At 39.2% G+C, this 144,179-nt stretch overlaps 2 protein-coding genes across 4 annotated transcripts in view; both read right to left on the bottom strand.

Annotated features, from left to right (window-relative positions):
• The window catches only part of SYNJ2 (synaptojanin 2), a 69,088-nt gene extending 24,275 nt beyond the window's left edge, over nucleotides 1-44,813 (bottom strand). Inside the window, exons 1-14 of one of the 2 annotated variants that reach the window (XM_062572424.1) lie at nucleotides 44,693-44,813; nucleotides 34,584-34,670; nucleotides 25,965-26,235; nucleotides 23,515-23,740; nucleotides 14,836-14,919; nucleotides 13,472-13,533; nucleotides 9,956-10,052; nucleotides 6,388-6,560; nucleotides 5,900-5,981; nucleotides 5,543-5,692; nucleotides 5,274-5,439; nucleotides 3,694-3,885; nucleotides 1,430-1,514; nucleotides 131-271 (exon numbers count right to left, since the gene is read on the bottom strand). In XM_062572424.1, coding sequence (XP_062428408.1) covers nucleotides 131-271; nucleotides 1,430-1,514; nucleotides 3,694-3,885; nucleotides 5,274-5,439; nucleotides 5,543-5,692; nucleotides 5,900-5,981; nucleotides 6,388-6,560; nucleotides 9,956-10,052; nucleotides 13,472-13,533; nucleotides 14,836-14,919; nucleotides 23,515-23,740; nucleotides 25,965-26,235; nucleotides 34,584-34,670; nucleotides 44,693-44,813 — 1,937 coding nt within the window. Of the gene's footprint in view, nucleotides 1-130; nucleotides 272-1,429; nucleotides 1,515-3,693; nucleotides 3,886-5,273; nucleotides 5,440-5,542; nucleotides 5,693-5,899; nucleotides 5,982-6,387; nucleotides 6,561-9,955; nucleotides 10,053-13,471; nucleotides 13,534-14,835; nucleotides 14,920-23,514; nucleotides 23,741-25,964; nucleotides 26,236-34,583; nucleotides 34,671-44,692 lie in introns of those variants that run through there. The other variant, XM_062572425.1, reaches the window with a different exon arrangement.
• Nucleotides 44,814-61,782: 16,969 nt separating this feature from the next.
• On the bottom strand, nucleotides 61,783-126,480 carry SNX9 (sorting nexin 9). 2 transcript variants are annotated; one of them, XM_062572419.1, is made up of 18 exons: nucleotides 126,381-126,480; nucleotides 107,847-107,933; nucleotides 105,340-105,414; nucleotides 104,015-104,137; nucleotides 90,431-90,614; nucleotides 89,555-89,708; nucleotides 88,102-88,186; nucleotides 87,175-87,300; nucleotides 86,763-86,880; nucleotides 84,183-84,313; nucleotides 82,804-82,907; nucleotides 79,871-79,974; nucleotides 77,153-77,230; nucleotides 71,354-71,430; nucleotides 70,160-70,249; nucleotides 68,622-68,736; nucleotides 67,111-67,202; nucleotides 61,783-63,830 (listed from the first exon to the last, which is right to left on the bottom strand). In XM_062572419.1, exons 1-18 carry the CDS (start codon nucleotides 126,390-126,392, stop codon nucleotides 63,783-63,785), a joined length of 1,803 nt encoding a protein of 600 aa, XP_062428403.1. In that variant the 5' UTR covers nucleotides 126,393-126,480; the 3' UTR covers nucleotides 61,783-63,782. The 2 variants fall into 2 exon arrangements, with proteins under 2 accessions (XP_062428403.1, XP_062428404.1); XM_062572420.1 differs by having other exon boundaries at nucleotides 89,555-89,705.
• Nucleotides 126,481-144,179: the final 17,699 nt, after the last annotated feature.

Here is a 144,179-nt window from a genome sequence, read left to right as displayed (position 1 = left end):
AATCCATGTTTGCACAAATCCATGAAGCTGAAAAATCACTCTCACCCTCTCTGGACATATTCCAACAGCAGCTGTTACTGAAGATAGAGTTTTTTTGTTTTTGTTTTTTTTGGTCTTGTTTTTTTTTTACCTGATGAAAGGGACATGATAAGGCCGAACAAAGATGAAAAGACAAACACCAACGAGCTGTGCTGATGTCAGCTGAATGTAGCGATGAGTCCTAGAAATAGCTTTTTGAAGCTGCTCTCCCCACATCTTCTTATTTGTTGTACTGAAACAAACACAAAAATCATTTAATGGAATCAAAAGAAACCACATACAATCAATACAACAAGCAGATTAACTGTGTCTTAGGTTTACAGACATCCCATTAGGCTCTGCACATGCTGACTCCAGAACTGGTGTACTGTGAGAGGCAAAGCAGAGTCAGCTAATATCTCCCTGTGAGCCAGCCCAGAGCAAGCACACTCAGTGAGCCCAGCCACAATGCACAAATGCAGTCATCCCACCTCTGGATATGAGCTGGATTGAGTCAACCAGGCTTACAGTGATCTGGGTTTGATATGATCATCCACTGAGGAATCCAACTGGAAGATGACTATAACACTCAATCTTAAAACCAAAAATCCATGTCAAATCCTGTGACTTACAAGACTTCTATTGCTTACAGTGAGGATGAGATAAAATGGATCTTCTCTGACTGGGAGGTGACTGGCCACATCCCAAGGGCGTTAACTGTTGGCTGCTATCAGCTGAAGGCTTTTGAGTGGGTGCAGACACCTCCCCTTTTGCAGACCTGGCTTCTTCTCATCTCCAAAATCAATGGGTACACACAGGTATATAGCCAGTCCAGCACTATTGTAATATGTCATTCCCCAAAAGACAACTAACTGCTCAGCCTGAAGCATCAGTATGTGAAACATTATCTTCAGGGTTCCCTGTTCCAACTTCTCCTTCAGATTCAAACACACCGGTATGTACCACAGCCTACTGTACATGTTGACAAGCCAAGCTCAGGCTTTGCCTTTAACTCCTTCTCTAGCAAAAATTTTGACAATTAGCCACATAGACATTTTGTTCACATAACCTCATGAATACCCATTATATTTATAGTCACTGACCACATCTTTCCAACATCAAGCAGGGCCATCATTAAAACAATTTCAACCATCAGAATCCTTCTCTGTTAACACAAAGACTCAAAAGGCTTAGAAAACTCCATGTATTCTACTGTACACAAGTTCATGGAGAGACAGCACTTTCAGCACTGTCTGAGTGTCATTTATTAATGGCGAATATACTTTCAGCTCTGATTACAAGCAACAGAATTGGAAGGAGGTGTTCTATACATCCGACTATACAAAGGAGAGCTCTGAAGGATTTTGGTTGGTTGGTTTGGGGAGGTAAGGGGAGTATTTTCTTAACCTACCTGGCATTCACAATATTCCCTGCATTTAGTTCAACCATCTCTTCAAATCCCACTGCAAATATGTCAGGAGGGCAGTTATCATCATCTATTGGGAAGAGGAAAAAATGTATACAAGAGTTACTATTTCGTTATTTCTTCTAACTACCTGTATTCTAATTTCTGCCAAAGAACATTCTTAGAGTTCTGTCTTGGGTATCACCTGCCAAGCTATACATATTCATAGATCCTTTAATCTAATCTCACAAAACAACCCCTGCAGTTCCTCTGGAATTTTTTCCTATTTTTCTCCCAGCAGTTGGTCTCTCTCTTTCAGAAAGCAGTTCAGAACAGAGCATTATATTGTAGCAATGTTAAAATGAGAAAATAGTCAGTGTTTTCTCTTTTTCACCTAGACATATCACCAGAGCCACCAGAGTCATTACTCGCCATCTTACTACCACTTGTCACCTTACACGGGTTACCTAATACCCTTACCTTCTTTCTTTTCTTCTCTGATACTGATCTCTATGTAACTGAAACTACTGTCCATATACCAGTATGTCCCTTCCCTCTCTCACTGCCTTTTTTGCTACTTTGAAGAAGCCTTGGAAGTTTCTTCTCACTTTCTTTCTTCCTAGCCCCTTCCTTCTCAGATCATCTGCACTATAAGCTTAGGTCACCCTAGAGCACAGTAACTCTCCTTTCCCTTGCCCAAGACCTGTGGATACCATCCCAGTGAAACATCAAAGACCAAATGCTCCCATATAATAGTATGAAGTACACCTATTGACACATCAGGTTTGTCCATTGTCTAAAGGGACTTTTTTTTAACTGTTGTATGCCCTAGGTAACAGTAACTTAACTCAGCATGAACATCTAAAAGTAGAAAACCACAGGAATCTCAACCAGACCCACACCAGAAAATAAGGAAAAAAGTAAGCAAAATACAAAGCTCCTCACTGTAGACAAAAAGGCCAAGCTAACGCATGACAGCTGGCCTCTCTTATGCGCTTAAGATGATAGACACTGTCATATGTTAAATACGTATTTCCCATTCTTTGTAAACTTACCCATTCATGTAGACACTACAGTTATGTTACTATCAATACAGACATTGCATGGCCATGCACTAGCTCTGCTAATTCACATAACCCAGCTTCATTACAGAAGCTGTTTAGACACAGCACATTATGACTGCCCACTCTAATTAGCTGTGCCGTTCTCCCTTCCCCCACCACTTCTCAGTTCTCTCAGGGGAAGGGCTGGCAGGGCTAGCACACGAGTGGCTCTTGACAAATTTTAGTATCATGAGCATAGGCATGTGTTAACATATAGGAACTGTTTCTGAAACAATGGACTGAGGCAGTAATAACTGCCACTCAAGCAGTTCAGAGTACAGCTGTCTGCACGTGATCACATATCCATGCACTCAAGTAGTAAGGGTTCAGAAGAGACAACTCATCTTAGCACACCAAGGATCTGAGGAACGAATTCCTGAACTTGAAGGGTATGCATGCATAGGATCACCCCTGCAAAGCTGGCAGGAGACTAAATGTTCTACTGTAACAGCAAAAGCACAGGTTCTCCTACAGTTTTAGAACATATCAATTTTAAGATGACAGCGTTCACTTTTCATTTTCCTTAACAAAATCTGTAAATCAATTGCCATACCTGTCCTCCTTCTGTAAATGAGAAATTCAGCAGCCAATTTAAGCAAGCCACAAGCACAAGACGTTTCTATACTACTGAACAAGGGAAACTGCCTTCAATAAATGTAATGATAAATCTCTTTTTGTCTGAAGGTTTTGATGGTTACATTTCCAGACAAGCTCAGAGTCTAGATTGTACAAGTACATTCAACTTCAATAAAGACCAAGTAGACATTCTGAGGGCACCTAAGCTCTTAACTCCCACTCACAATGAAGAAAAAGGCAGGGAGAAGTCAAGGAGTAAAATCCAATATGAGATGCAGAATAGGACGATATGCCCCATAATGGAGTGAAAGGGACATAGATTCTGAACTGCTGCAGGTCCCGAACAGAATCAGTTGGTAACAACCCAAGTGCTGCTCTGTCACCAGCCTCTATATACCAGCTCACTGCTGACTGGAGGCAGCACAAAGCTAAATGGGGTAAAATACATCCCCTAGAATTGATAGAAAATGCCCTCAGAGATAATGCATTGACTTTGAAAGGAACAGCTGGTCAAAACTGGTGTCTAAATTCACTGCTGTCCCTGTGGATGCCAGGAAATATTGCTTATACATTTTGACTTCTAAGTCTTACCCTGAAATTCAGAAACTCCAGAGAGCTTGGGAGAATCCAGCAGCCAGTCTGTTAGCTCACTGGTACCAAGGATGTTGCTTCGAAACTGCTTGCCTCCGTTCACGTTCCAGGTCCCCATGGCAACCCGAACACGCTTGAAGCTTGTGAATTCAAACTGACGCTCTGACATGGCCTTCAAAATACTTGGAGTTACTGATGGAGGGGGAGGGAGAAAGCGGGGGAGAGACAGAGAGAAAGAATGTGTAAAAGGAAAAAAAAAAGTGTTGTAATACGATAAAATGATACAGACAGCAGTAGCACAGAGTTACTGTTAAATAATGACATTACTGTTGTGGTAATGACACAGAAAGAATAACTCCAATGGTAACAGCAATAATTACAAGATAACTGGGGTTGACACTATCAGTTTCTCTTCAGAAAATCCATCACTCTTTGAAAGTAGCTCTGCTTTTACACAGAGGTGAATGGATTGGACAGGAAGAGAAAAGTCAGAGTTTTAAAAGCAACAAACTCAATTAGCTTTTAACATTTTACATAGGCTTTCCAGCATTTCAAGTAATAACTGAACAAATTGTTTTTTCTTCCTTAACCTTTTCAATTTAGTCTACAGAGATTGGACATAACACAGATTAAGATTTAAATCTAAACCCTAAGAAGTTCAGAGTGTGGGGGGAAAGGCAGCAAGCAGCACAAAGTCTCACACTAGTTCTCCAAAACTAGCACTGTTACAGATCACTATTCTAATCAGAACTCATCACAAGAAAATGCCATACTCATTATTTCTAATGGGTATAGAAAATTAGGAGTGTGCTTGTGTGTCCATCATTAGTTGGAAGAGCAACTGAGATGACCTTAATCTTCAAGTACCTGATTTAACTCTGCAATCAGACATAGAGAAGGTATCTGCCCTTTTCCTTGTGGTTGCTCTCAAGGGACAAACCAAGGATCAAAGCAGTGCTGAATGGTTAATGTCTATCCCACTAAAGGCCACTCATTCTCTGCAGCAAACTGACTATTTGATACTGCTTGTGGGAGAAGATTATCCTGTGTTTTGCACACAAATTTCTTCTCAGATAGGTAGAAATGAATGTTTTATGCTGTGGATTAGCAGGGCCCTGGAGTAAAGTAGAGAATGAACCAAATAACAGCATAAACATGTCTTTAGAGACTCAAAAGGCTAAAAGCATCTGCAAACTGAAGGTCAAAAATAAAGACATCAAAATCTAAGCCCAAGATACGCGTTTAAGTCCGACTCATTAGGACCAAATTGGGAGTACAGCCCTAAAAATTTTCCTCCAGTTTAACTCCTCTAAACTGCTGGAAGAAATTGTCATCAACAAGCAGATAAATACACTCAGAAGTCCAATAGAAAATACGAGAATTAAGCACAGAGGAATAAAAACACACAGAGATGTGTTATGGTAGTTTGAAAGTAGTGTTTTAAACAACATATTTGTGCAGAAGTGGCTTATTATTTTTCTAGGATGCATTTGGTCATATCTGACAGCTGAACCTGCCCCTCCCCTCCCCACACACAAAATAAACATAAAAGAAAAGTGAAAGGTTTACAGTGGCCTTACCTAGCAGAGCAGTGTGGTCCATGAGCATCTTGCCTTTGTCTGCATATTCCTCACTGAAGAAGTCACCCATGAGGAGCAAATTGATGGCTTCTTGCTTTACCGCATCAAAAAAATTCGACTGAATTGTGCGTGACACAGAGCGGGCTCCATCCTTGAGTTTCCCAACCTGCTTTAGACAGGAATCATGAGCACAAGCAACACTGAACAGTAGCTCTGACAACTTTCTTTACTATCGCTTATGAATAAGCGGCTCTGCCATTTTCCTTTACCTTGTGCTTCCCCTCGAGGGCACGACTGCCAGTAAATACTCTGCTCAGATTGTGACCATTGAGAGTCCACATTGCTTTGTAGGATTCCACAAAGCGCTCAATTATAGATTTAGAGTTCAGCCCAAGACTTTCTAACTGAACAAGCAGGATCTAGATTGGGGCAGAAAGATTAAAAAATAATTTGTTTTTAAATATGTTTTTCCTTTTCATTTTCCATTTAAGTATTCCAGCCAGCATTATTCTGTATCACAGAGCTGACAAGAAAGACTTACCTCACTGAGGCTTAAGTTCTCTTTCCCACAGAATACACAATGTATGCAGTAGGGGTATCCATGAAAGGTCCTTTGACAAACTCACCTCTAGTGCAATGAAGGACTGTACACTATTAGTACGATCCAGGCAGTCCAAACAATTCATTCGAAAAGTACCCGTCTGCAGACTTTGGTAACCAAACACAAGAGGAGGGGGAGAAAAGAGTGTATTTTAAAATAACATCTAATCATTGATTGAGTGAGAAGTATCACCAAATATTCAGCCTGAATATACCCACCCACATTCTGCCAGTGCAAGCACATTATGTGAAATGTATTTCATTACACATCTAATTATTTGATGATATCTGCAACACCACATTAGCCAATCCATGCACCAGTAATTTTCCAGATTCTGAACAACCAGAGATGCAGTTAAGCCAAAATAGTCAATTAACCCCAGGACTGCACTTTATCTCAAAATTATATTCCAAGATAATCAGTTAAGTTCTTGGTCCTAATACAGTGATGAACCTGTGAAGGCCAGAAAGAATGATGCCTGGTTATTTGGGACCAACAAGCTGGGACACTCACCGTGGACTTACATTCTTGCCCTGTATGAAGATTCCAAACTCTTCCCAGTGCAACTTTAGTTGAGGCCTCAGCAAGTTTTCCAGCTTCTCCGTTTTCCCACCTTTGGCAAATTGGTGGTAGTCAAAGTTTATCATGGGAGTGTCTTCCGCATGGGAAGAGGCCCATAACAATTTCTGTTTAGAAAGAGAAAGAAGTAAACAAATCCTGCTCAAGCTGCAGCTTACAGACTGATACCAGCATGCTTTTCATCATTAGTAAAGTTTGGATAGTTTATCACAATTTTAACATCAAGAAGTTCAGACAAAATTTTGAAATGACAGACATGAAAACAGCAATGAAAGTTCTCTATTTGCTTTCTTTCCAAAAGTAAGCTGGGCTGTTAGAGTCCAACTTCCTATGTGGAAACTTAAGCTGTAGCTGCAAGACAGAGCTACAAACTTCTGCTGCCTCCTCAGCAGAGGCAGCTGTGCACTCTCTTAGCCTTGGCTCACGGCAGTCCTGCAACAGGCGGCCTGCCAGCTCTGCGTGGGAGCATGTACGACAACAGTGATACTCTGGGCAGACTCCCTGAGACTCTCTGCATCCCTGCAGATACTACCAGGTGAAACCAGACACGGGACTGGGACCCTGATGGGTAAATTTGTCCAGAGCTGCTTATACAACATGAACATAACAGGGCATGGTATTTTTTAACCATTCCTGAAGTGCCCAGATATGAGAAAACATGGACCTAACTTTAGATGGAGGGTGGCAGGGGAGAAAGTAAAAAAGAAATTATGTCCCAGAAAGCATATTATAAAGTGTTTGTGATGAACCACATAAGTAAAAGAAGTGGTCAAACACTCTGATTAATTCATCTCCCAGTTCCATGACCTCACATGCACTTTCATAATCACCACAAATTTCATTAGCCTATCATATATGCAATATAACATTATATTCTGCTCTCTGTAACAAAAGCAAAGAAAATTTTTATATTAACTCTATTTTTGTAAGCTTTTGTCTAGTCTCTCCCTTCCTGCACATTCTCATCTCAAGAGATGGATGCTTAGGTTGTGACACAAACTGAACAAACACAACTGTGATATTACAATAAAAGTGTACAAACAGTTACACCAGTATAATTGTATCAGGTTAGCCATTAATCCTTCCATGCAGAGACAAATTTAAAGGTGTTGCACAGTGCTTGGAGAATGAGCACAAAATCTATCTCATTACACAGTAACAAAAGTCAAGACACTTGGTATCTGCTTCCTAGCTGTCAGCACATCAACCTGCCTTTACAGCTGCTGGCACTGGTAATGCACTTGAAAACAACTTTTACCCACCACTGCCTCAGTGTAAATCGTTGTCAGAATATTGGTAACTCTCACTACAGCATTGCTTTTACTGTAAAATTACATCTGTTATAGAGGATGCTTGCAAGAGGAACAGCATTCTGGGAAGGATATTGATTTTTGGTCTTCTGATAAGAGTGAATAGCAGAAGTTAAGATGGCAATTTATTTTTTTCTTTTGCATAAAGTAATGGTTTTGGAGACATTCTGATCCAAGGAATCTGGTAGCTGTGGCAGCAATTCCAAGAATATTTTGAACCAATTCAGATAAAGATTGCAGTAAGTAGAGTGAGAAGAGGAAAGAATGCAAGCAGATAAGAGAAAATGGAGAAACAGAGAGATAAACAAAACAGAAAAGGAGAAAAATGTTCACTGCTAATCACTCCTTTATGATTTAGTTTAATTTTGAGTTCTTAAAAATCCATTAAAGTAAAAACTATATATTCCTATATGTCCCTTCTAATCATCCATTTACTAAAAAGCAAAGGTAAAGAAAAGATCAAGAGGTTGTTGTTTTGAATGGGTAGGAAATTTCAGTTTCCAATGTTGTCAGTTTAAATTCTTTCAGCTCACAAGGCATGCTCACAGTTTTTTTAGGACAGGGATGATGTTTAACAATATAAGGGATATTTAATTAAAAGAAATGAATGAATACAAGGTTTTTATTCTAGACATGCTGTACTTCTGACAATTTCTGGTTCTGTGATCCAGAAACAAGAGGTTGAACACAAATAACTTTCCAGAGATAGAAAAGTCAGATACCATACAACGTCCATGAAGATAAATTGGCAGTTAATAGCCAGAAAAGTGCCGTCAGTAACAAGGTTTGATAAAAATGTTAGTATTAAATTCACAAGACACGTCAGATACGTATTCTCATAGTTCCCTGAACACTTCCAAACTGATCATCTCTTATCCCTAAATTTCAACTTTAAAAAAATAAAGGTTCTATCTTAATCATAGGGAAAACTAGAGGTTATAGAGGCTTAGTTATGTCATGCAGAAATTCAATTTAATGATGAAAACACAAGCCAGGCTCAGACTTCATTACTTTATTTTCTTCATCAGCTTGCAAGTTTTAGTTACAGCCACTACTTGTGGCTATGCTCTACAAGGGGGAGACTTTCACTCACATTTTCCACTGTTCCTACAATGATCCCCCAGCTCTTTCAGAGGAGGAGGAAATGGTCACACAGAAAGATTATTAAAATGCTGCTTATCTCAAGCACATTATTCTGATAGAGAAACAAATCAATAACTATGTATTATTTAACAGCAATTTTCATTTTGTTTAATTTTACATGATAAACATTTGAACTCAGAACTGTTTTATCATTCTGTAATAATGCTAAGTATGTTACACCTACTATAGTGCTGTACTTAAAATATCCTTCATATTATTCTTCATAAAATATACTCCAAAGTGTCTAAGTCTGATTTCCAAAGTGACAGGCACTTAGGAGGCAGGTTTCCATCAACCTCCATTTGGAGTGAGGTAGCAAGGCACCTCCAGAAATCCCACTTGGTGCCAATCCGCACTGCCAACTCTGTACTTGTTACAGTATCAGTATTAGTTTGAAAAATCTGGCCTTGAGAATCCTATATTGCACTAAAACTCAGTGCAGCTTTAATTCTTCAATGCCTGACATCCTGAAAACACAACACAGATGCTTTCAGGTATCAATTGTGCCTAGGAATGTTTAGGGGTTAGGAACGCGTATCTCTTCACACACCAGATTGTCAGCAAGTACTCAGGAAGTTAAATCCCGTCACACTCTACACAAGACAGACAATTCCCTTTACAATCAGTGCAAGACAGCTTACTTCCAGTGAGCTGAAAGTCAGGGCCTGGACCCAAAGCAACTCTGACAATCTCACAAGGCACCCGACTCTAACAGTCGATGCATATGTGACTGAATACTGTGACAAAGCAGAACATAATTCTCATTTGTAAATAGGACCTACATATTCTCAAGAGACTTAGTGCAATTTTTAGAAATTTAAAGAGAAATGTATATAGGCGTGAGGAAATAAGCAAGAATTCAGTGCTGAAATCAAGCCACCAGACTATGAAGTACTTCCCTCTGTATGCTACATTTAGAGAAGAGATAACATTTCTTTACATCCAACATTCATCACCTGACTTGGAAAGATTTCTCTTCTTCCAGAAGGGAAACAGAACATGGAGGGTCAGAGGAAATCAGCAGTTTAATACAGAATCATTGTTTTTACCTTGAAAGCTCTGTTGAGCACCTCCTCTCCTCCTCTGCTTCCCAACAGGTTAACGATCACTTGTTTTCCATACTGCTCTTTCAGAAGCATCATATGCCTATAGCAAAAGCAACCATAACATGGTTTTGTTCAGTACCTATTACGTTGCCTACTACCTTTTCCAAAATACGTAACACAGTGTTTACTGGTTGTTCCACTTAGCAGAAGATTTCAACCATAGTAACCACAGAAATTTTCCTCAGTTTCCTCGCTATCAATTATGAAAATAAAAATTGTGAAAGCACGCAATTAACAAAAAGAATGCTTTGAACTGAACATAAAAAAGGAAGAAGCTGAAGAAACAGGCCACAGATCTTTTATGTCACAGTTAGTTTTTGCATAGCCCTTTGTATGCTCCCACCTTTGCCTGGAAACTCCACAGGAAAGACGAGAGAAGACAACATACTACTCTTGAACAGAAGTTGCCCAACATCTTGCAAGATGGTGACAACATTCAGTGGCAGCAATGGGGCATCGGGCTCCAATCCCAAGGCCAGAGAGTCACAGACAAATCTCATCAATCACAAGGTTCAAACATTTCTGAGCTATTACAACATTGACACATTCACTTTCAACTTACTTTAAGCAGGAAGGTTGGTAAACAAGAACTGCCACGCTGGATGAGACCAAAGGTCCTTCTAGCCTAGTGGTCTGGCACAGACAGTGGCAGATTCTTCAGAATGAAATATAGAAATAGGGTAAGTATGAAGTGATCTTTCTTAAGGCGTATGTTCCCATCCTCTCAGAATATGACATTTAGGGACTCATGTGTCAAAGTTTTTAGCCAGATGAAGAAACACCTATTCTCCTCAATACATTGTCTTTAAGTTGGAATGTATGAGCTACAGGAGTTGTACAAGTTCATCAAGAAACAATTAAATTTTGAAGCCACACTACATTCACGTGCTAACAACGCTGTAGTGGTATTTAAGAGTAAGCTGTGTAGAAAAAGAAAAGAAAAATAAAGTGAGCACTCTCACTAACGAAAAGTTGCAAAGTGACATGCCATGCCCTAGCAGAGTGTCAGAGAACCAGCACAAGTCTTGGGGTACGCACTTGTAAATCCTATAAATAAGCCACATAGAAAAGTATGGAGAGGAGAGAAGAAAGAAGTTATTAGAAGTTATTATTCCTTAAAGAAATGTTACAGTAGATATTTTCCGGTGCTATATATGGTTCTGATTCTGAAGTCAGTTCTCTGTATGCCAACTCTTCCAATATATATGTACCCCTCTGACCCCGGCACCAAGGTCCTACTTTTCCATCAGTGCTGTTTCCTAACAACAAAACCAGAGAAGCTCAGGTTGTCTGCTTGAGCACTGCACTTGGACTGCACTTGGACTTCTCAGGGAGGGGGGAATAAAAAAGATCCGTTAACAAGGAGATTACCATTCAGTTCTCTTAGTGCCTTCTCAATACATTAACTTTCAAGTGTGAAAGGCAAAACCCACTCTAAAACACGCAGGAAAGCTGCAGCAATAAAAACAGTTGATTGCTCCTCGCCCGTTTCCAAAAGACTGTCTTTTGCAGTTTTGTAAGCAGGGGGATCCCTAATTTCATCTAACCTAGAAGCTTTATTGTGCACAAGAAGGAATACTGCAAATTGATCCTCATGTTCACGTTTCTTATGAGAAGGCCATTCACTGTTTGCATCGGGGTCAGAAAGAACAGCTTCTCAGGACTAGATAATGTTGCAGAATTGTTCCTTCTCTGAAGCACTTTCAGTTTTTGGGGAAGTGCAAGAGGGAGTGACCAATTTAGTGTTTTCTTCTTATACGATTATCTCTGCTGTGGAACATAAATTTCCGAGATGAAGACAATGAATTTCAAAGGCATTTTCAGTTTGGTGTGATTTAGCAGTTTTAAAAGCCTTCGAGAAATTGGACTAGGTCCCACTGGAGCATGGACTACTACAGTGCAGAATTCCTTTAAATTCTAATCTCTTCAGTTCTGTAAAATTATTAACAGTCACTACTGCCCTCTTTCTTAACAGATGCCATAAATGAAACTAAGAAACAAAGAGGCCTTACCTAAAATGAGCTTTAGCTTGGACATAAGCTCTGATTTGCCAACACAGAAGCAAATCACTTGACCTCACATTTACAATTTGGAAATTTCCCACAAGCCAAATATTTCACTTCATTTTCAGGTAATCTTCTCATTGATGTCAATGGGAGTTTGTCCTTAAAAAGACAGCACTTCATAGTCAGCCTTTCAAAAAAAGGAATCAAACTAATGTATGGATTATTAATGGTTTCCAGCTGACAAGCGGAGTCTAATGATTTAAAAAGGGCTCATAAATCAGTCTTCAAGTATAGCAGAAGAGCATCAGCGTGAGAGCATCACACAGCAGTGATTACTGAACAAGATGCTGCTACTTTTGTATAGTGGTAAAATAACGAGGATCAAGGTGGAAAAGCTGGAAAGCAGCTTTGCAGAGAAGGACCTGGGAGTGCTGGTGGACAAGCTGACTATGAGCCAGCAATGTGCCTTTGTGGCCCGGAAGACCAATGGTCAATTGCCAGCAGGTCGAGAGAGGTGATCCTGCTGCTCTTCTCAGCCCTGGGGAGGTCTCATCTCGAGTATTGTGTCCAGTTTTGGGCTCCCCAGTCCAAGAAAGACATGGAGCTATTGGAGAGAGTCCAGTGTAGGGCTATGAAGATGATCTGAGGGCTGGAGCATCTGCCCTATGAGGAACAGCTGCGAGAGCTGGGCCTCTTTACCCTGGAGAAGAGAAGACTGAGGGGGGATCTTACCAATGTCTATAAGTATCTGAAGGGAGGGTGTCAAGGGGATGGGGCCAGACTCTTCTGTGGTGCCCAGCAACAAGGCAAGAGGCAACAGACACAAACTGAAACACAGGAAGTTCCACCTGAGCATGAGGAGGAATTTCTTTACTGTGAGAGCGAGAGCACCGGCACAGGTTGCCCAGAGAGGTTGTAGAGTCTCCTTCTTTGGAGATATTCATAACCTGCCCAGATGAAATCCTGTCTAACATGCTCTAGGTGACCCTGCTTGGGCAGGGGGGTTGGACTAGATGATCTCCAGAAGTTTCTTCCACCTTACCAATTCTGTGATTCTGTGAAGGTGAATTCAGAATGGCAAGGAAGCAGCATTTTTTTTTAATTGCCTGGGATAAAGGGGTAAAGAAGATGCTCTCTGTATCTTAATTGTAAATTAACGTTTGTTGATTCACAAAGGCTTACACAGGCTTTCTTTTTGCATACCACTCAGGAAATCTGCGCTTTTTCAGAAACAAGCCAGAGACCAGATTAATTCAATTACCATTAAAACCAGAAATGAAAATGCACAAAAATGAAGTGAATAAATAAAGTAAACCCACCTAATAGTTTTGCAAGACCTGGGGGATTGGCTACATCATCTGAGAGATGCTTCACATCTAACAGTTTACTGGGAAGGCATAATCTTGTTTAAATGCAGGTTGCTGTGTTACTATCAAAGTCAAATGAAGCTTACCTGTCAAACGCAGGAGCATTAGCTTCCAAACCTCTGTTAAGTCTTAGATGATGAGAACCCACCTAAAATAAAATATTGGAATGGAAACAAAGAGAGAAATAATTCCCTAAGTCGCTAGACTCCTAAATCACTAGATGTCTCCCTCTTTCCTTCAGAGAAAACATCTCTTCAACAGCACCAGACATCCCTAACAGACTACGCACCCACACGCACAATATCCTTAACACAAAAGCCAGAGCTTTTATTAGACAACATTTACAACTAAAAATGAAAACATGATTATCATTAAGTAATAGGATACCTACATATCTTTTTATACCAAATAAATCATGTCCACTAGCCAGCTTCCTCTAGCAAATATTCCACACAGCATCACATGAATACGTTGCATGCCTAGCCTTTTTCCTGCCCTTCACTTGGCAAAAAAGGCTGCAGTTATGACAGTTCCATGGATTGTGTGTCCTGACTTATTTTGTCTTTCATTATTCACACAAACTAAAAAGTATCAGAACCGTCCTTTGAAAACATGAAGAATGGGTAGGAAGTGTGCAGTTCATATGGCCAGATCAGCTTTATAACAAGAAACTACTGTTCTGGATGATGCTAACAGAGGTCATCTTCCTTTTACATTAAATCCAGTATTTCTGAATGGTACTTCGATGCTAGATTTAATGATAAAACAACACATAATCTTTAATGAATATGAAATACACTTACACTATATGTCTTCTATTCTATGCACATGTCTGCATATTCATTCCAGTTACTTATCGTTCTGTTCAGAGAATGTGAAGAGTACTAGATTCACATTTGTAACAATATATATACTGTAATTCACAGATCATAAGTAACCTGGTGGGCTTGACATAATAATCTCCTGATGAAACCCTTCGTTTCTGCTTTGCAGATCAGATTAGAGTACTATCATGTTCCCTTTTTTTTTACTGAAATCTAGCAGACACACTATCTGGACATTATATTTTGTTTGAAGGACATCAAGTCAGCTTAGCATTGCAGAAGAAAAGGTTGTTCTAAGTTAAATAAAAGATGTTATAAAGACATTGCTGTAAGTCTCACTTTAAACATTAGCACAGAGATCCACACAAAGACTTTTCCTGCAGCAGTACATGAACACATGAAAATGCTAAACTTCAGTAAATATAGCCATTTGCCAGTTTTTGATGCGTGACTTTTTTTAACATGCAAAATGTCATACAAAACAATCCTGAAATAAAAGAGCTCAGTAGTTTCACAGAAGGAGGTCAGCAGTTCATTCAAAAAAAAAATATTTAATTTTATGAAGCTTCTAAATTATAAGTAGCAAGATTGACAAGTAAGGTAGGCTTTTTTGTTTGTTTGTTTACCTGAAGCCCTGGTTGCTCCCAAAACAGCGGAACAGAGCCTCGGATCTGCACAAAGGAAGAAATGTCATCATCCAAGTAAATTGTCTGAAACAGTAAAATAAAGGGAAAGAGTTCTCCAGTCAGGCATGCAACTCCGCAACTTCTCGATCAGATGACAGTTTCAGACACTGAACTCAATGGATGAAAAAAGTAAACAGAGAAACTCAGTGTATCTCCTTACTGCTCAGTCATTTTTCCATAGACTCACAAGCAGCGAAACAAAGCATAGCATATTCGCTTTCATGCCCTCACAGCAGATTCAGTTCACTACTCACCAGAAATAAGAGAATTTAAACCACCAGCACTGGTAAGATAAAAGGAATCTTTCATCCACAATGAAGATGGATTTGATCTACTCATGGAGAGACTCAAGAAGACGAGCCATTTACTCTCCCTCTGTCTCTCTCATAAAATTTTACTGGGCAAAATGTCATTGCTCCTTGTGACTGATGATGGGTAATGTCAGGTGTGGGATAAGCTTATCTCTTGCTTTATTTACTATTTCTTATATCACTGCATGTTGTGCCTTGTCAGAGCGTCCAAATAAATCTCAGTGAAATCAGCAGCTTTGCCACTCCCATTCTGAGATACAGTGAACGGTACGTGACCTATTTCCTTTCCAAGAGCTTCACAGTGAGGCTCCAAACTCTCCGCTTCATTCCCTAACCAGACCTCAAGACCTCCCTTCACATTTGTTGTTACGAAAGTTGTTAACAAACTGATCTGGAGTCAAAGCTACATGAAGAACGAAAGTTCATTTCCCCCTCTGCTTTTGCCCTCCACCAGTCCCTGAGCAAAGCGCCGCACTCTGTGTGAACATGACACAAAAGGTACTATCTTCAGACACAGAGCCACTGTGCAAAGCCAGGCTCACTCCCCTGGCCTATACTTAGCAGTGGAATATGGCTGTTTTCCATGTGCGCTATATGATACACATCACTGTTATCTCATGCTTCACAATGAGTCGTTGGCAGCCCTGAGGAGGAACAGTATCCATACAGGTCATCTAGGTAGCTTCTTTAACCACACCATCCAGCAATTGCCAGCTGGCCTGTAGTCCTCAAAATAGAATATAATACCAAAACAGGTGATCACACAACTTTAGTGTGGTTTGTACTTTTGCATTTGTCGCTAGACATACTGCTTGGATGGCTCAGGAGAAATGTCTTCATTTATCTGAACCTTGGCCTCTCATCTTTACAGTTACCAACAACATAAGATTTTTAGAGCTACGTATGTGAATAGAAGTATACCTACACCAAAGAAGCAGGCATTTAACTATTCCATCACCAATTTCATTTAATTAATTCCTGCAACATTTCTGGAGGCCACTCACAATTATCCCTGTTTCATTAAGAATGAAAGGTTTAAGTGGCTTTAGTACGGACACAAAGAAAGTCAGTGGCTACTGGGCTAAAATGGCGGTTAGCCCAGAGGTGCTGCAAAATTGCACTTTGCAATGTTTGTGGCCTCACATCAATTAATTAAGATCCCTTCTATGTTACATCTCCTCCCAATGCAACTCCTGGAAGAGAGGGCAGGTGTTTCATGTTAAGTTGTTGCTTGGAGAAGCTTCCCAGCAAGGTCTACCTCTCAGTTAGAGAAACACGGATACAGAACATGTTCTCCAAGAAGGTTTTTCAAAATACAGCCGTACTTGAGTGCAGGAGTTAGTTACCACGGCAACACAATGGTGCACCTTTCCTTGCGTTTCTCTCCTCAGAAGAGCTTGTCATACCGTTGGACAAAAAGAGAAGAGAAGGCCCTTCATCTTCCTCTTTATCATATCCTCGCTGAGGCAGGGTGTCACATGATGAGTCAGTGACTTCAAAACACTGAATCATCTTTTCACAGACAGTCACCAAGCCAGAGGAGCCAATTCAAAGGGACAGCAAATCTGTGCAGCTCCACTGACAGCCCCAGGATTATCCTGACTCATACTAAACACAAATCTGGTCTTGAATCTGAGCAAAGATAAGTCAGAATTGGCTCACTTCAAAATTTAAGAAGAATAATCACCTCAGTGATGAATTAGATTGTTGAAATTAAATATTAATGCTTAATCATGAGAATTACAGACAAAGCTTCTACACTGAGAAATCAGATTTGTCCAACATCACATACCAAATACAATCTGGCCACTTAGCTTCCTGCAGAGAATCAGTTCTCTTACCGAATACGTCAATGCATCAGGTTTCTTACATGTTCTGGAACTTCCCATTTTCTCTAACTAACTGAAAGGTTGATAGTTCAAGTGTCTCTTTGGCCAGCTCTTTTAAAATCCTTAGTAGCAAATTCTCTAGACCTATTGATTTAAACAGACATTAATTCTCATTTTAATACCTGCAGTTTAACAACTTCCTGAGATATGGTATACATAGAAAACACTTCATCACAGGTTTAGCCCATGAATATATATATATTGTTTTCTTTATGCCAAATATAGAAGAAAAAGACTGACCATTTCTGCCCTTCTGCATTAACAGATGCTCATATTTCCATTTATTTAGTGATTCAACACTGTCAGAGTTGACAGTTGTTTGTCCCTATTATCATTCATATTTTCTGTTCACTATTTTTCACCTGTTACCTCTTTTAACTATTTGATGCTCTATCAAGTTGCCCATTTGGAGAACTGAATTTAAAAAACATTAAAATTATTTGCAGATCATTCTTGTAATCTAATTAGGATGCCCGAATCAAAGCAAACGCTTTTTTTTTGTTATGATCAATTCCTCTTCCACTGTCATAATGAGGTCTGATACAGAACTCTCCTATAATGAAATAACATTTTAGAGAAATTGATGTTTTTATACGTATCATGTAACATTTAGAAACTCAGAGAAGGTTTCCAGGAGGATGGCCTCTTCAGTATAGGTCACTCATAGGAAAGTTCTCCACATTAGCACATTTTTTGTCTCCTTTTACTTACAGGGCTCATTATCCAGTTCTCTAGAGTAGTTCTGTAGTCTTTCACAATACTCTCACCTCATTCTTGGGACCCAGAAGAATCCAAAACTATTTTCTTCAAAGCAGCCAGTGAGTTGGAAAAAGTATTTCTGCAATGAGTCGGAGTTTTTGCCAGTCAATCCTTCCTAAACAGGCTGTATCTATTTGTTGAAACATTACAATTGTGCAAAACTCTGGGATTCAGCAGAGACGTTGCTTCATTCCCACCAAATCCTCAAAATGCTTAAGAAATACTTCTTCATCTACCTCAAAGGGTCTGACCCATAGAGCAATACAGTCCACAAAGCTGGACGGACCTTCAGACTCATTTCCTGCAGTTCCCTCTCAGACACCATAACAGCAATAGAATACTTCAACACATGTAGAAGACCTCCTAGCCATGATAACAGATTGTCTGTCCTCTGACCTCTCATTTTAGAAGTTACCATGCATCCTATTCTGTTTCCTACTGCCTCAGACTCTTTTGGTGGTGTCTTTCACCAGTTTGAGGATTGAGGGTGATAGTGCTGACAGTTCAAGTTTCTCACCCTTTCTTTTCTGATCCATAGTGTCAGACCTTATGTCTTTGATCCATGGATCTTCCTGATAGCACAGCCAAAGCTTGTGTTTCATGCAGAAGCAGTCCTCCCCAGCTTTGAGCATGAAACAAACATCTCTGTCATCCAGCTAGTATCCTAATGCTGGCCTCAAAGCAACAAGTGCCAAACTGCACCTAAAAGTAAATCCCAGTGTGCTCCTCTCATTCATTCTCAGAATGATTTATTCACTAATCTCTATTGCTTAGCTCTGTTAGAAGGAAATAATTATCCTGTCACAACTTCAAACAGTAGAATTTATCACAGACTCAAGGGCCACTGCCATACAGTCCATGATGAGACAGATACTTAAACAGCTTGTTCTGGGATCCCCCGCTTTGCCACACCGCCCACAAAGAGCATGGAGAGCAGATGGCCTAAACATCCCATTCTGCGAGCTCCTTCAACTCAGAGCACAGGATCAAAGGTTACATTTACCAAAATAATCCTTTGCCATGCCTGGGGACATACTAAGATCTTGATCCAGAAAATAAACTAACCACATGATTGCATCCATTCCTCTCCTAGACAGCCATTCAACATGGTCTAGGAGTTACTGCAAAACACGGATTACTTTTCTTAATCAGTGTCCAACACAAACTAGAGGAAGTGAAGATTACTCCAAATTCACAGCATTTCCTTTTAATTCCCCATAAAGGCTTCCATTTTAGATGCCTCACCAAAAAGTTCTGCAAAGAGGAAATAATGGAAATCATTTATCTATCTTTGGCAAATTAGAGTTGTTCCCTGTAAGTCACATAGGACTGTATACCACCACTCTTTGGAGAATAACTGGGGAAGAAGCTGAAATGAAAACAGTGACAGTCGCATACATTAAATGAGGAGAGTATGCTTGCTTCTCATCATTATCAGGAGAAAGAATGAAAAGAATGTGATAGACACTCAACTTTAGGAGATTGCTAGGGAAGGAAGGAAGGTGGAAGGAAAAGAAAAACTGCTGACAAAGCAAACTGTATTCTCAGCGGAGAGCTCTCAAACAGATGTGAACAAGGCAAGAATACATCATTTAAGCTGCCAGCAGAAACAGACTGATTTTAAAACTTTACTTGAGGATTATCTGCAACCTTGCAAGCAGGAAGGGCTGCCCTCCCAGTACAAAATACTGGCAGCAAACCTACAAGTATATATTTTAGAGTGTTTTTTTCAAAGCAGCTCTCTTTTTTTCCTCTTCATGTCTTGTTTTTGCTTAAATCTTTCCTACCATTTTTTTCTTTTTTCTTAGTGAAGATGCAAACCAAATGATCAAACATCCAAAAGATTATTTAGTAGTTTTATTTTGAAAAGCAAAAGTGAAGTGAGATATTCAACTTTTTCCCTCTTCTTCTCAAACGCAGTGAGTCACAGCAGTTAAGTAAGCCCACAAAAAGTGACTCATTGCGGAGCTAAAATGCCACAAGGCTAACTCAGTAGGAGACAAAAGAATACCATCTATGCATAAAAGAGCTGCCTGGAGATAAGACTAATTGTTTCTTCCTCTTCTAAAAAGCAGAAAAGTGTTAGGAGTAATTCATTATAAAGGGGGGGAAAAGTCCTGCCTTTTCAGAATCCTAGGGTGTTATTTATCCATGAAAGCACACAGCCAGCATGCCATTATACCGTACAGGCTACAGCAAATGGAAAAAAATGTTATTTGGCCAAGATATTACCTCACAGGCGATTAGTCAGTAGTCTACTATGAAAGTAGGAGAGAGTTTATTCTAGGACTTTTACTTCCTAATGGTAAGTGGATGCCAGTTTGAACTGAATCTCTGGCATCCCAGCAGTTAGTCCAACTTTGCTTTCTTAAGACATTACATTCAGTTTGGTAAAACTACTGTTTATCACCACTAGCAACAGCAACTTCATTTTCTTCTTTAAAAACAAAACCAAACACCACACTACTCTTTAAAACTGCAAATCCGTGTTATAATTTTCACTCTACTTGAGCTTTTCACTGTATAACCATTTCACTCCTGCTCTTCTGCTTTCCCAGTTGCAAAACACTCAAAAGCCTTTAGTCCTCCCACTTGACAGTGGCCCGTGGCTGCACAGGAACAAAGCGCCGCAGGAGCTGCAAAGAACCTGCCCCAGCCCCAGCTACTGGCAGCATTAGCAACCCACTACTGCTTTGCCATTCACCAGGGGCCAACACCCAGCTTTTCTCATGTGATGCAAAAGCCATCTTATTTTTCATGCTAATCATTTACAACACGATGTACTCCAAGAATATAATTAAATACAATGAGCTACTTTCTGGCTCAAGCAGTGAGCAGGGCAGCGAAAGTATTTCCTACAGTTAGACAAATGCTAACTATAGTGCCACAAATCTGAGGCTGATCTGAAAAAATCTGACTACCTTTTTCAACATTTTCTTTCCTTTGCATTTCAGCAAGAGAACATTCTTCAAGTTGTAAGTAACATACTCTGCCAGGGAGAAGGCACTCAACTAAAACAGCAGACTGTACCAAGTTATTACTCAAAGTGGCACATGCCCCTTCTGTTCCCAAGTACTACAGGAAAATTCCATTTCTTTGGTGAGTAGATCTATCTGTATCTCCCAATGCACTGTAAGATTTCCTACAAAGATTTAGGTGTTGCAGGACTTGTAGTTGCTCTGGAACAGAGTCTGAAGAGAAAATTATCATCAGCAGAGAATTCACAAGCTGACAATATACACTCAAGTACTGCAGGGAAGAGTTTGGTATCCAGCAAAGAGAATTTGAAGATGCCGGAAAATTAGGCAGAAAGCTGCCAGGACAGCCTACTAGAAATGCAGTCAAACCAGGAAAAGAAGGAACACAAGCAAAAAGCCATTCCCATTCCAGGTGAGATTTTGACCACGAGGTGGAAGGTCATGTGTGACATTTGCACAAGCTTCAAGCATGCCTACAGTATCAAACTCAACAAGTAGACTGGGGAGTATCTGTCTGTGACTCTCCAGGCCTTCTGGGTGTGAAATAAGCTGAGCAGTGTAGCACTGTCAAGTCTTCAGATATATCTGCATGTGTCATTGGCAGAACCAGGTGAAGCTGTACCATCAAGAAAACATCTTAAGGGATTTTTTTTTAAGTGCCCAAACCTTACTGAATTTGGGACAAACAGATGCCTGAAGGCATTCCTACAATATGCTGTGGGATAACAAAGAAGACAGCACCAAGCGACCTGCTACTCACACAATGCCATGAGGAAACACTGGTGCTAACATATGGACATTTGAAGCAGGATGCTCTCCTTGGCAGAAGCAAACTACCTAGGTGCAGTGCTGCAGTGATGGAGCTATATTTCTTCTGGAATACATAATGACCTAATGACTCAGATAGCTTAAGTGTCTCTGCACCACACTCAGCTGTTACATAGAAAGGTCTCACCACCCTCCCCTTATGAGCATCACCTAAACAATCCACCTCATTGTAAGTGCACTGCACAGCATGTGTGTGTATATACACAGAAACACATACACACACACATATATATAAAAGCACATTCTACACTACATGCACAGTTTTGTAGACCTGCCCTGAAAATACTCAAAACAACTGAGTCTTAGGAACAGATTCTTGTCCTTTGCTGAAAACTATTTATTGTGAATTTATCTATTCTGCTTATAGATATCTCTATTTCTGCACACTAAATATGGTGGTTTTGACTGCTAGCAATTTCTATTTCTATTCAAAAAGGAAAGGGCGGTTACACTTGAATAAGAAAGCACTCATTTCAGCTGGCACAAAAGATTTCAGATTCTTCAGGGTCCACTGATTTTAATTCATTTTCAAGGTAGTAAGTTAAATGACGTGTAACAAAAACAACTGACTGCATTGTTATTTCTTTGGTTATGTCAATCAAAGGAGCCTACTGAATGCCTTTAACCCATGCTCTCAGTATCAGCTGGAATTAAGGTTTCTACAAATATGTACAAAATCTGTGTCATACCACCTCCTACTGGTGTAAATCTACTTCTTAGAAGTCTAAGTCCCTTCCCTAACGAGTTGCACTGGAATTTGGCTAACTAATGAGAAGACGCTGGCTCTTCTCTGTGTTTCAATTTCTAGCCTTTTGACTTCTAGATGCCACAGTTCCTTTCCTGGGCAGCTTCTTCCAGACTAGTATGATACATTGGAGTTCCTCTTCATGGTAATACAGCAACCACTACAGCACCTAGCTTCTATAAACGTTGTCCTCACTGCTCTGCAAAAGTCCTGTGAGGCAGGAAGTTAATAATCACCCTAATTTCAGAGCTGAAAAGCCTACTGTACAAAAATGAAGGCTTCAATCCAATAAGGCAGACAGGAGTAACTTTACACTTGAATATTTATGATCATAAGAATTCATATGACTCTAGGTGACTTCTTTAGAACTAAAAGCAAATCTCAGCTCTAGTCTTTGCTAAAAAACACCCCCAGAATCCTTAGTCAAAATTCTTTTACAACAGCTATGCCACTGTAGTACAGTGGATTCTAAAGTCCATCCCAGTAAAACTTGTAACATAGACTAAGAGAGATACTTAATACAAATTAAAGAGGGAAATAAAATGTAGAGATCATTACTTTATGGAAGGGCTTTCAAAGAAATTTTTCTCAAATGTTCTATAGCATGGGAAACATGATGAATTTTAGAAAACAATGTACTTGAAAATATATGCAAAATGTATAAATAAGTGTGACTTTTCTGAAACAGACTTAAAACAATCTTTTAACATGGGCCTTATTACTGCAAATTCTAAAGTTCCATGAAGCTGAGACCCTTGTGGTTACACATGTTCATTATACATGAATTAAGACACAGAACTCTAAACAGTTTAAAAATCTATGTTTATGATTTTACCACAATACCAAACAGCCATGATTTTCACATTCAGGAAAAGAATTAAAAGCATTAATGAAAAGCATGCACATGGAGAAGCTGGAAATACATAAAAACAGCAAATTGCAAACAAATGCATAATGGGCAAAAACAAATAGACCTGTCACATGCATTAGTATCTTAAATATTCTCGGAAAAAGCACCTGGTGAACTCCTCTAATTCTTGCTGGAAATTTCACCCTCATTAAGCTAGAGTGGACTGAATTATTCAAAGCTATTGGATACATTTGCTTACCTGCTCTGTCTCAACGAAGTTAGACACGTGCCCATCATCATTGACCCCTCGAATGTGAAACCGGGCACCAGCTCGCTCACAACTGATCCGAGATATAAGGCAGGCTTTCGCCTTCTGGTGAGAAGCATAAACAGTGCGAATGTCCACAACACCACAGATCACTTTCAGCAACCAGTCAGAGCAGTCCACCTGGTAGTGTCTGAAGGGCACATGCAGCAGCTGGTTCCTGCAAGGGTCAACAATGTACAGATGTATTACTTAATAAAATGAGACAGACATAAACAGCTCCCATTCCACAATGATCACTAATTTAAGCAATTAATGTAAAGCTACAGCAGAAGAGGGATCCCATAACTTTATCTCAAACTCAGAATGATCAGCAGGAATTTATTGTAAATTACTATGGTGGACAGAACATGATAAATTTTAACATCAAGCAGTTTTCCATACACCTTGTACCTCTGCCTTTTAAAGTCAGGTGCTAATGTCCCTTTTTTTAGCTCAAGAAATACATTTATATTTAACAGTCTCTTTTTTAAATGACAGTACTGTCAAGCTAATTACTTTTCAAACAGTACTGTCTGGACCTTAATATACACTACAAGATGAAAAGCTATTTTAAAACCCACCGCTATTTTCAGGAAAACTCTCCAAGCACAGACTGAACCTGTGAACCAATGGTGATATCACAAAAACTTCTACTAAAATTAAGGGGAAACGTCTGTTTTAACTTCCAATCTATTTTAAAACAAACAATCCAAGAAAATTATCATTTCTCATTAACAGTGACATCAACCTCTTCTATTCCGATTTTCTTCGAATTTCACTTTTCAAAATGTGCCTTTAGTCACTGAAGAGAGCAAAGAAAATCTCTCTTATGATCACTCGTTGCTCAAGAGCAGATCTATACAAGTTATTATACCTATGGCAACACCCGAAGAACAGTTTTCTACAGGACAGCATTTCTCTGAAATAGATGTTAAGTTAATTTTACATGTTATTAAGTAAATGTGTAATTAAAAGAGTATGTTGCAGCCCTTCATCCATGTTCCACACCACATAAAAAGGTGGAACCCCTCCATAGGCTACTGTTGAATTAGCCAGAGGCAGCAAAACTGATGCAGAAAGTAGAAAAGTTCAAATACTTATTTCTCTAAGGGGAAAAGTTTAAAATGAAATTTAAGAAAGAAACAGTACAGGTTAGAATTGTTTAAAATATGGTTTCTTTATTAAGAGATACCTCTACCTTAGGTGTTTCATCACTGGAACACAGCTTGTTGGATCCACATGTCATACTTGACATGTTTGGAGAGCTCTTTAAGAGGGAGGCATAATTAGCACAGCTGAAAGCAAGTTTTAGATTTCACTCTTTTTACTTGAACACAAGATCTTATCAGTCAAAATCATACCCAGTTCATTCTGGATAAATAATATAACTATATAATATAGTTATATATAACTATATTATTTATCCAGAATGAATTCTTCTTTCATATTTATTTATTGTCTACTACGAACTGTTTTGCCTTTAATATTCACCTACTTTGGGCCACAAGATATATGAGGCATTCTAGCAGCATGCCCAGGAATAACTCTGACAGTTACCTGCCACCTGCATTATATAATCCTTATTTATTTCCAGGACAGCTGTGTTTCCTGTGTTTAAAAAGGAAAAGAGGAAGATACAGGAATTCAAACATTCTGCCAGAACTGGTAGAGCAAACAAACTGAATTACCTTAACAGTGAACCTACCTAGGGGAGACAAAACTCTGCTTCTATGTGTCTTCCTTTCCTCTCAACCAAACTTTGCCACAACAAGAAATATTTTTACTTTGTTTTATAAGGAGAAAAAGGTAAGCAGCACAGAGAAATGTATCACAGGAGTTTCCTTGTAATCAACACATATTTACACTGAGCTGCAAACACATTAAAATTAATGTTTTCAAAATAAAAAGTAAGGTACATTACTGAAATACTTAACTACTGACTTTAAATTCATATACTTTTAAGAAATATAAGATACTTCAGTGTGATGTGATTTATTAACAATCTCAGTAGAGGTTACACTACACTCAGATTAACTTTTAAAGCAAATTATTAAAAAGAACTGAAAGGGAAATTATTCATTATATAAAAAGAATTTTTTTGTAGTGTGAAGAATAAATCTTGTGTTTTTTTTAAAAAAAATACAAAGTTTCCAGTTATTAGAACAGCATTTCACAGACAGATTAATTTTAATTAAACAGAAGTTATTGTTTGACCCTGTTTTACCATGAAATTACACCGTGATTTTGCATCACTGAGACCCTGCGTTCTGCTGTAAAATGACATGCTAAGAAAATAAAGGTGGCACACCTGGAATACACACATTCATTTTCTCTGATGATGTTGGGCTACAAAGATGCAGATGGGGATGACAGAAGACTTTGATATAACGTGCAATACTAACCAGAAGAATGAGTTACCGGATTCATAGTGGTTATCACCCTGCTTCTGAGCCCGGACAGTCAAGTCTAAGTTTGAGCCTGCATTAGGCCAAGAGAAATAGAACATCCCAGAGTTCAATATTTTCTTCAAGGCAGTAACACGCTCCTCTTCCTTGGTTTCTTCCTGGAGAGGACAGAAATCTGTTGCAGTAATTTTGTAAACTTCAGCATCCAGGATTTTTCCAACCGACGTACAGCCTGTCACCAGGACCAGAAAGTGTAGCCGAGTGTTACCTAGAAGGTAATAGTTACAGAAGGGTTACAGGTGGACACAGGCAATGCCATTTCAAGTAAGTCCTGTCACCTGTAATGTTGACAGGTCTCCAGCAGAGGCCAGTCTCTCTGCTTTAAAAGAAACAAAAATGAACCACAAGCACATGGCCAAAGTTCATGTACATTATCTATCTGAAAGGAATTCAGAATGTGAGTGCAATTGCATAATATTCCACAGTATTTGTATCTTTCTATCCTTTGCCATGTTAGAGTTCAATTTCCCACTTAGTGTGTGAAGTGCAATGATCTTCGTGTTGGGTCACTACTTAAAATAAAGTTTCACTCCCCTGGAGAGCATACGGTTTTCATTGGATTTGATTCAAGTGAAAGATAAACACTGGTCATTTATACTACAGTCCTTAGCTAAATTAAAGTAACGGATATATATCTATCTCATCAGAAATTACTCAGGTTGAAATTGCATTTCAGCTAAAGCAAACATGCTTAAATCATCATAGATGTAAGTATATTCCTCACTGAATTTTTCAATTGATTTTTGAATTTTAAAGATAACAAGCATTCAAACCTACTCTGGGCTTCAGCTGAAGCCAGGTATGTTCAGGCATTCAGAAAGTTTCAGTATTACTAGTTCCTGAGATTTTATTGTTTGTGTCAGAAAATAGAGTGTGCATGACTGTACAACAACCTCAAGCCTCATTAAGAGAATTCTAGCTCTTACAGTTGCAAAGAAAAGCAGAAAATCATGAGGCAGCTGAACTCCACAGCCCCAAAAATAAAAGACAAATTTTGAAGCTCGAAAATAACTCTGTAATCAAATCATTAGCACATAGTAGTATTTCAACTTCTACTCATTTGCTCTGAAATGATAAAATAACTAAGGAACAGTAGAACGAGAGTTCCAAAAACACTGTTTTTGCTAAAAGGGAGTTTAGCTGTTTGACTCACTTAAGTTTTCCTCTAATAGAGACAATGTCATCCTACTCACTCCAGTTAGTAATAAAAGATGGACACATGCCAAGATTTATAACTCCAGCACAACAGAAACCACAGCTGACTTGCCAACAGCAAGTTATTTAGTTAAAGGCACAAAGACAATCTCAAAGAGCAATACAGGGCACTGTTCCTAGGACCTCTCCTCAACCCTCCATGGCAGCATATTGTCCAAAAATGGGGATGGACTCTTGTGCAACAATTAAGGCTTCTGAAAAATGAGCAGAGTGGGCCCTTGCTTCTAGATCACATTTCAGCTAAAGAAACTTGGCTGAGGGGTGATTTTCAGCAAGGCCCGAATATTTGCGTAGGCACATGGGGCTGGAATGGCAGGACAAGACAGCAGATTAAATCTTATTTGTTCTGTTCTGCTGACTTCAGTTTTGCATAAAGGCCAGTGTAGGTGGTATTTATTAAGAAATTCTACTCACAGCATTTCTCTCTGTAACAAGGATATGCTATGTTCTCCTTCAGGAGTGTTTCAAAGAGCATCAGTATTTTTCTAGCTGGTACTGCAGTTGAAGGTTAGAAATATTTACAGCCTGACAGTTCATTCCTCCTTTGCAAAGATAGAGCATAATTATAAAAGATTAAGAGTAGGACACTACTTCAGTTACCACCTTGATAGTTCATACCTGAGCAAGTACTGCCTTGCAACCTCTAGAATGGTTTCAGGGTTTATCAGCCATGAAAGCTCATAGCTTCTGTGACTTTTGTGAAGCCATGCAAAATTGATTAGCCCAAAGAAGATTCAACTCATGGGAACTTGGAAGCAATGTAAAGAAACACTGTTAATGTGCCTCACAGTCAAGTCAGTTCAGGGCCAGAAAGCCAGCAGTGACTGATCCCGAAAGCTCTGGCTGGGAGGCTGAGACAAAGAGTACAAATACTTTCATTGGCTTCAGTGACCTTGAACTTTCTGGGAGGACTCAGAGACGCTCAAAGGGCAAAATCAACATTAAGATAGCTAAAAAGAACTAAAAATTTAATAGCATCGGCCTTGTTACCTGTAGTTCTGTTCTTCAAGGAGCTTGTAACCAGAGGAAAACAACTGGATCTAAACAAAGCAGTTCTTCAGTTTATGAAGGTTACGAATTGGAATAAAGCACAGCATGACAGAAAAGTCAATCAAATCTATAAACTGTTTTTGCCTTATTTAGAAGCTTTCTACCCGTTAGCAGAGACTCTAGGCTTTTTACCACCTTAGGCTGTCTGGGCTAGGAAGATTCCCGGTCTGATGTGTCTGCAACTCTTGGCTGGTCTGGGCCAAAACCATGCCAGGGAGCATGCTAACCATGATATCCTACTGCCAGTGCTGAAGTTTGTGCCTTATCCCAGTTCTATTCACAACATAGATGTAGCCATAGGATTCTGAGCAGAGGTAGGGCTCCTGCCAGTTCTATACCCTTTAAGAACCTTGCACAGTAAAACTAACACTACCAAGACATTGTTAGCTACTCATCTGTTAATCATGTCGCCATCCAGGTCTACAATCAGGCATGTTCTCAAAGCAACAAGAACTAACACAAAAACACAAGCACTGTGCTCTCTACTGTTTGGAAATGCTTCTCTACAAAGTGGGAGCTGTGGCTGGTCCTCAGCAGTGCAATGCTGTGGAGATAATAGCTAAAAAACAAAACAAAAGCAAACAAACAAACAAAAAAACCCCCCACACAATTAAACACAGCTTTCCCCATGTTCCCTTCTTTGTTCTTTGCCAATATCAGTTTATGTCTGGAAATCTCTTCTTTCAACCCTAAACCTCTTCTCTCATGCTGTCTTGCTCCTATGTCTTTCCTTTCAGTTCAGGCAGTCAACATTTATTTGCCAGTCACAGAAAGTCTGATTATTATCGCTGATCTACTGAAGTAAAAATTCAATACATTTACATCTAAATTTAAACTTTAAAAGTCAATATGATTTCTGTTCAGGTATGTAAACTCCAATGAACAATAATCTTTCCCATTGTAAATACTTACATACTTAAATATGAGAACAGCTGTATCAACTACAATTCTACCTATATGCGCTTAAATTTAAGGGTAGAAATTGCTTCATTAAATCATCATCAGGACAGATGTTTTTGCTCCATGCTTCATTTTTATACTCTAGTAAATCTCACAAAAACATGTAAGAAAATACATTCCCGGTTTACTGAAAACTCCCTCACAGAAATAACTTGGGTCTCAACACAACATCGAATTTCCTAAGGTGGGTGGATTTGTGAGGCCATAGTGTATGAAAGAGACGATATATATTTTTTAAGATAAAACAGTTGCACTGCATCAGCTGTGAAAATATCACAATTTTAATGAAATAAATAAAATTGAAATACCTACACATTCCATAAAGCTCATAGGAAGCTACTCCATTTAGCCCTGAAGCCTTAACTTTTCAAAACTGCAGCTCACTATCATTTCTTTTTCTGTAACTATATTAAAAATACTGCTCCTTTTAAGTTTCCAGCAAATTTTTTTTAATGGAAATAGCACTTACAGTACTATACTAACATCAGTCACAACGGAAATACATCATATGGTCCAGTTATACCCATCCAATAGCATCACTATGGAGTACATTTTATGGGTTTACATACCCTTGAAAGGAGCTAAACATTATTCAGGACACTTTTGTTTGCTCTGCTAAGACATAAACAACAAAATAATAATAATAAAAAAAAGAAATACTAAAGCCACAGAATAGGCAGTCACCTTTTAATCAAGTTAATCATAAATTAAACTCAGTCAGTTAAGTTTTAGAATGCTGGAAGTACATCTTTGGAATCAAAAGTAAAATTAACATTGATTCAACTCCCTGAGCTCAGCGGCCCTGAGCGGCCCTCACTGTGGCCAGCCTACCCAGGCTCCTGCACCGAGGTACTCCTTGCATACTTGGAACAGGAGACAAGCTAAACTCTAGTCTTATTTCTTCAAATAGGAGCCCACAGTTCTTACCACAAAAAAAGTAATTAATGGAAATAAGCTGAGAAGAAAAAATGCTAATTCTTCTTGATGTCTATATCTAGCACAGTAGCAGAAACCATTACATTCAGCTGACACAGCTGCAAAGTGCCTGATAAATGATAAATAGAGCCAGCACTAAGGCCAGTGAAAAGCAACCTAAAAAATGGAAAACTTTTTCCTGTGAAGTGATCAAGGCTCCAGGCCTGACTCTACACTTTACTTTGTACCCACATCCATGTCAGCTGCAAACTATTTACAGGGCCCCTTACCTTAGAAACCGAACTATTAAAAAAAAACAAACAAACAAACAAACAACTTTTTAAATTAGTTTAATATACAAGCCTTCTTCACTTAGCCATTCTAAACTTTACACACAAATAAAAGTGATTCAGGGACATCAGAATACAACAGAGAATCAGAATTACGGAAGTGTCCCTCATTTCCCAGGGATATAATCTAGGTGTTTTAAAGGGACTATGAAATAGTATCAGAGCAAAAAGTGAAGTGCTCCTTTCTGGTCATGCTTACTAGAGCAACATATCTATGAAAAAGCAAAACTCATTGACAGTACTAAAGAAAAATAAAACATTCTCTCAAAGCCTGTGGACCAAATTTTGATCTCAGGTACAGAGATACAAATGTTGACATATTGTCAATCACCATAAATCACCACAATCAGTTCTAAAGAACACTTTCAAAGGAATGGGAGAAATGAACTGTTCACAGCAATATCTGCTGAATGACCTCTTACCAGGTTGCACACTGGAGGTAGAGGATGGAGAATATTTGGCATGGAAACAAGACAAAAATAACTTCACCCATTTTTTTAAAAAGCTCTTGCGAAGCCAACCACCTTAATCAAAGTTTAGCAAGGCCAATATAGGAAATAAAGTTCCGGTATGTTACCCTCAACAATAAGCTCCAGTTGCTATATTTAATCTGCCTGCATGACTCAAGGCAATTGCTTCCCCTACAGTTATAGGATGATTTCATAGCTGCCTATCATGAGCTATAATGAAACACTGGCAATAGTCAATTCTTATTTTGTCCTTTATAGCTGCAAACACTTCATTCAAGACTGCCTTTTCCTTTTAAAAGTTAATTCACTCCAGTTTTTGCTTTTCCTCCATCCTAACACAATCATGCCATAGTCTGATGTTCACTTATTCAGTTCCATCTCACCTGCATTTTACAGGACAGTAATACCTCAACTGAAAACTTCGATTACTTATTCAATGCAACACTGTATTTTTTGGAACTTTGATGCGTGTTATTATATCCAGTAAATTTTTGTTTCTTTTCAATATTGATGTTGTGGATCAGGCTGCACTGACCATATTTAAAGCTACTTTCCAAATTATGCACAGATCTACCACTCTCCATTTCCATGGATATCAGATTTGAGGGTTTTTAAATAGAAACCTTTCACCTACTTACTTCCCCTGTATCACTCTAGTAATTGAGCTAGAAGAATTAATAAACACAGATATCTGGGAAGTATTTTCACCCTCACCTTATAGACCAAAGGGCCACAGCCAAATTCTCAAATACAGTTTTCAAATGGCCTCTTATCTCCCTTCAAAATCAGTTGGATGCCAGCACCAGAACAGAGCAGAGGATATGATTCCAAGCAATTAGTTGAAAATCTCTGAGGAAACCTACAGCAGAATCATGGAGAAGACCAAGATTTCCGAGACCATGGTTTCAGCCTCAAAAACACTCTCTCCCTCGTCCAAGTAAAATAATATATTAGGAAGTTTTCAGAAGGAGAAAGAAATAGGCATCTAGTTGTCCTTTATGTGTTTGAAAATTCTTCCTTTAGATTTCCACACACAATATATATTAAGACCACGAGTATACATACAGCCAAATGAATTGAGTGTCTCCCCAGATATTGCAGCTGTATGAAACCGAAGAACCTACATTGCTGATGGTATCAAAATTCTACCATATATATGTAACCTTACTGACATCATAGTGTCTAAACCAAAGAGCTGCAAGTCCAGCTCTTAATGCATTGCTTAAAATGTATTTGCCACTGCTAGATCTTCTTTGGCTGCAAAATCTTGGCTGAGATACAGCTCAGAAACACTGTACAATTCATTCCGCTGCCATCCATCTCACAAAAGAAAGCAGGAGAACTTAGTGAGTTATGTTAATAGACATAAGTACATAGAAGTGAATGTTTTTACTGCTGGAAAACATTAACTTTGTAAGCCCGCTTCACATATTTCATCTACTTTCTTGTGAAAAGCATGATTTACTCTGGCAGGCATACAATGTGTTTTATTTGGATTCCTAAGTAGCAATATTTACAGATTAATTAAAGTTCTCAGAGACATCTTTCATGTCTCCCCTTCTGCTCTACAAATATACTCTTTTAATATCCCAGTGGAATATACTTTTAAAAATATTTTCTGTTAATTTAGTGCTTATGGTCTGCAGGTCTCGCTAGTGAGAAAGCAACAGTGGGATTCCTGAACAAGATCTAATTCATTACTGATGCTGACTAAAAAAAAGGTGAATTATGTCCTTGTTTGCAGCTGCTAGAATGCATTAGTTTAAAAAAAAAAGGGAGGGGGCAAAAAAGTTGCATTGCATTCTTTCCTAATGTTAATCTATGATGTAAGCAATAACTAAAGTGATGGATGTACTTGCACATAAAATGAAAGATAACTGAGACTGAGAAAAGAAATAAGCTACTTTTTTACTGGTTAGGTAGCAGGCAGGCAATCATCTCTGCTTTTTAAAACATGGTCAGCAAAGGAAAATGTTTGCTTATATTTGTTTAACATTACAACAAGACTCTTCTGACTTATTCAATCACAACTAGCAGTTAACCTTTATTACTAAACTTTCTTTATCAAAGTACCAATAATCTTTTTAACAATCCTTTCCAAAGGAGGTCCTGTACCAAGACATGCACAAGAGAGGGATGCAGTGACAGAGCTTAGAGAGGAAAAACTCATGCTGTGTGGGCACTGAAATTAAGCAGGTTTTGTTCAAATAGTAAGAACACAGAGAACACAGAAATAAAGGAGAAAAAGAAAAGGTAAGTAGTAAGGCTGAGTATATTTCATACCCCATTTGAAATCACTCGTATTTTTAATACACATATTAAAAAAGGAGTTATTTAGATCCCATCATGTACAAGAAACTATCTTCATCTGCAGCTTGAACAGCTTGAAATCAATAGCTGCATTCCTTAACTATTTCAGCAGGATTAATTAAACTCCTATGCAGAAAAACAGGTCTAAGCGCCAAGAAAAAAACAACCACAAGCCCTCCATTTTTAATTACATTAACAAATCGATACTAATCTCCATAGAAATGCCTAATTACTCCACAAGAAAGAAAACAAGCAAAAAGCCCATATTAATTTTAAATGACTAGGTGCATCTACAGTTTTAAATTAGGAAACAGAAAGCTTTCAGGTTGCAGCCACCACTTCAAATCAACCCCAAGTTATATCACTCCATTCATAGGATGGTAGGTGGGCTGTAAAAATTTAAGTTTACATGTACTGGTCTAAATATGGCAGTACTCATACCACCATTGCTTTTGACAAATCCCCTGACCAAGCACTAAGTTATATGGTAAGCACAGTACTGTCATTCCTCCATTCCTTCCTGTCAAAGCCAAGGCTTATGGTCAAAAGACCATGGGAACACGGTGTATAGTGCTTTCGTTAATGAACACAGATAATGTCAAGGTTTGAGGTTTTAAGTGTGCCATGTTTTAACCTCACTAACTTTTTGTCGTGATGTATCTTTTTCAGCAATGAATTGCAATCTGAACTACCTTCAAATCAATGACTGCAGTCCTGTTCCTGTAACACACCATTTCCAACAGCATTCCTCCTGTAGACCGTGTAATAAAACATCTTTTGCTAAATCAAGATTCCCAGACTGTAGAGAAATTTACAGATATGACAGTAAACATTTCGTACTATACTAGCTGAAGTTAAAGGCCTGTTTCTGCAAATCCTCATCCATATCAATTACCCATTTAGAGGAAACTGAGCACTATAGCAAGGATTGGGAATCAGCAGGACTGCAGTCACAGGTGGCCACAATCAGTCAGTGTTTAGACATGATCCTTCAAAATAGAAGGGGAAATCAGTGTTTGTCTTGGACAAACATGGTAAAAAAAATTACAATTATTTTTCAGGTAGCTAAGAATGTTAGACAAAACAAAAGTGGAAAAACCAAAATCACTTGGCAGCATGCTTTTGACACAACATAGAAAAAGAAACAGACCTTTCTCAAACTGTAAGTAACGATGCTCAATTAGTTTTCAAAAGCGAAGGAACCAGACAACTTCAGCTATTTGGCACTACAGACTACCAGCACGTCTAGGCATTTTATAACGTTGCTCATACAGTTAGTCACTTACCACATTTCAGTTGAAGCTCCCCCAAGCAGCCATAAGCATCCAAGAGTTTTTCATATTGTCCTTTAATTGCATCCTTTTCTTCTGGAGCTGAGAAACAAAATAAAAGGCAGCAAACCTTAGTTTTCCAGTTCTTACCAAGTTTTCAGATTGCTATAGTCTATACCAATCCCTCACAGGTAATTTCACGCAATAAACAAAACAACTATAGTACACATACAGGTTTACATTGCTTTAAGAACACAGTCACCAAGCAGTGGGACTGCTCTATGGGAGTGAATTGCCTCTGCCCTAGAAGAAAGAAAGGCACTAACGAGGTTTCCCAACATCATGATCATAAGCAACGTACTGTGCAAATGTTAGCAGATGCCACATCAATATAAGAATATACAAAGGCACAAACTGACACATACAACTTTACACTTCTAAAATAAAAACCAAAGAAAAAGTTAATTGGCCATAAGCTAAAACATAATACATATTTTCTTGACATGCAAGAAAAGATGGTTTCCATATCCAGATTTGCATAGTCTAATTTCAGAAAGAAATATGTATTCAAGATAACATGATTTCACACAGACAGCATGTCAGTTGATTTCAAGACGAACTAAACTTGCATTTTAGTGAAGTAAGAATTTGCTGATTAAAAATAAATGAATAAAATTAAAGGGCCAGATGTTGTTAGATTAGTATATTTCTGTAATAACTGACTAGTGGAGTTAATAGAGTCCCACAGACTGAGTATTTAGATATTACGCCAGAAAATGGCCCAAACGTGTCACTGGCTACATTAAAGTAAAAATAAGTTACTTCCTTAACTAATAAGTCTGCATGTTGTATATATTTCCAAATGAGGAGTAAATTTAGACTCATGAATGAGGAAAACAGGCTGTGGTTCTCAAAAGTCCATTTACTTCTTGAACAGTTGATAAAGAAACACGGTACCTCTAGAAGTTAGCCAATACTTTAGAGTCTTACACTCCTATTAAACTTCAACAGTTAGAAAAAAGTCGAAACCTTCTGGCATAAAAAGGACAAATTGAACTGCCTGCAATGGATGATGAAACAGAAATCAAAGAAACAGACCTCTTTTCACTAACTCAAGAAGCAAGCAGCTCAGTGAGAAGCATGGAAAACAAACAAAAATCTCATGTGTCTTTGACATTTTGAAGTGAAAGGAAGAATAATTCCACTTGCATAATTTCTTAACTCCTTAATAGAGACAACCTCCAAAGGAAATAAAAACACATTTGTCTCAGTTCTTGTATCTAACATGATTAAAGAGGACAAGACTATTTTTTCCTAATATTTTTTTAACATCAGACTTGTACAACTTACCTACTTTGCTTTCCTAGAAACACTGAATGGATGACAAGAAGCTGGTAAAATGCTGATACCACACATACCAGTGAAATAAAACATACGCAATAGAAAGAGGATAAAGGGATCTTTACTGGATAATGTAAACCTCTCGGCAGTAACAGTTTAAATATTCAGTAGCAGCACCTCTTATGAGCTGAGACTCTGGAAGCTCAGTTCTCTGGCCCTTCAAAGAAAACTTCAGCAAAAACTGTTTAAATACAATATAAAAATCTTTCATTAAAAAAAAATCCTCTGCTCTGCTGGGCCTCCTTTATTTATATATACATATATATATATATATTTAGAGAGGTTAAAAAAGTAATGTTTCTTTTTCTGTGTCATCTTTAGTAACTAAAGAAAGTAGCAAAAACACAGATATTTTGCTCTCATTTGTTCTCTGTCCTAAAAGCTTATACTCATCTCTTTTAAAAGAAAAAAGAAAAAAAATCAAAAAAATTCTTGTTTCAAACATTCTACCTGTAGGAAAAAAGAGCATGTCAGAAACAGCAAGAAAGTCAGATCTCAGACTGATGTGGAGGTTTGCAAACTAGCAGGCTAGGCACAACCTGAAAGCATTCAAAAGACATCCTGAAAGTACAGTGATACTCTACAAAATAAAATTATGGGTTGGGAAGTTGGCTTCTAGCACGACTATTAAGAGCATGATCCAGAAGAATGGAATTTATATCAGCATGGAATTAAGCAACACAAAATTCATGCAGCTAATGGCAAGATGCAGTGGACACTGGCACCCACAGGAGCCAACAAAGCTTCTCAGGTGAAGCAAGCAGCACTGCATGCACGTTCGTCAGCTCCTGGCATACAACTCACAAAACACACCAAGCCAACAGCTTGGTTTGCCGATACTGGTACAGAAAAACCCATCCTCTCTGGGCAGACATTTGCCAACACAGACAGAACATTTGCCAACACAGTAGGATCAGTCAGAGCATCAGCCTCAGCAGAGCTGCCTGAAGGAGTCAGCTCTTAATGCAAACTCCAAGAGGGTCCTGGACTGTGTTGCCACTCTTTCAGGCTGGCTAACAACTCGCCAACGTCTATTGTATGGAAGATTCTGTTACTTACTCTGTGATCCATTCTGTTCCCTGAAGCAATTTAGATCCAGGAACCAAAAAAGTGACAAAGTGACACAGTCTTTCCTTGACCACCTCCATGCATTCTCAGAAGATACAGTATGCTTTGAAGACCTCATGTGTGAATAAAGCATGAGGGAATGTGCCGTACGGACATAGCTGCTGGCCTATGGTCTGTGCAGATGCAGAGGCCAGAAAATTTTAGCCTGTAGAAATCAGATTTTGTGGATGAATGTTATAGTTACTGATGGACCTGGAAGACTCTTGTCCCATCACTCTCCTAAGATGCATCTCCACCATTTCCCACTAGGCTCTGGCTGCAGGTGGGACAGAGACCAGGCCTCACGCAGAAGAGGCCAGGCTGGCATTCTCTGCCCCACACAACCTCTATAAAAAAGTCATGATTCAGGGGCATTACTCACTCTTTCTTCATACCCTGCAGCACAGTAATGTCTCACTCCATGCCCAGCCTGTGCACAAGTAACACCAGGGCTGCATTCCCCCTGAGCACTGGGAAGCTCCACTGTGTTCTGACATAGCCCAGCCAATTTTTATTTTCTTTGAAGGGAGTGAGGGAGAAGGAATCCCCAACAACCACCACTATGAAAAGCACATACAAAGGATGACCAGGCAAAGCATGATTCTGAAAGGACACTGCAGAAGGCCTGAGTCAACTTCATATCTTACTACTAAAAAGAAATATTTATAAATCTTGATAAGTTGTATTACTAAATCTCGAGTAAGTGGTAAAGTGGTATCAAACCTGGTCTGAAACATCTCTGGAAATATTTTCTATTTGCATATGATGCTAGTGCAGAAGAGCCAGAACTAGAAGGAGAGTATCTAGAAACAGTCAAACAAAACCAACATATGTGCTACTGCCAATGCTGGATGAAGAACAGAGTTAAAGGGAAAAACTACTATAGAACTCTAAAGTGTTGTAGTTGTAAAACATTATGAAGTTATCAAGCAACATGAGGAAAAGTTCTTAATCTTTACATGCATTATATTTGCCCTAAAAATAACCTTTTAAGCACCAGATTTTTCTTTCTTTTACTAGATTGTCTAGTCAATTGGAATACTGTACTTCACGCTCCCTCTTTTACAGACCCTTTTCCTCTAAGAAGATAGCTGGTAACTTTGGAAACATCTGCAGCATTTTAAGAAGGTACCGCCTTTCTGCTGGGGGCTGCTGTACCCACAAGCTGAGCCACACTGATGGACCATGCGCTCAGCCCTAATCTGCTTCATTGCACAGATCAGAGTTTTGAATAATTTCAGTGCTGGTTTAACTAATCCATCTGACTTCCCACTACAGAAAATTAAAACTGTTGCATAGTTTCTTAACATCATCCTCTGGGTGGTAACACACAGACAAGGGAAGAAAGAGAGGTGGGAATTACAGAATTAAATGTTTCTCTTTAGAAGGTTTAACAGAAGAACAGTGAAGTAGTTTTCATGATACTGAATAAAACTATTGCAGCTAGATTCAAAGAACTTGGTCTACAGTCTAACAGTATGGGAACTGGAACTAAAAAAATATTTTAATCAAGCTTTAGCTACAACATTTAACAGCTAGATGGGTCCAAAGATGCAGCACTTACTCAATCAGTAACATGAAAACAACTTCTGTGATTTTCTGTCAAAGGCTCCAAAGAGAAAGTTTTTATTCTGTAACGGCTTTCACAAAAGCTCTGAAAGATACCCTAGTTCCAAATCCAGCATTAAGGATAGAGACAGTAACACCTGCAACAGTCAGGTGAAACAGAGAAAAGAGCCCTTTAAGAAAAGACATTACAGATTCGAGCTCTCTCCTCTAGTTCTTAAGCCTAGTTCTGCAAGTATTTAGACATCTGCTTAGTTGTAAGTACCACTACATATATATTTATATGTATTCTTCAGCATTTTAAAATATCTGTAGAACTATAGGCTTGACATGATGTTGCCTCAATAACTTGTTTCCATTATTTGTGCTTCTTTTAGCATTTGGGGAAAGGGGTATGAATTTCTCCCAGAAAAAGCAAATTCATAACCAGACAGAAATTTCTTACACAAGATCACAAGTGAGAATGATGATTAACTTGCCTCCAACTTTTTTTTTCTGTCATCCTCTGAGAGGCCTGAAACACTTTGTTTTATTTTTATTTGCATTTATTATCCTTCAGCACTAAAACCTTCCCTTTCACATTCAACCTAAGCTACACAGGCTTTATGCAAGTCAGGCTGTATTCTGTAATCCCACACAGGTCAAGCAATACAGGGCTGGGAAGAGGTCTGTGGACAGAGTCACAGTTAAAAATGTCTGGTTGTTCAAAATGTTAAATAATTTATTTACCCATTTTCTAGAGAGCAACATTTCTGGTTGAAAATTCAATAAAACAAAAGAAGCATTATTTGGGAAAAATCAGGTCAGTGGATTTCTTTATTATATTGGTAACATTCTGATTCCTGTGAGGGATTATGTTTTCATATATAATATAACCTGTATGTGTATATATGAATATATATTCATTCCCAAGAGAAAAAGAAGAATGGAACAATGAAAACACTAGGTTTCTAGTGCCTTTTCCTGTGGTCAGAATCAGTCATCTCAAGAACATAATAACAAAAGAAAAGTCTCGCCTGTGGAGCTTGACCCAGCAAGCAAAATACACACCTCACAAGCACTAAGGGTTTCCTAGCATAGACAGGATATGAATCTTATAATCTACACTCTGTATTTATGCCAAGACACCTTCCCTCTTCTATGTACCCAATCTGCATTTCAACAACAGCAAAAGAATTATAACACACACTGTTGCTCCTATAACCTATAGCAGTGAATTTCAGCCTGAGAATCCATGGTTTGCAAAGACTCCTTACAAATGTAATTGGGCAAAGCAAGGTTACTGCCAAGTGGATCACTTCTACTACAAGATTTGTAGGGTTCCCCAAACGGAAAAAAAATGACCACAACTAGACTACAGAAAAAGGAAGTTCTAGGAAAGTTTTAGAACAGTAAGTTTTAGGAATGCAAATAGAATACTCAGATTAGCTAAATCAATACCCCAATGAAAGAATGAAATGAGTCATGCTGAAGGGCTCATTGTTTTGGACAGTATATAGAAATAGCGCATAGAAATACAGCCGCAATATGGCAGTCATTTCACATACACGAGTTTGCACAAGTATTGGTGTTTGATTTCCATAGTCCCACCCAGTGGCATATTTATACACATAAATACAAAACTAAAACTAATTGTAAAGTGTGCAGGTACAGACAGCACAGAGATCGCATTCTGTACAAAAAACATCGCTAGGTACTAAGTGCCACATCCTGGTTTTATAGCCCTCTCTCTGCAAGGCTATATTCAGATTTCACTCAGAGTATTAGTACAGACACATCACAGGGCCACCACAAACTCTACCCACAACTGACGCTGCAGAGTAGCCACAGATCTGCCCTGTGGACTGTACACCACCTAACTATATGCAAATTTCTCTTTAGTAAAGGCTTACTTCCCAAATCTGGGAGGCTTCTTCGTGGAGAAAAAACATGCAGTCTTATTTGCAAAAACTTGCACTGTATCATCATTGTATCTCAGTACTTTCAAAAGACCACAGTAGTTTAGGATCCACTGTGATAGGTGTTGTGCAAACCTTCAGTAATGCTAACTCCAGAATCAAAATGCTTACAATAAAGAATTGTGTGCCCTTTAGCTCTGTCCTTGCAAAAACACACATACGGTGCTGAATTTCTTTAAAAACACTCCAGTTGACTGTTCACTGAGATTACCTACTATAATTAACATTTTTTTAGCACTAGAGCCTCAGCATGCAGTTCATTTCATCTATAAAATGTTAAAACTGTAATATGCTAGAAGTAGGAACTACATTTATATCTATATTCACTACTGTGCAAGCAAAACCTTTTAAATCAATAATAATTTTTCCTTATCCTTCATTACTGTAAGTTTCTCTCCCAGCAGAAGCTAGCTAGCAATGTGCTAGTCCAGAGAATCCCTGGAAGGATTGTTTCAGGCTCTCGTCCATCCTTCTGGGCAGACCTAAAACTTTAGGGTTGCTAATGGCAAAAAGGGCCTCTTACAAAATAAACTCTTAAATTCTAAACAGTAAGTTTTACCTTTCCCCCTACAGTGACATCATGAGAAGAAGAAAACTCAATTTTTAAAAATACCTTTTAATTTGTTATAGTACAGAAGATTGTGTGACTACTCTTACTACACTATACAGAAAAGTTAAGTAGCAAGACTTCCCTGTGCTTTTTGTTTCTTCGATTCTTTTAAGAGCTTCTTAGGTTAAAGTTTATAGTCTGAGTGCCCTTATTTTATAAGCTGCTGAATTCCTGGACAATTAAAGATCTCTAAAATATCTTCTCAGTACTGAGATATCGAATATGCAGCTATTTTTCAAGTATAAAATTACTGGAAGCTGAAATTCTGAACTGTAACTAATTTACAACTAAAATTATCATGATTTTTATGTCCTCTTGAGGCAGGAAAAAAAGGATGCAGTCTTCTAACATAATACCAATTTTTTGGTTTTACATATTTGAAAAGATTTTATTAATTATGGGTTTGCCAGAGGTCTATGACCTGTGTAGAAACTGTGCTCATACAAGTTTATGTTTTTCAAATTACTTGCAGTATTTCTTCTTCTAGGATGGTTCTCACTCCATTCTGCCACTTGAACTAGCTAATAAGAAGGAAGTAACTCAACTGAAAACATTTAAGTCTCTTCTGGTACAAAAATATTACAGAAGCGACTGAAGTTTCAAAAGAAAAAAAAACAACAAAAAAACCAGATGTCATATACCTGTTCAAGAGCAAAGTGATGTGTGGTAATTATGGAAAGATAATAATGATCAAAGAATAAATTTATTTTCAGTCCTTCCTTGTTCAGCTTTGATTATTCCTTTCTACAGTTTTACTCACACGAGGTTGCTGTTGCTGAACTGTATGAACTGTTGTACAACCCAAGTGCTCCGGTATATGTATTTGCTTTTATATAGAGCGTGGAAGTTTGCATAAGGCACAGGTATGCAATTTTTAAGACAGTATTTTAGAGATGGAGAATCAGGCCAAAAATAATATAATCCTAAAGCTAGTATTTTTGAAACACACACACACACAAAGTGTTAACCTTCCACTGAAATTTGTTACAGTCAGTAAAAACCTGAAGTCTAGTAAAACAAAACAAAGTTAATTAACGCTGTTTCTGGTATCATCCTGGCTGTGGAGTTTCTTCATAATTCTTGTAAATTTACCATCACAGTGCCTATTGTTGTTTTTTCCCCTCCTTTTCTGGTCCTTTGCTTCATAAATAACAGAAGAAACCAACTAAACAGACTCAACTGGATTAAACTAGCTTTTCCTAGAATACAGGAACTAAACCAGGCAGGGAAAGAGAAATCAAGTTAAGTAAAATGGTAAAGCTATTAACACAGAGTAGGCTGCATGCCACTGCATGAATGATTACAACTTTCTCAAGAAGTGACATCTGACTTCCAAAGGCATGGGAAACATGCCACTACACAGATCACTGATCAAAAATATTTGCAGAAAATACACATTTTAAAAGAGTCTACATAAATTTTCTGTTTTAGTTATAGCAATTCAAAACGAGGGACAGCAACACTGGGGGAGACAAAGCTACTGTAATTAGTTAATTGCAAAAAAATCTTACCAACTATTGGTAATACAAATGGCTCGGTCACTAGACGAGCACTGGTCTCTCAGTTTTATTTATGCACACTTGCTTTACCTACTAGAGCTGCTTTTTGTTATTGCGATGAAAATCCAAGCCTGATCAAAACCTATTGATGCCAATGGAGAGCTTAATGCCAACAGGCTTTCGGATCTGTGAAAGTGACTAAAATGACAGTACTGCCAGACTTTGTAGAATTTGCACATCACTTTATTAAAAACTAGGAAAAAAAATCTAGAAAAAATATTACACTTTTTCCTTGTACGTTAAGGTCTAGTGTTACCAATGAATTCAACAAGAAACAAAAGCCACAAAGTATTATGCAATCTAAAATTAAAACAAAATTCAAAAAAGAAAACAGAGTATGACAGTAACAGCTCTTTATCAGCAGCAGTCAGAATTTTTCCACTATCAGGACTATTTTCATGAAAATCATCTGCCACTTGTAGACTTACTGGCTTTCTTCACCCATAAAACCCCTAACGTGAAAATGAAGCATTTTAATCTGGATGGCTTGCTACAGTGTATCATGGAAGATGCAATTCAGCTTCTTCACTCCCCGGTCCCTCTTCTCTGTGGGCCCAGATTCAGTGCTGACACTGTCACTGGCATTGTACAAAGCACAAAATACACACAGTTCTTACTACAAAGGGTTTACAGTTTAAATCTTCCCCATTTTCTTTGAGCTGCTAGAATAGACTCCTGTAGCACTGTAAACCACAGCATGATTGCAAGAACAGGACCTTTATTACATGCAAAACAACTTAATAACACAGTAAAAGCACAACATGTTCCCCTGCAATGCTTATTGTACCTTATATTCTCAACCACCTGTTTTTTCTGTGACTGTCCAAACACCAGCATTGCATTAATTCATGGGCAGCAAGTATCAAAATGCAAGATGAGCTGCCGCTGAGTATGTTTGTGACTTCACTGTACCAGGTGAGAACCCAGCTCCTCCATTAGGAAACAAACACTCAGTTAACAACTACACACAGCACAACCACAAAGGCAGCAACAGCACTGCAGCAAGGAGTTGTATTTTCTCCACAGGACATTAGTCGCAAGCAAGTCGTCCAGTGCAATCTCTGCTGTGAGCTGCATGTCTACGCTGACGGCTGGGACCTGAAGTAGCTAAACAGAAGTTTCTTCAAGAGGCACTGGGTCCCATCCCTTTATCTGGAGCCTCCTTTGCAATAAGGCTTGTACAAGACTTGTACATTAAAAGGCTCTGCACCAAGCCACCCCGGCCACAAAGGTACGCAGGTGGCCTCTCCTGTTTCTCCCAACTCGGCTCCTGGCAAGAGGGCTAAGGGCATCCAGAGCAGAGAAAAAACGGTGACGGGCAGAACCAGCACAGGGAAGAGATGCCGGCTGAGATGCCAGCCAAGGCCGAGCACAGGGGCCACGCCACAGCTTCAGCCAGCGGGCAGCCCTGAGGCCATGCTGGACACCGGGTTTAAAGCGACAGGGGACGAGTGCCCTAGGGTCGGTGCCCTGCTGACCAGGTCCTCGCACTCCCTCTCCCCCTCTCCTCTCTGCCGGACAAGGAAGACTGTGTCTAACCTCCCAGGGCTCGGCCACGGCCACCACGCCCCAGCGCCCAGCAGCTGCCCACAAGTGTTCCCACCCCACAGACATCACACTTACACCCCATGCATCCCACAGACGCCACACGCACACCCCACACACGCAATGTCCCAGAGACACTACATGCACACCCCACCGATGCAACATAGGTCCCACAGACGCCACTCGTGTCCCACAGATGCAAAACGTCCCCGACACACTCACCCCACAGATGCCTCACACGTCCCACAGATGTGCTTCCCACAGGCACCCCACTCACTCCCTCCACACCCTACGTGTCCCGCCGCCACCCCACGCACAACCTAGACACCCCAGCCCCTCCCTACGACCCCCGCCCAGGCCCGGCGCGAAGGCACTTACTGAGCGCCGCCACGGTGCCGGCCTCCAGCAGCAGGCAGTCCCGGCGGCCGCGCGCCTCCAGCAGCGCGCTGGGGCCCGGCTCCTGCTTCCAGAGCAGCCGCAGCCCTTTGCTCAGAGCCATGGGGGCCGCCGCCCGCAGGCGGCAAGGCGCGGGCGCTGCGGCCCGGGGGGGACGTGTCCCGCGAGCCCCGCCGCGGGCCAGCCGTGCTCTCCCGACGCCAACGACACGGGGGCCGCTGCCCGCCCCGGCGGCGGAGGCAGCGCGGCCGCTCGAGGGGCCGCCGCCAGCCCCCCGCAGCAGGCAGAGCGGCGAAGGGGCACGGCGGCGCTGCCCCCGGGAGCCGGCCGCCTCGGCGGGACCCCGGAGCGGGGAGCCTGCGGCTGCCGCTTCTCGCCGCCCCCCAGGGCGCGGCTACGGCCCTACGGCGGCGGCAGCGCCAGCGAGGCGCCGGGGCGAGCGGCCCCCGAGGGCTCGTCTGCCCCAGCTCCCGAGGGCGGCCGAGCGCGCTGGCTTTCCGCACTTCCCTCCTCCCTGGGAGCCCCCCGCGGGGCGGGAGCGCCCTCCCCGGCTCCTCCTTCCCTTTCTCTTCCCCGCCACGGGCCCTGCGAAACTTTCGAGAGTTGACTTTGTTCCTCCGGCTCGCCGGCGGCGGCCGCTCCTCCTCTTTCCGCCTCCTCCCCCGGCGCAGGTACCAGCCGCCGGGCGCCGCCTGCCCGCTCGCGGTGCCCCGCGAGAAGGAGGGGCCGCGGCCGCCCAGTAACGGCCGCTCCGTAACGGCCGCGCCTCGCGGGGCGCTGTGGGCGCCCGGCCGCGCCCGCCGGGCCGCCATCTCCCCACCCCGCAAAATGGGAAACTGCCGCGTTTCCTGTGGTGCTTGGCGCTTCCCGCGGCGCCCGGGCCTGCCCCGCCGGGGTGGCGGCGTGGTTCACGCGTGTGAAATCAGGCGGTGCGAGTGCCTTGCGCGGCGTGGCTTTTCTCTCGAGTTCACGCGGCGTTTCGAGCGTGCCTAGAAAGCTTGGGCCCACCTGCAGTAGCGTATAAAAGCGTTTTGAGTTAAATGTACATTCCAGTATACATGAAAATGCCCTTCTTTCTTTAACATTGCAGATTTTGCGTCATAATTTCCTGTGAATGCTGTATAGGATGAAGCGCTGTTTTTTCCAGAGTTCAGCCGCAGGGAATAGGTGGATGAGGCAGGTGCATACTCCAACGACAGAAAACTTGCTGTGATTTTTAGTAGAAAAACTAGTGCCAAGGCCGTGCCCTGCTGGGTGGAATTGAACAGTCCCTGCCCCCATGGGGCTTGTTGCAAAAGAACTGAAAAGCAAACACGTTTTCCACATTTCCTGCACCTCCCTTTTTGTTATTTTATAGCTCGTAACACTAACTAAAAAGATAATTCTATAAACGATGATGACTTTTTAAAACAGATGGCATTTTGAAAAGATCTAGCAGGGCAAGTGAAGTTGATGTTTACAAAGGGCGTTTTTTCTGGATCTTTATCTTGAATGCAGTTTATAAGGTGAGATGCAATTTGTAAGATGAGGTAAACAGTGGTGGGCAGCCTAAAAGAAATGACCCAGAAAAGCGACCTGGATGAAAAAAATAAGCACATAGCTCAAATCTGAGGGCTTTTAGAGGGTGTAAGAAACACAGAGTATGGATAACTGTTCTCTATTTCAAACAGAAAAAGGTTATTTTGCTGTGGACAGAGTTGCCTAAGTTATGTCACAGAGGATTTTAAAAGGTTGCCCTGCATTATTCACTTAAGTGTTTAATGAACAAAATAATCTCTTTTTTTGAGTCTTTTGCCTTTGAGGAGTGTTTCTTTAGAGTCCTCCTTAAACTTTACAAATACATCATGAGAGTGAACTGTCACTTGGAGGACACTGGTATGTCACTTTTTATTGCCTGTACTTGTAATTCGCTTGTACCTGTCATTAGTAGTTTTCACCATTAGCGCTTTTCACAGGAAATAACAAAAATGCAGCTGTTAGGATTATTATAAAAGCTCAATGTCCAAATTGTTGAACAAAATACTAGAGAAAGCACTGGTACACCTAGGATAATTTGTTTTCAGCACCTAGAATCCATTTGAAGAAACGACTTAAGAGGAAAACTCAGATAAAAGTGGAACTCTTCAAACCTTTAGCAGCGTATATGACAAAGCACTACTTCCATAGGTGAGGCACAGGTGACTCTTCTAGTGAGCCCCTTTTACCTTTTGTGAGTAGCCATGAACCTTTTCAGAGAAAGCATCCTCCACTAATACATTCACATTCTGGAGAGGTGCATTTTTAGTGTGTGATGTCATGATTACTGAAAAAGCAGCAAGTCAACTACCTTAGAAACATGTAAGAGTGACAAAGCAACAGTCAGAAAACTGCTGAAGGAGAAGAGTGGTGAAAAAGCAAGACAATTTACAGTCTTCCTTTGAACAAAAACATTTCCAAAGTGAGGGCTCAGATAGAAACCTTGCCTGGTGTGTTAGGGGGGTATGCAAAAGTTTTCTTTGCCTTATTGCAGACAATATTTCTTCATCTAACCAAGCCCACTGTAAGTCAATGCACAAAAATCCATTTTTAATGGAGAATGTTGATACTGGAAGCTCATTGTTTAGCTGACATTTGCAGCTGAGCTGTCTTTTGCTGTGGAACATTTACTTATGAGTACTATAGAAACTAATTACTTCCCATAGTCATTTGAGGAGTCCCTCAAGTAAAAGCATTCCCTTCTCTGTGAAGGGAGCACCCAGGCCACATACCCTTTTTACTCCTTAGTGTTTCTTCATTTCATCTTCTGTTCTCAGTGGACTTTTCTTTAGTGCTCTTTTTTGATACTGATATCAGTATCAAAACTAGATCAGACCTCATATTAGCTTCTTTGCTCTTCCTAACACTCCCATCTTTGGTTCTTCATCACTTTTTCTGCCTCTAAGCAGCCACATATATTTTACATCACCTTCTGAGTAGGGACCTTCTGATGTCCCTACTGCCTCCAGCTGAGAGAAGCAACCAGTCATTGGGCCCTCTCTACTATTCTGCACACAGGGAGTAGGGGGAGTATTCTGGAGGATGGAATATCTCTGTCAGCAACAGAGCTCCTTCCCTGTTTGTCTCCTCTTGCAGCTGCTTTTCCAAATCCAGTCTTTGCTGGGGGGGGGAGGAGGGGATCCTTCTACTCTGTCCACCAGAAAGGGAGGAATCCTCAGTGTTTGCTCACCACAGAACTATGTGAAATGCAGTTCAAACAAAACTGTAGCACTTATCTATTAGAGGACCAGCCTCCAAGGTAAGATGATAGCATTCAACTAATGAATATACTTTGGTACCTATTAACTTACCTGTGTTATAAATTGGGTTGAAGATAATGTCAGCAGTGCATTTATACTTCATACTATATTTTTATTTTTGCTATCTACTGATAGCGAAAGAAAATTTAGCTATTGTTTTACCTGCAAAAGCAACGCTGTCTATGGGAAGCTGTGATTTCGGAGTGCTTCTATGTTCTGACTCATTAATTTTTTTGGTTCACATCTCCAACCCCTTCCCTTCCTGACCCTTCTGCTTACCTCTGAAACATGCTGTGTATTATAATGACTCTCACTCCTAGGTCCCTGGTAGTGGATGTTTACAGGATCTGGATAACTGCCTTACTGAAAAAGAGTCCCACATGCTGACTAGCAGGTGGCATTGTGCATCAATCTGGAGGTGCATCAGAAAGACACAGAAGAGGCTCAGCAGGGGTGCTGCAAAAGAGAGTTTAGCAGAGCTGGAGAGCTGCCTTGAGCTTAGAGTGCTAGCTGCCTGACAGAGATGTGTGCACCCCGTATCCTGGGCTTCAGGGGGTAGAGTGGGTGAGTGTTTCTGTAGCGTTACTTGGCTTTTGATGTGCTGTTGAGTCGTCTTTGCAAAAACTGGGACCTCTGTACAAAAACGCTTTGATGATATTTTTAGTCTGTTTGTTTCTACTGTGTGTTTGTGTGCATCCAATATCATGCTACTAGAAGCAATAGTAGCTTTTTAAAAACTTTGAATCTAAATATCAAAGATTACTTGCAAGGCCACTGCCTGGAGATTTATGGCCACTTGCACATAGCCTTACTGGTCACAGATTCCTCAGGAAACATGCATGCCCACAGGGGCATGTTGAAAACATTTTGTTTTTCTGTCTTTGCCTAGAAACTTTTGATTTCAGTAAGGAAGAAATAGGGGAAATGCCTGAGTGTAGCTTTTCCTGTACATGACATTCAAAAGAGTTAGTAACTGCTGTTAATATGCAAAACCTTTTATTGTTTTCACATTTTCTACTTAATATTAGAATAACTTGTATTTAAAGCTGAATTTGTCACAGAGAAGTATTTGCAACATTTGCAGGCTAAAAGGCTAAAAGTGTTGCTTTGAGAGCACCTATGAGTTTTTAATGTCACCTCTTACATAGTGAAATTGAGAGAAGCTGTTTCTATTCTATTTGGTTACACTTGTATTGACTGTGCAATGACCTGTGTGTGCAAAAAAATAAGTGTTATTTTCTTACAGAGACAATCTAATATTCTTGGAATTAGGTCGCTGTTTCTCAATAGAAAGTCATGACTTTTCCTTTAAAGTAGCCCTGAAAAGAGCAAGATGCATGAGTAATATATTAATATGCTTTATCTGTGTGTTTAGAGATTGATAAAGAATGTCTGACCTTGCCATTTGTGCAAGAGGAGTGATGCAGAGACGTTTGCTTAAGACACTGACAATATTTTCGAATTTCTGCTCCTGTTGACTATCTTGCCTGATCAGCTCCACTTGTTTCCTGTCTCTGGAATCTGTGATCCTAACAGTAGGAAAACAAAATTTTAATTAGTATTTCTGTATCAATATTAACAAATTTATTTGGCCCTTTAACAAATTATTTGGAAGGGAGAGGGGTGGATTAATAAAGGAGACTGAGATCCCAGTTCAGCAAGACACTAAAACATATCTCTAACTTTAGATGGTAGGCTCAGTCTCACAGCTCCTTACTTGGGTGAGACTTCTCAAATGAATAAACAGTGCAGGCTCAGCTGTAAAGGGGGTTGGACTGGAAGCCAACTGGCTCTAGATGTAGACTGAACATGGGCCTACCTGGCTGCAGTCTGTAGCTGCAGATTGGCAGAAGATTGGTCTGTAAATTCAAGCTCAACTTGTAACAGAAGTGGCTGAGAGATACTAGGGAAGGGTGCTAACTCTTTTATAAATGCTGCTAATGAAAAATTGTGTTTCTAGTGTTGTTGAGAGGCCAGTGGAATTTCTCACCTCTTCCACGTACATTTTAACTGTATGCATGGTGATTGAAAGTGGTTTATCTAGAGAGAGAGATTGACACCACTCACAGGTACTAGCCTTTGCTTATTAAGAGACTATTTTCAGTAACAGCAGCTGTTTTAAAGCTTAAATTTCTTCATCCCAAAACTATGTGCAGATGAGCAGCATTAGTCAGACAGCGTTTATTTAGGCAGTAATAGTGACTAGACAACCAGATATAATTTTTATTCATACTTCCAGACTGACGTGCTTGTGATTAGTTGTAGGTATGCCTTTCTCATGTTCAAAGCACTAGGAAGCCACAATTTTTTCCACTTTTTCTTGCCTAGTTTTCTGGAACTCCTTATAGGAAAACCAAAATACTTTGTAAAATGAAAACTTCAGATTTAAAGTGAACAGCTTAACATCCACATAGGCAAAGGCACAGCGTGCAAATTGGTACCTTTTTTGGTGAGTCTTTGCCTATTCTTACCTTCTGACAGACTGTGTACACCTGTCACAGTGTGTGCTGCACCTTGAAAATTATACAGATGTATAGGAAATCCTGCTGTGACTTGACTCTCTGCATTTTCTCCTCAGCTTTTCCAAATTTGTTATGACTCAGTTAATCTAAAAGATACAAGGCCATTTCCTATTCTTTTTAATTATTTACATTTTAGGTTCATCCTCTGTATCGTAACGTGCTTCCTGCTGTATTGTTGCAATTTCCACCCTTGTTTTCACCTTTTTTGTCTGGCTAACTAAAACATCTCGACCTAAAATTAAACTTATGGATTCCGACCAGCCATGGATATCGCTCTTCTTACAAGTATGAAGAGCCAATAGAATAGTTCAATTTTTATTTAAGAACTAAATTAGGGTTGACTTTGGTGTATTGGCCTAACACTTTGTCTCTTTCAGCACGTCTGACATCTTATTTGCTTCTGACCCCTTGTAGTATGATTCATTTGTAAATGAATTCTGTTAACACTCAGTTAACAGACACTTCAGTTTTTTTGTCCCATTGATTAATACAGACTCCACATCAGAAAATAGGAGCATATGGAACAGATGAGTCCTACAATGAGGCCTGTAAAATTGAGAGAAGTAGGAGGAGAGGGCTGGGAGAACTAAGTTTCTGTGCGCAGTACATAAGTATAATTAGTGTTAATTTATTTAAAGCTCATTGTACTAGAGTTTGCGCTCAGTGTGATCAGACATTCAGGGGAGTGTATCTCCTATGGAGTTTCAGTGTGTAAGCATTAGTAGAAGTTTTTTGAATACCCATGAGGATAACGAACTCAGTTAACATTCTCTATTTTCAGTGTTGGCCGTCTAGAGTTGTAATATTTTCTAATAGGATTTTGCTAGTTACCTTAGCACATGCTCCTTGTGTTCACAGAAACATGTATTTAAAAGTAATGGAGACTTATATTTCTTAAATAGTCTCACTTTTCAACTCTCTTTTGCTCTTGCACATATAACACAAAGCTGAAGAAAAACTAAAGTTTTTTTTTGTGAACAGAAGGAACTATTGGAAACAACTTGTCTGTAAGAAATTCTGATTTGTTCAGGTATTTGAACAAAAAGGGGAAAAAAGAGTAGTCTGTCTGGACAATACTACTTTAAAACAATCAAATCATGGCATAAATAGATTTTTAGAAACTAAGTGCTTACCTTTGGAAACATGAATTCATACTAAAGAACAAATGAGATCACGGCTTTCCAATAAAAGGTAACTTACTTTGGAGAACACAAGGGGAAAAAGTCTCAGTTGCTATTCTTTAACTCTTATTTGATCTTGGATAAATTAATATATTACCAACCTTTCTTTTTTCTTTTTTTTTTTTCCCAGTTCTACAGAAAGATGACAGCAGCTCTTTAAAAATCACTTTAAACACAGTGTGTGGCAGCACTGATCTGTGTCAGCAGCACAGTGGAAAACAACAGCTATCTAGCAGCCAGCACCACAACTACTGGGAAAAGGAGCCTTATATTTCTGTGACTAGGGAGCTAGTATTTCCTCCAAATCTTGAATATAACTGAAAACCGCAGTTCTCATATGCAAGTTCCATGGAAACATTTCCTAGGCTCAGGATTTATGTGCTGCATCTTCCTTATGATGTGGATTTTCTAGCTAGTGCCTTTAGTAATAGGCCCCTAGTTGCATGCTAGATAAAATCCCACATAGGAAAATGCCATGTGTTCAGTCACCATCTCAAAGCAAGCCAAACTCTTACACAGTTTCTCTCTTCTAGGATCATATCAACATTTTTTCCATTTTACCTGTTTCCAGTAAAACATATATGGTGCTTTTAAATTCAAGTTAGGCCTGTTTCTCTCATTTCGTATTATAAAGAGATCTTGTGAAGTATTTACATCTCCTGATCTTTTAGAAAGCCCTGCCCATGACTTTTCAGATGTAGGAGGGGTTTCGGACCAAAAAGTAAAGGGAGCAAGTGGCAGTAGAGTAAGTCACGTCAAGAAAGAGCATCCTAGTTTTACCAGAAAGACAGAGTTTTTTTCTTTTATTAACTATGCATGCTGTAAATTTGAAAAAGCTTGTAAAAATGGCATTGGGCAATAAATATCAGGTATTCCTTTCCCTCTCAGCAGTTTTATCACATGCTGACTTTGACCAAACGGTTTGAAGGAACAATGAATAGAGCTAGTTTAAGTCAGAGTACTTAATGGTGTTCTTCAGTACCACGCTGACCATAAACTGGAAAAGGATTAGCCTATGTAAGAGGCTGAAAGAAAAGCTGAAATAGTAACATAAAGCAAAATGGAGGACTAGGGGGCGGTCAAGCTATTCCACAGCCCCATAATTTATTTGAATCTATACGGTGAATGCAAAGTAAATGACATACAATTTCCTTGAAAGGAAAGGAGGACATGATACCGCTATGGAGAGAGGTGTTATCTCTGGCAGTTCTGCTGTAAAGAGGTAGCTGACTAAATAGCATGGAGCGTGAAGGAGGAGAACAGGCCAGAAAAGAGAACTGAGGAAGTACCATAGTTCAATGTTTTTTGGACAACTCTTTTGACTATTTAAATTATACCTGATACACCGGTGAAACCCCTGGGCTGTGTGTATGTACAAGTAAACATAAATAGGCTTTCATTCTTGCTAGTAAGTATTTGATTTTTGACAGTTTGACCTGTTTATTTAAGTATGGAACTCTTCTTCACTAAAATAAGATTTTGCATTGCCTTTTAAAGAATTGCTGGTATTTCTAAGCCTGAGCCATGTCCACTGTTAACATACAAATCATCGTGGGAGCTAAGGTGAATTATGGATCATTTATTCTGATCCTGGAGTGCAGAATATTTAGATTACATTGTGCCCATGCAGAGTTTTATCAGAATTACAATGCAAAGGCCACTGAAATACCTGTGGTAGTCTGGGATTGGTCATGGCCTCCAGTATTTATTTATTTATTTATTTATTTATTTATTTATTTATTTATTTATTTATTTTTAAGTCTACTAGACTAGCCTCGGGCTCCTTGTGCCTACACATCAAAAACTGCTTGAATTTTAGCTAAACTTATTTTTTAAGCTGATTATCCTTTTCTCCTCTGGATGAGTGGGGGGGGGGGAAGAGTGTGTTTTTTGTGAGAAATAAGGAACTATTTTTTCCTGTAGTCTACACTCTGTTCCTAGGACACTGTCTCACTTTTGTCCTAGCCAGTATTCGAGGCTTACTCACATCCCAGTAGCACCAGTGAGCTGGGCAGGGTGGGGGACACCGAGCATGGCTTCATTAATCTCAGCATTGGTAAAGCACAGGTGGGTGGGGGGCTGCATGCAGATGAGTTTGGATAAACTCAGCAGAACGGGGATTTGGTGGGGAGCCAGCTCCGAGGGTGCGAGGATTACAGTGTCATGTGTTCACACTGGAGGGGGGGCGGCGGGGAGGCTGCGGGGTGACACCAGTGCTCTCGACTTCCCCTCTGTTTGATTATAACTTTCAATCACAAGCCAAAACCAACAGCCCTACTTCTGTCAGGCAGCCAGCCCCTCATCGTTCACCTCGTGTTTGCCGCTGTTTTTCATTATCTCTACTTCATTAGCTGTTCAGATCGCCTTTCTTGCTACCCTAGTCACCAGTTTCATTTTCTGTTCCTTACTCTGCTATCACCCCTTCCTTTTCCGTGTCCTTGCCCTTCCTGTATCCGTGCTTCATTCCCTGCTGCTTTTTCAGTTGCTCCACTGATCATTAGTTTCTGTTATAAGCGATCCTGATGCAGTGGGAGAATTACTGCTTGGTCATTCCTGCAATTGCTTCATGTGCCTTCATAAAAGGATGCAATGGCTTCTTTCCTGTGCTCTTTTTACAGAGTAGCCTGTCCTATCTTGGATAGGATTCTCTGAATATTTTCTCTCTTCAGTCCTTCGAGACAATTGAGGTAAACATCTGGTCCAGGAGATTTATTGCAATCTACATGGAAGGACCAGTACTGGAGCAGATCATTTCCACATGAAAACACTGATTCATAAAGTTCATAGCTTGCCAGAATAAAAGCAGGGATGCTCTGTGAGCCTTAAAATGCCTCCGAGAAGCAAGGATAAGTTTCATTCAGTCCTAGAAATCTTCTCTAATGCCTTGATAAAAGAAGTAGTCCTGGGTAGGCCAGGATGTAACATAGTACAGAGAAGTCATTATAAAATGGCTGCCCTTAAGCAATGTGAGGGACTACTCTTAAGCAACTTAAAGAGGCAGATCTATGCATGTTGAATGGAGTTAGTTAATATATATATTTTTTCTATCATCATCTGGTCTTCACCCCTTACTTAGTGCTGGCTATTGGGTTCCATCTAGTAACGGCTCAAGTTGCACAGGAGAAAATGCTTAGCTATCCTGGGGCAGATTACCAGGACTGTTTACTAACTGTGTCAGAAGCAGCACTGTGCACACATGCACACACACACACACACTCCCTCACTTGCTCACTCTTTTTTTTTCTTTCTCTCTCTCTCTCTCTCTGTCCACACAGCCACCAGATGTCTAGCAGCAGTACAGCCACTTTTGCAAGGCTTGGAGCAGAACAAATACACTGTGGAAAGCCTTAACTTGTTCTGCACAGGGCCAATTAAGGTGTCGCTGCACCCTGGGGAAGGGTGTGCATCTGGTGACCGTGAGTATCTCCTGTGTTTCCCCGTGCTACAGACAGGTTTAGTACTAGCCCGTGTATTGCACATAGATGCAGAGCCAGCCTGGCTAATTATTGCTCTCCTGCCAAGGTGCACTTTCTCGTGTGCGCTTTTTCTTTCTTTCTTTTTTTTTTCTTCTTCTTTTTTTTTTTTTTTTTTTTTTTTTTTATTAAAAAAAAAAAAACAGTTCTCATTTTTCCCCTGGCAGGCACAGCCTATAACCAACTGAAGTGGGACAGAGATTGGTACAGGGAAGAAAGAATGAGCCTGCTGGAAAAGGAGAGGCATATGTACATGTTTCTCATGAACGGAGTACATCCTTGGCCTCAGTTAAGATTGCCCAGGGCTCAGTCCACCAAATCATAATGCAGTGAACTGAGCAGCCTCAAGAGGCAGAGTTTTAGCATCTAGTATTTTTGTTCGTGCTGTCCAAAGACTTCTTGTAACGCTGGAGGACTAGTGCTCCAATAGCCTGCAAGAGCTTTTCCTGCACTGAGTTACTGTGTGCCACAGCTGTGGAAGAGGTTCCCGATAAGGTGGTACAAATCATGCCCTTTAATCAGTGCTCAGCTCTGCATAAGGCAAGGGCAAAACAAGGTTCATCAGTACTGGAAATATTTCTACAGGTCAGAGGCAAAAGTCAACAGGCAGCAGGAAGAGGCAAACCCTCTGAGAGCAGGAAGCTGAGTCAGTGAAGCAAAATGGGAAGCAATGACTAGCTATTAAGAGTGAATGTCTGGGAAGCAACTAGGTGGGAGAAAGGACAAAGGAGACATCAGAGGGAACACACTGCCTCTTAATGCTTCTTAAAGCACACGGTGATACTCTTAAGTGTCTCATGAGAGATAAGCCATACATACATATGCAGGAGCAATATAGTCATTTCCATTTTCCTCGGGTTAAAATCCTGTTTTGAGAGTTGCTAACAAAGCCCTTGTAGTGAAAAATTGGTAACACTTTATTACAATGGATAAGGGCAACTTATGGACAATGCAAGGAAAAGGAGTGTTGCGTCACTGCTTGCACGTTTTCTCCTTTGCTAGATGTATGTCTCACAGCAGAGCCAGGGATGCTTGTTGTGGTAAGTGCTCCTCGTGGAGGTGGGTGGGAACAGCTAGCTGCTCAACTTGTACACCAGGTATATTTGGGGCTGCATTACTCCTGCAACAACATTCCTTGTTCTTGCACTACAACACTGAGGGTTTTTAATGTTTTTTTTTTGTTGTTGTTTTGTTTTGTTTTCTCCACAACACACAACTCTTTCAGTAAGGACTGATTTATTTTACTATTTAAAAGTGACTTAAAACCATTAGCCACTTTTAATAGAGATATCAACACTTACATAATTACAGTATAAACATAACATCTCACTCAGAGAGGAGCTGTGCCAGACAGCACCTACAAATAGAGCTTGTTTGAATTCTTCTCTTGTTCTAGGAGCAGCCCCTATATCCCCTTAAAACACTGCAGCCCCTGTGAGTTGCCCTTCTCTCAGGCTGATTTATATCGTATTAGAATCAGACCTCCAACTCCTTCATCCATCCTGAAAACTTATTTTCTGGTATAGCAATCTTTAAATAGCAAACTCCTCTCAATGATTATGAGTTTGGTTTGAATTTTGGAAAACTTGCATAAACGTTTACATTACTTTTGTTTTGTTTTCTTCTTTCTGCCAAGAGTTAAGACTGTGTTTACTAGACTGGCGCTAGTCCTTACTCCTGTAAAGTTTATCTATTGCTAAAAAAGCATAAACATGCTTATACTAAGGAAGAAGCTTTTTATTCTTACCTCCTTCCCAGAGTTTTTGTTGGGGAGGAGGGGTGAGGAAAAGAAAGCCTTTGCTATTAGTTTGCATTTTGGATCCAGCTAGGGGAGTGTTGCTATTTAAACAGAGAAGATGAATGAAGAGTTTCCTTAACTCCTCACTTTTCTTTGCAACCATAATGAATCCCGAGCAGTTCCCTCTTGGCAAGTGGAATCTGAAGGGAACCTTCAGTGTAAATCTCAGCAACTCCATTCTAATAGCAGTCTGCTTTATATTTTAGTGCTATATTGTAACAGCTACGATATTTAACTTCTCACTTCTCTTCCAGCTGCTAAATTTTTAAACAAAAACTTTACTGAGCTGAGAAGTATTCTATAGGAACTAGACATCAGTTAGAAAACTGTCCCTCATCTCTGTGTGACCTTTTCCTTTGAGGGACCTTCCCTTCTGGCAATGGTCTAACTTGGTGAATCATAAATAATTGTATGTACCAAGTCTGCTAGAAATTTGATTTACTTACTGACTATGGGAGCAAGGATGGTGCATTAGCAAGTGAGCAGAGGGTCCTATCAAGGAGTAAAGCTCCATGAGAAAAGTCAGATTGTTTAGTAGTAGCATTTAAGTTACTGTTTGTGGAAGAGAACAGCATTTTTAAAAGCAACTTGTATACTTTTGGCCATTATTTAAATAATCTGCCAGTTTGCAAGTGGGTATAGAATAGTATGTTGGGGTACTATAATAGTGGAAAGCATTAGTATGCATTGTAATTATGCAAAGATCTTTTTCTCCTGATTGCTAATTTCACTGAAGCTCTGAACTTTAGCCAAGAGAATACTGCTTGGAGTCTGAATAGCAAGGATATATATACACATTCCTGAATACTTCAGCTGGGCGCATTCTTCCCTCAAAAATGTAAGGCAGAGAAAATAAGTATAATAAAGGGAACTATTTTAATTAACTTTTTCATTTAATAGGATTAGAAGACAAATTTCTATCTAGATTTATAAATATTGCAGTTTCATGCTTTGTTGAGCTGTTTTTGATACAGAATATTGTTTGCACACTACAGTTCTAGAATCTGCTACCACTGTTGTATATAAAGGCTATACAGTACAGTGTCTAGCACCTTACTAGCCTAACTTTGTTATCCTGACATAATTCCAAATCTGAAAGAAGCTTGATACATTTTTAGCTTCTGAGTAAGAAGTGCTGTTATGTTCATCATCCTGTTTCTTCCCCGCCTCCTTTTTTATTAAAGAAAAACAAAGGCAATTTTCTTCAGACATTGGTTGCAAGTAAAACACTTGCCCCTCAAATTATAAAAGTCCTGTTTTCAGTCTCTTTATCCTCTCCTTTGACACAAAAAGTATCAGGAAGTGCGCTTCAGAGTCCTTGTTCTGTAAACTGCAGTCTGCTACATGACTATTTTCAAGTCTCTCATAGATCAAATTCAATAGCCATTGATTACGCATTATATAAATGCAAGTGGATGCAGGAGTTGGACTATGATAGGCAATTTAATATGTTATTCTTGCATGTACAGGGAACTTTACTGTTGCAGACTATCCAGAGCTGTGGAGTTAGGCAGCAGTTAAAGAAGGGAGATGAGAGAGGGGCTGGGGTTACAACTTTGAATTTAGGTGAACTTCAGCATCATATTCCTTCCTCAGAATTAATTGCTGGGTAATGTTCTCAGTCCTCCTACCTTCTTGGCATGAGATAATTGATTTGTCCCTCTATTTCCCTATCAGTGAGATACAGAGAGAATACATATCTTAGTAGAAGTCTTTGACAGCAAAAGGTGGAACATTTGTTTCCCCCGCCCCCCCATAACATTTCCTCTAAGGAAGTCTATAGGAAAAATCATATACATTCAGACCAAGTTAACTTACTGAAACTGCAGATGTAGGAATTCTGGTCACCTAAAACTTGCTTTCATATTGCTCCGTTCTTTCTTAGTTGAATGCAGACATTGTTCTTTAGCAGGAAGAAGCCTGGAGAAATGTGATGAAACGCTCAAACACCAGAAGGTGGAACATTCCCTTGGTCAGACATCCACCAGGCAGCTGTGTTTTGGTCCCAATACACCTGACCTGCTTTGGGTTTAGATAATGCACAGAGCTATTCCTCCTGTGAGCTCAGTGACACATTTACGTGCACAGCCTTTTTGCTGGTCACCTTTCAAGTAAATGGGACCATACACTCCATCTGCACCATAGTTCCAAGACCAGGGCCAACCCTTTAGATCCTAGCAGGTTAAGCACATCCTTTTTAGGTAGTCTAGTATGATGGAATGAGTGACTTTTCCTGAGAGACATAATATGGCTGAAAGTGTATACAGGTTACAAAGTACAGTTATTTCTAGCAGAAACCCATACAAGTAAACAAAATAAATTTGATGGTGAGGCTTCTTTCACTGTATCTGACTTGTCTTTAAGGCAGATCTTTTCAGGACTCCTTGAAAAGGAATTTTAAACTCTAAAGAACAACCTTACTTCTTCTGACAAGACTCTGTCTTTTCAAGCTGTTCAGGCAATGCTCTTCTAGCCTCCTGGCCAAGCCTCTTCTGAGCTAGCTGATGACAAATGCTCTTTTATAAACCTCACTCCTCTCTTCCCTGTTACTGATTCTGTTAGATGGTCAAAAAATCTGCCTGGTTACCAACCCACTTGGCAGATCCCTTTTCTCAGTCTGACCCCTTTCTTTGCTGTACTCACGGTCCAGATTTATTAGCCCATTTAGACTGGCTCAGCATTTGTTAGGTAGCACAAACTTTGCACATTTCTATCTATATATGTGATACACGTACATGCATACCCTTTTTGCTCACTTTTCCCTTACTCTTCACTTTTGGTGACTGTCTTTGGGAACAGGCTAACAACTGAAGCCGTAACTAATGTACTATTGAAAAGAAACCAAATCGTTCAATACTTCAAAAAGAAGTCTCCAATATTTTTCTGTATTTTCTGTAATTTTTGTATGCCTACCATTTTGTCACTATTCCAATGATGTTTTAACTTCTTGGTGCTAGCAAATTACTGCATTTTGTAAGTTCTACTCTATCATACAGGTTTAGGAGAACTATCTCTTGGGTATAACAGTCCATACATTACTGGGAGACAGACATATTTCAGAAGATAAAAGAAACATTTGAGGAGTAAAAATTTTAAATTTGGGTCTACTGAGATTCAGTTACAGCAGAAGAATTTGTCTTGGATTGACAAATGTTACCTAAGACAAAATAAGTTTATTAGCATGTAGTTTTAAACAGTGAATAGTCTATAAAGACAGCAGGTGTAAGAGGAAAACTAAGGGAAGCTAAAGTCTGCTGCTAACAGAAAATAATATATGATACACAACATATTGCTTCCTTGCTTCAGCTCTGATGGAAAAGTCTATGACTTACTGAAATGTATTTTAAGAGAACATAGCCATAGGCTAGAATAAAGAACGAACAGTATACAGTAAATATAAGATAGCTGGGTTCAGACTGGCAGAAACTGGTTCAAAGAAATCCAGTTCATCTTGAAGCAAATAGATGCAGAACAAACAATCAAACAAAAAAAAGAAGCAAAAGACCCTGTAGACATCAGGAACTTGGAGTAAGAAAGAAGTTCAGTAAAAATGTGAAAGGCCTACTAGTGAGAATCTGAAAGGGGGGGGAAGTAATTTGAGAAAATGACCAAAGATTAAAAACAGGCAAATGCATCATATATCTTTATAAAACAAGAAAATGATGCTATCAACCTAAATTCAGTGTCCCAAAGATGCTAAAACAATTAGTTAAACAACTGATGTGTAGTTAGTCATGAGATAAAATGGTGAAAACTAGCTAACCCTAATTTGTTGAGAAGAATCCATGTAAACAGCCAAATATCCTCCTCTGACTAGTAGATTAGTCTAATTAACAGCAGGTGATCTACAGGCACAATACAGAAAGATTTCAGTAATAATTTTCACAGCATCACACATACAAATCTCAAAAGAAATTTAAGGGACGATCTTCCAAATATTTCCAAAAAATAATCTAATTGCACTAGACAGAACTCTTCCAAAAAAAATCCACACCATACGTTGTAATGAAAATAAAATCTGCTGCTGCAGACTAATCCTATGTAGTATATGTTCCTGCAGACAAGTAAAGCAGGTAGTATTTCCCTTTGCACAACTACATCTTGATAGTTGAAAATTAATAAATTGTTTTAGCAGTAACTGAATATCAAAATATTAAACAAACACCTAAGGCATTTGATTTCTTTTACAAAAGCTTTGGAATAATGCCACTGTTTGGATATACCTCACCTTTGAAAAAAAGCATAATGAACAAGGAAACAGTTTTAAAGCTTTTCAGTATTTCTGGAGAAAATTATTAAGCTACAACAAATTAAAGGAGGGCAACTGCTCAAGTCCTACTGAAAGTTGGTATTCTTGTTTTATGGCTGCATCTTCAGTGCAGAGCTTTTCTATAGCTCCCAAGTTGCCCAACTTAACTATGCCAATATTCACGTGTCTCACTGGAGAGGGAGAAAAAAAGGGGCGGGGAAAAGGGACAATCTAATTTCTATTCTGGGTCAACACCATGCTAACACAAAACTATGAATACACAGTAGTACTGTGCTCTACTTATTTGCAGTCAGAAGGGTTCCATGAGCCACAAGATGGACTGACCTAAATAATGAGAGCTTATAACATATATGTAGTCTTTGTTGTTTTGCAGTCACTAGCGCTATTACACCATTAAGTTGTGATGTCTGCTTCATGGAAGATGCATGGATGCTTTCTTATTCCTCAGATGGCCAGTGTGTATAAGCTGATGAAGAGCGGTAAGGAGTATTTGCTTCCTACTGCATCATCCTGTTGAAAAGCAATGTGATAACTTTAAAGAAAAAAAATAGCCTTGTAGATATACATAAATATTTATTATCAGTTTAACTTCATTTTCCTAGAAGTTCTTAAACAGTTTTGCTTTTTTGCCAAAAAGTGTTGCATCTCTGACATAGTTGCTAGGATCGTAGCTTCCTTGCACTGGAAATGCACAGCTTACACTCAGATTCCAAAACAGTCTATTGAGGGTGAAGAATCTTCAACTTTAGTGCATACAGAGCTATTCAAACATTGGTAAAAAGACCTCCCTTCCCTCCCCCAAATTAAGAATCTGTTACAAAGACATTTCTTTACCAAAAAGTGCATATAAAAATGCTGAAAAATGCTGGCTTGAAAAAATTGATTTCAGAATTTACTGTACATATTGTAACAATTTATTATATAAGCTGCTTCTACATGCAGACAGATCTTACATTTGGTGTAAAACATTTATACACATTCTTTACAATTTGTACATATTTAAATGGCTGTATCAAACAACACTACACTATGGAATTTTGGAAGCAAACAACTAAAATTGGGAGGAGGAAAGAAAAAGACAAGGCTTATAAAACATGAACAAAACCCGTGACACTGAAAAGCATCCGGACTTAGGCTTAGTCTTTTTTTGGTTTCAGATTATTCAGGTAGACCCAGATTTTTCTTCTGGGACACAAGTAACACCAATGCAAAATAGAATAAGGCAACTGTTCATCAGCAGACTGTACCCGTTACTTAGAATGGCTTGTGGGTAAAATGCATTATTTTTTTGCTAAAATGTTTATGTTCTATGCATATTTTAGCAAAAATAGCATTTTGGCTTTTCTGCTTGCTTATGGCATTAAGTGAATTACTGTAGTTGGTACCCATTTTGAACAGGCTTTTTTTTTTGTTTTTAAGCCCAGGCTTCATATGGCATTACACTAATAAGGAAGATGACACTGGGCACTCACTAAAATGTGATAATCAAAGCACAGAGTTTGTGTGATAACTGATAATATTATTCACTATCTTTGTCACCTTTTAGTTTGCATTAGAAACTAAAATGTAAACCCAAGCCAATAGCCTACATATGGCTACGTGAAGACCTGAGCTTAGTAGAAATTTTGGTACTTTCACCAGTTTGGGTTAGATGTGACTTAGTGTCCCCTTCACTGAAAAACTCAAAACTCCTGAAGACATAAAAGGGAAGTTGACCCTGTAGAGCACTAAAGAGCACTACTGCCTTATGGCATAACATTTGAGGGGATCAAAATGCTGGTATGGAAAACTCGTCTTTCACACCTTCCTGAATGGCTCCTTCCTTGTTTGTACTTTGTCTTTTACACAGTGCATAGCGAGGAAGAAAGAGCCTGACACAAGCTCTGAGGCTTTGTGCCACAAGAACACACGACTTAGTTATGAAGAAAAGGAAAAATGAATGAGCATTTACCAGAAGTCATAATGAAAACAGTAGGCCATGGTTGCATATGGGAAGCAAAACTTCTAAAACAAAAGTGTTCATTCAGGAGATTATCATGAATATGTACCAGAAACATACACGAATATAATTCCTCCTGGCTAATGAATGGCCAGGAGAGAGCTGAACTGGATATAATGCAAATTAAAAAAAAGTCATTTTTCAAGCTTGTTTGCTTTCCCTCTTAAAAAAAAAAAATGTAATTCTGATGTTGTTTAAGAGTATTTGAAAGAACATCTGATAGATGCAAGTCTACATGTAGTCCATGGCAACACAATAATTTAATGATTTGGATCCCAACAACTGACAGCATTATTTAGCTGCTTTTATTAAATAATGATACAAAGGGGAGAGCACTCAAGATAAAAAGAACCTAAATATCTGATGGATTTAGGTTGATAAAGTAAACACTTTAAATCATTTCTTTCTTTCTTTCTTTCTTTCTTTTTTCTTTTTTACAACTGATTTTTTGGTTCATTTTTGGCTGGCAAAGGCTAACAAGTTTTTATTGGCATTGCCCCCAGATCAGAAAAGCACTTCGGAGTTGTTCTTCATCGCTGACTATTTCTTATTCTTTACATCACAGGAAAGCGGCTGAGTGCCTGCCTCAGCTTTTGTGCAATCTGAAACAAAGAAACAGAACATGTTAAATATGTAAAGTATACAGAAGTAAGATTTCAGGTTGAAAGATTAAAAGAATGTTCCCTCATCTTCCAGAAATGCCGAAGTGCTTCCTCTGCATTCCTGATGTATACAAAGTTCACAGCACTGTACATTCGGCTGCTCTATTAATACAGCAGATACAACATGGTACCTAAGTGTAAGGGAGCATTGTGCTGTCAGTATACCTCAGCTCTGACTTTTTGGTACTTTCTTCACAAATTCAAAGAGATTTTGAAAAGGACCAACTGTCAGCACTGTCACCAAAAGTATTGTTTAGACTGCAGTAATGCATGACCTTGGTCTTGGAAGACAACCGTTTGTTCAGAAGAAACATCTGTTGATCAATAACTCTGGCAGAGACTGAAGCATTCTAAAGTCTTTGATGTGGTTTTCCATGCTACTAGAGTCCCTTAAGCTGCAACTCACCATCACAATGAAGACTGCTTAGATTCCATATGTTTTACTACAGATACTCTAGTCCATGCTGGGGTCTACTAGGGATTTTAAAAACAACTGAAGTAGCAGCTTTCCCTCCCCCACTACAAATCTCATCCAAGATGTAAATATGTCCCTCTTCAGGTCCTTTCACTAATGCTACTCAGATAACCCATTCTAGCAGAGAAATGGAGCAAGAGCACAAAGGAAAAAAAAATGGAAATGGACTACTTGACCCAGGAGTCTGGATCTCCACAAGCTTCTTTCCTTCCGCTAAAAGCACTGTTATTACACAGAAAGTCTGTATGAATTCTGTGTCTTGTTCTTTTTTACATGTTGAGACACCAGAAGTAAATGTCGTAGATGTCCTTCCTAGTGTATTTTCACATACTACACCAGGACCTAAGCAAGGATCTGTCTTTAGGTTAAACAAGATTTTTTTTCAGAATGTTTTAAAGCAGATAAAAATCAAATTCCAAATTCAATAATCAAATACACTGTCCCTTTTGGTGCCACATTCTCATTTATATTAAGAATGTTTTACCTCACTCTTGTAGAATATAGAGGGAAGGAGGAAAAACAGGAAAAAAAGATTTTCTAGCAACATAACTGGCATTATATAACCCTGTAAAATATACCATAATATTTTTTTCCATTTGGTCTGAATTACAATTTGAAAGATTTGCCCAATAAGAGAACAGGGTTATGAAATTTGCATGTACTCCTCCACATCTGTTGAACAACTTAAGAGTCACTAGGAAGGTGCAGAGGCAGATGTTACAATAGAAGATGTAGACTTGCTTTAATGCTCCTTTGTCTTTTTTTTTGGTAGAATTAAAGAGAAATAATCTCATAAAACCTGGTTACAGCAGGTTAAAAAAAAAAAAAAAGAAAATAAAAAAACCCTGTACCTACAACTTTTCTCAGCCAGTTCTGCTTACCATGAAAGCAACATGAATCCCAGATCTTGCCTATCAGCAGGCCAGAGAAAAACATTTTTTCCTCTCTCACTTTGGGGGGCAGGGGCAGGGGAGCATCAAAATATCCCCCAATGAAACAAAAAACCAAAACACACTACACACCCACCTAAGCAAAAACTCCTTTTCCCCACTTAAAGCCCAAACCCGGAGTTGCTTACAAAGTGTAACAATGCTGACTGTTTCCACCAGAGATGCTTATTATCATATGCAGGATTGTCATAGCAGTCAGTTAAAGACTGTTCTTGTACATACACTTTTTGCCATGTTGATTTTGTGTTTTCACTTCTCAGGTTATACTTTGGATTGAGCCTTGCACACAGGAATGAAAGCACACTGCCTATTAAATTATCTGGCACTGTACTATGCAGTTTAAGAGTCATTTTTCAGGCATGCATAGTTTTCAGAAAGTGCAACCATTTGGCCAATAGTTTTCTGTACTGGATGTCTGAATTCAGGCTGATGTTATCCTAGAAACTTGTCAGCTATTTTTAAGGGACAGGGGAAAATATTTTATATATATATATATACACACACATTATTGCTCTGCCCATGTTACCAACAGTCTTCTCTTCACTTTGGTTCAGAGACTTGTTATCTAGCTGGAAGAAAGCAGTAATACTGGAGAGACACCTTTGATCATTCCAAAGAAATCCACACAAGCCTGGCTGAGCTGCAAGCCTTTAACTTAAAGGTTAATGGAGAACTAACTACTCAGAAGATGCAGTTATCAAGCATGTTTTGATATCCATAGGGTAGGAGGCCTAAGGAACAAAGCTAGAATTTTCATGAAATTCTCTCTCCTGGAACAGAGCCACACAGAACTAAGTACAGTTCCTGTACTCCCCTCAGCCCTTACAGTGCCCAAACACCACACGTGAATGCAGATCTGATCCCTGTACTAGAGGAAAGTGGGAGATCAACCCAAGGAGACTGGTGAGGTTATGACTGGGAGAGGAGAAAACAGGAATGGACTAGGCAAGAGATCTGAAGAAGATAAGCGAAATGTGTGCCTAACCTCATTAGGTGAGAGAGAAAATAAGCAAGGTGACCTGAAGTTCTCATCCACTAAAGATACCTCTGGAGCCCCTCTGGCATCTTTTACTGCTGTGAAGGGCAACCAGTTGCTTATTACGCCTTTAAGTGGTAGAATCAGGTTCCAGCACTCTCAAACTCATGTGTTTTCCCAGGATACCACATTAAGGAATTTGTTCTCAGGCTTTATTTCGAGAACACAAGGGATGACATGCATAAGAAAATAATGTTAAATGAAAACTAAGGTAGCAGGTCAAGTTCTCAGAGTAGACATGTTAAGTTACCTAAACTTCTCCCCTACACATATACCTCAGACTTTAAATCACAGATGCTTCCTTTCGCCCTTCCATTCAATGGAATGGAAGCATCCATCCAATGGCTTATTGTATTAAGTGCTATAGGTCTTATTTATTGCATATTATTCAAACTCATTTCTGAAAACAGATTAATTTTGTATGCACAAAGCTAAAACAAGCTCTTTGTAAGTTGAAGCACTGAAAAAAAAATCAAGCTGTCAATTAGCAACAATGTTTTTCAAAACCGTTTCTAGGTCCAATATGACACAGTCATAGCACAAAATATGATCTATATGAAAATGTTATTTCAACTCATCCCTTGTTCCCATGGATTGAAAAAAAAAAAAAAAAAAAACACGTACAATTCCTCTTCAAATATCTGCTCTCAGGGAGAGGCTCATACAAAAAGATGACTAAGTGCAGTGAGCCTTTCATATACAATGGATGTAGCAGTGCAGCATGTGCCAAGAAAGTGGCATTGAAATACTACAGCTTACCATTTCATAGAACTGTGCCTGCTGCTCCAGATACAGGCGAATGACACTGTTGTAGTCATAAATCCGGTTACTGTGGAAGTGATTCATCTCAGCTGTAATCAGACCCAGGAGGCAAATTATTTTTAAGAAGCATTCCTAATTCAGAACAGTTTCACTCAGTTCAGGTTAGTTACTGTGTAAACAAGCTCAGTGCCCAACCCTATCAGTATAGTTACTATTTTCATACTTGCACAACCCATTTTGTCCACGGCACTTAAGTTATGATGGAATTGTCTGCAAAACCAGTAGGGTGTCCTTTACTCACAGACAAAGTGCAGACACTTCTTGAATAATGCCAAGTTCTTTTTACTGTATTCAAGTGTACAAAGATTTGGAAAAAAAAAGGGGGGGGGGGGAGAGGGGTTTATCCTATTGAGGTAGCAGTATTTTCCTCAAGTTTTTCAAACAAAATTTAGCCAATGCAGTCATATTTGAAAGGGTACAGGTATTAAGTTGCAAGCCACAACTGTTAGTAATTAGCTCAAAGATGGCCCATCCAGTAGTGTGTACCCGTTCTTGACTGAGGCTGTTTCAGTAGGAACTTAAGGAGCAGCATTACACGTTTCAGCGCATCTCTGCATTTGCACCTTCCAACTGAACGGATCTAACCAGACTACTGAACTTGTCAGGTCACTAAAAAAGGCAGTTTGACCTATGTCTGAAATGAAAAGTTAAGCATGTTTTCTTTGAGATACCCCATAGAGGGAGAAGAAATATTCTGTATCCTAACAGTCATCCTAGAGGTCTTTTTCTATGATTAACACTGAAAGAATGGAGTCATTTTGCATTAATGTGACCAAGAGAAAAGCGGATTTTTTTTTTTTTTTTTTACTCTCACCTCTGAACCAGCTAAAAAAACAACTCTTAGAAATGAGTAATCTCACTGAAGTCAGTAACAGGAAGCATTTAAGGGCTTTGTATCCTTCAGGACTGAGCCCTGGCTCCTTACTTTCTCAGTTCTTCAAGACCATTGTGCTACATTTTGTACTTAAAATATTTCTAACAAAGACAAAAAGTTTGAGTGACTTTATTTACTGAATGTTCCTTGAATGACTTATCCACAAGAATATTAACCTCAGCTGAATCTTGTCTGTGTCTTTTCTGACATGAGTCAGAAAAGTACTTATGCAGGTGCTGACCTGCTTCCTGCATCTGGGCCCAAGCTCCTTGTTTGAGAGAGACTGTCATTTGAAAATGAAAGAATTAGTAGTCTCAGGTTGTTGATTTTTTTTAATTGTTTCCAAAATATATAATACAAGATCTGAAAACAAAATAGCTAGAATTCTAAAGGAACAAAGGGTGACCCCAAAAAACAAAAAACAAACAAAAAAAAAAACCCCCAAAACCTCACAGAACCCACACCCATCACACTAGCTCTCACTGTCGTTCCTGGTAGAGAGAAGATTCCCTAAGTTTGTAATCTAAGGGTTGTCTTTCAGAAGTCTACAATATTGTCATCTAGCTTGTTTTACCTTGTAGTGCATAAGCCATGGTGCTCACACGTTTCACCATGTTCTGTTTGTCCTGTGGTGTTATTTTACTTGTCGCAACTAATTTGTCACTTTCCTTCACTTTTTCTATTGCTCCCTGTAGAAACCAAAATAAAGATTAAAAGAGCAGTCAACATAAAGAATTTTATAGTCATTTGCAGCGCCACTAGCCACATTTTGGGCTTGCACAGTATGCATACACAACAACCAATTCTGCCTTCTGGCATTTTCACTTTAAGTTTGTTAAGAACGCTAACAGTTTGCAAGAAGTGAGCTAAAAACAAGGCATGAGCTCAGTCAGAAACTGAGTTTGGTAAAGACAGTAATATACAGGGATGTATATAGCGAGGACAAAAGGATCAAATTTCAAAATATAATTGGCTCTAAGATAATAGATATTCCAAAGCTTCAAACTAGTAGATATCTGTAGAATCTTGCTTGCACATTCTACAGCATTCAGACAAAACCTTATTTTCCAAAAGGCTCCATTTCACTGTGATATTTGTATGATGCAAGGCTTCTCTCAGATCAATAATTAAACAAACAACAAGTATAAGAAACAAACACCTCCCTCTTCATAAAATATTTGTAGTGCTCTTTCCTCTTTCAGACAAAACAATATTCAAGAAAGTCTACATGTCTCTTTGCTATAGGTTGATGTTTCAGGTTTTAAAAACCTTTCTTCTGCATTTTGTTTACACTACTATTTTTTTTTCAAGTAATCTGTGGGGTTGGGCACCTTAAATATCCAAAAGAATTAAGTTTACTGGAACTTGTATAAATCTGAAATACTTTTATAGGTCTTTGCTACTCTTGTAACAGAACAGCAGCACACTTCTATATTTAACACTTCAAATGGTTGGAAAACACTTGTATTCCTGTTTAATATTTAAATTTTTAATTCCTGAAACAAGCAATAGCTGCCACATGAACACATGGACAATTCTAGGAGAAAAGAAAAAAACAGAACACACAAAACTAAAAATAATGGCTAAGTTCATTGCTTTACTGCATGATGGCTATCACCTTACAGAGCACTTTTTTTTTTTTTTTTTTTTTTGGCACAAAGTTATCCCTATTGCTCTATTTTTATAGATTAAAGAAACATATGGGCAGTGCATGGCTGGATATCACATATCAGTAAGTCAGCTATATAAATGCAAACTTTTTCCTGCAGTATTGATATGCTCTAGTGTGAAGTACTATTTAAAATTCATAAATATTACAAACTGATACTACTGCTATTTCACATTTAGGAATGCGAAGTTACCCTAAGAAAAACCCTGAAGCTTCTAGTGCTCTGCTATAGCAGCAAATCATGATATTCTTAAGTCTTTTTCTAGGTTATCTTTCCTCTATTTCTTATTAATACTAAAAAAAAAACCCTGCTGGGTTACTAGCAGCAAGGGCTAGGCTGCTGTGCAAATGCAGTAGAATATACCACCACTTTTGTTCCTGCATTCTATAGGTCTTGCTACTGCCTTCCCCTTACTAGGAAAGGCTTCCTCCCACACACCTACCTTATGAGCTCCTATGATGTCAGGGAAGCAACCAAGAAATCCCTTATACTCATGATTGGTTTCCATCAGAAAGTGAAGATCTTTCTTTGGCTAATAAACAAAAATGTAGCATTAGTAAAATTGTAGCATTATTATCACAGACATTAAAAAGAAACAGGACAGAAAAAAGGGAAGAAAAGGAAAGGAAAAAAAAAATCCAACCAAAACCAAAATTGCTTGTTTCAAGTTTTTCATGTTTAAACAGGCTTTTGCCTGCTAGAAAAACAGTATTTTGAGGTAAAGAAAAGAGTTAAAGAATTTCGCAAACAGTGTCAAGATGAAGTGTCAAGCCTGGCTGCATTTACAGAAGTGAAAATCTTCCTATTATTTGTAACATAAGGACAGGTAAGTACAGAACCTTTTTAGAGATACAAGCTCTTTGGAGTAAGACACTGAGCACCATGAGCAGTGGTTCTGTTTTACTCAACATTGGTTATGAAGTGAGCGGTTTTGCCTTAAATTTCCACTGAAGAAGAGCTCCTAGCCATAGCAGTGGCACTACTAAGCAACAGTTTCATTGCACATAAAGATGTGCCTAAGCACAGATGCATCTCCTTACTTGCTAATTTGGAAAGTTTTTTTAAGAATCATTTCCAGACTCAACATTGAAATCAAGATGCTTTGCATTTTGGAGACTTTAAACTTAACAGGCTCTAAATGCAAATTTATGACTTGAAAACAGACAAATTATTCAAGTTAGATTACAAAAATTGAAGTTACTGAAGCAGACAATAGCACGTCAATATATAATGAAGAGCAGCAAGATGAAGATTCTGTGGACATCTGAGGAAAGCAGGGAGAGGAGGGAAAACCTATCCTTGATTAAATCTCATTCTGTTGCATCCATAATGAAGATGGCCCACTAACACCAGAAAACAAAGCCATTCAAAGGGGAAATAAGCATTTTAGTACTTTAGAAACCAGAAAGTGAACCTTCTTATTCAATAGAAATACGTTCCCACCATTTCCCTGAAACTGATGTGTAGCACAAAAGAGAAGTTGAAGGTACATTTAAAAATATTAATAGTAATTTCATTGGAGTGGTCTGCAGCATTTATTATATTTTAATATGAAAGAAAAAAGTCAGAAGAAGTGATGCAAACAGGAGACAAGCTTGCACACACTGTGCCAATGGATACATTATAACACTTCTACCTGATCTGCTACAAGACTGGCGATTTCCTCATAGGTTTTTCCTGCTTCTGTTATTGCTTCATTGAGATCAGATTCTCCTAAAAGTAAACATCAGTGCTCAAATTACAATAAATCATAGACACAAGTCATGGTTCAATCCAAATTTTTTTTAAAAAAAACTTATTTTACAGTAATAAGAGTCTATGCATCATTAAGTTGGAAAAATAATAATGTTCTTACAGCATTAAAAAAACCAACTCGTTAGAGCTTGCAGAAAATGAAAGCTAGAGACCAGCAGCAAGCACTGCTTTACTGTAGTACTTGTACTATTTACTTCCACATTTACTTAATAAACATAGTTTAAATGCAGTTACTCCTACACACAGGACAAGAGGAAGCCTATCAGAATGGGAGCGAAAGGAGGACAATGAGGGTGACACTAGAAGATGTCCCACCTGCAGATAGACTAATGAAGCTGGACAGTGCATCTGCCATTCCAATTTTTAAGTGACTTTTCTGCCTAATGAGTAGCAAATTGTCCACTATATCCTACAGAGCAATGATGATAACCTCAAACACACCAACGGCCCTGGACCATAATTATTAAAATGTTGGGGGAAGGAGAGGCAGGCTTAACTTCTTCTCTTTGTCAACAATATTTCTGTCACTTTAGAGAACCCTTAGATCATATTTTTAGGCTCAAGAATTTCAGATTTTATCTGAGAGACTGTTTCTAGCCTTCATCATTACATAAAATAGATCAAGGGACCTCAGAAACTACAGCTAGAAGCACAAACATCACCACAAATCCCAAACTAGACAACATCACGAGAACTATTACTAGCAGGATATGGCTACATGGAACAAAGATGAAAACAAGCCTTACATTCTTGTTTTTTTCATGACAGACTTCACCTTCTAAGAACACCAGTTCTTTCCATCCTTGTTAGCTTATCCAAAGCATGTAGTCAACAGTAGTGAAATTAGGTTGAGGTAGAGAAAGGAGAAGACAACTTGCAGATGTTTAATACTAGTTCAAGGATTTTTTTTTCATCCTTTCAAAAATGCCTTGACACTAGCTACCAGTTACAGTATTTTATAAACTTTTTTTATTCTACAGATATATTAATCAGAAACTCAATTTCTGATTACCAAACCTATTAATCGTTAATTTGAATATTAATAAAGTTTCTTCTATGGCCACGTATGAATCATCTATGTTAGAGGTTTAATAGACAGGACAGGCTGAAATGAAAGAATCTTAAAGAAAACAGAATAATGACTGAATATTCAAGGCTACCAATCAGTTCTTACTTTCCCTTAGATTGGTTTCACAAAGCTGAAAGCTTTGAGGAAGAGCTACTGAATCTAAGTGCTAGTGAGTCCAGCAACACAAACACTGCCCCCCCCCCCCCCCCCCCCCAAAAAAAAAAAAAAAGGCTGTTTTTCTCCTCTTTCTATTTAAAAGCTTACCTGTCTGGCTAAAATAATAAAAAGTTTTAGTATGAAACTCATGAAGTCAATGAGACTTAAAAGGAACATAATTCAGAAGGGATCTCACTGCTGCAACACTAAGAAGTTTCAGGGAGATCAATTTTATTATTTCAGGCAGATTTAAACAATTTCATTATTGCAGGTTCCAAGTCTGCTCAGGAGTAATCTTGAGTTTAGACAACCTGCTGCTTAGGCAACTTGTTCCTAGATTTTGCAACAAAACACGGTATGGCTTCAATTAAGGTTCACAAGCCAAGTTGGTCTAGGTGTTATTCATTTTATAACATCATATAAAAGAAAATTACTTTTCCTATCTGAGCAAAAAGAGGGAGAACCTGTTTATATTTGCGTAGAAAGAAACTCCTCCTGTCCATGCAGAATTCACCCAAGGAACTTTCACAGATTGGAGCTGCAAAAAATCCAGACAAACCCTTCCAACCCTGGTCCTCTCCCATTTGGAGGACAGCAGGGCACAGAGTCAGCTTGTAGAAGGCACAAAATATGTTCAGAGTTTCTACTGCTAGCAGAGACATTCACATTCCTAAAGAGCTGGGACTAAAGAATAGCTTAAAAGTTGGTCTAGATGGTGGGTGTCAGACAGGCACACAGGCGGTAGAACAGTATTTGCAGCTTCTCACGTTGCATTCTTTGGCCTTTATACAGTCTTTCACACATAGTGCCAGGGCAGCCTTAAAGAATTAGGATTCATTGTCACGTCTACCTCCAAATTCAAACATGTTTATCAGCAGTGTCACGTCATGCTCAGTCTGTCATGCCTTACATCAAGTCTTTGAGAAGTTACAGCATGCAGCTGCCATGCTCACCCGTCAAGGTAACTTGAATTCCATCAGCAGATTGCTACCACTAGATGCTTCTGGCATGGGTTTCAGTCAGAGCTTTGCTATTTCAATAGCAAAGCAGCCATCGCCAGCAGCCTCAGCTTCTGAAGACCTGTGCAAGATGCTAAGTTGGCAATGAGCTGCTTAACCCAAGCAAAGAAGGCTGAGCTGGGTAACAGGTCCCAGTGCAAGGACACAGGATATCAGGGCATTTTTTTTAAAATCAACAGAAAAGCAGAAAGCACCACCTGCTGCAGACATATTTACAACAAAATAAGGGCAGCGTCCATTATCTATATCCTCAAAAAAATTGATTAAAAACACTTGTAAAAAGACCTGTTAAAATTGCCAATAATCTTCTGCAGCTGTTTTAACTCAGCCATGAGCAGACAGTATGCAGGTCCCTAAAGCAATGAAAATATTGGTCATGGAGAGAAGAAGGATGTTGTGAAAGCATTAGGAGTCTTTTGGAGGTATTCAGCAGTGCCTCCTAGCAGTTTCACTGGCTGGTAAATGCCAGTCGTTATCACTTTAGGGAACACATCAGATAAACTGAGAGAACTAATATTCTGTAAGGCAAATTATTAGGGCCACAGATTTTTTTTTAAACCAAGACTTTTGTCGTCCCCCCTCCCCCCCCCCCCGCCCAAAGGGGATTTTAACAGAATCTGAGGAGTATGGAAAAAGTTTGATGTACTGCAGATTACTTGTAGCAAGTAATTTTTTTTTCTGGGAAAAGTGCACCTCAGACTGGCAACACCTAGCATGTGAGCATCTGAGAAGGCAAGATCTGTCTGTTGCTGACTTGCAGGATAGTGAAACTCATATGTAAATACCTAAGAAAATTCCTGAGGGATGATGTAGAATTTGGAGATCTCACTGTGGTTGAAGGACATACCATAGACATTACTTTCTTAATATAGAAGACAGACTTGCCCAGATCTGGCACCACAAAAGGAAAGTCATGCTATTTAAGGCTGTGTTAACCTCAAGAGCATCATACTTTGCAATGAGATAAGCAAGGTGTATCAGGCTGCAAGACCATTTCCAGCCAAATTCTGGAACTGTCCAATATACGTTTTTGGATGTGGATCATATTTTCAGAGCTGATGTTCTTAGAACAGCTCAAACAGTACATAGGCCCATGACCAAGAACCTTCTGAGGCATCATTAATGTAGTCCTGCTTTTGCAAAAACTGAGTACAGATTCCTTATATGCATTGTGGGTGGCAACTAAATGATAAGGCTCATTCTGTAGCATAAAAGAAATAGCAGGATTAGGTCAGTTTAGCAAGTGGATCTTAACTGATGCAGCCTCAGACTTTTTAGGCTGGAAATTAAGAGAGAAGGCAGCAGATATTCACCACGTAAGGGCTGGCAGGATAAGAAGGTAGCACGGATGAAAAATGTAAATTGGTTTTACGTGCCCTTCAGAAATGATGTTATCATCTGTGCATGCAGGCCTTCATCAGAACATCTGAGTCACAAGTAGGCTGCTAGACCAGCAGATGGGCTGAAGGTAGCCGCTGAAAGCTTGCTGAATCTCTAAGGCCACTCTGATGGACTCCAATACAGTGTCACATCTCAAGACAAGCACTAACCAGTACTGCCTTGCTAATACTTCTTTATTCAGAGGAATGGGAATATTCTTTTTACTATTGAGATAAGCAAAGCTGCATCCTATTGATTTACATCCAGGTGCTTGCACAGAGCCTGCTCAATCCACAGATCACTACTTGAAACAGCCATCAAATGAAACTGCACATAAAAAATAGCAGCAAGACAGATTGAGGGTAATAGTGATGAAGACATTTAAAGTAATATATATACTTCACTTGTTCTCTCTTATGGGAGCTGAACTTTAAATGCAAAAAATCCCATATATGCTTAATTCTGAATGAAATACGCTGCTGTACCAGTGAAATTAAAAAAAAGCAAAATAGATGGGACCAGGACAGAGGCTGTCAGTGGGAAAGATGACACTTTCCTCAGCAATACATTGGGGTGCAACCAGGTACAACTAGGAAATAGCAAAAGGTAACATCCTTGTCTTGCTCCCAGGTATCATGGCATCTATTTTTCATACCATTTGAAGATGCTGGAAATCAAACTGAAGCTTTCCTTCGTAACGCTAAACTGAAAGTTTGCGTTCTAACTTTAAGCCATATTGTTTTCCCTTCACCCTGGTAAAACAATGTGTGTTACAGTTCAAGCAATTTTCAGTTCTTTCTCAAGAACTATTGCTACAGATTGTATTTGACTAGGGTTTACAATTCTCTCACCCATGCTAAGAACATATAACTATGCAACTCCTCTGTTCAGCTCTCATACCGAAAAGTAAAGTTTAGGCAAGACACTACTCTCTGATTTAAAATAAGCAATCATCCTGTTGAAATACAGGACAAAGAGGGAGAACAACCTACAGGGAGTATAGTTACTTCTAGTGTTCTGAGCAGCAGACATCCTGAATTTCAGAACTGGTTCCACTTTAATATATGGCTTACAGGTCAAAAAAAGTTCTAAGTGTGCAAAGCAAAGGACTGATTAGTAGTCAGCAAAGTCAGTACTGGTTAACTGAATGGCCTAAAATAGAAAGACTTCTGAAGTCTCTATGCTGTAACAATTAAGGTTTTGGAGTAGTGTAATCTAGCTATTAAGTGTTGGGCAAAGAAAAAAAAAAAAAGAAAGAAAAACCAAAGGCTTAAGAATTCTGGAGAAAACAGACCCAATCAGGTCCCTTTGAGATGGAAAATGCTTTCCAATTACTTGGAAAACATAGCAGAATTTAGCATATCAAAGCTGGATAAGTTTGGCCTATATACTACATTTTAGGAGAACATGAAATCTGCAAAAAGAAATGGCAATTGATTCCCTCTCTGCCCCTCCTGGAACCTTCATACCTAACAACACAAGCTCCAGTATTTTAGGACTTTTGAAGGAGAAGAAAAGGTGAAGGACAAAAATAGGCTATAGCAATCAACCTTCCATCTCAAATAATAGCATGCAGGAATCTTTTAAAAAACTTTCCATCCTCACGTGGAGTTACTGTTTCATGAAATAAGTCACACATGTTTTGGTGGCAGGTATTTTCAAGGCTCATTTTTCCTCTCTTCCCTTTGATGTAACACAGAATTATAGGTCACGAGAAGATGCTGCAGCATATTTTGTTAGTCAGTGCAGCGACCAGATTATATATTAATGAGATCAACCTAAACACTCTCCCCCCTCCCCAAGCCATCACACAGCTGCACAGTAAGTATAAACAAGATTGCAGACTAGGAAGAAGAAGAAAAAAAAAACCACACAAACAAAAATCCTGTAATGCACGTGGGGAAACTAGGTTTTAATATTTTGTCAGAAATAGACTCACATGTTTAAGATTTTAAAATTCAAAGACGAAAACATTAAGACCTTTGGCAAAAACTATAGCATGATCTAACTGAAATATGTTTTGTTCAGAAAAGTGCAAATGAAGACACAGAAGTACCTTGGTATCCACTTGTGCTGAAGACCAGTGCCAGGCTCTGCAATGCTTTTCCTATCTTCTGGTATTCCTTGGGTAGTGCTGCAATGGGAAAGGGATGGGAAAAGAAGGAAACAAAAGCAAGAGAGTAAATGTGACTAAATCTGCAGCATTTCTAGAACTTGACAGAAACAGATGCCAAAAAAATAAAAAAAAAACCCAAACAAAACAAAACTTCCCCCTCCCCCTAGGTGAAACATTTAGTCACATTCTTATTCCCTCCCCTACAAAGTTCCACAATTGGATAAAGCCACTGCAATCTGGCTTCTTCAAAGCCACAGCTGGGAAGGCTGTGTATGACTGCTACAGAAATCTCACTATACTCCTAGCTTACAGTCTTCCAACTTATGCATATAGCGAGTTTTTTTCTCCCTTTCTGTGAGAAGCCTGTATCTTCCCAGAAAAAAAAAATGCTGAAGTGATGTGGAGAAGAGAACTCATTAACATTTTAAAGAGGGAATTATTGTACAGAACTATGATACCTAGCTTCTCCTCAAACCATGGAATTTATTTTTAAAGAGACTAGAAACCAAGATTTTCTGAGAATAAGAATTGAGGTACTTGGATTATAAATTTAGAGTCTATTTATTAGTGTATGTATAAATTGCTTCCTCACAATGAGGTCAAAAAGCTGTGATTTATGAGTATGTGTTCAATTATTAACTACTTGAATACCATCACCCCAAAGGCCGAGAAAGCAATTTGAAAAGTGAAACTACTCTTCATAAACTACTCTCATTAGCAGAAAAAAAAAAGATTTGCTTTTTGTTTTCAAACATCTTTATTCAGAGGGTATGCTCTCTGAGTATCAGATCAGTTTTCACTTCCACTGGCATGACACACAAGCCAGATGTTTAAAGAGGAACCCTCACATGGTGGTGGAGGAGAACCCCATGTCAGTTTACTGATTTTGTTTGATCAAATTCTTGCTAAGAAAGGTAGGGTTTTTTGACAACTGATATTTCTTATGTAACAGGTACATTTCAGAGTATTAAAGTTCTTATAAGCCATTAATTCATTACTGCATTCCCAGCAGGAAATTTGATGAAAAATGTCTGGTTTTTACTTGCACCTAAGAATTTTCGATTATTAGCCATTTTAAATATTACTGAACAGAAAGCATATAGATACTGCACAGGAAGTGCCGAAAATACTTCTCACTAGGAGTTGGGACTAATGTTGACAGGAAAGTTAAAGTTATGTATTATATTATTCATATATAAAAGACTACTGAAGTTCTTAAGTTCTGTACGTCCAGGTTTACTTGCCTCCTTTATCTACTCAGTATAAATGTCCAGGAAGTCCAAACAATTTGCGAGCACGACCACATCTGATTTGTTGTGTTTATACTAGATAACAACTATAGTTATTAGAAGAGTCATTCCATACCCAAAGCACTAGTGTCATAAATTTATGGAGATTATGTTGTATTTTAGTAGCAGAGAAAATACAGAATTTCTACCGTAAGTATAAAGAGTCAGCCTTTAATTTGAGGGTTTTCATCTTACTTGCTCGGTATAACTAAACAGCAGCACTATTTAGAAAGTTGCTTCTGAGGCACCTTATTCCCTCTCCACCCTCCACTCTCCCTTCAGTATCATTTATTGGTGAAATGAGAGCAGTACAGAATAAGAGCAAAGTCCTGTGAGAGAGGAGACCCTAGGTTAGACTATTTTGACCTTTGTAGCAAGACTGTCAGTGATGTGTAGTAGTAAATTCCTCTCCTTAAGTAAAGAGGGCTTAATTTAAAACCATATCCTACAGGTACAAACGTCTAACGCATTCACCACTGGAAGAGACTGCTCCTCCACTTCCCATTCTGTCTGGTCAGACCCAGATGTTCAACTGCAATGTGAGATTGAGAAACGGGGCAAAGAGGTAACTCAGGAGATATACTTACTCCAAGTTTGGGGACAAAATACTGAATGGGAGTAATAAATAAATAAATAAATACAAAAAATTGGCACTTTGAAGAGATTTGTGTGATAGGTTTTTGGAAGCCAGACACTACAGCCTGTCCTGAAGTGTTTCTTATTATGACTCTCATCTGTAGTACCTGCTTTCTTTCAATAGCTGCCTTGTGGTGGCCACAAACACTGAACACTGCTGTGGACTAGGAAATTAGAGCCCAGGCAGAGACATAGGGACTTGGTGTGAAGTTCTGCAACCCTAAATATCTGTGGGAAGGAAGAGACAAGATGGGAGAAAAAGAATTGGGCTAAAGAATAAGTTAGAATCATTTTTTTTTTTAAGTCGCATCTTTAATCATTTCTCCTGGAATGCAAGAATCCTACATAAGGGGTTAATAAAATGTAACCATTTATAATTTGAGCAAAAAGATCTACTTTGCTCATGTTACTAAAGTCTAGATGAATGAAAAATATTATCGGAACAGGTCCAACAAGGATTTTTAGTTGGATAAATAGAACTACTTCAATGATTTTAACATACAGGCAGGGAACAGATATTCTCTGTCATGAGAAAAATACAGGGGGGAGGAGAAAAGGAGTTGTACACTTTATACTTTCAGAGACTAAAAGCAGACAGAAAGGCATATAAACCTCATGATAATTTAGGATTTCCTTGAATTTTAGGATGTTCCTTGAGTTATTAAAAAACCCCACAAAAACAGTAAAGAGAAAAGCAACACAAACCACTGCTGAGTTCAGAAGGGACACTTACGCCCTGTACACCGCTTCCAGTGCTCCTGTCCCACTGTCAGAAGCTCTTTAACGCCATCATCCATTGCTTTGGTGAACCTACCCACTGCATCACACTTCTGTTCTCTGTGGCATTTGAAAAAAGTAAAAACAAAAACCAGTTTTAACAAATATATTAGTTTAGTTTAGCTCTAAACATACAAGTGAAATATTTAGCAGTGCAAATGATGTCTTGATAACCACAGAAATAAGTGAGTTCCATGAAATCTTTTCCAACTCTGATGTCAGTGAAATTCCTTCTTTAGATCCAGGCATTTGTCACGCTATTTTTCATCTATTATGTGGACCAGGACTACCATTCTTACTATAGTTCCTTAACTTTAGAAGGCTACTACTATCTAAGTATCCTCTGTGGTGGGATCACAGAATAACAGAAGAATCAAATGCATATCTAGAGCACTAAACATAAGTAAAAGGACCTCACATTGACAGAAAATTAAATGTTAGAATAATGGAAGTAATAAAAATTCATATAACAATGAATAAACAAACTATTCCACATATACCTTTAAGTCTGAAGTAGGGGAATAAAAGGTAATAGACCAGTTTTTCTAAGGAAATAAATATGCATAACTTGTATATGTTGACAATATTAAAAATTCCATCAATACAACACTGTATGCATAGTAATGCTCTTACAACTTTACAAAAGATGCATACATGTTCCAACTGTAATTTTCCATCAGAATTATTCAAACTGCATCAGATCTTATGAATGAAATAAGAAAAAAGGTTTTAATAAAAGGCTTTATTTTCAAGGGTAAAGTTATCTTTTTTGGAAAGAGGGCAAACTATTTAAGAAAAAAATAATCGAAACCATCATAGCTGCACATCCCAATAGACTAACAAGGTGAAACAACTGAATTAGATGGATAAGCCGAAACTGTGCAGTTTTACAGGAGGTAATTCTAACAGGTGGCTGACTTCCAGCAAAGCTGTTCAATAAAGAATAAAGCTCTACGTACAGTCCTCTCTACTGCCATCACTACTACATCTACTCTGATTAGAGATACAGTAAATTGTAAATGGTCACTGAATCCGTATGCTGGAAGTTATCTTGTAGGAAACCAAGTGGGCAAATCACTACCCTCCACCACAATAGTCAACAACAGCATAAAAAAACAGAAAAAAAAGTGCACAGGTAAAGTGATTGGAAAAAGAATGGCCAAAAAGTTCATGCATGAGCTGTTTTTCTTTTCCCTCATCACATCACAAGGTCAGTAGAATTATTAAATGATGATCCAACCAAGCCAGTTAAGAGGTACTGCTTTCTTTTATTTGATTGTTCTGGTGAGATAAGGGCCTGATTTGACAAAATATTGAAATGAAAAGGCTTACTCAAAAATACTTAATGTGATACCAATAATGCCATACAGCTGTGAAGTTTCAAAGATGCAGTAAGCCGTTCTCCTCATTGTACTATTTCCACTCTTCTTGTTTTTCTGAAAATGCTGTACATAATTAACCATTCAAGAAGTTGTCCCATTTTCACCTGAACATTAGCATGCTTCAGATGCAACTTTCTTTGAAGTGAAAGAAACCATGAGATGACTTTTTACGTTACGATATATTTAAATATATATTTAAATATATATACATACATATATATCTAATATATATTTAGAGAGATATATATGAATTAGGAACTGCTTTCCCTGTTCATCCTGAAGTTCTGCTTCAACTAGTCCTTCCTGATTAAAAAAAAAAAAAAAGGTATACAATTACTTCTTTGTTACTATTACTGGTTTAGTATCTATGTATCTGTGACAGAGCAGACTTGCCAAAGGACAGTATAGCTATATCTGTACTTGTGTATATGCTCAGACACACTTTCTTCCTTTCAGAGCACCCTGAAAAGTTCCCAGTCACTGAAGCATCATCTGTATTGCTGAGGTGCAAGAGCCACCCCTGTAATGCTTGTAGTTAGGCCTTCAGTACTGTGCCAGCTCAGGAGCTGATGTCCTCTGGGTATTATTCCTTGCAGGCTGCCTACATGCCCTCATCTTGATTTAGGGTCTAAATGTCTAACAGCACAGGGGCTGCTTGCTCCCTGCCAGCAGCTATCTGTGCCCGACTGCTCCCCAGCACATTTCATGTGCTAGCAGATGCACGCTCCATCACAGCTGCCCAGTTTGCAGTGTGTTTGTGGACCAGCTCCCACACATGCTTCTCAAGGCTGACTGAGTTGGGCCTGGAAGCGGCAAAGTGATGCTACTATGAAATCTGCCTCACTGTTGGCCTCGCTCGACACCATGGAAGTGGTATGTGTATATGCACTATACATACACACACACACCTCTCCATTCATACATCTTTGGCATAGACTTCTGGAAGTAATAACGCATTTAAAAATGAAATTTGATAATTTAAATAACTTCATCTGCAATAACTTACCATGGATTCTAGGCATTAGACTGATTTGGTGCATGCATTAAATACTACAGATATTTTACAGATTTTTTTTTTTTTTGGCCTGATAACCCACCTACAGTTATTTTAAGCTGCTTGGAGAGTCTAGCACATTTTGAAAGTGTTCAGAATAAGGGATAAAAGAACGAAACATACTATTTAACTCCACAAGGTCTGTCAGTGTCCTGTCTTAGCAACTAGTTTTGGTAAGCTTTTTCAGGATCAGCATTCTAACTCTAAACTCAAGAAGATATACATTTTAGAGGAGCTCATTGGTGAGGATGGGAACACCCACACATATCCCCACATTCATATTTTCAAAAACTGAAGAAAATGCCCATTATTCATCTCCACCTTAATAAGCATCTCTTCAAAAGCATGAATACATACATGCGTGCATGCTTGCTATTCAGTTTTATACTTGTAGTTCAGTTTAACATCAATATGGATGCATAACATTCAAGCAAAAAGAAAACACCACCTTACATTTCGACCATGTCCAAGTCAGGAGCTTCTGGCTCCATTGTAGAAAAGATCATAACTCCTACAGTCTCATCTTTTTCTGCCTTTCTCTTTCCTGTTTTCCACTCCTTGAGGAAGTAAAAGAAAAAAAAATCACCATTGCTATTCATCCACCTTTAAATACATAGACCTAAGCAATGAATGTAACTTCTAGAACAATTAAGCAATAGTCTGCCCACACATTAAAGCCTTTTAGATGAAATAGTTTCAGTGGGGCCAGAGTTTTAGAGTTTCCATCCCTCCTTCCTGTGGACTTTGTTTTCTAGATCCTAAGGTGAACAGAACTGTCTTGTATATTACTGAAGTACAGAAAAGCAATTTTATTCAGCTTTAATTGCACATGTGATAATGTTGACATTAGAAGCTAATCCAGAAGATCATGAGACTGTTACTCAATTGCCATATTAAATTCCTAGTAGGAACAGACAGGAAAAAAAAAGCTAAAAATTCCAGATGTATTGCAACATCAGTTCTGTTTATATCACCTCCTAAGTTAGCTAGATCCTATGAACGACTGACTAGCTAGCAGAGTTATGTAACTCTGCTCTGGCCATCCAAATAGTCCGTCACCAGGACCATTGCTTACTATGTTGCTAAGCGCTTACTTACAGAATTACAAAATAATTCAGGTAGGAAGGGACCTCAGGAGGTTCAGTCCAAACTCCTGGTCAAGTAGGGTCAGCTGTGAGGTGAGACCAAGTTCCTCACAGCTTTGCCCACTTGGATTTTGAAAATCTCCAAGGATCATTTTATTTCTCAAGCAAAGTCTATATATATTTAAAAGTATGCGATGAAAACAGTTTTCTTGTTCTTTCTTCATTACTAAATCTCCAACTCTGTTACCAATTTGGGTCTTAATCATGGAGAAACCATTATTTACAGAAGGTGAAGATGGTAAACCTCTAGAAAAACATATAGGAAAATGATTTATAACAGGAAAATTGAAGAGGGGCTGTTATATCAGACAAGACCATAGTTAGCAAAGCTGTACCAGAAGACTTTAGTAGCCAATAAATTCAATAGATTTGGATCACAGCAACAGTCAAAGGAGTTCTTATAATTGCTCTCCTTTCTATTGAAGGACACAAAAGATTGGAAACGAAATTGCTTTAAAGAAACTCCTGTCTGTTAGGACAGCAAGTTAACATTTCACAAAGCAAGTTTATTTCTCATTTTAATCAATGAGTTAAGTATACTAAATCCAGCATTTTGCAGCTCTTCATTCCTGCCCACTGGGGGGCAGACAAACCAGACAACTATAAAACTGAACTGTCTGAAAAGGGTGATGGTGGTAGAAAACAATTCCTCATTTCTGATCTTTTTGTGTGAACATTATTTCCTACCTTTTCATCTCGGAAATTGAGAAATTGCTGGAAAACTTCACTTTCTGAAACAACAGGATGGCGACACATTCTTGTCATCCAAGCTTGCAGCCTCTCCATACGCATTTTGATAAATTCTTCTTCAAAGCGTCCTATAACACATTGAACAAAGATTGTTAAATTTCCAGTTTATTAACCTCAGGGCTTTGTTTGTTTTGTTTTTTGCTTTAATTAAACAGGACCTGTGATTTATCTGGTGAGTTGTCACAATGAATACAGAATTTACATGAAAAAAAACATTATCTGGACAAATCAGAAGAGCCTTAAAATACAGTATATTGATTACTGCAGAGAGAACTGCTCATTTTAAAGATGATCAAGAAATACTAAATCCTTACAATCTCCACACCCAATCTGGATCAGTTGCCGGGGATGGGAGAGTGGGGAAAAGGAGCACTTTTGGATGAAAAACAACATATTCAGGTGACCCAAGAGAGAAGTTAGACACAGTCTCAGAATGTAGACATCTTATAGACAGAGTTTATTCAACCCTTTGGTCAAGATGATGCTCAGAAGAGTTAGAGAAAAGGAACGTTAAGTCCTAGCTAACAAGATGCTAACAAAGCACGTGAAACTGTACTCTGCTCAAATACGAATAGCAGATTCAAAAAAGCAATACCTTCCATAAATACATTTCTTTATAGGTAAATGGATATGTCAGAAAAATAACAAAAAACTTGATAAATCATATGTGCAAACTGAATAGTATGCATACATGTAAGACTCAATAATATATTTCTTTTCTAGTGAAGAGATTTAGCACAAACTGTTTTAAAAGTAGGTAACCAAAAGAAATATTTCTACCAGTACTGTTTCTCCACTGTATTTAGAAGAATCTTTCAATTTTAGCACAAACTGGGTCCTCTTGAAAGAAGGACAATGCTTCTTGAAGAAGCATTTCTAATTTAAAAAATGCACTATGTTGGACTTCTAAAGTGTACAGTGAATAGGATGTATCTGAAAGAGATGAGAGATTCCGCTAGCACACCAACTGTTCCAGTTTCCACAGCAGGCTAGAGGGCAAAACTTGAACACATGTACTCTCTCAATATAATCTCACCGTATAGTTACTATGGCAGCAGCTCACAAGAGGTGTGTCCCTCCCCCCTTTTTTTAATTGCAAATCAGGAAACTGGCAAAACTACAGCCAATGAAAAATTAAACGTTGGTACAAGCATACTTCCTGCAGATTAGCTAGTGAAACAAAACAGACACTATAGAAGAAAGAGTGTAATATTTGGAACTTGTAATCTAGTCATTAGGCATATCACTACCAGCAAAATCATGATCATCCTCTGAGCAAAGCCAATCTATTTGCATGGAATCCAAGACTAATGGGCAGAAAAAGACACTTTTCTAGACAGTCTTCAGAAACAAGCCTCCCAAACAAAATGAAAGATTCATTCCATTTTTCAAAGAAAGCTGCTTCTACCATCCCTAAAAAAGGGGGGGGGGACGGGAGAGCAAGTTTTTTTGGCACAAGACTAACAAATCAGCTTCTCCCGTTGAGATGCCAAACTCAGTCTTTTATGATACAGTTACAATGAAATCTGGAGACCCTATCAGGTCTTCAGATTTCTTTTTTTAGTTGACATGCACACATGTAAGTAAATACTGGTGAATTCTAAATATGAGGCCAGCTAAGGGGAGGAAGTCACTTCCTCACTTTTCAGTTTCCTCGGCATTTATCCCAGCATTTACATCAATGCTTAGCTTTCTTCAAACACAGTAGAGCTGTTGCATTTATAGTGATGCCCACAGACACATGATTGGCTACATGCCAGCTTTTGTATATTTGGTTTTGGCTGGTTGTCTTAAATGCTGTGTAAAAATCTTATCAGAAAACACACAAGTGGAAATAGCAGAAGTAATGCATTTTCCTCCTATAGGTGCCCAATCTTCTCTTCACAAACACTCTAGCATATCCTTGTAAAAGGATAACCAGAGACCACTGAAAAAACACACATTCTCCCAGACACTCAGTGCAGTGGCTGAACTCATGAATGTTTAAGAGTTCAATCCCACTTTCCCCTTCAGAGAGTTTGATCAAGCTGAACTAACATCAGATGTGGCAGAAAATTATACAAATGAAAAATACTTTTTAATCAAGTATCAAGAAAAACAGCTGCAACCTTTTTGTTAACAACAAAACAAAAGGTTTGTCATGGACTAAGATCCTCCCTTTCCTCCAGAAAAGGCAGAAGAAATGAAACCAGTTTTCCAGGTAATCAGCAAACACAGAACATAATATTCATTACTGGAGAGAAGAGATGATTTTTTTTTTCTTTTCTGTAATAAATAGGGTTTTCTTAATCACTAGATTAGATTAGAGGACTAAATCTGAATTCTGAAATATGTTCCTGTTGGCCATGTTCTGTTATCAACAGACCTTCATATCTCATCATCAATTCTGAATAGTGAAGATTCTTTTATAACTTCTCTAAACATAATGAAAAAAAGAAAACAGTAAGGAACAGTGAAATCACGCACAAAAGTGATCTCTATTTCTCATCCCATGAATTCACAACTGGGAACACTTACCTGTTACTTGCTTGTCTGGAAGAGATGGGATTGGAATGGCTAATCCAAATTTAACCAGGAGACGCTCATATAACCAATCAAAGTGCTTGTATCTGTGGTTGACAGACCGATTAGTGTTCTGTAAAAGAAACACAGCTCTAAATTTTCACAGGCTTCTACAGAGAGTGATATGAAGCAAGGGTGTCCAAAATAGTAAACTTAGATTTAAGTTACATAATAACTTGTAATTACATTCCATAATGACAGAAGAATTGGAAACAGAAAAAAACCAACAAAAAACCTAACTCTTTAAAAACAATGTGACAGCTATCACTTATTGTTACAATCTAGCTACCAATTTACACAAGCTATATTATGTGTAAAGTGACCTCTGTAGCTATGAGAGAGAATATCCTGTTTCAGACACACTTACAGTGCAGGTCAGCTGATATTCAATGTAGCTCTTGAGACCATACATTTTGGAACCTTTTTTGGGATCTGCCACGACACAGTCAAAAGTAGAGGTAGGATAAACCCACATTGGGCCATAATCACCAATCTGTCAGGAATTGCAAACATTATCTTTATTATAAATACATCATGTTGTACCAGGCGCAAACAAGAATATAAACATTTACATGAAAGAAGCCCGTTTTGAAAATTGAGATCCTAACTCCCTCCATTAGAAAGTTTCTGTTCATTTTAGTGAGAGTTTGAGACTCAAATATTACCAGATCTCTTTTTAAGGCGTACTCCTAAGTTTCTCCTACAAGGATACTGCAGCAGTGAACTGCTGGGAGACAGACACTGCTGCAGATCGCTACTTATTACTACTTTTACTTAGAATATCCAATACCCAGAACAGTCTATTAATTAGCTCAGAAAGCAACCTGACCATCACAACTGCAAACTTCTGTTAATGTAGCTCCTCTGTATGAGATAACTATCATGACAGCTGATAGACAGTGTATGCATCTACTCTCCCTACTTAGCCCTCTCCCCTAATAAGGCTCATTTTCATGATCATAAGTAATGTAGATCAGCTGTCCAGCGAGAGATAAATAGTATTAAAAACAAAAAGATTCCCAGCACACATGGAAAAAGCAAGGAGTTAAGACTTGACCCTAAAAAATCCCTTAGCGGTACAGGATTCTGAAACATGGTCTACCATGACTTGACATGTTTAAATGGCATACAATTCTCTTACGACAGTTCTGTTTTTAACTGTGTGTTCTGTACCAGTTTCTTCTGACATACATGTAAAAGACTCTGGGGCTAAAAGTTAAGGTGGGAAAGAAAGGGAAAGAAGGGGAAGGAAAAAAAAAACAAACCAAACAAAACCACACACACACACACTTACTATTATGGGAATCTTTTCTTTGGGTTTTGCTAGCTGCTTTGCCAACAGATACTGTTCCATCCCAGGTTTTGCAAATCCAGGAAATCTAACCAAAGAAACCAAGCAATTAATTTATTTTTCATTCTCCCTCCTTTGACTTACGCAGAATTCCCAGCCACTTTATATAAACACATCTTAGTATTTCTCAAGTATAGAGAAGAATTATCCCAGGTGAAATACGTGCTAAATGTGGATTTAACAACTAGCAATTTGCGTCTCAAAAAGCAGAAAAGCTTAAGAAACAGGAATTAACAGGAAACTTAGCAATATCTGTCACTCCATCAGAGCCCACTCCCAGCAGGGGTACATATGCACATACGCACACACACCCCTGCCTATTTCAGATGATGAGAATTCAATCACCTGAAAGAACAATGAATTATAAATTCATTAAGTTCTTCCTATAAACTCATTAAGTGCTTCTAAACAACATAAACACTAACATCCTGCAAGTCCACACAGAAGGGCTCACAGAAGACAAGGATTGGTTCTCCTTCTTATTAGAATACTTACCCTTTGATATACTACCAATCTACCGTTAGCTCGCAGAAACATCAGATGTAAAGTAGGGCTTCACAGAACTATGCTCCTGAATGAGGTATGTTTATGCTGGTCATACTACATGGATTTGCAACAAGTAGATGCCACAGTGACACAGTAATACTGTTGCAAAACCAGACAAAACTTCCACAGATGAACAGAGTCTGTTGCTGCATGACAAGTCCTAAAGTTCAGTTACACACCTCAGGAGACAGTTATTCTACTATCATTTTCTGTTCTTTCACTCATTTTAAGATTACTGAACAGTAGCTTCTCAGACTGGTAACAGTTACAAAATAAACAAATCTTAAGTTATGAGATAATACTAGCATAAATACTAGAAAAGCTTTGTCCTGTTGTAAGGTTTTTTGTTTTTTTAAATTTTAATCTACCAATCATGGGGTGGGGAGAGAGGGGCAGGGAAATCAAGCTTCCTATGACTCAAGGATCAGCCTGGGCTGATGCACCAACACAGGAGAACAGAACTGTCTCCTACTTCCGGCAACTCAAACTGGCAGTGAACTCTGGGCAGCATGGCTGATTAGCTTTGCTATATCTACAAGCCACCCATCAGCTTTCCCTCAGCACATACAGAGTGCTAAAGAGGGCTAAATTTTAAAGAACAGTGGGAGAAGTTCAGACCCTATAGAAACAGCATTTGACTGTCTGTTATGCCTCCAAAATATACAGTTATGTCATGCACTCCATGAATTTATCCTCTCTGATCACTTAGGGGCAGTGCTGAATTACAAACCCATCTCCACCTCAAACTGGTAATATTTCCATTGCCTATTTCTAGTAGATTGAATGGAAACACACTTCCACAACTCAAATTCCAGTTCTCCTTAGTGTATACACATTTGTCCCACATTACTTGTTAAGTGGTAACTTCATAGCAGCTGCACGAGAGTTTGCACGCTGGGGCCCCCCAGCCTCTGATGGCTCAGTCTCCTTGTAACCGAGATAAGATGGTGAAGTTGATTTTGGGTCATCCCAGTCATCATCCCAATCATCGTCATCAGCAGCTGCTAAAGCACAGAAGAAGGAAAAAAGAAAAGTTAGATTTTTTTCTTTACAAAAAGGAAGCAGCCACCTCAGCATTCATACACTAATGATCAACAAGGTGAAGATATTAAGCACTAACTCACAGCCTCATATTTTCTGATTCTTTATCAGTTATTCCCTTCACCTGCCTTTTCAAAACACAGCTTATAGGACACTGCACTAGAAATCCACTGAGGGGAAAAAAAATTGCTGGTGTGTTAAAACAAATCCTAGAGTGTTCCATATTCATACAGTTCAGGTTAGCATTCCCCAGATTTAAGTTCTCTTCATTTAAACCTTAACAAAAAAGGTGAGGAAGCTTTCTGAGAGACTAGCTAGTACTTCAAATTTAGAGATTAGATCAGGCCTCTTCACAGGCCTGAGGACACAAATTTAAGGGTGTGCATTTTCAGAGTTCTTCTCATGCATGTTGAACATGCCTGGGAATTGATCATTTATGTGCAAGACTGGCTTGCCAAATCTCCATGCAGGTTTGATGTGCATGTTCTTGTATATCACCTGAACTCTTTTTTTTTCCTCTAATTGAAAAACATTACTTTAGTAGCCTGTTTACCCAAATGGTGATTTGCTAACAGTAAGTTTTTCAGTTTTATAAATCACATTCTGTAGTTAGGAAAGGTTAGGCAGTTCCCACATCTATTGCTCATCTATTCTAATTTATTCAAAAATAAAAGTATTAGCATACCTGGTCCTTGATATGCCTGTGGATGACCAAATGCCGCTGCTGCTTCCCAGTTATTTGAAGCACTGTTTCTCTGCCCAGCTGTGCTTTCAGGTTTTGTTACCCAGCTATCACCAGCGTTTCCATTATCCCAGTTCCCAGACTTCCCAGCGTTCCAGCTTGACCAAGGATCATTGGCATTGTTTACCTACATTATAGGAGACAAATAGGAGACAAAAATGAAGAAAATGCTGAAGAAAGCAGAGGTGATATACTTTCTTCTCGGAGCTTTTGCTCCCCTGCTGATAGGCTACAAATCTGCATGCAGCACTTCACTGGTTTGGTTTAGGAGCAGCAGCTCAGCCTCAAGTCCACTGCATTTTTAAGAGCTGTGTAGCACCTCGAAGGCCTGATAAGCTTTTCAGTAATGTGACACTAGTACATACTTAGTAATAGTGTTCCATCTCCTTAGGGAAATCAAATTACTTCTTCCAACAACATTATAAAGCACCTTACCTACAGTAATTACTTTACGCTAACATCAGAAGTTTGGTGCACATGACCTATCATACACACAAATTTGCACAGTCAGAAGTCAATGACTAAGACTTTATTGAATGCTTTATTTTACTAGAGTGAGATTAGTGGCTTCGTTAGAAGCAAACTATAAGTCTCCCATCTATCACTGTTGGTGTGACAGTTCAGGAGTTGTGCCCAGCAACCTGTTCGACTTCCTTACCAGGGGTTACCTCATTTACAGCAGAGATGAGGGAAGGAAACAATCATCTCAGAGAACAGAGCCCAGCATCTCCCTGTAAACTTACTCCCTCAGCACAAGCTTCTGACAAAGGTAATCATATTTACCCTTCAGCTGATGCTGCTGTGGAGGTGGAAACCTCAGGGAAAGCGTGTACAGCAAATATGTCTCAAACTACTACATCAATTTGTCAAAGTTTATCTGTCAGTACATTGGATTAATAGCTTAGCATCCTGCTTGGCTCTTTTTGCTTTTAACACTACACTTTGAAAATGCATTGACTATTTAAGTGTATTCCACTCCAGACATTTTAGCTGGCAGTAAGGAAAAACAACAAATCAAAACCCACATACCCAAAGTGTAGAAGGAAGGAGGAGGAGAAGGGGAAGGAAAGCAAACAAAGTCTACAAAGCTTGTCTTGTTCAGCAAAGGGAGAAATTCTGAGTTTTGCAAAAAGAAAAGCCCTCAAGACCTACAGAAATCAGTGCACTATCCTTATGTAGTAGCATCTCACAAAAGGTAAATCTAATAGTAATTAATTGCTATTAGATGATAAAATTTCCATGAAATCTGGAGCATTTGCTAGAACAGAACTTTTAAAAAACTCACTAAAATCTATGTTAGTCCTCTCAAACACTGCAGAAGAATTGAATGATTGTTTCTTCTACAAAAAACCCAAACACAGCAAGTTCACATTCTATTCCCCCCTATCCCACATTCTCCAATTCGTATTTCAGTTTACAGACAAGTCTATTTCTCTACAAAATCTGAGTACAATCTGGTTCATTATGTGGATTTGAAGCATTCTCTTGTAAGCAAAAAAAAAAAAAAATAAATAAAAAAGCCTTGTTTGTGCAACAAATAAGTGTTCAGAAGGTAAACATTACAAGTGTTTTTTGGCATTCAATCTGTTTAAAAGACAAAAACCCAACTACTTTTACAGATTTTTAGATTTAAGGCTGCAATTACGATTTTCCTTTAGATCCTTTGGTTGAGAAGGAAAGGATTAGAGAACTTCTGGGCAGGCTAGGCATCCACAAATCCATGGGCCCAGATGGGATGCACCCACAGGTACTGAGGGAGCTGGCGAATGTTACTGCCAAGCCGCTTTGCATCATTTTTGAAAGGTCCTGGAGAACTGGAGAGGTGCCTGAGGACTGGAAGAAAGCCAGTGTCACTCCAGTCTTCAAGAAGGGCAAGAAGGAGGATCCAGGCAACTATAGGTCGGTCAGCCTCACCTCCATCCCTGGAAAGCAGATAGAATAGCTCATTCCGGATGTCATCTCCGGACATACGGAGGAGAAGGTGATCAGGAGTAGTCAGCATGGATTTACCAAGGGGAAATCCTGCTTAACCAATCTGATAGCCTTCTATGATGGAATGACTGGCTGGGTAGACGAGGGGAGAGCTGTGGATGTTGTGTACCTTGACTTAAGCAAGGCTTTTGACACTGTCTCCCATAACATCCCCCTAAGCAAGCTCAGGAAGTGTGGGTTAGATGAGTGGACTGTGAGGCAGATTGAGAACTGTCCGAAAGGTAGAGCTCAGAGAATCGTCATCAGTGGCCTGGAGTCTAGTTGGAGGCCTGTGCCTAGTGGCGTCCCCCAGGGCTCAGTACTGGGTCCCATCCTGTTCAACTTATTCATCAATGACCTGCAAGAGGGGACAGAGTGCCTCCTCAGAAAGTTTGCTGATGATATGAAGCTGGGAGGAGTGGCTGACACACCTGAGGGCTGTGCTGCCATTCAGAGAGACCTGGAGAGGCTGGAGAGCTGGGCAGAGAGGAACCTCATGAGGTTCAACAAGGGCAAGTGCAGAGGGTCCTGCACCTAGGAAGGAATAACCCTAGGCACCAGTACAAGCTGGGGGCTGACCTTCTGGAGAGCAGCTCTGCAGAGAAGGACCTGGGAGTGCTGGTGGATGACAGGTTGACCATAAGCCAACAATGTGCCCTTGTGGCCAAGAAGGCCAATGGTCTCCTGGGCTGCACTGGGAAGAGTGTTGCCAGCAGGTTGAGGGAGGTGATCCTGCCCCTCTACTCAGCCCTGGGGAGGCCTCATCTCGAGTACTGTCTCCAGTTCTGGGCTCCCCAGAACAGGAGAGACATGGAGCTACTGGAGAGAGTCCAGCGCAGGGCTACGATGATGATCAGAGGGCTGGAGCACCTGCCCCTATGAGGAACGGCTGCGAGAGCGGGGCCTCTGTAGCCTAAGGAAGAGAAGACTGAGGGGGGATCTTATCAATGTGTACCTGAAGGGAGGGTACAAATTCTTTTCAGTTGTCCCATGTAACAGGACAAGAGGCAATGGGCAGAAATTGAAGCACAGGAAGTTCTGCCTGACCGTGAGAAGGAATTTCTTCCCTGTGAGAGTGATGGAGCACCAGAACAGGTTGCCCAGAGAGATTGTGGAGTCTCCTTCTCTGGAGATCTTCAAGGCATGCCAGGATGCAACTCTGTCTAACATGCTCTAGGTGACCCTGCTTAAGCAGGGGGGTTGGATGAGATGATCTCCAGAGGTCTCTTCCAACCTTACTGATTCTATGATTCCTCAATGCTAAAAATGTCAAAACAGTCCTAACAATAAGAACAACACATTTTGTCCACCACTTACTAGAAAAATGAATACTCTTTTCTATTAGACATAGCTGTACTTATGCTGACACATTGCTGTTCTACAAATTTACTTTAAGCTAATAATTTAGTTCTGTTAAAGAGCTCTGCTTTATTTTTTTTCCCAAAATATTGTCTTTTTACAGCCAGACTTCGCAGGCAACATCAAACCTCTGTAAGACCTGAAAACGCTTGAGACCTACATCATTGAAATCATATGGCAGCAGCTCTTTATACCCAGAGTCAGGTAATTCAGTTGGATACATGCAAATGACACTTCCCCAGGAGCTGGAGATGAAGGCCAAGGCTTTGCATGGTGGGGAATCACTATTTGGAAGAATGGTGAAATTTTCTGAGAAATCAGAAAAAACAGACAGCAGTAGGTGTCTCCAGGGCCTGGAGAGAAAGGGATTTTGTGGACTGCTTCTATACAGATAAGGGTTTCGGGTTTTTTGAACAATAAACTGATACGAGAAGACTTCTCTCTTGGGGAACTAAACTGCTGAGGTCTACTTAATTCTTGGACAGCTGACATATAGGACTACTCTCATGTATTACAAAGAAGTTGGCAGTAGTGTACAAGGCATCAGTCTGTTCTTCCTAGGATGTTTAAAAACATCCTAGAAAAAACATCATATATGCCATCAGAGTTTAACATCTTTCCTAAAGGAAAATGCATACACATGGGAAAGAATGAGCCTACTTCTAACTTAACTTAGAGCACCTAGAAAAGAAGAGTTTGCATAACATTCATTTGCATATACTTCTGCAATGTATGCTGTGCTGATGACTGGCAAATGAAAGTCCTGAAGTGGGATGACTGCCAGAAGGCTGAGTAAAGTTTTCCTCTTCTCTGTAGCTCATGTGAAACCTGGTACCAGAGTGGGTGGCAAAGAAAGCTTAAGATCTGCTGCAAAACAAGGGGCTGTAATAGGCAGTAATATTAATATTGAGTGCACTACTAAAAAGAATGTCTGTCAAGAGAGATCACCTCAAAGCTTAAAACAGCTGCTGATACACATGTTGTACAGTGATGTTGTACAGCAAGGGGAAATGAATTACTTAAGTTGTTCTTTGTAACTAATCCATCTTTCTTCAAATGTTTGCCTACGTACATGCACACTGTGGACAAACAGCAGCCAAAAATCACCTGAAGAAAGGTTCAGGTATCCAAAATACTCAAGGTCCCACAACACTATGGAGGCCCCAGTAGAGACACAGCATTTGTTAAAAGAGCAATCACAGCCCCACTCAGCAGCTCTGCAGATCTCAGCAGCTGACAAATTCCATAAAGCCACTATTAGCGTGGCTGAGCTCTGGTTGAATGAACCCTAATTAAACCAGCAAGTATTCTGTAAGTGATTAAATTACACATTCTCACACCTTTGCTTTTCCAGTAACTGAAACTGAGACTCTTCTGGATCACGCTTTAGTTAGCACAAGAAAAAGAGTCCGTTTAAAAACTTCTTCAGTTAATATAACTTGACAAAGCACACCTAACATCTATGTATGCAAAGCAATCCTCAAATGAAAATCTACAAGAAGAAAATACCGTATCATGCATACTTAAATTAATCAACCTCCATATGAAAGGCTGCGTCTCTTCCTTGAGCATGAACATTAAGTATACCTGAGATTTAACTCAAGGGTAACCTTCTTAAAGGCAGCCAAGTTTCACCTTTGTAGACTGTTATGGTCTCGCTCACTCCTGCTGAACCAGAGAAAAAAAGGCAATTAGGGAAACAGAAGGAGGAAGGGGCACTTTACTAAATATTTTAAGATTCATCCATTAAGCATAGGGCGTGAGTGTGAGTCCAGCATGTTTTTTGAAGACTTAATTATAGCTGAGTAAGTAGAAAAAGATCCACAACAGGAAAAGCCTCAGCTTAGGGATATAAGGTCAGTATCTTCACCAAATGAATCATGAGTGAAACAGAAAAAAAGCAGTGTCTGTTAAGAATCCAAAGTCACAGCCAGTAATGTTAAGAAATGTTGCTAAGGCCTCTCTTTCTCTCTGTCCTGACTAAAAGTCTTTTTTGATGCCAAATAAGTTATTCCTGGCAGACTTTTTCTGGATATTAGTAGTATGCTTCTGATGAAAAAATCAATTCACTCTACTCCTGGGGGTCAAACACCAATCCAAACTCAGACGCTAAAACTCAGCTGAGTAGCTAAAAAGATCCAGGTAGGCCATCTAGATGATAATCTCCAAATGTAAGAAATACACCTTGAAATCTACTTTGAGAGACAGAAGTTGTGCTGAAGTAGTGAACAGGAATGTAAGTCCAAGCAGATCAAGGGAAGTCCAGGAAGTCATCCTATGGCCCACACTGCAGTGACAAGTGTTACACTCTCAAAAAGGTGCTGAAAAGTGACAGAGAGCAGAGTTAAATAGCAGGATATACAGGGAAGTCACTGTGGCTTAGTTGAATAATTCACAGGAATTAACATACTTCTCCAACTTTATAGCTTCCTTAGTTACAACACACATGGAGACAAAGCTTTGGGGACAGTCAGACACTCAAAGGTCTCTGGATAGCAGTGCTTCTGAATAGATACATATACAAAGCAAATAAAGACAGGCACCCTACTAACAAAACTTGTTTTTCCAAAGAGAAATGTGAAGGGTTCACACTGCAGCAATCACAGAATTGTATTCACTATGCAGCATTTATCATGGAATAAGCATGTACTTTAGCAGATACTGAAGTAGCTGCCATGCCCATGATATTTCACTATCAAGCTTACTTCTCGGTAAATCATTAATGTGTATATACCTTAACATGTCGTTGGCACCTCTTTCACTCTTAAAAGAAAGATCTTCTTTTCTATTATACCATTTTAACCTATTCTCTCCTTAAAGAGGTCTTACAAAAAAAGCAAAAGTGGGCTGAATTTGAGGGTACAATCAATCTTATGGACTCTTATTAGAATCTTCTTGTGGTTAAAAGCATGAAAGCAACAGCACAGAGGCCCTCCAAAAGCAGATCTGTCTCCTTAATGAGAGCCTCAGCAAAGGAGCTGTGCTTTGTCTGCTTGCAAGCTAAGTCCACCTGCTAGGCCCTTCCTTGCTTTTAGCCAGAAAAAGAAAAACCAATGCAAGAACCATGAGGAGCAGAACAATTATGTTTTTCTGTTCTTTTTCCAGTTTTATTCCCATTTGCTTACTCGTGAGGTTATTCATAGCCTAAGTGTGCTAAAGCCTGCATGACACCTGCACACTGAAAGCACAGGATTTCCATCTATTTACTCCTGATTCAACTAAAAAAAATAAATACAAATAAATCCTGTTTGAGGTAGAGAATAATCTTTTTGGAAAGATGCATAATTTGAACTTGAACAAAGAATAGATACCAATGATTGGGATAGGGGGAAAAAAAAAATCACATCTATTGCCAGCTCTTTCCAGAGGTCCTGCTCACTGCCTAAAGAAAGTGATCTTTTAATTCAAGTTTGCTTTGTTTCAACTTTCAGCCACTAAAAAACCCTGCATACGTTTGTTCAAGGAGTTCTGTCATCCAGATATGTATTTTTGTCACCCAAGCAGGCACACATAAATGGCAGTCAAGTCACATCTTGACATCCTCAAAGAGGATATAACAAGGGTGTCTTGAATCTTCATTATAAAGATACCTTTGCTATCTTAATTATCCTTGTCTTCTCTCGAGCTGACTTCAGTCCATAATGGTTTCTTTTTCAAACTCAAATGATAAATTTCAGATAGTTTTCGAAGGAGCAGTCACACCAATACAAAAAACGGATGAAAACAATTCCCTGTTCCTCTTTGATGTTCTCTTCTAGACATCCCAGGATGAGGTTATAAAGATTAAACACAGTTTCCATCTTTATCCTTTCTTTGTGGAAGAAGCACCATCTATTTTTGTTGTAAAACAGACTACAGGCTTTTTCCTTTTTGTCCTTCTTGGAGAAGGAATTGAAGAGGATGACCACCAAGACTTTTCAGATCAGTAGTCTGAATGACAAATGCCAAAGCTTACTGCTTGAAATAAGAAGTACTCAATGAACAAGGAAAGAAAAAATAAAGCCGAAGATAAAGAATATACTGCACTAAACCGCCTGCTGTGGGTTGGGTGGGTGGAAAAGAGTGCAACATATGAATACCATATGTCTCAGGTCACTGTAAGTACGCATGCAAGTGGGAACACTCATACAAAAGCTGACAAGACTGTCACCATCACCAAATAAAAATATTCTGGTAATAACTGGTCAATGGCAAACTACTAGACCACGATATAACTCATAAAACAAGAAGGCAAATGAAAACAAAGCTGTAAGAGAAAGCGCAGAAGCACTGTAAATTGCAAAATACTACCAAAGTAGTCAGATTTTGCCTGAGGCTACAAGAGCATTATGAAGAGTGATAGAAATACTGCAGTTTAACAACTTGCTGCCTGTCACCTGAGCTTTTGCATTCCATTAGGACGGACACACATTATATATTTTATATATATAAAGACAGTTCTGCAATTTGAATTGGTACAACCAGTCAAAAGCCTTTTTTTGGATGTTATTTTGTTTCAAATAAATATATGAATGCAACACATTTCAAAGCGAGCAAGTCTGTTTCCAGTATTTTACAGCACTGATTGCCTGGAATTTTTGTTAAACAGGAGTTGGTCACAAATTCCTTTTACAGGTCTGAATGCAATTTTGTGACTTAGATGTGGAAAAAAAAGAATTGTTCTCAGGCTAAACTTAAGAATGGGGGATGTTATATTGTCATTATCTGTAACAAGAACCGGAAGTTCCTAATCATGAAAGCAGCAAGCCAAAATAAAACATTTCAAGTATTTTTGTGCCTTCTGAAAAACAGTTTCACCCACAACTAGTTTTGCTTGCATTTCTATTTAGACATCTTTTTACTGTGCCAATAAAGAGATTATTTACACACAGAGTAACTTTACATTTAATTCTATAATAATTATATATTTTACAATATGTATTTATGCAGAGTTATAGAGAAAAGAATTTTTTAAATCCATAAACAGTTAAAATTATTGCAACTTCCATGGTGAGCCTCCCTATATATATTTTATGATAAGGTATTTTAGCATACGAGTTTAACAAGACAGACTGGATCCAATCAAATATGAGTCATGCATGTCCCAAGACAATACTTCTATCTTAGTACAGGTAGGTAATGATGACAAAGAACAGGAACACTGTTGCAGGATTGCAGTAATTGATGCAAGTCATATCTTCCACAGAAGTGGAATAGTGCATTTTGCATTACAAGCGCTATACTTATTTTCTTCAGTCTTCATATTTACTGCAGTTTATATTTCCAGGAAGTGCAGAGGAGGGCAGATATACAAATTTAACAACTACAATTTGTTTTTCCAGCATTAAGCTGCAACTAGCAGAAGGGAAAGAAAGTAAAGCTCTAGAATAGTTTTCTTAGCTTTCTCCTTGCACATGTTCAGCGCCTTATGTGTACACACCAGGTATCTTATGAGTAGTCTCAGCTCCTGCACACCAAACTAGGAGTTTTCACAAGTCCCAGTCTTCTGAAGTCAAAGATATTCTATATGTAAGCTAGTTGTTGAAGAATATGTAAATAAACAGACTATGCAGCAGCTTTCCTTCTTTTACTGAGAGAGAAACTATCTTGAGTGATTTCACATTTACCACTGGGCAATAAAATATGAACATAATAAGATTCTGTTAGCAGCTTCTTGTACTTACTCACAGGCCCTTGCTGGTCAGCCCACCTGAAAATGCTTGCTGTGTAGGTTTATTAAAGTTACACTGGAATTAACCAATAAAAATTTGCAATTCAAAATACCCCCAAGAACTTGCAGAAGATATACAGGAGTAGTTTTAGCCATAATTAGATAATCAGTATCAAGAAAAGGGAATGAATTCCTCTACAAATGCAACTTATGGTTAGTAAGAAGTATTTTTTTTTAATCTTAAAAGTGGTAGATGTGGCTTTACACTACTTATGTCAATGTAACAGGTGATCACTTTCAACCTGAAATAGATAGCATTCATTTTTTTCAGTTTCATTCTGCTTTTGTATTTAACACCAGGCTTTTGTTCTTCAAAAAAATATCTAGATTTTAAGCTACAAGGAGAAGGGAGAAAAAATCTGCATACTAAAATATATAGTATGCTGAAGTCTATGCCATTTTTACCATATGTGCAAACACACCTTACACAATCTATAAGTAACTAAAGTACCTTATGACTAAAGTACCACTGATGAAACTACTGTACAGCTAAAAATGGTAGTGCCTGTTACTGAGAGGCTTAGCTTTGGTCCAATGTAGTCAGTCAGATACACACTTTTTCTTTTTATGGAAAGGTCCAGTAGGATGATATTTGTTCATGTCTTTAAAATATACTAAATTAGATAAATGAAAAGTCACCATAAGCTGTGGTTCAGAACAGATGTGGATCATTAGTGTTAAAATAGTTGTTTATGAAGCTGGAATATGTGCAAAAACCAGAAGCACGTTTGACTCAAAAAGCACTATTCTTGATTACCTAAGCATAAGTTCCCCCAAAACAATTAAAGGAGACTACTCTAAGTAAATCTTAGACAAAGTTTGTATTTCCATATATACTCCAACTACCTACTCCCTCCCCCCCCAGTTACCAACAGAATACCATCAAGCTAGCAATCTCCTGCTTGCTTAGAGTAAGAAAGAAGCACTATTAAATAAAAGTGAATAGCAGGATATCTGCTGTTGTTGCAGCCTCTGGAAGTGACTCAAATGTCAGAGAAATAACACAAGGTGGCAGGGAGAGGGGAAAGCACCACTGTTATCTTGCATCACAGATGAGAGTTTTTCCCTTCAGTGTATTTCAAGATATTTATTTGGTTTAACATGCCATATTTTATATTCATTTCAGTGCCATTACTGCCAGTGTTACTTTAATAATGAAATAGTTTATGGGTAAGTTATTGAACTGTATATATGCAATTGCAATGAGTAATAAAAAGCAAACCACCAAAAAACCTGAGAGTTAATACTTACTCGTTCGTTGGCCCAAAAGGCAGTCTAAAATTAGTGGCCTGCATCACCACGCCAAGTAGCGATGGTTTGACAGAGAAGAATTTCCCATTCCTTTCGTTTCCCTTCTCCAGAGCTACAGGGTCAAAACTGCTTGGCTCTGCTGTGGGGCCAGGGCTGCAGCCTCTTATTTTTTGACTAATATTTTTAAAAGATCAGATGTTACACCTGCCCATAACATTTGCGATTTAACATCACACTCTCCCGTTTGTTCTTCCTCTTCTCTATTTCGAGTGTTAAAAAGTCACACAAACAAGGGAAAAACTGACTAAACTGTAGTTAACTTCATTGCTTCCTCTGAATGACTGATTTTATGCCTCTACAGGCGGCTCTGAAACATTTACCTGTTCCGGGCTATGTGGGTAGGAGCCTGTAAAAGCACAGCTGACAGCTCTACCAAAATGCTGATTGCTGGGACACAACTTAAGGAAGGAAGTGGAGAAGATTTCCCTTCTCTTTAGGAAGTGTATTTGTGCTGCCTGTGTATTGTCACTTCGCATCTGTGGCAAAGCTAGGTTTGGCACTCCACCAAAAGTCTCGCTGTGGTCACTGTGTCCTTCTCACTGAAGAAAAGGAAGTAAAGAGTAGCTGCCTTTAGGTTATTGCTTATTAATTATTTTTTCAGGAGATGATTTCCTAAACAACAACAACAAATCAAATACCTTCCTAAAAAAAAAAACAAAAAAAACAAAAAAAACAAAAAAAACAAAAAAAAACAAAAAAAAACAAAAAAAAAACCAATATAGGGTCAAAGCTTGGGAAATCAACAGCCTCCAGTACACCTGGAATGTAAAGGAGTTGAGAGGCAGGTAGGTAGAAGAAGGAAGATTTATTCTGAGAGAGTGCGAAGCATGCATAGGAACTGATCTGGGAGAATGGTAACAAATTAGGGTCCTGTACTGCAAGCAGCACTCCTACTCAACAAAAATCAGTCTCCCTCCAAGATCTATCAGGGCATATTAAGACAGGGATAGAATAAAACATTGCCATTTAAGAATGCTGTTCTCAGCACACCACACTACGCCTACACATTTTAGTTCCCACTACTTTTGCCCCTCCATCACCAGGTCTGTCTACTTTAACATTTTATTCGTGGTTTTCCTATGCTCTCTATAGCCCTGATCACACAAGCATCATTTACAGATGTTAAGCCACTTCAAAACATTAAGTCAACCACTTGCAACTCTGCATCTGAAAAAGTCTAAAGTGCCTGACTTAACTCATGGTGAATGATAAATGTTAACAGAATCAAATGCAAGTACATCTAGGGACAAGGAACACAGGTCATACCCACAAAGCAGATTGGATTCTTATAAGCAGCGGCACTAATGAGAAGCTAATACTTGCAGGAGACTAGCAACTCAGTACGGCCTCTTGATGCAACACTATGACTAGAGCCAATGCAATCCTCCAGTGTAGCAGTTTTCTGTACACCAGAACAGCAACATTTAACCTTTGTATTTCACAAGGGGTACACAGGAGCAACACATGGAACTCCAATACCTCTGTTTTACAAACAAGTCACAACAAGCTTTGTTGAGAGCAGGAAAACTACTTTGCATCAAGAAAGCAAACAGGCTGAGGTGCTTCTGTTGTTGTTTAAATCACGAAGATGATCAATCACAGAATTTTTGCAAGGAGAAAATGCTATACACAGAGAACCCTCTGATCTGGTGGAAAAAGACATGACAGCTGGAAGCTGAACCCAGACTGCTCAACATACAAATTAAGTCACAAGTTCTTATTAGCAACAAGCCACTGGAACAAGCTACCAGATAAACATTAGAAGCTGAAGAAACTAGTCTTCAAATCAAGATCTGCTGCTTTTCTATAAAATATATAACCAAATAACAGCTACTGGTTCAACTACAGGACAACTGCAGAAAACAGAATACATGAGACAAAATCCTGACCATGCAACAGTGTGGTTCCTGATATGGGGGAGAATGGGAAACATGCTTATGAGCCTGCAGCAATTTCTACTAGTTTCCCCCAGATCTCGCAAGGGCTTGGCTGCATCTAGGCGCACACTCTTCTTCTCTTGCTCGGATTAATATTAGCATTATAGTACTGTGCTGCAGTACACTATGGTACACCTGTTATCCTGATTGCTTCGCACAGAATTGGTGAACAATGGAGAGGAGCAAGACTGATAAGAATAAGGAACTGATACAGAAGATTCAAGCTTTTCACATGATATGACTGTATTCCAATATTTGTTATGAATAAACTGCAAATTGAGTATATATAGGGCCAATAAACTGCTGATCCTAAATATATACATATATATATGTATATAATATATACTGTATATACACACACACACACAATTTATTGATCAACAATGGGACAGTCACAGTGAGGTCTACAGTTCTGAATAAGCACACAGATAGAGCTGTTCAGGAGCCAAAGACAAGACGCATTAATATCATGCCTTGGCCTGGAGTATGATGAAGCACTTACAGGCACCACGGGAAGCCTCCCCCCACTCCACTCTCTCAAGCTTCTCTATTATACAGCAGCAACAATGCAAACTACATGTTATCACTGAAGCACAGCTACAATCTTCTAGTTTGAAGCTAGGCAATCTTGTATAACTCCTGGCAGCTGAATACAAGCAAGCATAAACCAAACACTACACAGCAAAAGCACTGTTGTATTCACTGTCACAGAAAAAAATATATCACATATACTCAAGAGAGATCTTGGTCCATCTCAAAGTCCTGAAATGCAAATTACAGTTAAGAAAACTAGTAGCCGATTTTTAAGCGCTCCACATATTGGGAATGCCTCTCCAGCTGCTATGATGAGTAAAGCACTTTTCAACATGTGAGCCCTCCACATGCTGCTGTTGGAAAAAGCAATTTTTGTTCTTCTCTTGACCTCTGGTCTTTAAAGTGTTTAAGTGTTCTTGCATGTGGGATATGCTGCAGTCTGAAGACCATAATAAACAGCTTGTGTTTAAGATAACAAATATCCTCCTATACCTAACCTGAAACTAGATACTTACTATTAGACACTTAGTAAACTGACACACCAGACAAAAAGCTATGAACAAAGAAAAAAAAAGAAAGGAACGAAAATACAAAGAAAAACAAATGCTTCCAGCAAAATCAAAGTCCATCACTCCTTCAACTGACCAGAGGCCACACAGAAACTTGCTTCATTATCTACTGTGCCTGAAAAACCTGCAGACATACCTGACTGTTGCTCTTAGCAGCTGAGTTGGTCTGAGCTGTATTTGAAGAGAGGGAATCAAAAAAGGCTTGGTCAGCTAATGAGTTACCACAAGTAATTCCATCTTTTGCACCTTCATTTATAATCTGAAATAGAAAAAGTTATTATAAAACATTTGCCATGCTTCCATTTATCAAATTGTGCTGATTATCTTGTATAATCATCCTAACATGCTTGTCACTAGCCATTAAGATTCTATGACAATTCCATATGAAGGGTTATATATGCCATTTTTGAACTCGTATTCAATTTTACCTTCTAGAAGAAGGTGTATGGTAATGTGAAGGATTTACCTTCTCAACAGATGGAATTGGTTTGCACTATGTGCAACATGGAAAACCTGTCGCAGTGAACACCGATCCATAAATTTGCTGTGGATTAACAGGGATGTTAATATAACTGCTCGAAAATTGTGATGATCCATTTAGGACAAGTTTGGGGAGCCAAAAAGCTACCAGATCATGAGCTCACACTAACTGAAGGAGAGAGGAGAAAAGAAAAAAAAAATGAGAAGAAAAAAAAAGAGAAAGGACAACAACAAAAAAGCACCACCCACAAGACTGTGCCAGGCAGCACTACTCTCCTGTCCCATACACTTTGAAAAGCAAACAAAACACAACCAAAAAAACCACAGTACTGGAAAAGGAGGGAACAAGCCTTATGAGGAGATTGCAGGAATCACAGCTAGAAGGCATGACCTAGCTCTATGAATTAGAGGTCAAGAATTGCATTCAGCAACTCATTTCCACCTCCTCACCCAGGAATACTGGTCTTTAAACAAACCAACACACACTGAGGAGTCAGCACTGGCCCCCAGGAACAAGACGGGGGTGGGATACTGTATCCTGAACCTCAGAACTGGAGCTCCACTCCAGAGATTTATGAGCATGTGGCAACTCAGCCACAGCAAAATCATCAGTTTAGACTTTTATTAGTCATTTCATTTTCACATCTGCATCCTCTGACAGGAAAACAAAACAGTTATTGAATCATGAGAGACCCCAAACCAGAACAAAATTCAGAGTAGCCAACATCCACAGCTAACAGTGTTCACTATAGCCAAGGTCCGTTTGCATTTCTCGGGAACTCACTAAGATGCACACTCGTTTTGAATGAGATGTTTGCACTGATCTCCAAAATCACTTACAGTTGTTTCAATGAGATTAAGTACTCTGAGCTTTAATATTGCAAGTTTTAAGTTTGAGCAACAGAGTCTGATTAGCAAACCACAGGATGGCTTTTTCAGTAGTTCTGCTTTCTTAGAACTTAACACATTGCAGTCACTTACTTCAACATAATCTGTTGGAACAAGTCCCCTCTCTCCTTGACTGTTTTTTCCTTCTAACCAGCCTCCACCAACATCCTAAAAGAAAGGGGGAGAAAAAAAGTAATATGGTAGTTTTGGCACTGGATCCCATAGCATACTTTAAACAATTCTAGAGGAAGCACCATCTTGCTTTCAAATGCAAATTGCAGTGTTTAAAAGACAGTTATGACTGTATGACCACAAACAAATTCACTTAAATCTGCTGAAGAAGCAGAGACACATTTAAACAGAGAACACTGACACATGCATGTTTCACATGGCTACTGTGGACTTCAGTTTTAACAAGTATGAGGAAAAGAACTTTGATTTTGAGCACTTTTGATCATTTATGCAACCACAGTCAATTCTTTGGGCACAGATTGCATAAAAAACACACAGAGTTATTAGTTTACTGTTTCCAAAGGCCTCATTCAACAAAGAAAGTAGACTCAAGGAACGAAGTCACTGGTAATGTCTGCAGAACTGCTGCTTCACTTGCTTAAGGTGCAGCAGTGGCTGGTGAGCAGGAGCCGTGACCCACAGAAACAGTAAGTTGAGAGGCTATGCTAGACAAGAAAGAATATCTCCAGGTCTTTTGTACAAATCACATCGGTAGGTCTCATGCTATTTGTTTGGAAAGACCTTACACATTGCAACCTTAATCTCAATGGGGCAATCTCTTATTACTTGCTTTAGGCAACACAGACATGCATTTTACATTAAGCAAAGTCAATTTCAGAACAATATTATCTGGAATAAGCCAGTTCTGCCCGGAATCCAGTTGTTCCTTGAACACATACGTATCAAACTAATTAACAGCTGAGAATTGCAACCACATATGCTAGACAAAACAGTTATTGAACATCAGGATATCTTGATTTACTTTGTAATAGATGTATTGGTTTATGCCTACTTTTATTCTTTCACTTCAGATTTTTATATAAGCCTCTACATAGCAAAGGGAAGTCTGCTTATTAATTGACTATTTCAAACAGTAAAGTCAATAACTTATTGGAATAAGACTTCAGTTTGATTTTTCTTATGTACCTAAAAGCTTACATTCAAGAACACAGAACAACTACACAAGCTTGGTTAATCTGCAAGTGTAATGACTTTTTGAGCCATAAACCACATTTGCACCATTGCACTTTACAATATGCACCAATGGACTCTCATAACTTGAACCACTGTTGCCTGAACTTACTACAATGAGGGGAGGAGGGGGGAAAAAAAAAAAAAAAAAAAAAAAAAAATCAAGAGCCGTTGTGGCTATCTATCCCACAGTTTCATTATGGATGTTATGAAATAAATACCTTTTTGTTGTTCTTGTTTTAAATATATGGCCTTTTGAACTAGTAAGAACAACCTTAAAAGTGGTAAGCTATTTGTTTAGCCCTACTTAAAATGTAAAACAACATTAATAAACTTCTTCACTTTAAAGCACTGATCTGTTGTGTACAATAGGGCAGTTAGTTAATTTTGTTGTCCCTTTAATCTTGATAAACTTTATTCAAAGTGTTACTTCTGCTGCAGCATACCATTCTGTTCTTCAGGTGGGTGCTGGTTTCATTAAATATCTGCTTCTAATATTTAAGTCAGTGGAACTTAAATGATCAGGACTATGGGTGATTATGCTCTTTAAAGACTTGGGTTCTACAGACTAAACTAATTTCTTAAGTTTCCTATACAATCAGATTAAATAAAAAAAATCTTTATGCCAGATTTAAATTGTTTGCACACAAGAAAACCTGAACCGTATTACTACTGGAAATTCAGAAGTTCAATAAACTCTTTTGTTATCAATGTAAAACTGTTACAAAATAAAAGCACACCCATCACGAATTAATGTCATGTATCAGTGTTCAAGAGTATTATTGATTTTAAAATTTCTTGACAGCATCATCTTAGTACTTTCCCCACTCCTCTGCTGCACTTTAAGCATATTGCTTTAATTGTGAAAGGACCACAGATTTAGTAACAGATGTGGTAAGTTCTCTGAACATACCAGTGTCTTGCCATGCTAAAGTCAAGAATTTAAAAAAACTCTGAAAACCCTGAAGCAAGTCAATGCATTAGAATCATCATTTAAATAGAACTGGCAAGTATGCAAAAGATTACATACACCCCCAAAATGCAGGCCATTAACTAAGCAAAAAAGGATACCACATTCAGATGTGAAAGGTATCACCACCATCAGCTCCTTCCTCTGCCTTGGCAGGACCCCAGTTAGAGGGGGAGAAGTGCTGAGCAAAGAATCCTGAAGCGTGCAGGCACAGGCTGGGAGATGGCCCTGTCCCCTCAGCATTGTGCTCATTACATCTGTTTCCACAACATTACTAGAATACTCTATGTATTAATTTATTTGCTACTTTGTCAGGGGAGAGTAGCCTGTGCTTTCTTCCCATGTCATCTAACACCTCTTTTCTTCTAATTGCTAGAAACAAGTCAGGACACTGCACGAAGCCTTGCTTCCCTGTCATTTTTCTTACCGGGTTGGTAATTATGATGATCTCCCCCTCACTGACGGTCAGCTCGTTGTTTCCAGGCTCAGCAGCAAAATCATACATAACACGAGCCTATACGTGGAGGGAAAAACAAACAAAAGAACAGTAAGCCTTCCATCTTCTTAAGCAAATTGCATGGAGACACAATCTGAACAACTCTTATTCTTAAAGAGGAGAAATAGTACTAGGTACGGGAAAAGCTGAGTGCACACAGAGCAACAAAACATGTGGGAAGCTAATGTTTTCTGCATTTGAACTCCAAACTGAGCACTAACACAAACTTTACAAGGTGAGAGTCTCCAGCAGAGCTTGTTAGAGATGACCAACACTTTCCAGAAGGCTTCACAGTTTAAGACTGGCTGTTCTCTACAGAGCCCTCATGACTACCTGTGCAACTTTCTTCGAGAGGAGAAGGAAATGCTTCTAACTTCAGCAAACAGTTCAATTAATATATTCTTCTATAAGACGTGTTCCAGCTTCAATTCAGGTAAAGGAGTTCATAAAGCAAGCAATTCAGAAAAGGAAATCAAAGGTTACTGCAGATTTAAGTAACCACTGCTGTATTTAGAAATGTAAAACCACATTTTGAGACCTTCTTTGCCTGCAGGATAGACTACACAAACGCCTAACAAATAGTGAGAATAGGCCTGTTAGGTATTTGGAGAGAGGTGGAAGGGAAGGAGGAGACGATGTGGCAAAAACATATCCCAATTTAAGTGTTTAGACAAAATGGCTTCATTGGGTAGCGACTACTATGATGCTATATAAGAAAGCTGTTACATTTGAAGCACAACTAAGTTGTCTAGGATTTAAGTAACAGTTCTGCTTCTTTATACAAGCAATTGTAGCACAGTACAAATTCACACTCTCAACCATCCTTTTGTTGCCTTCTATTAAGTCCCATCACTGATTTAAAAGTAGAGAAGGCTCTCAGGAAATACAGAGTGCCTATGTTTATTTTCTCATAATCTGTTGAAATGGATGCAGAAGAGTACCTGACAAAAAACTGCATATATTTTGCCCTGCAATCTTAAAGGAAAGTCTAGGATCAATAGGATTTAGCCTTCCATAGAGTGGCATAATAAATAAATTTTAAGCTCGAGTCCCAACAAGGCCGCAAGATACCCTTTACCTGTGCTTCTCTTCCCCTGAAATAAAACTCATTGCCCTAGCAGAATACATAAATAATAAAATACTATATAATTATGTAGTAATACTATAATAATAATATAAGTAATAAAAGTATTATTTATGTCCTTAAGTTTTCAAGTTAACCACCTGCTCCAAAAGTAATTAAGGGGGGTGGTGCTGCTACTACTTGTTCCTGCAGTGAAGGTGGTTGGGGGAAGAAGAGAGCGAGCGAAAGAGAAACAATTCTATAACAACGTCACTATGGGAAGATAACGTCAGACAAGGCACACAGCAATAAGGTCCTTCTTGCACTTGGAGGTCAGGGGTAGGCTGGGAAGGGGAAAAAAGAAAATTAGAAATTGTTTTGCCATGAAGAATATGCAGGAAAATTACAGAAAAATTTCTGCTGTAACAAGTTATGCAAGGGGGGGGGGGAGAGAGAGCGAAAGACATTTGTCATCAAGCCTTGCCCATCTCAAAACTGCAGGTCGTTATGATCCCCACATAGATACTCCTTGCCCCGATATAAAACCAGAAATAAAAAAACAAAAGAGAGAGAGAGAGAGAAAGAGAGAGAAATCCTTCCCTCCTCCACATTTTAATTTCTTTTTTAAGTTTGGAAATATCGCTTGCTGGTTAAGAGATGCTTTACTGGAGTGTAAATACACACAGAGAGGGGAAATAAAAACCTTATGTTGTAGTGCAGCTGACTTGAAGCTAATCATAAGTCATCTGCACAACAAATCAAGTACTTGGTCTTCGCTACTAGAGTACAACACTGAAGAAAATCATGTGTTCCAAGGCACTTAATGCCTCCTACCATGAAACCTTTTCTCCAGGAATTGAGGCTTTCCACACTTGCAGATTGTATTATAGATTATTGCAAAGCAAAGATGAAAAAGAGAAAAACAGAAGAAAACTGTTTTCAGTAATTACACCAACTGCTTTCCTTCCTGTAGGAAATAGGCCTCTCCTCCCCAGCACTAATGGAAACAAATTGTTGACGGTGCCATTTTTTCCAGCAGATTACTGCTACATGACCTGTTTCTGCAACTCAATTTAACAAAGCTCAGATGCTAGACATCTGAGCTGCAAGGAAAATGGACTTCTCCAAGAAGTTGTTCCTCCCTGGTTAAGTACAGCATAATATCAACTTCATGCTTTCATTCCCAGGAATGAAGAGACTTCACTAGAACATGCGCAGATTTTACTATCATTAGGAAAACTAGCAAAACATCCAAAAATAATGACTGCAGCAGGGGCATAAAATACATTTGTTTCTAATAACTTAAAAGATCAGGTGCACATACAGAGTTCTTCAGATGTATTGCAAAGATAAAAGTAATTCCCCCAAATTTGGAAGTATTCAGCTTCCAGGGAAGGAAAGACCAAAAGAGACGTGTAGGATTTAATAAGGCTAGAAGAGCAGAGGTTGGCCATTCGCCTGCTCCAAACCCCTATTTCGAAAGTTGTTAGTAAGTCAAAGACAAAAAAGCTACAAACAAGGTCAGTAATTGGTGCCTTACTATAGTGTGAGAAATTGTGAAGAAGAAAGTTTGGCAATACCAGAAATGGTATCCACAGATGCCACAGTCACAGATATGGATTGTTACAGAACTTCAAGCATTTGAGGTACGTCCGTAACCTGATCCACATGTTGATGTCTCAAAAACACTTCCCAGATTTTTCTGCTGGCATTCTTGCTTTCACTTGTGCTTCTGGCCTATTTCCTCTACTTTGGGTATGAGTCCCCTAAGACGTCCTGGCAAATAAGCCACAATGCTACCCTCACACTCTCGAGATTTAATGGAACATATTATCAATTCAACCAATTCCAAAGTGAATACACTTGCAAAATTAAGTGACTAAATGTCAGTTGTTTCCTCACTTACATTTAAGCACATTGTTAACAATTAAAATAAACAAAAACTGCTTCCCTCCCCCGTCCCACTAGCCTTTTCTTAGGCAATGACATCAGCCTCAGCCCTATTTAATTTTTTTGACAATCAGTTCAAAAAACACATAAAAAGGAAAATGGTTTGTTTCTGCAATAAGTGTTCTTTCCAACTTACTAGCCACAGATACTACATTCAAATAGTAGTTACAGCTTGGAGTTAAATCCTTGCCATTTATGCAAAACAGTATGTGGATATGGAGAAGAAAAAAGTGACCAGAAAAGGATTTTAGATCCTGCACACTACAAGATATGCATCAGATATTAAAACTAAGTTCTATGGCCATTTTGAATATTTATAAAATGAGACTCTCTAATAAATGAAAGATAAAATTCTGAAAAAAAAATCACAGATTGAACACTACAATTTATTCAAAAGCAAACTATTTATACATATTAGCAGCCCTCATCAGGTGTAAAAATATGGATGTGCTGCAATGACCATGATGTATCATATTTACTTCTCATCCAATGTAAAATGATCCAACAACTGAAGAACTGCAGAAACCTTAGAGATTCAGATACTTACAGAAATAAAGGCTATTACTGCACTCCCAGACGTACTGAAACCTTGTAAAACAAGCAAAGGATTAGCTAAGCAATCTATCAGAAAATTAATTTAACTTACTGCTGTTAAATGTCTTCCCATGCATAGGGTGAAACTGATTCTGGATTCTGAAGTTGTTTCCCAAACCCTTTGAGAAAAAGGGATTTCTAACAGACTTCATTGACCAGACAAACCCTAGTCACTGTAATGTATATGTAGTGCCTGACATTGCTTAGGTAGCAGTGGGGCTTCCAACACTTCCCTGGAGAGTTTGTAACATCCTGGCTTTCATCCCAAACACTCCCTCAAGTGAGAAGAGTCCAGCACAGATTAAGCACATGCCAAAGAGAAGAGAGGCCTCTCTGCTCTGCAAAGCCTCTACAGCTCCTGAGTACATAACCATTTGGCAGAATGAGAGGGAGGTAGCAGTCTTCTCTGCAAGGCAAGGACAGTGAGAAACCAGCACTAATTTCTCCTTATGAAAGGAAAATGAGCTTTTCAGGACTATGGATATAGACATTTAAATTGTAATATGGAAAAAGGAAAATAGAAAGCAGTAATTCTCAATTTTACACCAGCATTCTTATGGCCTGATTGGACTTGCTGTTCAGTTACCCATCTGGCCTGCTTTTTCCCCAACTTACATATTTGCTGACCTACTGCAGTGCAAGTCCTCTCTTTCAGAAATTTTAAGCATCACGATCAATCGCTGTCTTTTTAGAATGGTAATTTTAATAATGTCTAAGCATATAAAACACAAAAATCCTTTATATTGAAAAGCAGTACCTAGACCAGTGAATGTATTATTCCTCTGCACATTTGGAGCAGAGTTGGCTTTTATCCATTGGTTACTTCTGTCACTGAACCAAGTAACCTTCTCCATCCCCACACCCACCCCACAAAATCTTAAGAGCAGAGTAACAAAGGGGGAAAAAAAAGCATTTGTCAACTGATTTATGCAGCAGGCATAAGAATACGAAACCACAGCTGTCAGTGTGTCAAAATACTTGGTATACGTTAAGTGGGCAGAAAGTTGGCTAAGAAAACAAGTCATTAATATAAAATTCTAATGAAGGATTATATCATCATTACACTAATTTATTAGAAGAGTATCCAAGATTTTTGCAAACATCCCAATGGATTGGTTCCTCTCTATATCTCAGAATCTTTAAACACGTGATGCAGAGACAGAAGCACCTATTTCTCTTAAGAATCATCATCCTGCTTTTTCTAAGATGTTTTAATCACGAGACCCAGCTCAGATGCAAGAGCAACTTGCCTCCAAGCCAGACAACTTGCACTACAGCTCACCTGCAGCAGGCAAATTTTGACACTGAGAACTAGGACAACTAAAACCACTGTGCGCGCCTCTCTAGCTAAGAATATATGTATTAACAGCTAATGCACATCAGTTCTGCTCGCAGCACTTTCACAGTAGTTTGCCTGTCTAAACCTCTGTTAATAGGAATGATTAACAACCCTCAGTGATCACATCTCTGTATTTTGTTCAAGTTTTTACTTCTGAAGCTAAATATTTTTGCAATGCCAGGCTTTCTGAAGGGTAAAAAAAAACCCTACTGCATTATAATGAAAGTATGCTTCATAATACTAACAGTGGCAAAGTATCAGTGACATCTACCCAAAAATTTAACACATCCTTGAAAACACTTTCCTTATGTGATTTGATTTTACTGTATTAGAAGGTGAGTTCATTCAATATGCCATAAACTCATCTGTTTCAGACGTCCGTTAAAGTTTAGGAAACTTATGCCACGAGATGACTGTTTCTCTAGAACAACTGACAGTGACAGATAATATAAATTCAAAGGAAACTTCCACAGAAGGATCAAAGCATTAAATTTCTATGATAAATGCAAGGCTTCCTTTTAGTAGTTAGCACATGATCCCTTTTCAAGAGATAGGGATTCACGTGTTTAATTCTCTTGGTGGCACTGTCTCAGAAAGACAACTGTCATATCACTGCAGCAAAGATGGCAACAGCTTCCAGGTCCTACTTTCCCATGCAGTTAGTGACAGCAGTTCCCAGGCACACAGAAAGAGGATCCAATTCCACTTTTCTTTTGTAGAAAGGACATGGGGCAGATATGGTTTCTGCCTCTCTACTAGGATGCAGATATCTTAGAAAGACATAATTTGGGAAGCCTGATGGTAAATAGTGTCTTTGAAAGAGAAAGAATTCAGTTATTAGCACCAGTGTCTGTCATTTTATTATTTTTTTTTTTTTTTGAGGGGGAGGGCTAGGACACTTATTCACAAGTAAAGTCCTAAAATTTCACAGGGCCTTGATAGTGAGCAGACTTTAAATTTTTCTAGGACAGCAGCTTAAGTGTTTAACTGGAAGGAGCAATGAAGGGCTTCTGATCACTCCAGTTAACTCTTGTAATATTTCAGTTACCAATAAACACGGGACAGACCTAGGAACAAAGATAACTTCATGAAGTTGTGCTACAATAGCTGTATCATTTAATACAGGTATTCTCCACAAGGTCTAGTAAACATGAACTTTGAAACCAGTTACCTGTGAAACACTGATCCTTGACTGTTTTAATTCATTCTCAACTATGAATTTATTACATTCTCTAAAAGTTGCAAAGCACCAAAGGAGAAGAAGCAGAAGACCCAACAGACTGGCTCCCTGCTCCCCAATCACCTCCCATCCTCATCTAGAATTTCTTGCATCAAAATTGCAAAAAGACCACGAATACTCTATTTTCACGTCACTTATAAAAGACGGGTAGGTCCCCATACAGATGGGGCTAAGGGCAAAAGAATGTCAACAGCTGAAACATCAGTCCAGCTTGGCGTGTTTTTAAGTCAGGCTGTGCTGAGAGAGCAAACACCAAAACACAACTTCTAAACCTGCCATAATTTCTCACTCCTGAGTAACTCCACTGTCATTCAGCATGGTTTTACTTACTCTGGAAATCTTTTGGTGAGCACTGAACACCCTTGTTATACACAAACAGTTGAAACGAAAAGTTCCCATGAAAGGACAAGCAGTCTACCAAATTCAGAGTTTTTCCAAGTCCATAAACTTGCAATCTCAGCAACTGTAATTATTTATTCATTTTCCCTGTTGCACAGGAAGTTTTGTATTAATCTCAGATTAATCTTGAAATTGATTTTGCATTTTCTGTTCTATAATCTTTAATCTTTCATAGCATTTTGTTCGGTAATTATCATCTAATATTTTCTGAAGTAGCTGACTACTACTTAGAACTGCAAAAATTGTTACTTGGTATCAGCTGAAAAGTCAGCATCAAAACCCTGACTTTTTTCACTGCACCAGGGAAGCTAGAGAAACTACAGAAATGAATGTAACAGGCAAGTCTTCAAATGACAGTTTAACCATTGTTTCATTCACCATTAATAAACATCCAGAACAACACGCAAGTCAGCATGCTTTAATCAATGCATCTTTCAGACCAAACTCACAGCAGGCCAAAATACTCACTTAAGTCCCAGTGTTCATAATAAGGGAACAGTGACAAGTTTAAGAATTAAAACCATTGGTATCCAAAGAGCTTAAAAAAAAAAAAAAAAGCTTGAAAAACATAGGTAGGAACTCCCCTCCAGAGTACTATTCATCGAGTATACCACCTTTCTTCTTACAGTGGCTAAGTTATGTGTATTTTATCCTTTTTTCTTCTCCATTTACTCTGAAACCAAAGCTTACCTATAAACCAATAAGTACTCCTGTGAGACAGAATAGTTTTTTCACTGAAGCATCTGCAGTATGATTTTTTAAAAATAAACCTTTTCATTTTAGTCCAACTATCACAACTGTATCAGACTGCTTAGACTAAGTGTATATTTGTATGGTCTATGCTGAAATATTAAACAGCTCTTAAAGTGCCTTTGTCCCTAGACCTAGAAAAGCAGCCACCTTCTGTCTTGCCTACAGTTGAAGAAATCTCTAAACCCAGTCACACGCCTTTCTCTCTCTTTTTTTTTTTAAACAGACATTCCCAAGGGGCAAGAAGCAAACAAAAAAGTGAAGATGGACGCAAAACAGGATACTAGGAGCATTGTCTCTATACTCCTACAAAAGCCTTAACTTTGTAATTCAAGACATTATACACAGCTTTGCAAACTGTCAGTTACACTGATAAAGATTCACTGCTTGTCTTTTTAACTAACATGGACTGAAGGGAGAAAGCTTATAATGTTTATACATCACTAAGCATCATCACTGTTCTTGTGTATGTGCTCAACAACATTTGGCTAGGCTACTAGACTACCAGAGTCTAAAGAAACTGAACTGTCCCTTCCAGTTGGGCTTACATTGAAGAACTGAAATCTAGAACTGACTTGTCTAATAAAAGTCTCTCTTTAATGCTATATTATTTTTCCAAATGTAATTTGTGTGTGTGTATGCTGAAGAGTAATATTAAAACCCTGGCCCCTCCCAAAAAGGAAACCAAAGTCTAGTCAAGCAGGACACTCCACTTTTGCATTAAGAACACATTACTCAGAAACCATTACTCCAAGTGCCTTCACCAGCTGTAGCTGGTAGATCCCCGCATTAACATGAACCTGTGGAGTAATGCAAGTTGACAAATTTGTCTCTTGACCTGCTAGCTCACTTTCTTCCAAGCTCTTTTTCAACTCTTAAGTAGTTCAATAGCCTGCAGCTAGTCATTTGGAATTAACATCATGGACTACGAGCACATTAGCAGCAAATTAAATACCAGATTAAAAAAAAAAAAAAAAAAAAGCTAAGAAATAGGGACTTGCATCATTTCATCCTGCTAATAAAATATGCTTGTAGACAGAGGGGACTCAGAACAGAGAACTCCCTTCATCCTCAGCGTAGGCATGTGCATACACTACTTAAGGGCGGATATTTAATGGAAGTATTCAGACTGGATTAAAAGCTATGCCTAGTATTGCTAGTGAATAGTTAACAGAGCATGAAGCATTTCCCTTTGCCCTCCTTCCTCGCTCCCATCAGATTCTCCAGTGGATGATGAAGCACAAAGTTTGAAATGTTTATGGAAAAGGGACAGTAATGAAATACTCAGTTCCCACAAAAACGCATGTGACTTAAACCACTGACACTTTTAGAATTAAAGTTTTAATAAGCATACCTTGAAACATACCTTGAAAATATTTCTAAATGTTTTTGTGTAAGAAGGAAGACAGTTAGCAAGCTTAAGTGGCAAAAAGACTGTCAAAATGACTGCTTTAGTCATGAAGACAGCGGCTTATTAACCTTCCTCAACTCTGCTTCTCTTAACCGGACTGAACTACGCTGCTGAAAATAATTTTTGATCGGGAAAAACAAACACACCACACCACCCGCCTCACTAACACACAGCTGATAACTAGCTTTCTTTGCAGAGAATCGGTGCCAAGAACCACTACAAACCTTCAAAAGAAGGTATTCACATGCAGCTGCATTTTTACCAACCAGAAAAATAAGAGGGAAAGGAGACCACTTAAATCCCAAAGCAGCAGTTCTGTGAAAGGATACAGATGAAGACAATGCAGTTTCAGCAGACCTTTAACTTGCTGAGATATCGTAATTGCAACCGAAAGGCAGGACGGGAAGGAAGCAAAGGAGCCCCTCCAGGTTTTTCTAGCTGCCCTCAGAGACAAGAGAACACTGCAGTTCTGTTAAGGTTTGTCTAGATCATTTGTTGTCACATATCTTTGGATTTATGGAGAAAGGGATTCTTTCTTTTTGTTTTCGTAAAAAACAACAAACAAACAAAAAAAATCATACCATCAGCACATCCCAAAGTCAAATGCACTCCTGGCCAGTGTTACAGGCAGTACTCACACCAAGAACTTCCCTTTGTAAGTGAACTCCCACTCGTTCTGAGAGAAGGAACACAAGATGACACACTGTTCAGATCAAGCAGCTAGGACTAAAAGCTCCAGATGCAGTAAGGACTAGAACATTTTTAAGAATATTCCTATGCTGAAGATCTCTTAAAAGTGCTAGAGGGTAACGTCTTAAAATCTTCAAATATTAAAACAAATGATATATCTCCCTTCTATGCAGTTAAAAAATAGGTAGATAGTTAGCCACTGCCAACGAACACAAATAACGCAGGTATAACCTGAGGTATTTCCCATGTTTAAGGCAGTGCTTACCGATTTTGGAATTTGTGGATTACTGAAACTGCTGAGCAGTTACAGAAAACCAGCATTCAAAGGTTGATACTTTGAGACAACTTTCTGGCACACACTTATAAGTTTTAACCACAAAATGCCATTAGAAGAGCTGCTTAGTTACCTTCTGTGATGTCTGCACAGATACAACCACGGGGCATTACTGAGCCCAGGTAACAGAACCCTCGTGTATGCAAGCAGCAGAAAAGCAAGGGACAGTCAAGTGGCAGGGAGGCACGCAAGACACCCATATGATTTAGACTTGTTTCCACATACTGGCTTGGATGCTCCTGTGAATCTCAAGCAGGCTTTCAGTTGGGTTATGTGCTGAACTAAGTTCTCTTCCTGTTTAAAATCATGACTGAACATAACATAAACCAGTTATCAGTTATTAACAACATATTAACAAAACTTTTAATCATAACTAAGGAGCTCCAGCTATATCAGGTGACTTTTTCCAGAACTGACTTACCACACTGTTCCAAATGCCCAGAATTCCTCATATTTTCCTTTCGGAATATGAATCTATTCTGGGTCCCAGTCTGGACTGTGGACTAAACAATTTCAAACATGAAAGAATTAACTCCAGTTATGCCAGGACATACAACTAAAGCAAGGAGAGTATGGCTTTGTATTTACACACATTTGGTAGGATGCATTTATCTCAAGTGTAATTCAAGTCCCCAGCTAGATTCAATCATTACTTTGTCTCTGAAATCAAACTACTGCTTACTCAACCAACGTTTAACTGCATATTGCAGAAGTCTGCCGTGCTGCCTCCCCCTGATATCTGCCCCATAAACTTGGAGCTATCAGTCAGTATTAGGTCTCCACAGTTCTGTCCCCAAAGACAGTAAAACAAGTAAGAGGTAAAGGTTTCAGAAAACATCTGCAACGTTCATCCAGAAAAACTGCCATGTTGTGACCTGCTAGTTAAACAGTCTATAATACCCAATAGTGTTTCCTTTACGAGAGAGGAGATTATAGAACCATAATTATTCCAATAATTGGAGAGATAAAGTTTGGTTAAGGTTATCTAAGGATCTTGAAGCCTTTTCAGGCTGCAGACACTATTAGAGGAACCAGCAAGCACATTTATTTGGTGAACGTCTCAATGTACCAGCTGCAAAAGGCATTCTAGAAGTGAACTAAGAACTAGTAAAGCAGACAACTCTGCATGTTAAAGTGATGTTATTTTAAATAAAGCTTGACCTGTAAAATACAGAAGGAACTAATCTTACTACATTGAAGCCATAAACACTGATAAAACACATAGGAAAACAAGAGCTCAGTCACATGCTAACTGAATATATCAAGGAAAGAATTTTAAATGCAGTAAACCAGATTCTCAGCTTGGAATTCTGCTAAATTCTCTGTTACTAACTCTTGAGTAATCAACACTAGGACACTTAACTTTTTGGGCTCTCATAGTCCTTTAAAAAACAAAATTCATGAAAGGTTGGTAATTGAACTTTTCTTATATTCATTTTTATATTATGACAGCAAGTAAGGCTATTATTCCAGTATAAATATACTACCATTTCATCAGATTAAGTTACCTTAACTCCAGAAATGGGCAATGTTCAACTATTTCAAGCTTCTCTGTTGAAAGCACACAAAATTACAAGACCTTGTACAGTTGCAAACTATTCACTTTGAACTGCAGCTACAAAGCTCTATTAGATCTAGCCAAAGAACATCCAGCACTTAAACTGAACATTAGTCACCTGCAATTTAACACAGTGAGCATTAGCACTAAGATCAGCAGTACTTCCCTAGCCCACTTTAAGTTTACAAAAAATAAAAAGGGGGGAAGGGGGAAATTAATGACAGAACTAGAACCATACAACACACTTCAGTAAGTCACACAATATTCAAACTTCCTCCTTTACAAATCTCCATCCTCCATTATCCAGGAATGAATTTAAATTGGACACCAAGCAAACTTTTCTTCCAGCAGAAACATTCATGGCAATATAAACGTTAAAAGTCACAGCAGCGAGTTTGAACTGGTACTTCCTTACCTGTTACTAGAAAATTTAGAAGTTTTATAGAATACAACAGAGCTGCTGATACAACAATTACAATTCAACACCCATATACAAAGTTCTAGGAATATGGTCTAGTTATTCACAGAGAGAAAGCTACTTAATTTTATATTCTATAACCAATGACTTCCAGAAAACAAGTATGGGACCATTAAGGGAGGAAGTGACCACACTGCTGATAGAACTGCACTGGAATGAGGTATGCACAATCTACAGTACTTCATCATATGTTATGGTGATTTTGAACCACATACTCACATCTTACCCCAAAAATAAAAAGAAAAAAAAAATGTTTACTGCAACGGAAGAGCAAAGCATTTTAGTTTAATTCTCAGATCTGAAGAAGTTTGAGGACAAAATGAAATAAACCACTAAACGCCTAAGAGCAGCAGAAAGATCAGCTGCGTCAGCTCTTTAAGGAAACCCCAAATTTAAATCAGAACTAGCAGAAATAATAAACATATTACTGTTATATCAATGGTCTTTCTTTTGGAATCTACCCTCTAATCACGACAAAGAAAAACGTGAACCAGTTTAAAGCCATCCCACAACAAGTTGTACACAAGTCCTACTTCTTGTGAGAATGATACTCAATGATTTCACATGGGCAAGTCCCACTTGCAGAAACCCCAGGTCAGGCATCACTGCCCATCCCCAGAAGCAGCTGTTTTGCTTCTGGCTCTCAAGGGACCTCCCTCAAATTGCATTGCCTAGCATCTTCCTTCCAGCCACCAATTTTGCATATTGGAAAATCCTCCTGTAAAGTAGTTTCCATTACGAGCTACAGCCCGGAGAATGGAAGTGCTGCCTTTAGATTGCTCTGGGGGGAGCTGCTCTAAAACACAAGAGGAAATTAAGAGTTTTAATTGACCAAAAAAAAAAAAAAAAAAAAAAAAAGGTGAAACACAGACGCTGGTTCGCTGGTTTGACTGTACCTAGGATGCTTTCTGTGGGCACCATACCCTTTTATGAGTGGTGCCCAGCACAGTTCCTGTGCCCTTCATACCACGTCTTGAATGTCCTCTCTCAAGTACAGAGCAGCTGCATTCAGCTGTGTGGAGGTAGCTCCCTACAAGAAGAAAAGTTACATCTCGGGCCTTTAAAAGACAGTTTACAGAGGAAAATAATCAAAAGAATGGTGTAAAATAAAGTTCACTACAAAGCTGCAGTTAACTGTAATGACTGCTTGTTGAAATACTGGTATATGGAGAAACTCTACCATAGTGAAAATTTGAATCACTAAGTCTGTAAACCAGAGGAAACTTGTAACATCTGATATCAGACTTCCTTCTCTTTAGCTGCTAGAATCATATTTTTAAGCAACAACCTCTGGTAATGAGTCTCTGATGACTCAATCTCCAAGTGCTTAAAATAGCTTTGAAAAACTGAGTCACAGGAATTATTACCCAAGCATAACATAACGTCACACAGAATCTAATCACTTCTCCAGCTTCCTAACACAGAGTTTAGTTACACAGAATCAGGCTTTCAAACGAGAAGCCTTGCGCCAGTAATTGCAGGAATGTAAAATAACCCTCTTATTGCAGAGCTTCAAAAGGCCACAAAGCCAGAGACAAGAGAGTAGAAAACCTGTATCTTAATAAAATAATACAGTGCCAGTTTTTCTCATGCTGTTTAACTCATCCTGACATCTCACGATATCACTAGCTCAAGGACTTGGGGTAAACTTGCATTACCATGCATTTTCACCTTCCCCAGTACTTAAAAGAAAAGAAAGAAAATAAGACTAGGAAACAATTTCACATTTATTTAGTTTTAACTTAAAAACAAGCAACTTTTTATAAAATTAAGATGATTGAATTTAAAGGATTAACAGAGAAAGGATGTGATAGATGAGAAACAACCACAATCTCTCTCTTTGTATTAAGTCATGATTTGTTGTATTTTCTAACAGTGGAACATACAAACTAGATTAGGAAGTCATCTGCACAGGAAAGTTTCATCACAACTCACAGTCATATTAAGACAATATTCAGTTAACAAATCTTAAAATACAACTTCCTAGAAAAGACTTTCAACTTTCAAAGTGATGACAGAAAACAGACTTGTGTAATGTGAAATTTGGGTATTTTGGAATACTTATTGAGGGATATTTCACTTTCCAGCTGCAAATCAGAACAGCAAGAGTTGGTTCTGCCCAATTCATAAGGCAAACATACAAACAGTTTCACGATGACACAACTGGGAACGCGTCAGTGAGACTTCTTTCCGAGAGCCTTGCACTGGTAAGGGCAATACCGAATGGAAAGAAGTCAAGCTGATAGAAAGGACACACATCTGAGAAAAATAAGTTTTAAATATCTTCAGTGCTGTTATTTCCCCTCCTCCCCAATATTCATATATAAATCGTGATCTTCTCTCACCACATTTTTTTTTTTCAAATTCAAGCATACAACAACATTCATAAGAGATATTCTAAGGTGATTAGATGGACAAAAGAGCCTTGAACAATGTATCTCCATGTATTCAAAATACCGAAAAGCTATAGGTTCTTTTAAGAACAAAGTATTCATTCTAAGAACGTTCACCTCAAAGGACTTCCTGCCATGAAAAAAGGCCCAGTCCTATAAACAGAACCACACAAGTGAGTTCTTAAAATAGACAGGGCATGAAACAATACAGAACGTGAGGCTGGGATACAGGTGCCCAAGGTTACAGAGGGACAAAAAGCCTCGATATTTGTACCAACAGGGGTCTAACCTCACAGAACTGATCAATACTTATCTCTAACCTGTGAAAGTAATGTCACTAACTTCACCACTACTACTCTTATAAATGCAAGTTTGAAGGATCACCTTCTGATTTCAACTTCAACGGTAAATTAAAGCCTTCTCTGTATACTAGCGGCACAGGTTCCAAAAGACCAGTCTTGACCATCAGCATGCACTTAACCTTCTGGCTTCTCCTGTTAGCTCTTCTGAGAGTATGACTTCACAAATCACAAAACCATCAGGCTTATCAAGAAAAAGAATTACTTACATTATTAAATAATAAACGCCCCTAAAAATAGACCGAGGTAGATAGCACATTATTTAAAAGTCAGCATACCCCTTCCTGACATTTCTGGCTCTCTCTACTCAACAAAACTCAAAACCAAAAGAAACTGCAGAGTTGAGAGTGAAGTTGAAATTTTGCAAACTTTAATGAGGAAAGAAGAGAAAGAAGAAAGGCTAGAGTCAAGAAGTAAGAGGAAAAAAACCCAAATATTTAATAATGGGAATCTGATCTGCATTTGGAAATTCTAAGTATATATTTTTACTCTTAGGCACTTTTTGCTTTTCTTTTTATTCATAATTTAAATAAGGAATTAGTGTGCTCAATTCAACATTTCTGAAGGAAGCATCCAAAATAAAGTATCCAGCTTGATGCATCTGAACAGATTAAATACTGATCGGCAACTGCCTACCTGTAAAGTCAGGCTCAGTTAAGTTGCCATTCCTCAAAATATTTGAGGTTGTGATCTCTTAAACAATCTAACTATTTTTTTTTCTTTTAACATGGCTCAGTTTTTGCAGCATGTGACCTTGAGCAAGCCTTTAGGGAAACAGAAAGGCCACAGCCAAGTTACAGCAATGATACACAAGCAGCCAGCCAGACTAAGCACTGCCACCAAAAAGCTCATATTCTCCTTTTCCTGTTTTCCCCTTATACTTCCACCCTCCACCACGAAGACTGTTCTCCCTTGTCAGACCTTCTGTGTTGGCTCTGAGCAAGCTGTCAGCCGCTTCACCTCCCTTAACCAGGGGAAAGCTGTCCCACCATTTTCACCTAGCTCAGAGACAGGCCTGGCAAGCACGGGAATCAACTCCTAGTAAGTTCAGAGAGCCTAGGAGTAAGCAGTAAGGCAGAAGGAGCAGTGCCAACTGCTTGGACAGAGTCACGGCCTTCAGAAGATTTAAGATTTACCCCAAGTCCCTGCAACTATCCCTGCCCTGTTTCAATAACAGATTGCTTCTTTTGCCAGTTTACAAATATTCTAGGAGAGCATTAGTAAAGCCCTTCTTTGATAGAAACAGCAGTCTTATCCTTTAAAAAAATTGCATTATTTCAATAGAAAATCTCATTAGCTTAAATGGTACAGGTAAGCGCCATGAGATACAAGACTGCAACTGTATCTTCACCCTGCAAAACTCAAGGAGTTGAACTGATTCAGTTTATCAAAGCAGGAATTAAGAGCAAACTGACCAGAGTTTACAAACTAGCTATGGAAGAAATGTCAGTCATCCCTGTTACTCCCCCAAAATTCTAATGATTTGACAGAAGTGTTTTTATAGCTAGCAGAAAAGAGGATAATAAAACTGGAAACAGAAGTTAGGCAAATTTCGATTCAAAGTAAAATGAGCATCAACAGCAAAAAGAGTTGATGGTTTAATTAAAAAAAAAAGACAGGCTGGATTTTCCATTACTGAAAGAGTGCAAATCTAGATTGAACCCCACCCCCCACTCCCGGAAAATATATTCTAGTAAAAACATGAATTAATTCAGGAAACACTAATAGCCTGTGCAGTGCAGGCCAAATCTGATTGACAGTCACCCCTACTAGATGCATAGGTTCATATGCAACTGAAGTTTGAGAAATTCACCCCCTAGAAGATTAATCACAGCTTATCCTTGTTAACATTTTATATACAGTTTCAATGTATTGCATATTTCTTACAGAACTAAACTAATTTGGAAGGAGAGGAAGCAGAAGATGGGAAATTTGTTTTACAATTTTAAAAAACAAATCTGTCTTTTCAAACGAAATAGTTATGGGTTAGTTGGCAGAGTTCCTAAATGCTGTTTATTAAACACAGTCGCTCACTTGCACTATTGAAAAAAAACAGTCCTTTTTCTTTTTTTATATAGCTGACATTACAAAAAGTGTAACCGATTAAAATCCAGAATAGGGTAATTAGCAGAGAATGACAAAGCTCATGGGTGAAATGTACAGAAAATAAGGTCAGCTTCTGCTCTCAGTTACCAGTATATCAAAATGAAGAAAAAAAAAAAAAAAAGTCTTCACTATCACTTCTTGATGCTAGCCTTCAAGTTAATTACCATAACTCACAAAGCATAGAATAAAGAAAACCCAAATACTTGCATCTTTCTCACCCAATTTGAATAAAGTTGTAGTTAGTAAGTTAGAAATCATTCACTCATCATTCTGGCCATAACAACACCAAAAGTTTATTTCAAGAAAAATGAAGTGCAAATTCCCAAATAAACGACTCCATGTCTTAGGCACAGAATAAGCATAGTCCTGCACACTCTCAGTATTAGATGAAAAACTGTATCATAGTCCAAAGGACAGCAGATAATATGCATTACTTCATATATGTGTATATTAGTATGCAATTCAATTTTTCTTAATACCTGCAATAGTTAAATGTATTTTCATATTATTCGTACACACACCCTACAACTCTGTGGAAAGAGCCAATATTAAAACGGAGTTTATTAAAAACATTCTAAAACCTGAGCAGACAGAAACACAAATTTCACTACGCTAATACTTTTCAAAGGGCCTAAATGATTTTGAAGCCCAAACCACTTTCTTCTGTGCTTCTGAAAATGTTACTAGAGTATGAATAACCACCTACTTCAATGGTTACTGAGACTGCCACTTATCTATTAGATTCAACATATTCAAGATGCAGATTTCTCAGCTATTGAGAAACACAATATGAATAGATGTACTGCATGAGAACCATCTGAATAGAAGGAGTTTTTTTAAACTACAGGCCAAGTTTACGGAATCAGATGAATCTGAAAGTGCTACTTCAAATATCAGAAAGACTTCTGCAATATTCAGACAACTTTCAGATGACATTTGCTTGTGGATGTTAACTCACACCTACACAAAGCAGGAACAAGCCAGTACAGTCAAGTCACTTTTATAAGTAGCATAGTGGAAAAAAAAATACTAATATAGTAAATAAATATTGCTAATTTAGAAAGAGGCCAGTTTCAGAGAGGATGTGCCAATTTTGATGGCTGCATTAACAGCAGGCACTGTTGAAGAACAGCACAACACAATTTCACTTCCTGCAATTATTATTATTTTTTTGAACGCACCCTATTATTAACAAGTCACATACTACAGACTCGAGACTCCCACAGGAAAAAAGGAAGGAAAGGAAAAAAGCGGGGGGGGAACCCAAAACACATAGCACGCCTCTTCGCCGAGTGACAACCAAGCAGGTTTCTCCCGACTGCTTGGGAACACCACTTACGGTTTCCCCTTTAGTAACCTTATTTTACGCGGCAGGTACGCGACCGCACCGCCGTGTGTGTGTGGAGGGGGTGTTACACCTCCCTCCCTCCCTCCCTCCCCGGCCCCTGCGCCCCTCGGCGCCGCACAGGCCGCGGCCGGGCCACGCCGCCCCCCACCTCGCCCGTTGGCAGGGCGCGGCGGCCGCAGGCGAAGCGCCGAGGCCCGAGCGGGGCAGCCGGGGCGGAAACGGGGCCGAGGACAACTCTCGCCTTCCCCGCGGCCGGCGCTGCCCCGGCGGCGGGGAGGGGACTGCTCCGCTCCCCACCCCTCACCCCCCCCGGCCCCCCGGCCCCCCGGCCCCGAAAGGCGGCCGTTGCGCACGCGGTGCCTCCCCGCGCGCCCAGGGGCGCCGCCGCCGCCCGCCCAGCCCCCTCCGCGGGGCCTGCTGGGCGCCGCCGCCGCCGCGCCGGGGGCCGCTCACCTTGGTGGCCATGGCGCTGCCGCTGCGGGCCCGGCCGCCGCCGCCGCTCTGCTCCCCGCCGCCGCCGACCGCTCCGCTCCCCTCCCCGCGGCTGCTCGCTCGGCGTGTCCGACCCGCCCGCCGCTGGGCCGCGCAGGCGGCTCCTCCTTAACCGCCCCCCCGAGCCGCCGCCGCCGCCGCCGCCGCCTGGGGGCCGCCGGGCGGCTGAGCAGGCGGCGCTGGGCGCTGCCTCGCGGCGCGGCCGGCCCCGCTCCGGCCGCTGGGAATGCGGCGGCAGCGGCTCGAAGCGGCTGTGCGCGCCGCCGCGGGTGCGCCCGCTTGGGTGCGCGCAGACGTCTGCGCTTTGACTTGGCTCAGCGGATGCTTAGGTTCTGCAAAAATAAATAAATAATAAATAAATAAATAGCGTAACTGTTGAAGACTGCCAGGGAGATTCCTAAAAAGCAGGTGTGCTGCTATGGAGTGACACAACTATAGCCAGGTTTCCCTGTCCACAGAAATTACAAACCTCCCTTCTGCTGTTGGTATGATTTCCCACTGAGACAATTTTATCAAAATGAAAAAAAAATAGATCCACTTTTTTTTTTTTTTTTTTTTTTTTGAGTTGCAGAAAAGGTTTCTTTTTAGGTAGAACAAGTGAAGTAGTTTCTGTGGAGGGCGAGGGTGGGGAATTAAGAGGAATCTAGCTGTTTAGGAGCCACTATTTTTCAAAGAGTTGAACAGGTTAAAGTGAGATGCTTTTGAACCCCATTATTTCAGTTTTTAACTTCTTCAGAGTTCAATTAAATATGGGCGATGGTTCCAGTTTTTTATTCTTTGTAACAGCAATCTCTGCAGTGAAACCACGAATGGCCTTTTATGATACTGCAGTTAATTTGAGGTGTTCCATTAAGGATCGCTTTTGCTGTGTGGTCCCTCCTAGACTTGCATTTCATGCATTTTAGTAGCCCTTTCTGAGCAAACTCTGTCATCTCCTGTCTTCTCTGTATAGTAATGAAGCTTGTCTGCTTTCTTCCCAGTAGTCTTTCCAGCATTGCACATTTTGAACTTGGTCACATTGGTGGCCTAGTGAAGATGTTTGTTGCCCTTGGTACAGGTTAGGTGGAGACAGTCCCTCCTCCATCTCTACACAGCGTGGGAGAAGGGCCCTGCAAAAGGCTGATTGAACAACAGGAAGAATGGTGGAAAAACAAGCTTCAAAACTTGGATATGGACAAACCTGTTTCTTTCTAAATCCACAGGAAATAGTAGAGATTTATCCATAGCTGGAAAGAAATATTGCACACTGCAGATACATTTTGTCACGGGCATTGTTAGAGCCAAAAAGAGAGGAGCTCTGGGAAAAAAAGCAAAACTTTCTAGTGCCTGCTTACGTTTATGCCTTCTTCAGAATATCAGCTTTTGGGGTAGAGGTCCTAGCATGTGCACATACCACAGGGTAAAGGAAGTATAGCTGTGTCCACCCTTCTAGAAAGGAAAAAGGGCTGGGGACTGACTGCTGTCCCTGGGGCCAGGTAGCTGTATCTGCCTCATGTGCACACTGCCTCAGGTTAGCTCACTGTACAGCAAGTTCGTCTAGTTGATAGATAGCTAGAATGGTTTAAAGTCGAGTTAGCTACTTTAGAAGTTAACGATTAAGTGATGTGGATGTTCAGGGATCTTGTGCTCAAGGATACTCCCTAGCCCTCTCCCCTGTAAGCTGGCCAGACCTGCTGCAGAGAGGGGGTAAGGACCAGTTCTCACAGGTAGCAGGCTGCAGCCTGGAAGGCTTCTGCGCCTAGAAACATTGATTTTAATTGGAGAAACTTTTAACATTATTAAAAATGATAGAGGTGTGTGAAACCAAGGAACCTGGTCTTGTCTTATTTAGGGATTCTTGGCTGATAGGTATATGAAGCACCCTATATGCATTCACTTTGCTTTGATATGTGATTTATAATGCACTGGTGGCTTTTGCATAAGCTTGAGTCTGTGTCATTCTTTACTTGTGGTCACAAAAACTGCCAAAAAAGCTTCAGTGTACAGCTGCCAACCAGTATGCTTTCACAGAGCCCTGTGTGCCCATCTGAGGGAAAAGAAACAAAGTCATGATTTATTGGGCCTTTCTATATGCTTAAAATCTTTGGTTTACAGTCCTCTTCTGTGAGCTACTCCTAAAAATAAGTCTTACTTGACATGTTTAGGGGATGAAGGAAATTTTAGCATTTTTTAAGGGTGAAAAGAATGTTCTAGGAAAATTATTTTGATGAGCTCTTGCCAATTCTATTTGCAATTAATTGCTGTTAATTCTTGCATCTACAGAGATTCAGAATCTCAGGAATCACCATGGATGCCAAACAGACATTTCTTCTTAGCTGCAAGCTTTATTATTGCTTAGCACTTAAGGGCCGAATACCAATGAATTGCAAATGAATTGCAAATGAATATCACCTAAAATTTCACAAATTTTCCAAAATGGTTAATTTTCTGCTACCAAGCTGAGGTACTTAAGGATAGATTTTTTTTTCTCTTTTTAAGCTCTAGACATAAGAAATCTCACAGACTTCAGCTGGGTTGTTCACATACTTAAGTATTTTGTGAGGTTGGAAGTAGTGTGCTCTACATGGCTTACCAGCTCTCAAACACAGTTGTCTCTTTATTCACTTTGTACTAAAACTCCAGTGGATGCTTTAGTAGTTAAAAATCTCTACCTCCAAGAAACCCCACCAATAAGAGAAGAAAACCTCTTACTTGGTGCATCAGTTACATTTTTTTAGTGTTCTCTTTATAAGCTTCTACTAAATACATGTTTTTGCAATTAACTTGTCTACAGTAATTTCCAGGAAGAACTGCCTCAGCAGAATTCAGTGAGAAGTGATCCGCTCGAGACGACTGCCTAATCAAATGAAAAACTCCTGTCAACAGCTCTCTGCACATTTTTTAATTGAAGCTGGGCTCTGGAAAAGGATATGGAGAACACTCCCCTAATACTGTTCTTCTGCTGGGCAAGAACTTTAGTATGTAACTTCAGGATGACTGAAAGTCAGTGTTCCTACAGATGCTGACAGATGCTCCCAAGCTTCCTAGGGAACAATAAAGAAAAAAAAATAGGTTATTCAGATAACCGTCAAGCTGGAAAACAGCTACAGAAAGAAAATCTCTGCAAGGAGCTTGCAGGCTGCTCAGCTGCTGTCCTCGGGTGCTTGGTGGAGTGTTGCCCGCTTGAGCGCTCCCTGCTCGCGGGCTCTGCCCTCAGCATCGCCTGCCTAGTGCAAAGGGGGGACCCCAGAAACGACTGGTGTCACTGAGGAGTTTACTGCAGCCATGGAGGGACCATCTGAGATGATTTCATTATCTTTAGTGAAGTAAGTGGCAACAACTTTGCAAATGGAGTCAACCATTACATGTCAAACACATTTAATGTCAAAATCTTTTCAGGAAGCGTACTGAGAGTATATTGTTCTAGTTCTTTATTTTCAAAGCTATTTTATGAAGTGAAAAATGTGGGGTTTTAAATATTTTTTTCTGATTGAGAGGGTTGAGGGCTTTTGATGTGAGGTGGGATATGTACTCAAAATTATACAATAACATAAGTTCCACATTGCATGCTTTTACCTCAAGAAAGAAAAAAAAATACAAAAGCAAATTCAGTTTTGTAATAACACTGCTAATTGATCAGGAAAGGCTAACAGTGACTAGGAAATAATTTACAAAAGTAGTTTGAACTTTTCTTACACCACTTTTTAACCACCATGATTGCCTTAATTGCCTGATACGCCTCTTGTTTTAAAAAAGAGCAGAGATCTCAAATGTTCAAAACCTTTAAATAAATTAAGTAATGACTCGATAAATCAAAAATAACAGTAGTGTATTCTTCATGGGCATAACTCATATATACACACTATTTCATCTACCTCTCCCTTCTGAGGTGGTTCTACTGCTGTGGTTGGTTTCCCTGTGGATGATTGGGCAAGTCTATTTTGGAGCTGAGTTAAAACTATTTCTTTGGTGCTTCTGAGAAATTTGCCAAAGAGCAATATAAAATATTACTTCTGCCCATCTCACACTCACAAATTGGACAGAAAACTGTAAGTGCCATCACATACATGAAACAATGTTATTTGCACAGAGCAGCAGTGGAGCAGCTGGTGGATCATGTGTGCACATCTCTCTGCACAATAGGGTGTCATTTACAAATTCTGCATGAAAAATATATTTAGTAAAACGTTCTAAGGAAAAATGTGATTCTTTTTCTTTGTTATACATTGGGAGTCTTTGGCCCCAGACTCTTCAATCATTCAGTATTTGCATCAAAGTACTAGAGCCTCACATTTAGGCAGAACTTTATATGGCAGTGTAAAATCATGCTCAAGAGATTACAGATACACTAAATCTGACTCTCTACCTGGTACCCAAGGACATGCAAGACCACTATCAGGCTGGTAATCCAGCCAGTCTTGAAATACCATAGCATGTTAGGTACAGCTTTCCTTAGTCCATAAAAACTGCTGTAGAAAAAAATTGCACCCAGAATTGCAGCCAAATCCTCTTGAGTTTTTTATGCCCAGATATTTGTCTCTCAATAAGCAATTCTGAGAAAAACTGTGCTTACTATATATTTGCTTTTGCCTTAAGAGCTTTGTCTCCTTAAAACTTGTGATCAAATGCCATTATTACTTATCTGAACTCTGGCACGCTATACAGTGATTTTCCCAAGTAAGTTCCAATCTGATGTAGTTACACTTTCGATAAATACACAGCTGAGATTTTTTTTTGTATTGTGCTAGAAAATGCTGTTCTTATTTTCTTTATGTTGGGGAAAAGGTGCTATAAGGATGGGAGTTCGGGGGTTTTTTGTTTGTTGTTGTTGGTTTTTATGCACATTGTTGCAAAGTCAACAGTTTTAAGTCATGTTGGACTCCCTGGACTTAATTTTCTATTTAAAAATAGAAAAGAAAGAAAAAAAAACCTACTGACTATTGAAAACATGTGAAAAAGCTGCATAATAAGAAGTGTGGTTGTTCCAGTGACAAAACATTGTTGCAGTATGCATCTGGAAACAGCCAATTTTGAAGAGCGTTTTTGTCTTTTTTTGGGAAGCTGATTGCAGAGCTTGTGTTTTAGTACTTCCAAGACAGGATGGGGACTTAAGCATCTAATGGAAATCTTCATCAGTGAGCTCCACGACTACAACATTTACGAGTTTGCTTTGTCATGATAAGCTATTCTTTCTTCAGATAATCCCAAGTATGTTGTGCAACATCTTATTTTCTCCCTTTTGTCCCTGTAAATGTAACAAATGTTTTGACCAGTTCTGTATCTTATTCTTTTTCTGCCTTAACAGCAGAATAATCAGTAATAAGTATTATTTTCCTACCAGCACAAGCTTTGAAAGCAATGATATAAAAATTATATCCTCTGCAAGGAACTAAATAGACTTCCTGAAACATTGAACACTAACATCATTCTTACAGTCCTCCCTTTTCACATTCCCTTCTGGCCTGACTATCCCAAAGGACTTGCATGGCCTGTACACTGATTGTTAGTTTATTATAGTTGCTTATGTCTGACCTAAGATACTTGTGCATGCATGTGTATCATACACTTTAGATGTTTTGCATTTGGATTTTATGGTAACATTTTATATTCATTTAGGTTTTGATACAACGACTGTGATGTCAATAGGTTTTGAACTTAGCTTTTCTGAAAAATGAATATGGTCTAGTAAAAGGCATATTAAAAAGTATTTCAATTTCCTGCTGCCAAATGCATTGTTTCAATTTTGCTCTTTACTAGCTTTAGCAAAAGCAACTTGCCATTAGAACTGTTGAGTCTTACCACTACTGCTCTGTCCATGAGGAATGCTGGCTGCCTAGGGCTTATTTCCAACTTTTCCTGTGCTGTGGGAGGCCCCTGCCAGCTGGAGTGTGTGGGGACCAAAGTCTCAACAAGGAGAGCAACAGAAGAGAGCACGGTCTGCCACGTATGTCAACTAACTGCACAGGTGAGTCTGTGACAAAATCACACCAACTTTAAGAAGCTAAGGTTTGTGCCTACGTTGTCTTCCAACACACAGGTTACTAAAAGCGTAATTAATCTTTGCAGACCTATTTGTAGTCATAGTAGGATGGCTAGGAGGACAGGATCCTATGCCAGGATCATTTTGCCAACGTAGCATCAGGCAGGAGTTTTCCAATGGAGCCTAATGAAATTAGATACAAGGAGCTTACTGAACATGGAGCTTGGGTCCTTCACCGTATATTGCCTTTACACCCAAATTAACAATAGCACATTAAATATCAATCAGTGTAATGCACTCTTTGCTCTGCACTGTGATAGTGACCATGCAAAGCAACAAACCCTGTGGGCATAAATGTTGTTTGTCATGGGTGTATAATTTTTACTGTAAATAAACTAACTTGGGTGCTCTCTGTCATAAAAATAAGAATTATCATTTTACTGACAAACATGGATCTTGAATGTGTTTTACCTATAGTTCAATGTTTGTTTTCCAGCATTCTAGTGTGCAGCACTCACACTTTTTTTCCCATAACACAGGCAGATATTTTGGAGTAATATGCTTCTGAGTTTTCAAACTGCTTGTGTCTTTCCAATTCTAAGAGATTTATTACTTCATTGCATTTTTTGGTGTTTTCATCATGGCAGTTTGGGGGATTTCAGGGACTCCAGCTGACTCTGTCTCCATGTGAAAGAAATTGGGCACTGTGGCATTCATAGACTGATATCACCATAGGTCTGAACCAGGCTTTAGTGTCCCTTACCCCTGAAATCTTGCTTTGAGCCACTGCTTCCTTTAGAAATAATTATCAAAGAAATGACTTCATAGAAATTCTGGATCAGCAGATTCATGGGCCCATCTTTAATGCACACAGCTCAAGACGATGAGACTTGCTCCAAAACAAATGCAGAGTAACATTAATTTCCAGGAACCAGTGTTCAAATATGTTTTCTCTGGTAGGGTTAAAGTGGCCTGCAGCCAGAAGAAGGATTTTGAAGCTTTTCTCTAACGCATGTGTGTTTCTCTTTCACGTCAACCTGTGTCAGATCTCCAAAGCATAGACTGGTCTACAGCACTGAAAATCCTTCCCATAAGAAAAGGGAATAAAGTAAAAGCTTCAATGAATTTCATCCTACTACACTACATATTCTCCATTTCTATAGTTTTTCCTGTCTTGAGGACAGAGCTTGGAACTTGAGGTCCATTTTTATGCATTGTTCTTTCAAGCCATAGGAAATAAAGAACATACTAGTCTAATAAAGAGATAATACTGCACAACAGAAGAAAACGTAATGCCTGTGGCTAGATGCTACGCTCCAAACATGCTTTGTAGGCTGCATATCTTGCATTGCCTCTGAGGAATTACGCAGCTGTGGGCAGGTCAGAAAATGTTAAATAGCTATGAAATTGTTTATAACTACTGCCTCAGATTTGGGTTTGCAAAAAAGCATTTTTATTTGGTTGCAAGGCACAGGACAATTCATTAGCAGGAGGATTAAATTAGTAGTTGGGAGTTCTGAGACACCATATAGAAATAGGTGCACAAATCCTTTTGAAAACCTAGTATTGCTAGCAACACCAATAAGTCTGCTCAAGCATTTAATTTATTACAAGTGCTACAATAAAAACAATGCCCTAGGGATTTAAGTGCTTCGTGTCTTTCTGTATGTGAGTGTCAAGATGTTCAAAACCAGTTGACAGCTCTTTTCTTCAAACAGCTCTATCAGTTTCATGAAGGCAAATGTCCAAAACAAACTTGCAAATATTTCCTGGAAATCTGACTCTCACACTGAGGTAAAAAGAGCAGACAGAGGTGAGTAAATTTTGCAGCTCCATTTTCGAGAGCACAAATTTTCCTGTATTTTGGTAGTCAGTGAAGTCTGAAACTTGTCTGAATGAGGAGCTCTAAATGCATTCTGTAAACCAAGACTTCCCCTTTAAGTTTGCAGAATAGTCTTGTCCAAACATTTTGAATTTGAGGGGGACATAACAGATGCAGCACTCAGTCATGTGCCCTGTTTGCGGTTAGCCACACAAAGCCAACTTTTTTGATGTTAAGCTTTACTTTTTTTTCGAAGAAAGACTGAACACAGCTGCTCTTGACATCAAAAATAGTCACGGAAGAAACAAAATAGAAAAGCAGTATACTATACAACTGACATTTCAGGATGAAATTTAGAGCCCATTGCAGTGATTTTACCGAAAAAAGGACCTCCTGTACCACAAAATATCTTTTTTAACTTGCCTGAGCCCCACGTGTGCATTTTTATGCCATATCTCATCATTCTATTTGCCCATGGGAATGGTTTTACCTAAAAGGGGTCCTTTAACAGGAGCTTGCTGTCTTTTGCTTGTCATTGCTACTCACTCCAAGCTCTTTCTTTACAAGAATAAACCATAGCTGTTATGGACAAAGTTGTCTCAGAATTAAATTGATGGGAGACTACTTTAAAGTTATGATAACAAATGGAAGAGGAAATGTGATAGAAATATGATATACTAAAAAAAAAAAAAAAAAACACAAACCTTGAACACTCCAGTGAGACACAGAACATATTATTATTTGTAAATTAGCTTTATGAATTTTCTGTGTTACTTCCAAGCTCTGTTTTCCGGCATAAATACGCAACATTTGCATTTTTTTCCCCCATAGTCCAAACAGATATTTTGGAACAATATGATTGCTAGCGCTCTACCCGCCTGTGCCCCTTCCAATTCCAAATTTATTACTTCACTACATTTCTTTGTGTTTTTATCAAAGCATTTCAGAGGACTTCAGCTGAAGGAATTTATTCAGTAACTTAGTTCCCAGGTAGTGTGAGAAGTTTGCCCCGTAATGTTACTCCAATAATTGAGTGGGATGCAAATGCTATCACTAATGTGCATGCTCCTTTTCTCCCTGCAAGCATCTTGATTAGTTTTCCAGAAAGTGAATTTAATTCTATATACTACCAAAAATAGTTCTAAACCGGTGGCATCTGCCTTAACACGTCTCACAGGTAAAACTCTTGCAGCAACTCTGACAGTGCCTTATGGCGAAGGAGGAATGAGGCTAGGGTGTAATGCAAGGCTGTGCTAGCATGTAGTGTCATCTGCGCATACAGTTTTATAATTGTTTGTATGGTGGCAGTCCCTGGGGATCCTCGTTATGATGAGTGCCCTAGGTCTGAAGCACTGCAAATACGGCAAATGTTTTGCCTGTCTTTCCGATGCCCAGCACTACTATCCTGCTTCCTAGCTGGCTCCTCCTTTGGCTCACACGGCAAGCTGGAAGCTTTCATTCCACATCGTACCCCAATACTTTTTTTTCCTTGAAGGTTCAGTTACAGTCAAATTGAACAGAAGCATTTCCTAGCACTTTCTCCAGCACCTAGGGTGTGGAGAGGCATGCCCTTGCTGCAGCAATGTCCCCAAGTCAGTGATGCGGCTGTGACATAGAGAAAAACAAAGCTTTATTATCATCCTGTTGAGCTTCAGATTGACCCCAGTTGGCAACCAGCATTTACTTTTTCTCAGGCTAGAGCTGCTTAGAAGTTTCCTTGTAAGAAACACACTCATAATTGCAGACTTCTCCTCAAGGACAGCTGATTTATACCCTTAAACTTCTCAGGCCCGCAGCTGTGTGATCTGGGAGAGGAAGAGGAACAGGCAGAGAGGAACTTCTACAAGAAAGTGTTTTTTCAGAATTAAGAGCTGTTTTCCTGACAGTTCAATTCATACATATCCTATGCTACCACTGGCTGACACCATACATAGACGTGTTTGCTTTGAACAGAGGACTGCTCCCTTAGCTGAACGTTTAGACTCTCCTGATTCAATCCCAGCGTGGTGTCTCCAGCCCGTGTAGATGCTGCTATTCCCTCCGCACTGGCTGGCTTCCTGGAAACTTCTCTGTGGCCAGATCTGCAGCAGCAATCACTGCTGGCTCTCTCTGCTCCAACAAAAACCTGTGGCCACATTACAGCCTTGGATCTGACATTCTGGAATAATTTTCTCTCATTTCTTTTCTTTTCTTTTTCTTTTTTTTTTTTTTTTTTTGTAAGATCCCAAGTCTTCCTTATGGGTGATTTATTTGAAGAGAAATTTTGATTTCTATTCTCTTTATTTACAATGGATGTGAGAAAGACACTTCAGGCTGTTTTCAGCTGCATCCCTCTGACAATATGCCACCTGTAGGTATCCCATTAACTGGTATTATTTGTTTCAAGCATCTTTCTGAAATAACTTACCCCGGGGATTTATTATCCTTACCTGTTGACTTCTGGGACCTGAATGACAGCAGGCAGTTCAGAGTAATGGCATTTATTATTTTTCTTACCTATTTAGCAGAGTCCAGGTTTCACAGTGTCAAAATAATTTGAATGTTACTGTCCTGCAGAGTAGTTAAAGCAGCAGATTTTGCTGTGGGCTTTCACTAAGCCAATCAAGTGAAATAAGAGGGCATAGTCTTGTTGTAAAGCATCAGTAAATTAATCCCTATGTGCTGAGAAGCTCTCTGCTGACACCATGCCAACTTACATCAGCATGGGGCCAGGGCATGCTGCTGCTGTGCTTTGCTCTACAAGGCTTTTTCCCTTGTTGCCAGTGGCAGGAGTGCATGGGGCATTGCTATGACCATATTAAGGGCTGAAGGTCATTTTAAAATAAAAGTTGGAAGTGGAAGTTGGAAACTTTTCCTCTATGCTGATGGCAACTTTCTGCTCCTGTGCTACAATTTGGTCATTCTTAAATACCCCTTCTGTACAAAATTGTCTGCAGTAATGAACTGTGTCACAGCATAATCTTATTTCCGTTTAAATTAAATGGGTGTCTCACTGGTCAAGTACGAGGAAAACCATTTTTCTGTGTAATCTTTATGGCAGAACAGTTGAGAGGTTTACCATAACTTCAGTAGAAGTGCTCTCTGGGCCACTTACTAACTATCATTTCTGGTACCATAAAGTCATATAGCCCATGGAACTGGAAAACTGCTACTGCTTTGAACCTCAATATATCAATTAATGTAGAATATATCTGTGCTAATGTAAAAAAAAAAGAAAAAGAAAAAGAAAAGACCTCTACAATATTCACCATAGATCAGAAGAGAGGTTTTCCAAGCCTCAGTCACTGAGTAAATTAAATGAAATCATTTACGCCAGTAAACCACTAGATTGTTCCCTGGCTCAGCTGTGGCCCACGCCAGCCACTGCCTTCCTGAACGTCTCATGGGCATAGTTTGAGAATTACAGCCTTACAGATGCCGACTCCAAAGGGCAGTTTGCAGCAGCCCCCCCCATTGCGGAGGCAAGTTTGCCAGTGGGGACAGGCGCTGCGCCGTGCCGGTTGACTTCCCAGCAAGCGGTTCCATGCATGCTTAGTTTTCCAGCATAGACATAGCCTATAATACCAGCACCAACCTCAATAGCCTGGGTGGGTGGTCTTGTAAAGTCCTTAAATTAAACACAGTTTGAGATGAGCAACACTAGGGTGAGAGTCTGACAGTAAAGTGCAGTAATAAGCTTGAGTTTGGGCAGGGCACAAAATAAAAATTTTGAGTAGTTTTGCAAGAAGATACATGAAAACCTTCACATCACAGACGATTTCCTGTTCAATTAATTGCGTTCTGCCTGCCAAGAATTCTCTAGATGATGCTAATTAATTAAAAATTTTCCTTACCTCCTTCAATGACTATTTTTAGTTAGGGAGCCATATTACTGGTTATTTTGAAGCATCTGCTTTTGGGCACCAGGAAGATGGATATTCTTCAGAGCTAGACAAAACTAATTCTCCTTAAAGGTGAATTGTCTTCAACTCCTTTGAAAGTAGAATTTCAAAATACACGGTCTTCCATCAATTTTGGATTTACTGACTCTGAATTTCATGAGCTATCCACTTTGTTTTTGTGATTATGATGTTGGGAACTTCTGTTTCACCATATATCCTCTTGGATGGCTATCCTTCTACCAGCTCCCCACTAACCCAGCATCTCGTTTTCCCAGGTAAACATTTCCCAGTCTTTTCACTCTCTATACAAAACTTTTCCCCAAGTCCTTGATTGCCTTATTACCCTTCTTTACAGTCCTCTCAGATTTTATAGTATGCTGCCTAGGATGCTGTGAATGTGTCCAATAGGCAAATAAAGCCTTCTTTGAGTTTTCTAAAGTTATAATAGTCATTGATTATTCACCATCCTCATGCACCCTAATATCTTGTAAATGGCTTAAATTCAGATCCCATAGCTCTAGCCTGCTTTGGGGGTTGCAGAGAGAATAAAGCAAAAACTAGTTGGGCCAGCCTTTGCCTGAGTGAGGACTGTGACAGGGCAAAACTCTTAGCAGAAGAGATAGAATCAGGTTTTACGTAGAGCAGTAAAGAGGGAATAAATGAGATCTGTCTAGCGTGCAATTTTCTGCACAAATTGAAAGCAAGATAAGTTTGTTAGGAAGTGGAAAGGGGAAGTTAACTGAAAGTTTATTCTGTGGTTATGATTGGATGAGCAGCTTGGTAACCAGTGCACGCAAGTAGGCTGAATCCTTGTGGCCTGGGTGGAGCTGCCAGGTTCGAGGAGCAACAGACCTTGGCCTGGTGGACTCCCAGATGCTGCGGCCAAGGAGAGAGGGTGGAAACCCTGCCGAGCCCCAAGGACTGGCGCAGCCTGATTCAGGGTTTCTCTAGAGCCAGCCTGACACAGGACTGTCGCTGTGTAAGTCCTGTATTGGAAAGCAAGTCACAAACTTTGGGTGACTGCATGAACCACCCTGTCATTAATACTGCCATTAACCCCCCCAAATCCAGAGTCACTTCTGAATATGGGACACCAGGCCAGGTCACTCAGCCATGGAGATAGTCATGTAGTTCCCAGTTTTTCGAGTTCTTGTGTTCCAGGTAAGGCTGATCAATTTTTTCCACCAAGCCTGCTTTTAAATGAAAGTATTGAATTTTTGACTGAATGACATTTTTGTTCTTTTAAATCTGCTTTCTGTGAAACAAATACACTCCAGCTTCTCAAATGAAAACTATCAGCATTTTTATAACCTACTAAAAAAGGAAAGAAGAAGAAAATGCCTATTCTTGACCAGCTGTTTTCCTAAATTAGTCAGAGATGGCTTCAGAAAACTGTCAATCTGGATCACGTGCACTCTATGAAAGGTTTTCTCTGGTCTAGTCTACACCTGATTCTTTCCAAGAATACTGCAGTATTCTGTTTGGACCTTTGCTTTAATTAGCAAAGTCTACATATGTGCTTCAAATAATGCTCTAAGTGAGAGGGGTTTAAAATTTTATACTAGCAGCTACACTTCCATGATAATGCAATTGCTGTTTAAATTGCTCTATATTTGTTTCCAAATACATATAATTCAGTAGATAATAGTGTACTTGCCAAAGCCTATGTAAAAGCTAGAAAATTGTTTTGCAAAGATAACCTCCTTTGTAATAAATTATAATAAATAAATTTATAATATAAATAATAAATTTGTAATAAATTACAAAAGAATGCTAATTGTCACATTTGGATTGCAAAGCTTGATTCGGATAAAATAACACATGAAATAACTTAAAACAGCCTTTCAGTAATTTCTTTCGTGATCTGAGCTTTGAGATGTGCATAACTGAGTAGTGCAAATCTGAAAAGCTAATGCATAATTGGTTTTAACTAAGATGACTTTCATAAATTTTTAGAAGTTGCTGCATTTTCTTTTTTGGAGAAGTTTAAAAAATAATAGCATTAAATTCTGATAAATGAACAATGGTATCTCTGAAATAGGCATGGATTTTTTTTCAGAAAATTTCTCTGCTTACCAGATTTTCGAGACGTCTCAGCTTCAAATCTCTAATAAGCCAAGGAATGTTCCCTAATACTTTTTAGAAACTAATTCTTAGCTGAAACCTTTGGATTTGTGAAGACTGCTCCTGGATTCACATTTTTCAAAAGCTATTCCGCTGAGAGAACAGAGATGAAAAATTAATATGTAAAGTAGCTACAGGGGAGTAATACTGAGTGTATATAACACACAATTTTCAGTGTAGAGAAATAAAAGGGGGAAAAATGTTTAGCAAAGTGAGGAGGAAGGTGTATTTCAGAAGCTAACAGGTAATACATATTTTCGGTAATGGAAGGATAAGTTCTAGCCTAATGAGGAGGGGAAAAAAGTGTAGATTCTTTAGTATAAAAGTTAATATTTTTGTCTTAAACAATGTGTTTATACTCCTATAGCATAGCATTTCCTTTTACATATATTACAAAACAGGATGGGATGGGAGAGGGAATTTCAGAAGATAGGAAGAAAGGCTGTAAAATGCCAATTTTAACAGAGGAAAAAAGGAGGAAGCAGCTAATTATAGTCTCTTCAGTACTAGGAAGCCATTTGGAACTGTCCTGGCCCTTTGGGAGAGACTGGGAAGTGAGTGAGCTGTCAGACTGGGTTTACAGCAAAGTGGTCCCGGTAGACAAAGAGCATATGTGTCTAGACAAGCAAAGGAGGTCATATTTAAAAGCAAGCTAGCTAGAGTAGAGACAAAGACTGATCCTAATCTCTTAGATATGTTAAACCTGTTTTAAGTAGCATTTAGGATTGGTTTGTTTGGGTTGGAGGGTGTTAAGCACACAGTAGCCCACATTTTTTAAATATGACCTGCTTTCCTAATCTGGACAGGGATAATTCTTTTCTTCTTTTCAAAGAGAAACAAAAAACCTATCAGCCAAACTAGCAATTGATGTAGGAAACGGATGTATTCTGAAAGGATTTCAGTCAAGCTTTTTAGTAACATATTTCAAAGAAAATTAATTGAAGAGCTTTAAAAACATAGCAATGATGCTTGATTGGAGGGAGAAGTTTTGCAGGAGGCAATGAAGTACATGGTGGCACAGCATCGCACAGAAATAACTGGTCTTGACCCAGAATTATTCACTGCCAATAGGAAGTCTGTTCTGGGCTTTAGGGAGAAGTTTATTGGAGCTGCAGAGCATCACGATGCAGGAGGGGCCCTAACAGCTTTATCCTGGCAGTCTGCTACCTTTCTGCTGTATCTCACCTTTCAAGCCCCTAAGCTATTTTAGTTTACTCCATTCAGCAAGGAAGTTAAATAATACTGTTTCCTCTTAGTTAACTCAGCTGCAGAGAAGTCACACACAAGATTTTGTAACCTTTGCTCAGGTTGCTGATCACTTACTTGCATGTCTTATCCCAGGACAGGCAGTGGGACTGCTCACAGGTTTTAATTGCTCCTCAACGTGAGTAAGGATGATAGTGCCCAGCCCAGCTGCCCAGATTACAAGGTCACACAGAAGGTATGTGGTAGAGCAAGCTGTAGGATGAGTCTCTTTATTCTGGCACCTTTACTGATCAAATAGGCAAACGTTCAACAATATTAAAATATCAGTGTAGCTACAGAGGCTAAATCCAATTGCAAGAGGTAACATATACATTTAAAAAAACAGAATAAAAGGACCATGGACAAGCATCAGCCAAAATAGCAGACCCCACGTAGGAAACCAGAATTCAGTCCAGGATGCCCTAGCTGTGACTTTAGTGGCTTCGTCTGGGGTTTCCTGCCTTCCTGCCCTGGGATTCCCCGTGCCAGACTCTGCACCACAGGCAGGAGCAGCAAGCAGAGGAGCAGCAGCAAGTACTGCTGTAAGGAGACCCCCTGGCAAGAGGGAGCAGCTCACCTTGCAGGGATGCAGGAGACAGCAGCACGACATCAGTCAAAGTTGGCAGCATCCCTGCTGGAGGAGTTGGTCCCATGAACTATTTGATGCTGCCCAATGGTCAGAGCAAGACTTTTTGCTACAGATGTCAGTGGACCAGAGGAAGAGAAGCCACAGGCCTGTTTGGGGATAATGAGAAGAAATTTAGGTGGAAGTAGTCCACCTGTTGAATAGAAGCTCTAGGTTTTGACCTAGGAAAAATCACTAACCAGGTCTGTGAACCTGGTTAATACACATATTAATACACAGTATGAATTATGTTATCTTCTATGCCAGTGTTGGATTGCTGTATTTTCCAAACAAAAAAATTTGGTGAGCCTTCATATTCCCAGGAACTAGTGAACTGGTAAGTAGGAGAGAATTATTATAAAGGTGATTGTGATATTTAAATTCAAAGGGCCAAAAGACTGGTGGTGATTTAGCCAGGCACCTGTAACTACCTCAGAAAGTATCCCGAGTGAACTCCACCCTCCCAACCACTTCTTTTGACTTCTAGTAAATAACTTGACCCCACAAAAGACTATGCTCTGGGACTCGCTCCGATGCTCTCTTGTCATAGAAAGCACCAGGGCAGGTGCCAGGGTGGGTTGCAGCATCTTTTTGTCTAGGGTCATTTTTTTAAGAGGGAGAATTACATGAGGATAAATGCAGCATGCAGCATGCTTGCTTCCATTTTCCCTTCTCTCAAGCGCAAAGGATGTTTTCAAGTTTATGGTAATGATTTCTTGATGAGGCTTTTAAGACTCAGATGTGTTTCTGTCTTATATGAGAGTCAAACAAAGCAAGATTATTTAGGAGAGAAATGCTGATTGTTCGTTAGGAAAGCTTTCTGCCAAGTTCCAAACCCTTTTGGCTTTGCCTGAGCTGTGGAACATGCATGTTTGAATTTATTAAAGTAGAGTGAATTCTCGATGACAGGAAGTTTCTTTTAGCACTTAAATAGCAGTTCAAAACAAAATAAAACTTCTTGCTTTCTCTCAAACCTCAGGAAATTCTGAACTGCTCCTTTAGGATTTTTTTCTTGTCTCATTTTTCAACTTTTCATAATAGCATAAATAGAGCTAAAATTGCAAATGTTTATTTACGGAGACTTTTAAGCCTGGTGTGCAAAGGAGTTCTTGAATTAACTCCATTCACCAGTAAACTGGCACTGATACTGCACCAATACTCTTAAACCACACTCTTCTCAAGATCCTCATGTTGATTTCTAAAACTTAGGCATTATTTTTTCCTTTTTGTAGCCAAAAAGAACTTGGATAGTTTTTGTCCCCACACTGGGAAGCCCACAAAGTTTTATTCTCAACAAGGCTTGATTCACATATGTGGGCTACACCGCACTGGGTAATTTTAAAAATAGAAACAGAGAAACACATGTAAACAGTACATTTTCTTGGGCAGAATAAGAAAGTTTTGAAAGAGAAATTTCATAAGATAGAGGATAATGTACTAACTAATTCTAGTTGTAGTATTTCATTGTTGAAAATAATCGCCATGTTACTGACACAGACCCAATTACTGACGATGGACAAGCTTTGGATCAAGCCACAAGTCCGAACTGTTGCTAGGCGGATGATTTAATCTCTTTTCACTGATGGGAACATGTGTCAGCACAGGGGGCAAGTAGGCATTGGCTGTCAACAGATGGAGCGGTCTTTTTAAAAATTTAAATCCATGGTCCTTTAAAACAACTAGCTTTGCAGAAGGCTGCGAAGTTATGCTGTCGCTGTTGGCGGACCCTCCTATGTGTCTGTCTGGTAGGTATGGAGGGATAAGTAAGTCTTGTATTTTCTGAGTTCTTACAGTTCCTGTATCAGCGAGTGGGTGCAGTGATTCGCCAGGTTTTAACGTAGTTTTCCATCATTGCCTTTCCCACCTAGGCCTCCCCAGCGAGCGTCGGCACTGCTGCTTCCACAGCAGCTCTACCCGGACAGTACAAATTCTTGTGAGCGATGAGGTCATGGAAACTCATGACAGCTGAACCCTCATTTAGAGTAATGAAGCCTACAAGGTGCTGGCCACCCCTGCAATTACAGAGTGCTGTAGCAAAGGGATGCGTCCAAAGAATGTGCTCATTCAGCAGCACGCTACATACACTTCACCCCAATGAGTTTTG

This window comes from Rhea pennata, chromosome 3 (genome assembly GCF_028389875.1).
Source record: "Rhea pennata isolate bPtePen1 chromosome 3, bPtePen1.pri, whole genome shotgun sequence".
NCBI classification, from domain to species: domain Eukaryota; kingdom Metazoa; phylum Chordata; class Aves; order Rheiformes; family Rheidae; genus Rhea; species Rhea pennata.
This window is presented reverse-complemented; position numbering and strand designations above follow the sequence as displayed.

Bases quoted from the DNA above. Each gene is read 5' to 3' on its own strand.
- SNX9 (XM_062572419.1), bottom strand. The intron at 86,881-87,174 runs GTAAGTGTGTCT...TTTCTTTTACAG, and splicing joins AATATCAGCTGACCTGCACT to AACACTAATCGGTCTGTCAA. The intron at 68,737-70,159 runs GTAGGTGTGTGG...TGGTTTCTACAG, and splicing joins ACATCATAGGAGCTCATAAG to GGAGCAATAGAAAAAGTGAA.